Source organism: Solea solea, chromosome 1 (genome assembly GCF_958295425.1).
Source record: "Solea solea chromosome 1, fSolSol10.1, whole genome shotgun sequence".
Lineage (NCBI taxonomy): Eukaryota > Metazoa > Chordata > Actinopteri > Pleuronectiformes > Soleidae > Solea > Solea solea.
In genome coordinates, this window is record NC_081134.1 from 14,211,398 (window position 1) to 14,346,678 (window position 135,281).

At 40.1% G+C, this 135,281-nt stretch overlaps 9 protein-coding genes across 16 annotated transcripts; 3 read left to right on the forward strand and 6 right to left on the reverse strand.

Moving 5' to 3' along the window:
- Positions 1–45,862: 45,862 nt before the first annotated feature.
- On the reverse strand, positions 45,863–55,119 carry mylk4a (myosin light chain kinase family, member 4a). Of its 2 annotated transcripts, XM_058643529.1 has the most exons (15): positions 54,219–55,119; positions 51,803–51,940; positions 51,519–51,615; positions 50,753–51,209; positions 50,293–50,591; positions 49,693–49,798; positions 49,118–49,211; positions 48,679–48,788; positions 48,333–48,474; positions 48,160–48,230; positions 47,938–48,066; positions 47,700–47,852; positions 47,496–47,574; positions 47,192–47,246; positions 45,863–46,964 (listed from the first exon to the last, which is right to left on the reverse strand). In XM_058643529.1, exons 1-14 carry the CDS (start codon positions 54,747–54,749, stop codon positions 47,193–47,195), a joined length of 2,460 nt encoding a protein of 819 aa, XP_058499512.1. In that variant the 5' UTR covers positions 54,750–55,119; the 3' UTR covers positions 45,863–46,964; position 47,192. The 2 variants fall into 2 exon arrangements, with proteins under 2 accessions (XP_058499512.1, XP_058499522.1); XM_058643539.1 differs by lacking the exon at positions 51,803–51,940.
- A 6,157-nt stretch (positions 55,120–61,276) lies between these two features.
- wrnip1 (WRN helicase interacting protein 1) lies at positions 61,277–66,581 on the forward strand. Its single transcript, XM_058649837.1, has 7 exons — positions 61,277–62,153; positions 63,082–63,276; positions 63,464–63,702; positions 64,213–64,436; positions 65,168–65,323; positions 65,977–66,056; positions 66,137–66,581. The coding sequence occupies exons 1-7, from the start codon at positions 61,479–61,481 to the stop codon at positions 66,416–66,418; spliced, it is 1,851 nt and encodes a 616-aa protein (XP_058505820.1). The 5' UTR covers positions 61,277–61,478; the 3' UTR covers positions 66,419–66,581.
- Positions 66,582–66,844: 263 nt separating this feature from the next.
- On the reverse strand, positions 66,845–68,570 carry LOC131472545 (proproteinase E-like). Its single transcript, XM_058649851.1, has 8 exons — positions 68,531–68,570; positions 68,357–68,445; positions 68,186–68,268; positions 67,903–68,028; positions 67,531–67,667; positions 67,222–67,364; positions 66,980–67,132; positions 66,845–66,904 (listed from the first exon to the last, which is right to left on the reverse strand). Exons 1-8 carry the CDS (start codon positions 68,568–68,570, stop codon positions 66,887–66,889), a joined length of 789 nt encoding a protein of 262 aa, XP_058505834.1. The 3' UTR covers positions 66,845–66,886.
- Positions 68,571–69,144: 574 nt separating this feature from the next.
- On the forward strand, positions 69,145–76,550 carry dhx30 (DEAH (Asp-Glu-Ala-His) box helicase 30). Of its 2 annotated transcripts, none has more exons than XM_058643483.1 (19): positions 69,145–69,319; positions 69,652–69,782; positions 69,875–69,985; positions 70,096–70,347; positions 70,430–70,579; positions 70,658–70,810; positions 70,906–71,376; positions 72,453–72,836; positions 72,925–73,003; positions 73,132–73,236; positions 73,348–73,523; positions 73,647–73,853; positions 73,986–74,067; positions 74,179–74,372; positions 74,483–74,642; positions 74,867–75,024; positions 75,160–75,260; positions 75,354–75,493; positions 75,930–76,550. In XM_058643483.1, exons 1-19 carry the CDS (start codon positions 69,148–69,150, stop codon positions 76,187–76,189), a joined length of 3,486 nt encoding a protein of 1,161 aa, XP_058499466.1. In that variant the 5' UTR covers positions 69,145–69,147; the 3' UTR covers positions 76,190–76,550. The 2 variants fall into 2 exon arrangements, with proteins under 2 accessions (XP_058499466.1, XP_058499475.1); XM_058643492.1 differs by having other exon boundaries at positions 72,453–72,830.
- Positions 76,551–76,601: 51 nt separating this feature from the next.
- On the reverse strand, positions 76,602–80,600 carry LOC131468848 (alanine aminotransferase 2-like). 2 transcript variants are annotated; one of them, XM_058643508.1, is made up of 11 exons: positions 80,493–80,600; positions 80,302–80,391; positions 80,059–80,167; positions 78,872–79,005; positions 78,544–78,787; positions 78,379–78,458; positions 78,143–78,279; positions 77,506–77,680; positions 77,267–77,422; positions 76,890–77,002; positions 76,602–76,769 (listed from the first exon to the last, which is right to left on the reverse strand). In XM_058643508.1, the coding sequence occupies exons 1-11, from the start codon at positions 80,595–80,597 to the stop codon at positions 76,679–76,681; spliced, it is 1,434 nt and encodes a 477-aa protein (XP_058499491.1). In that variant the 5' UTR covers positions 80,598–80,600; the 3' UTR covers positions 76,602–76,678. The 2 variants fall into 2 exon arrangements, with proteins under 2 accessions (XP_058499491.1, XP_058499502.1); XM_058643519.1 differs by having other exon boundaries at positions 76,637–76,769; positions 77,267–77,357.
- A 1,067-nt stretch (positions 80,601–81,667) lies between these two features.
- LOC131473003 (ranBP-type and C3HC4-type zinc finger-containing protein 1-like) lies at positions 81,668–90,163 on the forward strand. 2 transcript variants are annotated; one of them, XM_058650529.1, is made up of 9 exons: positions 81,668–82,153; positions 85,913–86,087; positions 87,001–87,093; positions 87,184–87,325; positions 87,413–87,503; positions 87,601–87,886; positions 88,660–88,763; positions 88,955–89,053; positions 89,208–90,163. In XM_058650529.1, exons 1-9 carry the CDS (start codon positions 81,890–81,892, stop codon positions 89,268–89,270), a joined length of 1,317 nt encoding a protein of 438 aa, XP_058506512.1. In that variant the 5' UTR covers positions 81,668–81,889; the 3' UTR covers positions 89,271–90,163. The 2 variants fall into 2 exon arrangements, with proteins under 2 accessions (XP_058506512.1, XP_058506506.1); XM_058650523.1 differs by having other exon boundaries at positions 81,669–82,153; positions 88,952–89,053.
- A 727-nt stretch (positions 90,164–90,890) lies between these two features.
- On the reverse strand, positions 90,891–96,081 carry gpaa1 (glycosylphosphatidylinositol anchor attachment 1). 2 transcript variants are annotated; one of them, XM_058633744.1, is made up of 13 exons: positions 95,975–96,081; positions 95,548–95,671; positions 94,832–95,011; positions 94,515–94,626; positions 94,266–94,413; positions 93,977–94,078; positions 93,629–93,825; positions 93,340–93,536; positions 93,080–93,233; positions 92,911–92,982; positions 92,616–92,809; positions 91,819–91,989; positions 90,891–91,718 (listed from the first exon to the last, which is right to left on the reverse strand). In XM_058633744.1, the coding sequence occupies exons 2-13, from the start codon at positions 95,619–95,621 to the stop codon at positions 91,475–91,477; spliced, it is 1,845 nt and encodes a 614-aa protein (XP_058489727.1). In that variant the 5' UTR covers positions 95,622–95,671; positions 95,975–96,081; the 3' UTR covers positions 90,891–91,474. The 2 variants fall into 2 exon arrangements, with proteins under 2 accessions (XP_058489727.1, XP_058489718.1); XM_058633735.1 differs by having other exon boundaries at positions 92,616–92,812.
- Positions 96,082–96,407: 326 nt separating this feature from the next.
- On the reverse strand, positions 96,408–98,350 carry exosc4 (exosome component 4). Its single transcript, XM_058637972.1, has 3 exons — positions 98,140–98,350; positions 97,006–97,212; positions 96,408–96,892 (listed from the first exon to the last, which is right to left on the reverse strand). The coding sequence occupies exons 1-3, from the start codon at positions 98,308–98,310 to the stop codon at positions 96,533–96,535; spliced, it is 738 nt and encodes a 245-aa protein (XP_058493955.1). The 5' UTR covers positions 98,311–98,350; the 3' UTR covers positions 96,408–96,532.
- A 662-nt stretch (positions 98,351–99,012) lies between these two features.
- prkacbb (protein kinase, cAMP-dependent, catalytic, beta b) lies at positions 99,013–109,399 on the reverse strand. 3 transcript variants are annotated; one of them, XM_058633460.1, is made up of 11 exons: positions 109,217–109,399; positions 108,987–109,120; positions 104,045–104,106; positions 103,836–103,964; positions 103,534–103,632; positions 103,356–103,438; positions 102,740–102,866; positions 102,552–102,647; positions 102,034–102,156; positions 101,732–101,896; positions 99,013–100,537 (listed from the first exon to the last, which is right to left on the reverse strand). In XM_058633460.1, exons 2-11 carry the CDS (start codon positions 109,030–109,032, stop codon positions 100,412–100,414), a joined length of 1,056 nt encoding a protein of 351 aa, XP_058489443.1. In that variant the 5' UTR covers positions 109,033–109,120; positions 109,217–109,399; the 3' UTR covers positions 99,013–100,411. The 3 variants fall into 3 exon arrangements, with proteins under 3 accessions (XP_058489443.1, XP_058489434.1, XP_058489450.1); XM_058633451.1 differs by having other exon boundaries at positions 108,987–109,399; XM_058633467.1 differs by lacking the exons at positions 108,987–109,120; positions 109,217–109,399 and adding an exon at positions 104,774–108,942.
- Between the last annotated feature and the right edge of the window lie 25,882 nt (positions 109,400–135,281).

Consider the following 135,281-nt stretch of genomic DNA (forward strand, 5'->3'; position numbering starts at 1 on the left):
ACCCTAAAAGAACTCTCTCCCAGCTGCACATTAAGGCTAATATATCAAAACATTGGTTAACTCATACATTAAATGCATCAATCTGCTTTTTGGTTGTGGGAAGGTTTCAAAAACTAATACATGGTGAATTGTTAGGTCATAAAATAAAAATAAAATACAATAAAAATATTTCTCAGCTGAAAATCCTTCTTTTTTTTTTTTAACCCGATTTCACCCCAAGTCGTGGTTAAATTTAAGCACAAGATTATTTTGGCTTATCATTGAAGGATCATCATCATCATGGTTACATTTGTAAACATGAAGTTGTAGAACCACCAGAGCACAGGAAATGTACAGTTATTCCATTTAAATATCCCATGCTTTTGCTTATCAGTTAGTTCTCCCAAACCTCTTCCTGCAGACGATTTTGACCCTCTTTATTCTACCTCACCTGACTCCTTTGCCCCACCGTAGCATTTTAACTTCACATACAGGTGACAGCATGTGGTAGGGATTAGTTACCGACTCCCACGGTGTGACCACCTGGAACAAATGAGCTCTCTTGAGAAGATTTACAAACTCCTGATTTGAAACCACAGCCCTTTAAACCAAACTATTTATCTCCTCCGCCAATTTTACCTTCTTAAATCTCTACTTTGCGGCAACAGAATACTGACTGACGAGCATAAACCTTTGCACGGCCACCTGGAGTGTTGAAACAACAAGTGTAATGGGCTTAGAGGTTAAAAAGGGCCGTGACCTTGCAAAGATCATCTTTATTTAATTGCCTCAACATCAACGACTGAAAGTTGCCCAAAAAAAAAGAACATTGCTTTTATTGTCATACTAACTGTCAGAGATAAATTATGTTCGGGCTTCGGCGCCACTGATAAGTTTTAATTACGTATCATCTTGTTTAATAAGTAAAGGAAGGCTCATCGTTGCCACTTAGCAATGGTGTAGATTATACAGTAACAACAGAATATACTTTACACATGAATAATTGTGACTTATTGGTTTTCAAAGACTTTCAATGCTCAATGTGTAAAGTGAATAATATTATATGGGGTTTTCCTTGTTGATCCAAAGCTACTTGGTTTAACTTGCCCCTTGAGGGATAAATGTAAGTAATTAGAAGTGAACTGAAAACAAGGAGGCTTTCTTTGTGTGAAGTGAGCCACAGAGAGGCAGAGAACGAGAGAAGGAGAGACTGATTTTTACACTTTCTGCACAATTTCCTCTCTATTTCCTCCCTGAAGACCCTCGTCTGCAGAATGTGCAGAGTATGCTTTCCGTGGACAGGAGGCAATGGAACCTGCCAGAACAGAGAGAAAAAAAAAAAGAGTGAAATAAAGGAGACAGAGCAAGAAGTGCTCCTCCTCCCTCCAGTGCTGCAACACAGAACGACGGAGTTATTACCCAGAAAACCCTCACCGCCTTGTTTTTTTCACTTTTCATCCCAGAGTTCCCGGAACACTGAGCTACTATTACGACCGGAATACTTGGACCGCACACCGGGTTACCCGCGCTGACGTTCAGAGAGAAGGAAAAACAAATGCTCCTCGCAGCAAAGTGCATCAACCTTTATTTCTGTCCTGCATCACGCCTAATTGGTGTTTCATGTGAGACAGACGATAGTAGACTGGGACTGAGGTTAAACTGTGGCTATAAATATTACAACAGTGGGATAGTTCCTAGCCACCCCCCCGTAACTGCAAGTTTTTGTCTTGTTCTCAGCCAAAAATGGAGAGAAGACTGTTAATATCTAAACATTAAGTATGTCTGCATAAATGTTTGAGGAGTATCAAACATTTAAAAGTAGCCTATAAGACCTTTCATTCATTGGTCTTTACATTTACTGTCATTTTCAGGTGTCTTCCAAGAAAGCGGCGCATGAATACAATTAACCTTTTGTAAGTTTGTTCTTAAGATTAAATAAGACGTAAAATAAAATGGAACGTTAGAAAGTCTGCTGATCACGGCGCTTTAATTCCAACACGTTTCATATTTTCCACATTTTGCCCCATTCGGTCGTAAAAAGCCTTGCGTGCTCATGCTTTTAGTTCTATTTCCCGCTCAAACACAAATGCCCTTGTCACAATCGATAAAATAACATTTGTGTTCACCGAAATAGGAACATCCAGCAACCTTGCTCGTCTGTCAGTAAGCCACCTTTGCTTCATTTGAAGGAACACAGGAGTGTAAACATCAACAAACCGTCTCATGGACACGGGTTTCCACTCACTGATGCCTAAATGTGTCCTTAAAGCCATGGTCAATGACAACTCGGAGACACATTCCTCAACGTGCCACCTTGCAAGACAGGTGCTGCTCAACGGCTGCAGTTAGTGGCCATTTGTCCTCAACAAATGAAAGCCAACGTACAAGGGCCTTGTGAGGCACTGAGGCAACCTGTGAAGCAATGCTTGCACAATGGGTGTTAGAGCAGAGGAAGTTGGAGTCAAAGAAGGAAGGATACCCTCCTAAAAAACTAGGAAATGAGACTACAGGATGCCAACTGCTCACCATCAAGGATCAGGTCATCAGACAGGAGAGATACTCACTCCCTGTGCAGCATCTGTTTAACCTCCTGTAGTGACAACACACCTCGTTTCAACACATATCAGAGACCCAGAGACAACAGCAAATAAAGGCACGCATCATTTAGTCCTCGAGGAGAAATATGATTAAGCCAATTAATACTCTCAAAATAAACAACGGCGTCTAAAGTGTCCGTCAGGTTTCGACAGGTGTGCTTTTATCCGCAGCACATTTGCTTCTCAGACATCAAGACACGAGACTGTTTTCAACCTCATTTGTCACGAATCATTAACTGCTGCTGCCGGCACGAACTGTAAATAAAAGATAACTTCATATGTTTGTTTTAAATCAAACTTCACTGCTCATCTAATACACACACGTGTGCACGCACACGCAAACGGGCATGTGCATGCCTGTGTGTGTGAATGTGTGTGTGTTTATTAGTTGTGGGGGGGTGTAGGGAGCGTATAGGAGCAAGGCCAAGTGCTGGGAAAAGGGAGAGGAAGGAGAGGGGAGATGGGTAGACAGACAGAGTCATTAAGATAGTGTGGGAGTTGTTGTAATTTATCAAGTCTGATAAGGATGTGGCTTTCTGCCAAAGAGCAAGGTGTGGCCTTTTCCATCACCAATCACTGTCAATGGTGTCCTCTTGGAACCACTGTTATTTTTACTTTTACCATTAATATCAATGTTAATGAAAATGAGGCACGGCCAGTCACTTCATTCACCGTCAGGTTCAATGGGCTGCATTGTTCTCTTCCCATGTATTCTTCCCCATAACTGTTAATTTCATGCATTGGAGTCACTATTTACACACATTACCAGTGCAAATGTGCACATGTAAATCAGTACAAATATTATTAAACCAAGAAAATTAGGGTCTACAGGCGTTAATGAGATATTACGTAAAGCAGTCTATAAATAAAGTAACATAATGTCCTACAAATAAATCATGCTCTGTGTTTTTAGTGATGAATAGAAAGACCCCAAGGACTTGTGAATAAAACATGCACCACACAAAAACCCCGTCAAGGGAGTGCACGTTCATTGACGTTGTGATATTGCGTCTGCCTCTCCACTCCTTCCATCGCGCAGGTAATGGTACACAACCGACGCAAGGAATGAACTGTGTCTCTGCACGTCAACTCTCCACCCTTGACTGAGATTTTGGAAACCAAAATGGCTTCATTGCACCTGGAGCGAAATTTTCTGTTGCACAATCTGTCAAGTGTGGACACACAGTACACGCACGCACACATGCCTGAGTGAAGGACAGTGTGTTACCGGGGAGAAAAAAAAAATGGATCACATTTTAGTGTTTATTTATTTATTTATTTATTCATTTATTTATTTAATTGCATATTTGGATCCCCATTCGATTTGCCCCCGAAAGCACTGCCACTCGTCCTGCGGTCCACAAACTTACAATGTATATACAATAAGTAGGAAAAAGAAAAATGGTTTAAAAGTACACATTAACCAGCTGTCACAGCGCACACAGTATTAAACATATTAGGTATAATAACCTAAAATAAATATGATTAAGTTTCCTGATTTGGCTGATTTCTCTGTTCATTTATTTCTAAACAAAAGTAGAGAATTTCATGCTTGACTGTCCATCAACTTCAGTGTGTCTAAGGAGTGTATTGCGTCACTCTGAGTCTCCCGGGCAATGATGGATGGAGCTATCAGCCATGTTGTCAATTACAATAAATAACGGTATCTCAACTCAGATTTGACTCCCACCACAGTAAATTGATCTCCTGTACTACATGTTCCCTCTTGCTTCCATCATCCATTTCCCTGTCAGGCACCACATGACCAGGATACACTGCTTCCAGAGTGGCCCGGCCGGTTACAAGCTCTGTACAGTGAAAAAGCTGCACAAATAGTCATTCATATCAGCCACCGAACACCATCAAACAGGCGTCCTGTTTCAAACGGCATTAAAAGCAAACACACCCAGGTCTGTTCCCGAATGAAAAAGTTGCCTGTGACTGCAATTCAAGGTGCTACAAACAGTGCTCCAAAGTGTTGAAAAATCAAAGGCGAGATGCCATCCGAACGCTTTTATCGATGTGGCGGAACAGAAACCCAGGAATGTGACCATTTTCAACACCTCCTTGATAAAGTTTGCAAAATATTTCATATGGTTTGTGAAGCACTGATGAAAGAGAGTATTATGTTGATCTGGAGGGGGGTGCTGCATTGGGAGAGGGGAGAGGGTGAACAGAAGGTCCCGAAAATTAAGTGAAGGGGAAAGCTAAGGCCTCCTGCTGCATTTAGGAGGTGTGAAGGGCCATCCAGGTTCCAGTGTTCAGCCTCTGTCCCCTGAGCAACAAGGGAGGCTGTGTGGCGACCAGCGTACCTTGCTGCACAAAGGATGTCCTGTGTTTTGCGCGCACACACACACACCGAAACACATGACCCTGAAGCATTTCTCTTTGTCATAAGACACACGTTTCTGAGCCCCAGATTACAGATACTTGTCTGCTGACAGCCTGCTGGTTTTATGAGCTGCAGAGCACAAGAGTGAAGAGCTTTAACCCTCATCTCTATCCCTCAGGCTGATAAAGTGCTCTGATAAGCTGCAAGGTGCTGGTGAAAAGTGGCTGGCCCTCAGCCCCCAGGGCTACAATATGAAAGAGTGGCTTGTCTGTGGCAGAGCAACAGGAAAAAGTATGGGAAAAAAAAAATCAGAAGAAGTCCAGGAGAAAGGACTTGAAATAATGATGGAGTGACCTGGGTGCCGTGTATGCGTCTGTATATGCATTTGTGCAGGTATGTGCGCATATGTTTGCGAGAGCTTAGCAGCTGTGGGCTTCAAGGGGAGGGCAGAGAGAAATGGGGGGGGGAGTCCTGCCATGTGTTTATGTTGACTAATGAGCTAATTACCCAACCCCTAATCTACCTCAACTTGTGTCATTTCACAGGAATGCTGCAGCAGTCAAACGCTTGCAGATTATGGGTCATTTCCTGACAGTTAAAGGCAAACTACTACAGCAGTAATTCCTAGACACACCAGGCGTTAAACCACAAATGCTGCAGACTCTCCATTTGCCTTTAATGTCGTAAAATCTGACTACAGGTTTTAAATGTACCCATAAAAAAAAATGAACAAGTCGACTTTAATAGGTTTTATTGGCCGGATGATTTGGCTAATGACGTGTTTGTTTAGTCGCATATCCTTCTTTGTCATCCGTATTTATGTGCGGCGGCTAATATTTGTATAATTTAATTAAATATTTTGATTAAAATCTCAGCCCTGGTCTGTGCAAAGTGGATTTGCTATCTTCATTCAGATGCAAGCATAATCATTCTGTTTACATTATTGTCTTCCATCTTGGAGCCATCCAATGAAAATAATGTAATTCTACACAAGGCTATTTTGAATTTTGAAAGGAGGCTGATGGATTGTGTGTGGGGGCTTTTTGTTTTTGTGGCGAAAGAAATTAACTGAAAAGTCTTCTATTGGCTTTGCCTAAAATCCAAATGTCATGGAAACTACAAACCAATACTCAACACTCTTCATGACGATGCAGGTAAACTGCCTGTGTTGACTTGACTTTTTGAGAAACACGTTCGCTTGACAGTTAGCAAAAGCGTTGCAAGTTGGCGGAGCAGCTTCCAAATGGGCGAGGTGAGTGTTGACGAATCCACTCAGTACTACATCTCATGAAGTATTACTCGCTTTCATCGATAACATGCTTTTTTGAAGAAGCATGAACAAAATAGCCATTAACAGAGTGCAACTGTTAAGAAGAGAACCCTAAGTCATTTTTTTTTACTCACATACCTCTTTAAATTCTTTTCATTGTTAAAAAAAAAAAAGATAAAAGAAGAAGGATTTGAGGAGAAACCAGGCAAAAGTTTAAAGAATGAAGTCAATCAAACTTCTCGTCAGACAGCATGGGAGGTCTTCATCCCCTCTACCCTCAGCGAGAGGTGTGAGTGCAGATTTAGTGAACTTTTCCAACCCCCCGACCCCCACTTGTTCATCATCCCTCACCCCTGGGGTGTATGCTCCTCCACTCCCCCCCTCAGCAACCTCCCATCCATCACTCCTAAGATTTCACTTTAATAGGTGGTCCTCTTCCTCCTTTCACACACACACACTCACCCTTATGGGAAAATGTGGCCACAGAGAGCAAGACATGCAGCATTTAAAAATAAAAGTTTGTTGCCCATCATGTGTCAGTTTTGGCTCTTACCACAGCTATGTCTGCTTCTTTTTGTATTATTTTATGCACATATTTCTCTATTTAAAAAAAAAAAAACATCTATATATATATATATATATATATATATATATATATATATAGATGTATTGTTTTCATGGAAATAAGAGAAATTCCTGATTTGTGTCATGGCATTTATCATTTGTTATCCCCCGGGTAATGTTTACTCCACAAACCTCAGGTTTAGCGTCAACACACAAACTGGCTTTCCGTTTTTTTCTGGTGTCAACAACCACATACAGTATATTTATATTCACAGTATACCTGCAGGAATGATCACAACAACAACAACAAAAAAGCAGTTTGTTTTGCTGCTGTTCCACAGTTTGCTCCATATCCACGCTTCAAAGGGCTGTGTACGTTTCTCCACCATGCTGGATGAGCCCGGGCTGAGCTTTGCAGTAGCCCCCTCCATTCAAACAGAAGGCAGGTTGGTTGATATTTAAATGGCCTCTGTTTGTTTTTCTTTTGGTCCCGTGTGTGCATGTGAGCCCAGCATAAAGGATGGTGTCCTTTTGAAGGGGATAGCACCAGGAAAGTGCAGGGGAAGGAAACTTTGCTTTGGTGTTTTATGTATCAACGGAATGACTTCCCTCAAATAAAGACGTGTTCCATTCTGCCGGTCGGTCTGGAACAAGCTGCTGGTTTCCTGTCCTGAAAACTCGCAGTATGCTCGAACAATGCACTCCAGCCAGAATAGAGGAGATGTCACGTCTTGAAGCTCTGGCGCGATGCTTTTGTTTGACCGCGGGTTCAGGCTGAATCATGTGTTTACAGTATATGTGACATTTGAATGAACCGGCACAATTGTGCCATTTGAATTAATATAAATGCCGAAACAATAGAGATCCGTTTTTGGACTGTCATCTTGAACAAAAGGTGAAGATGAAAGCATTTCCTCTGAGGCTTGAGAGTCTCATTAAACTCACTTTTCAGCCATAAACGGCAAATAGCGGCACAATAAATCTGGAGATGAGTATTCTGTAAATGAATGTATATCCCAGTTGAATTAATCTTTCCCTAAACATTCACTTTTGTGCTAACAGAGATGTCCACTCTGCGGACAAAGGCTTCCCTCTGCCTCACTCACTCTCCGCTGGGAGCTTGCCATGCAGAGTTTCTCATTCACACTGTCCCCTCATCAAATTACAGCCCTGCTCCCTCCTGTCATGTTGGCAAACAAAGGTCTTAAAGCACACTCCCGGAGTAATTGCCTCTAATCTCAGACATAATGTGGTCTTTCATGTCAACTGCTTGGAGAGAAAGGGAGCTGTTGTTCCCGCTGCCCCTTGTGTTCTCCCACTTTCACTCTTTGAAGAGTGCAGTGTGTTTTTTGTTTTTTCGGGCTTTTATTCTGACTCCGTGTAAAGGTTTTAACAAGGTAAAAATTTGCTCTAAACGACCTCAAACTCTATGAACAGATGCTTGGTGCTGCGCCTACAATAAACATGAAAAGCAGTTAAACCCAGAGAAATGCTTGGCAGTGCTGTAGTTCTTGGTGTGCTCGTCCACCTTTGGCCTGAATTCTCTCCGTGGTGAGCATCAGGCAGTCTGCAGCTGGAAGTGTTTCTGCGGTTTGGCCAGGTGTCTCTCTGCCCTGCCTGGGACAAGGCCTCAGCGGGGCCTGGGACTGGATTCTGGGAGCAGGCTGGAGGCGCTGAGTGAGCTGGCTGCCCCCGCGTGATCTAAAATGTCACACAGACCCACCTGACTGGTGGTCAGCTGTAACTGATACAACACAATATAGAGGGGAGGGGAAAGGTGAAAATGAAGATGTGTGTGAGCGTGTGAGAGACAGGGAACCAGAGCTGTGGGGGGAAAAGAAAGAAGAGGAAAGAGAGAAAGATGGGGGGGGGGATAATGGAAATTTTGAAAAAAAAAAATTCAGTTAAAGAGGCCCTTTGGTTAAAAATATGGAACACAGGCTTTAATATGGTTTCCAGGGGCTTTGGCAAGCAAAGATGAACATATCAAGTAGAAAAAACTATATCTGATATCTGCGCTGTGCTCGACGGAGAGCGAGTACAGCGAGAGTGCACAGTAAGACGAGATGCAATGTTTCTAAAACCATTCATTGGGCTTTTTTAAGGGACCCAGCTGTGAGCCCTCGAGGTCCAGAGCTCTAACTGGGGCAAAGTCAGCACTGTGAAGTCAGGCTGTAGCTTCAGAGTCTGCTTAGCCATGACCTGATGTTCCAGGGGCCTCTGTGAATTGATGGGCCCCAGGAGAGTCATCACCAGACCCCGAACAATCACCCATTCATCCCTCCAACCGCAGCAAGTGGGCAAACCCTCTGCAGCCTTAGAAGTGTTGACAAAAATGCTCTTACAATAGACATCTAGTGATGTAAATAAAATAACTAAGATTCTCAAAAGGCCCAGGATTTTCATCTTCTGCCCACATGTTTCATTTTAAATTTTCAGAATTTAATATGAGATTTTGCAAGACGCTGAATATATCATTTCATTCTCCACCACCTACTTTGAAACTCTCCGGTGAGCATCAATTGTGCAATGTTAAGAAGAACACCAAATAAGTGTATATCCCCCTGTGAATATGGCCAATATATTTTTGGATTATGTGGCTGAGCTGGCTCGAGCCCATCACGCCTCATCTGCCAGGACTACACACTGCTGTTACATAAGACAGCTGAGCCAGGCCAGACATCCAGACTAGACCTTATGTGGACAAAAAAAGGGTGTGTGCACTGCGTCCCCTCACCCGAATCCATCTACCATAACTGTATCAACCAACTTTTCTCCAGCGTTCTGAACGTCCCTTTAACCCTGCGAAGATGAGAGAGGCCAGAGGGTCAAACGCACATCAGTCACGTTCCCCCCCCCCCCCCCCCGTTACCAGCCAGTTATTTATAGAGCACGAATAAATATACAATGGAAGGAGGGTAGTGATTTGAGTAGGAGGCAGGTTAAATCCAGGCACATCTGTCCTTTCAAAGGCATCTCTTCCTTGGAATGCCCAGAATCCACACCAGGGGTGTCAGCACTTCCCTGGTAGTCAGAGTACTGGCATGCTAGTCAAAACAGAGCTGGAGGAAGGGGGAGTAAAGAACCGCGTCGCCCAGTCCAATCTCCCGTGTCACCGAGTGCAGTGCGTATGTTCCCAAAGTCACCGGACTGTTGACACTTTCTGGGTTGGTCTTCCACTGAAGAGGGCAGGGAGGAAAGAGAGGGCCAGCCTCTCTGAGGGGAGACATGACAGTTGAAACCGTAGTGAGGGAAACACAGAGCGGCCCCGGGGAAACGTGATTTGTTGTGTTGTGCACAGAAAATCCTTTGTCCTTCCAGTGGGTGAGCAGCAGATTTACCGTGTCATGTCATTTATCGAAAAACAAATACAGAGAACTGAAAGTCACTGGCAACTTAGCACTTGATTATTGTTTTTTTGCCAATTTTTATTGACACAATTGTAATTTTCTTTAATGTAATTTTATAAAGATGGTTCCTCATTGAGAAGGATCTCATGGCAAGGGTTGTCCCACTTTTATTCCAGTACAAGCTCTTTTTTTTTTCCTTTTTTTTGTCTCTTGTATCAACCTGTTTTCAATATCAAGACTGGTTCTAATCTGATGAGATCATGTGTGCAGCCAAGATACACAAACATGTTTGGAAATGGGTACAAATATTATTTAGTGCTGGATTTGTCATTTACATTAATGTGCGTGCATGTGTGTGTGGGTGTGTGTGTGTGTGTGTGTGTCCGTCTTTGTTTAGCCTGTCTGTGTCAGAGATGCTTCATTACACACAGTCGTAAATTCAGCCGTTCTGACAATCCCAGTGCGACCACTCACTCTATTTCTATAATTCTCTCTGCCGTGCACGGAGACACAAAAACACACAAATGCACACACACTCAGGTACCCAGAGGGACAACGTCAACACCTTTATTTGCACTGTTTTTGTTCAAGAAATGAAGATACCTACACACATCAAAGTACAAATATTATTTTTAATTGAACACCCAGAACATGGAACCTAGACTATACATGCGCTTATTTGTAAATAGCATAAAAAACACACATTTCATTCTAACAAATATATTTAAAATTTGTTGATTTATGAAAAATTCAATTTTTAAAAATAACTTTTTAATTTAAACACAGATTAAACAATCCCTCATCTTCTTGTGTACTGTTCATTTTGCGCATTATTTCAAATCATCACTTATAGAAATGATGTTGTGTGAAGTAGCCCTCGCTCCTTCCACTTCTGTGTTTGTGCAGCAGAGTGAATCAAGTGACAATGAGCAAAAAAAAAAACTCTGCGAAAATAATTAATTCAATGAGATTTTTTTTTTTTCCTCTTTTCCTTTTTTACTGTGGTCCTGGTGTGTTTTACTTCCTCAGCCATGCGTTGCAGTACAAGTAAGGAAACTTTGAGGATGAACAGCAGACTAAATAAACTCACTGAAAGCAGCAATATCACATACTTGAACTGGCTGAGAGATCTATTATTTCTGGAATGACGTTGGAACTTTTCAGTTGTGAAGATGTATTTGTTCGTTGTGTTCAGCAGCCAGTTGACACTGGATTTATTTTTTTTACATACCAAACATTTTTACATGAGAAACTGCTGATAAATAGTTATAAAAAAAAAAATACTAATTTCTTCATTTCTTCTTTCTTTCCAGCTCCATCGTCACATTCATTCTTCACTATTAGCCATGCGGGCAGGACACATTTTATTAGAAATAATTATAAATTTCACATTTATAGTATAATCCTATATATGTAGAAGCTCGAATTGTGATCGAATTGTCACAGAAGAAGCTGCAATATTTAATTTTTATATAATTAAAATCTGCTCAAGACAAAAATATGTTTTTCAAACTGTTTCAAAAAGTTTATTTTTTTACTTGGAAAGTCAAAAAAAACTGGCTCACCTTATTTTATCTTTGTTGAATTATGTGCTTTATTACGTACTTTCAAAAGGGCAAAATACTTATGCGTCATAAAAATGAGTAACTCATGTCTTCAACAATTTTTTGGGTTATGATCAATTTATTTTGATTTATGAAATAACTGGACACACACACACTCATTTTTTAAACGTTTAAGGCCGTAGCAGTAGCTTTGTGGTTCTTTGTTAAATATGTGCAGGAAAAATGAGTGTGTTGGTTTAGGGAAATTATAAAGAAATTATAAAGAAAACAACAACAAAAAAAGAACATTTCAGTAATATTTGTTTGCAGAAAAAAAAATGTTTTTCATTTTCTGTGCAAATTTTTAAACAACTTTCCAGGTTTTATTCATTGTCACCAGAGTGAAGGAAATTAGTTTTTAATTGCTCTTCTATTAGATAAGTTTCACAATTATGTTGGGGCGTCCTACAGCTTGTAATGTAAGTGTTTTCAGTTTGTTGGCTTTCCTTATTTTACAAAACAACAAATGAATATATATCTTTCAACATTTCTCTTAATTTTGCTGTTTTGCAGAGACAGTGTTATAATATATTTTTGTGCAACGTAATTTCTTGTGATCTATTTCATAATAATAATAATATCAAATGTTTCAGATTTCAGAGACAAAGAGGGAATCGACTAATCATTAACCCAGAAATGTGTTAAATATCAGGTGTAATTTTGTACATATTTACAGTGCATCATGAATCAGCGTATCATGAAAAAATAGAGTCGTCAAATGCCTGTGCAGGAAAGAAATCCCCCTGTAATTACATTTAAAGAGCAGAGGAAGCCGTAGGCCTGAACCCCGTCATTTGGACGGCGTTAAACACAAGCCCCATCAGTTTCAGATATGCCCTCACACAGTTGCACTGTAAATAACGTCTGTCATGGATGTGAACACAAAAATCTGGGGTCATGATCAGGGTACGCGAAGAGCAGTCATGCCACTGAGTGATATATTAAATGTGGGTTAATCATTAAAACATGCAAGAATGTACTGTATTACAACGGAGCTGTATCATCAATCTATATTAATCCCTTCTTTCAAAAAAAAAAGAGAGAGAGAAATCTGTATCAGTAGTATGACAACGAAATGTGCCAATTATTCAGCATGGAGAAAGACCAGGAAGAAACATGTTTTTACTTGTCCAAGAGCAAAGAAAAAAAAACACAACAAAATACCTGTAGACTGTGGATGGTGGTACAAGGGCTTAAAGGAAATCTCCTAACTGATCCAAAACAATGGCATATTAATTGAAATGAGTAATGTGTTGATCACAGAGAGGTTTGCATGATTTCCAGATCACTGAAATGTGATATTTAACACACGTGATGGAATTTCTAATCTTTATCCGTCGCCGGCTCGCCTTTGATTGCCCGCCAATACCCTCACTGTCATGATCTTTTAAGAACCTATAAAGACGTGCATTAGTGGGGGGTGGTTTATAACTGATTCGGTGACAATTTTTAATTTGAGATCAAACACAACACGTTTGTCATGCCTTTAAATAACAACGTCATGTTGATTTTCTGTTTTGATATCAACATAAATGTGTAAAAAGACTGATTTGCTACTCAAAGACAAAGTGTGTTTAATAATCATTATTTATGATTTAATCTTTTTTTAATGGATTTAGTTTAGTTCAAGGTTACAATCGTGTTTTCCTAAGTTTTTTTACAGAATATTTTGGTCAAACAAAACAACGTAAAACATTTTTACAGTCATTTGAGAGCAATACTGTATTCTTCAATTTAATTTAAGTTTTTCACGCGGACACCTCTCCAGATAGTGATCGACACTGATTTGCGGTGTACCGTTTGGTCAGCACGCAATAAAACGTTATAAAACACTGGATCTGCTCATTAAACTGCAAACGTGAAAGGTTACGGCCTTAACAAAACATTTCTCACCAACTCTTCTTGCCTTATCATAAATCATTTCCTTGCTTATAGGTGCCACTGGACAAAAATTTTGAGCCAAAGCAAATCACAGCTTAGTTTGAAAAAGAAATGATATTTGATAAATACGGCAGATTATTCCAGGATCGTGATAATCTTACTCGAAGTGACAGTAACAACAAGGAGAATTAGACTTGTTTTAAATTTTCCACCAACTAATGTGCCTCCAGAGATCCCATGATCAGGGTCTCAACTGTGCAACGCACCAAATATTTAGAGTAATAGCTGGTTACTGTGCTATCTCCAACACTACCAGCTGTCAATCTCCGCTGTGGAGCTAATTAAAAAGGCCCTGGCGCTTTATTTGTTTGCACACACTCTCAGGGCAGACTGGAACAGTGAGGCATGGGGGCATGACATGCACGCCATGCCCCTTTAAATCACTCCCCTGTGCCAAAATGCTGACACCACACCAAGAATCCTGACAAAACATGTGCCGTGTCCCCAGTGTGTGGGCGAGACACAGAGTTAAACAATCGTAATGAGGATGATTTATAGGCACAGTACAACAAGCAACTTTACAAACATGGATTCACATTTATTTATTTTTTTTAACAGTTTTTCTCTTTGTCATTCAGCTTCAATATTGCAATTACATTTTGTTGGGTTTAACAAATAGTTGAACTCTTTCTCCACATTAAATAAAGGAGAACTTTGTGCAAATGGTACAAAACATACTCACCACTCTGTCCCAGGCCTGCATCCATTCACCCTCAAACCTGCTATCCTCGTGCTTCATTGCCTGCATGTTTGGCTGCTGTTGTTGAAGTATTTTGCTACCTTCTGAAATCTGGACGTGCTGCACGAGAAGTGACACAACGATAGCGCTGGCAAGGAATAAAAGTCACATGCATTTTAATTGTGGTGCACTGGACCCTCAGGCCCATTAGCTGCTGCTGGCCTCATGGCTCTCTGCTGCCACCTGTCTGTCTGAGGAAGAACAGCACGTGAGGAGTTGAGACACACCGGCAGAATATGCTGAGTAATGTCCACGATCATGCCGTAATTGCTGAATTTCTTCCATATGTTTGTGTATATGTCTGTGGACTTTTAAAGAAAAAAGCTTATTTTTTTTTAATTAAGCATTCACATGCTTTATTCTATAACATTAGCTCACAAATATAAAAAGTGGCATGAACGTTTCACCTTTCTGGAAAATCACAACATAAAATTCTAAGTGACTGAGATTAGTATTGGGATTAGAAACTCCCTGGGTGCGAGCAGTGCGATTGTCTTGTCTTGTTTTAAGAGGGAACTCGTGCTTTGAATGATTTGATCGACCAACAGGAAGTCGTTGAAATGCTAACATAAATAGCAATCAAACCATGTGTAAACCAGACAGGAGCTTTGTTTCCCGATATGCATCAATCAATTAGCAAATGGATTTCCTTCCAAATTAACAAAGGGGAATCAGGAAACATGTTACGGAAAATCTATTAGTTTTTGCTTAATTTACGATTGATTGTTGTAATTTGTATTCATCTAAAGTAGTTTTTTTTTTTTTTTTCAATCATTTGATGATACGTCTGTAGAATCTGCAAAAAAAAACAAAAAAAAAACCTGCCAGTCCTGCTCACACAGCTGTTGTCCAGGCTGCAGGCACAGCTCCATCACCTGCATCCAACTGCAAACCACAAACAGATTGAAGTTTTCCCTTAAAGTGGAGTTTTGCAGGCCATCACTGGCAAGGAAGATGTACAAGCATGAACTGAGTAAAAAAATCTATGTAACTGCTCACCAATGAAGGTCAGTTGGCAAAACTTAAAACCTGGGTGCCGCAGAGGGTTGTACACAGCAGTAGCTATGAACGCAGCCTGACCATGTGACAACATTTTCCAGACCACGAATCATTGAAAGCAGACCGGCGGAGCAACATGTTGCACTGATTTAGTCATTTGACAAATAGCCTTGGAATGAGTCTTCATGTCCAGCCGTTTGGAAGCAGTTGCCATATAAGTATTGGATAAAGGGAAACAGGGTTTCTTATTTTAAGAACAGGAAATGAGACAACGACAAGAGGCAAACTTATCACATATAGTGAGATGATTGTGGTCACTGCGGTGAGAATGTTCTGTGGATGGCGTCTTTATTGTCTACGCCGACGTCCTGTTGTGGTCATCCCCATTCACAATATTTTCATGCCGGCTGCTGCAGCTCATGGCCACATCATTACCGGATTATCAAGCTTTATGTCATTCAGTGAGTTTTATAAATGACTCGTATATATTACAGTATTCTTTTACAGTATCCCGCTTTCTGTCCTTGTAAGACATTATTCTTCACTATATTGATATAAAAAAAAAAAGATACATCCTTTTAGCTGAATGTGAGAATTAGCTCACCTGTCATCTGAAGTGTCCTTTAACAAAAATATCCAACTGTGAATCGCTATGGTGAAACATGCTGATACTAGTTGTCTTAAATGAACTATGCATATCCCATATTTTTATTTTTGAGAGTTGTCAGCCAGGCATAATTGCACATCACACCCTAAACACCTGTCTTGAAGAAGGTTTGAATTTGAAGATTGTGAGAGTGAGAGTAACCTCGTTGAGAAAACAGTATAATTCACTATGGCAACACCTGGAAGTGAAAGAACTCCACGGATAGCTGCTGCAGATGATGACACGACTATATTTATATTTGTCTTTTGGCAAAGGACATCTCAGCCATTCCACTACAAACCATTGCCAACTTTTTGTCTAATCTGGGCCAATGTAACTCTTAACTCAAGTGTTAGACTGAGGCTTCTGAACCCTAACAGGGTCAATGGTGTCAAGTGACTTGGAGTGACTTGAGGTCCTTGGAGTTTCTTATTATTTGGAAGAGCTGAGTTGAATTCTACAGCATGCCAGTGAGGCAGCGATGTGGCCAAGAAAGAAAAAAAAATGGACGGCAAAGAAAAAAAAAAATAATCCTAGCCTTAATCCTAAAACAATAGAAAGTGTTTTCTTATGTAAGTGACATGCTGATTAGTCAATGTGGAGGAAACATTAAAAATACATTAATTGCTTGCAGTGTAGCACTTTAGGATAGAAATTTAAAAGGATATTTCTCTGAAAATACTAGTTCTGAACAACAGAATATATACACATTGCATTATTGGAATATGTTTGTAGAATAGAATAGAATATGTTTCAGAGTGTAGGAGAGGTATAGCGATAGTGCAGAGTGTATTAAAAGTGTACATTCGTTTGAGTTGTTTGTACATATCATATCCTGCAAACACAGGAGCTGTCTTAATTAGGTTCAGCATGGAACAACACTGACATTTCATGTTTCACAACAAGCTCTTTTTTTTAAGTGAGTGACCTTTTTACAGTAATTTATCCATCATTTTCAGTGCGAACAACTGACACTGCCTCCCATACCCTCCCCGGCCTCAGGTCACATACAGGTGGAGCTTCTGTTTGACGCCACAGGGTCATGATCCCGACTCAACACACCTTTTTTTTATTATTTTTTTAATGCCTCTCTGACCCAGGGGCCAACGATAGTACACAGGCCTGTGTACTGCAGCTTGGGTTTGCTTTTATTGAGGCTTTTTCCGGTCCATCAACTGTACACATTGTGCCAAGAAAGATGGTAACTTTCAAAAGAGAACAGAGAGCACAAGGTGAGAAAGGGCAAAGAGATGTACAAACAAAAGGGAGCGAATGAGAGATAACGTATCAGACAAAGAGATAGCGAGAGCGGCGCAGCGAAAAACCTGTTATCGCCGCGCCAGTTCATCACACACTCAGGTCAGAGGGGTGTGAGACATGAGTTGGCAGTGCTAAGAGCAGGGGCTAGTTTGAATATGTGTGGGGCCATAGGAAGTCCTGTGTAGAGAAGATAACGGTATGTGACTGTGTGTGTGTGTGTGTATGTGTGAATGTGTGTGTGCGTGTGTGTGTGTGTGTGATGGAGAGTGAAACAAGGTCCTCAGCCCTGCCCTGCTTTCCTCTATTCACTACCCTGCATCCTGTCTATGTGCTGCTCCTTAATGGCTTTTAATGAGCCACTGGTGAATCCCTCTCCTTCCTGCCTTCACACTACATGCCAGAGACAGAGAGAGCATGAGGTGATGGTCACATGTTCACTGAGACATACAACAGAGATGACAAGATTGAGGAGTTCTATTTAAAGGCAGAGTTCACTTTACCTGGTAATGTTTATACATGCATGTGTTGTAATACAGTTTGAATGGAGCTGGTGATGCATGGATATACCTGGCTGTGCCTATTCACTCGTTACATGCACAGTAGTTTAATCGAGATAAGGCCGTAGTCCGACTAAGACAGGCAATCGGACAACTTGCAGAGTCCGAGTATACACGCGGAGGAGAAGCTCGATTTATTGGCCATGCACGTCTGACTCCGCCTCCGTAGGTGGCACTGTATCTCTCGAGAAGCTACCATTTATTGGGTCAGTTTGCTGTTGACCTTTACGACACAGAAAAACAAAGAGTGAACAGCGAGATGGACGGTGAGATGGATCGTGCTGTGGTCCTGTAAGTTAATCGTGATACAAATGAGATGGAGCATGGCTCTTGTGGTTGCCGCGTTGTCATCATGCCAGTCCGACTAAGCACATTCATGCAGGACAATGAATCGCATTATCCAGGTATGTTAGTCCGACTAAGACTAGCTCGATTTTAGTCATACTAACATGTTTACATGACATTAAGGAAACCAAATTATTGTCTTTGTCCAACTAAAACCGGACTTCTAACATGCATGTAAACGCAGTAAACAAATGTTGGATAAGTAATAAATATCTAATCTATTTAAATGTTTACAAGAAAGAGAGTAAATAATATATGAAGGAATTATAGAAATAGGATAAGCTAATTATATATGTTGAAAACAGTGAACGTCTTACAATATTATGTAGCTTTCGAGGGAAAACATCAAATTAAAATTGAAAAGAGTAAAATATTCGCCACACACAGATGTGTTGGGAACCCAGCGTCATGATTGCTTTTGCCTTGTGTGTATGTGTCTGCATGTGAGTGTGAGATGGGTTGCAGGTGTGCATGTTTGAGTGAATGACATGCCTGAGTGAGACTAGGTGGATCCTGGGAGCTGATTGGTCCTGCACAGGAGGAATCTGAATAAAAGGCCTGAACATCCCAGCTGCAGTGGACTCCCTCAAACCACTCACAGCATGAATGTTGTGCTTGGTTTTAATCAACCTTTAAAATGCTTTGTTTTACTTGTTTACTTGTGCTTTCTTGGGATTGGGAAGAGGGAGTCTCCTTAGTCTTGTTGTGATCAGGTTTTCCCCTAGGCCTGGTCGTAGCACCCACGATGTTGTCAGATAATACTGTATGCTGTCTGCAGAAACGTTCACGTGTCACCTCAACACAGAAAAGAGCAAACAGACATGTGATCCACAGATACACTCCAAGTCCAAGTTGAACTTTTGTGATTGCTCACTCACATAGAAAGGTATGAAACGCTTCTTAACGCCACTTTAAACATCGCTGTCTCCTTCCCCATTGTGAACGGGAGGACTTCATAGCCCAGGGTTGTCTCGTCACCGTGATAGATGACAGGTGAGAGAGTCTCTCTGATCCGCTTGACACTCTGTAATCGAGTTAAGAATGCCGGATTATAGGCTCCTTTTGAAAGGGGCTGAGGTCAGCACTCTATTCTGCCTGATGCATAGCTTCAGAGAGTGACAAAAAGGCCAGACAATGATTGCAGGAATGTGTCTGCACGTGAGACAGAGATAGCGAGGAGAAAATGAGGGAGACAGTTACAGTACTTATGGAGAGTGCTGTTAAGTTCGGAACAAAAGCTTGCGCACTATAAATGCAAATGACCAAGTTTTCTGCTATCAAACATTCACCAATTTTTCAAACAAGTCCTCAATTTCAAACAGAACTGAAGGAGGCACTAATGCAGCATTACGAATGCAAACTGATATTCACCACTATTATATATATATATAAATTGTTGTGTCTTAAGCAACTTTCTATGTCCCAGTCAGTTAATTATTTTGTTGTTAAATCTAATTCTACAATTCTTCGAGTTTAAGTTAGGGGCAGACATAAATAAGAATTACATTCTCCTCACTGCTCCTTTACAATCTTGAACAGTGTCTCAAAAGTAATTATGGATTTGTGTAACACTGTAGAAAAAGAAAGAAAGAAATGTGCAATTTGAAACAATACGAAAAGCAAATTACTAAAGCTGCAATTTACTGATTTTATTTTTGATGGACATACCATTAACATGCATATTGGAAACAATGAATAAAGTAATTAATAATTTGACGTTATCTTGGGGCAGTTTCATCACTTTTTAAATGCATTACAAGAATTTTCAAATCGAAGGTTGGCATTGCATCGCAGATCAAATCACAATCACGATATCTGTTTACATATATACAATACACAATATACAATATACCACCCAGTTATCCACCCAGTACATACAGACTATATTCAGAGAATCTAACACAGGGAAAAGGGACTTAAATAAAAAAGATATAAGATAGGATTTTATCGTCTGATCTTAATGGCTAAACGGCAAATGTTACCCTGTTATTTCTAGAGTATAGTTGAAAAATATGCCACTGTACACTATCATTTTAGCTGCTGCACATTTATGTACAGTATATGGCTGTGTTTTCATTCATACCTCAATGACGGTCCTCGTCAGTCTTGTGTTCCATGCATGCATACTGGATCTCACATTCCATTCCAGCAATCATTGCAGCAATTATCTGCCGTTGTATAGTCTTTGAGATGGGTACCAGTGGCCCTCTTAACACAACCTCAAGCAAGCATGCATGGTTATTCTTTTTTTTTTTGTAGCTTTTCCCCACTACAGGGAGCATGCACAGCCATCACGTATGGGTCACTTTGGTATAAAACATGTCCTTTTTCAATTACTTCATTGTACCTCCTCCATGTGCATAGGGTCGTCATAGCATGGCTACCATGACGTTGTTTTATATAGACATAGACAAAGCAGTTCTTTTCAGTGTACTGAATCATCTTCCTGAATCTTCGCGCATGACTGGAGCACAGAATCCAGAATGCTGAATGGGTTGTGATTCGGCACGTGCTGTCACATGATACACCAGACTCCTCTGTAACATATTGAGATTTTAGAAATGTTCTTGCTAAATGTTGGCGATTTAACGCATGTTTCGGTTTGCTTCTTGTGTCGGACATAGCGCTCATGACTCTTCCAGTGACTCTGCCAATCAGTGGCCGGCAGTCTGTTGACGTATCACCAAAGCAGGTACCAAAATTGGCACGCAATGCCCCGCACATGGACCATAGTGGAACTTTGCAGAAGGTATTTCCCAGGCCATAGTGAGAGAGTCCTGCCAACAATCCGACAACAGTCCTTACCATGAAAGTAGATGCAATAAAAGTGTGGTAAAGCAAAGCAAGGGCACAATGGTGGTACGTGGACAGGCCAACCCCCCAATAACCCTGATGACAACAATGAATTCAGGAACATCTGCTATGCCCACAAAAAAGGAAAAGCAATGCATCACCAGTGCTTTGCAATCACAAAAGCATTTAAGTCATGTCCAGAAAGGCAGTGACAGCAAATATATAGCACACTGTTTTAAGACAGTATACCAGAAATCCATCAATACAGCTTCTGCTTCAAGTGTTTGTAACCACAGTTGAGTAATAGAAGGAACAGTTGTCTTTTCATTCCTCACAAATCACCCATCATTTCTTTGGGAAGAAGTGTAGTGGTGACAGCACCCAACAGATGGCGGTTAGTTTAGCATTAGTCATAATAGTCATGATAGCGATGATGATGACAATAATAGCTGCTGCAGCAGACGACGAGTGCAGCTGCAGGTGGGGATACATGGAGGAGGAAACGTGTTTGTGAGTGTGTCCATGCGAGCACCTGAGTGTCTTGGCAACCCTCAGAGGAAGGGTCTCGGCCATCGGACATGCCTGCTGCAGGGCCTACTCCCTGCAGCAGACCCCCTAATCAGTGGGAACAAAGGGGGGAGGGCGTGTAGCGGCTCCAAAATAGCATGAGGAGTAGGAGGAGTGGAAGGATGTAGGGAATCTGATCCAATGCATTGTAAGCACACATTTTTAGTAATAGTCAAAATCCACTGAACAATACAATACACCGTGTTAATATTGCCACTGTCTTACAAAGGTAAACACCACATGTTCTTACAGGAATATAAGAATATAGTGAGGCGTGTAAAACATGTAAAATGAGCAGAAAGATTCACAATATGTTGACATTCCCGTGTTTATAGTTTCTTTGTTTATGTAAATCGTGAGGATCTTTGAGTATACACATATATAGTATGTGTGGATGTGGTTGTGTGTGACCTCGTCAGTGCTATGAAGTGACAGCCTGACAAACTGTGGCTCTCGTGGTTGCATCAGCTTCCTGACCCCATGAGCCAAAGTCTTTTCCCCTGATTGACTTTTCCTCTTGGACACCACACAAGACGATTTAAGAGTGTACTGACATTTTGGGGGAGGAATCCTTCACAAATCTGCCTGGATTTGGTTTATGTCAGTTGCTGTTGTTTTCTCATGATTTACAAAAAAAGGATTACCCTCTGATTTTCACAAAAACCCATTTGATAACAAATGTAATCTTCCTTTTAACTTACTCTGAGAAGCCATCTCTGTCGCCAGTGGCTCTTTTTTCTTGATAAGTCCCTGTCCATATGGAGAAAGGCTCATCAAAAGTAGGAGATGATAAAGTGGACAATAAGCGGTGGCCACCAGTTCCCCATCCTCTGGGGGCCACAGATTAGGCCTCCTGCACTTCCTTTGGAAAACAGGCACCGGACCCAGAGGAAGCTCCTGTCAGCTGTGCTCCCTCACCTTTCTGGCCTCTCTTGCTCTAATTTCTAACTCCCTTTCCCTACCACTGTCTATCTCTCTCTCGTGCTCTTATTCTGTGTGTCTCAGAGATGAAACGCAGGCCTCTCCACAACTTGCCACGGCACTCCACCCGGATACCACAGGCCAAGCCTCATCAAGCTACTGCAGCATGTCTCACCATGGCTGTTTTTCTTCTTTGTACTGCCACATTCCAAGTGGAACCTGAATTAAGTGATACTTTCTGATGGATAGCCTTCATTAATACACCATAGACCTTAATTCATAAGTGTGTAAGTGGTGTAATTGCAGAGGAACACACACGACTGTGAACAGAAAGCAAATCTCCTGCTGAGAATATCCTGTGTTCTGCTGCTGTTCTGCTCCTCTGTTCTGGGTCAGGTGGTCAACGGTGATTAAGGTTGGACACTCCCTCAACTCCAGTGCCAAATCAGTTACAGTCATCAGACAGATAGTCCTCCACCCTGCTGTCTTAGGGACGAGACAATTATTTTGGGACATATAGGTGCTTTTGCCATACGCCCACTGTCAGCTGGGTTTAGCTCCAGCTTCCCCTCACAGCCCAAGAATACGCAGTAAATAATAAATTAAACAAAGTTGGCCACATCATATTTACAGAATTACCTATTCTAAAATCTGTTTGTGAGGCATTTTAAGATTTGAAGGATAAAATATCTTGAATATATCTTTCTTCAATACAGCAAGGTGGATTTCTTATCAAGTACTTTCGCAAAGTCACTATTGTCACAAAATATTTGCTGAGGTAAAAAATAATTAATTATCATCAAAGCTACTATTTTAAAATGTGGTAACAGTATAATCAATAATAATAGATTAGACTATCATAAACTGGGTTTGTTTTAAAAACGCAGTAGGTGGCACAAAAGTGGTGCAACTAGCTGGTACGTAAAAAACCTAAATCGAGATTTTGTTTTGCCACCACCCATCTATTATTCTAGTAATTTTTGCTTCTTGCACTTACAGTATTTGCATTTACTTTTTATCGTTTACATTTAGGGTTATTTTGCATAAGCTGAAAATACACATGGCTGCACAGGCTGGTGAAAACCCATCTATCTATCTATAGTTAACAGACCAACTTTTTTTGTTGATCAACCCCCAAAACATTACACAAATGTACAGTTTTCCAGTCAATAACAGACAATGAGCTATAGATATGTCCAAAGGAACAATGGCCCTACAAAAACAACACCAGTACTGTTATAAACTATACATTTTCCATTAAGCATTTGGAGTACAACATATATTTTCTTGGATTTCAACAGTTTTTGGGTTGTTTTTTTTTTTCAACCATACTCGTGAACAGACATTCACTGAACCGTGTGACTGCTTGAGGCTATTTCCTGTCTGAAGCATGCAATGCCAAAAATCATGCTAAAGTCACAGACCCAAGTGATTGACGTGTTTAGAGTCACGTGTGTGGTTAGTACTCTGTCCAGGGGTTGCATTCTGGTCTTTGTTGACATGACAGGCATTTCAGGAGACTGCAGTACTGTAGGTTCTATTTCCAGCGGAGCCGCCACAGGCAATTTGGATCTCCTGCTGGCCAAGAAGTGTGCTTGGTGTGGGCGCACATGGAGAGCCTAAGTAGGTAACTTAGTCAGGCTTCCCTGCAGGCCCAGTGGCCGCTGAAGGCTGGCACACAGTGAGTTCTTCACCACAAGCACTGCCACAGGTAATGTTTTCCTGAAGTTATGCCAGTGTTTTAAGAATTTCCATGCATTGACGAAAAAGACCTAGGCCTGACTCCTGAAACACAAGCAGTCTTTTCAGCCAATATGAAGCACTAATGTAGTCTCTGTGTGCCTTCACAGACAACAAGCAGACTAAGGCTCTGCTGTCTTGGAAGCAGCGAGGTGAGAGGATTATGGCTCGCCACAACATTTAACGACACTGAACCTGTTTGATTCAATCAAGCGTGGTAAAAAGCAGACTCAGGCGACTGTGACCTAAGCCTCCCGATTTTAACTTTGCCTCGCAATGTGTGGTTGTGCTCATGTGCGAGGGCTGAATGTGTGTCTGCTGAGTGAAAGCCTCGTGGCACCACACGGCAGGTTGATCTTGCAAATAATTTCATCATGTTTTCCCCCCTGACAAATTTGACAAATTCACAGGAAAGTCCTATCATTTGTAATCAACGTGCACCTCTGACGAGATTAAAGGTGAGACACTGGTCCTTTTCAGAGAAACACTTACTTCATGTCTAAATGCTCAGCGACTCTACATTAACGTGTGCATGCGTCACTTTAAACCGGAAATGACCTGACATCATTTCTTCAAGTCACCTGAATAGTCTTTTTACGTGAATTTCCAGTGTATGTCCAAATGAATGACACTTGACGTGACCACGTTTTTTTTTTTTTTGGCACAGCCCTCGACTAAGACGTGTCTCGCTATCATTTCTTCCATTTTCTGTGAGCCAAAAGCCAGACCTCGGCCAGACACCAGTACACCCTATCCCTCGAGAGGCAGGTTCTGTGATTTGACGGAGTCTGGGCCTCAATCTGGTCAGGACGGAGTGGAGCGAGCCACAGAGGAGTGACGTGTGATAAATGGGTCTTATCTGGAGGTTGGGGCGTTGGGAAGCTGACTCTGTTTCCCTTCGATTACATTAGCAGGCAGGAAAATGAGACATGGGGGGAATTGCTGGAATTCCATAGTACAAGGGTTAGACATACGTTTTCACTTGTTTTTACCAAATGATAAAGAGACCAGGAGGAGGCGTAGAGGACGCGTGCTCGACAAGGTGTCGGTACATATGATGATGGCCGTGTCTTCAGTGGATTTAGCTGCAGTACGCAGTTCTTTGTAAAGAGGGAAAAATGCACAGTTTGAGTCCAGTTAATATAAACGCACACAACCCATTCACTGTCCCATTTGTGGGTGCAGGGTGTTTCTATACCTGTGCCATTTGATTGCACTAGCCTTGATGGTTTCCTAGACCTGCAGAGTCTTATATCAGCAGTCCATTAGAGTTTCAGAAGCTCACCTGTTCAGAGTGTTTAACATAATATGTGTCAAGGCTGAGTCTTGGCCACGTCTATCAATGGGACCCTTTACACAGCAGCCATTTCACCAGGTCACAGTAGGAACGTCACAGGTGTAAACAATCCATTTTGCTTCCTCCGTTTTCAAGGTGCATGGTAGTTCACTGTCACAATATCCTGATTAACATAAACTAAACAGACCCCTCTTTACTGGAATCAGTAACACCTGTGTTTTTCCTGCTAAAACATGTCAAAATGGCAGCTGTGCAAAGGGTCAACTGGTTTCAATCAGGTCCAGGCCCTTTGCTTTACGTCTCTCCTCTCTGTCTGCCCCGTGGAAGTAATGCAATCATGTCCAAAGAATTCAAACAAATCTAATAAAGTTATATTTTTAGATGTATTTAGTATTATATTTGTTTATTTATCAATGGTTTCTTTAAATATTTGAAAGAGCCCCATTGATGTATCAAGGAAACCCCAATTATTCAATGGCGCACCTTGTTTCTGCAGAGATTTGACACATCTGCACTGTCAGCGTCTCGTTCCAACTCTTTCCAAAGATCTCCGGGGCCTCTGCTATGAGGTAAATAAAAAACGGCAGCCACCTGGAAAAGTTTTGACAAGTAGATCATAACCTGCTGGATATGGCCGTTTAAAAAAAAATTCACACAGGCGATTGTGTAAACTTGAAACTGTGAGCATATAGAAGGTAGCCCGTATGGATCACTGAGCATTCTCAACCGTGGTAGTTTGATAAAAAACTTTCTCAATTCAAGGTCGACTAATTACTTCAGGATCAGGGTTTTTGGCCTAGTTTCCCACAGAATCTTTCTGCATGTCACCCGCTTTTTCACAGAAGATTAGTGGGTTGCGAACGTAAATTAAAAGAAAATAGTGTTTGCCTCAATACAGCTTTATTGCCTCTCTCTGAGACGAAAAAATATTGTTTTAAGATTTCAGAACAGATAGAAAAAACATAGATACATAGTATGATATTGAGGAAGGGGGAGAAAAAGGAAGAGAGAGCGATTGTGATAAGAAGTAGGCAGCAGCCCAGACAAACATGGCGTGGCCCTTCCTTACTGACATCCTGAGAAGGAAGCTGTGGTGTTCTGGCCCTCTCTGCTCCAATCCCTCGGAGATCAGCTCCTCCATCAGGTCATCGAAGTGAGCCAGGATCAGGGCTTATTAACACTTTCCCTTCCGCTTTTTTATCTCTCTCTTTGACTCATTTTTCTGTTGAACTCAAACTTAGACGAACACGTACGCATAGTCTGTCTGCTAATCTTGCTGCCTGTATCTCACACAACCTGTTTTTTACTCCCACCATTGTCTATCTACCTCACTTTTCCCATAGTGTCCATCAACTCTCCCTCTTTCCTTTCCTTTCCTTTCCTTTCCACTCTCCACATCACTTATTTTCCACACCTGCTTGTCATGGCTCTGAGTGTATATCATATACCAAATAACTGCAGATATCCTCCAGATATGCAGGGGAGCGAGCAGGGGGAAAGTTTTACTCCCGGTTCCATAAATCACCAGTCAGACAGTCAAGCTAATTGCTGCTCGAATGGCTCCTAACGAAGCTCTAATTGAATAAGGTGGCTGGTGCATTTAAGCAGTGCAGTAAGCTGAACGCTGGAAAGGATATCTTGAAGTGTGTGTGTGTGTGTGTGTTTTTAAGTGAGGCAGGCCTGCTGGCACCAGAGGCCCAGTGGTAAATGGCTCAGTTTAGCATTACAGTGGTGGCTCCCTGTGGGTCTGTCCTCCGCTACAGCAGCAACCTGAGGAATTGCAGGCACTTGGAGAAAAGGCTGGAAAATAAAGAGTGAGACCAGAAAAGAACCAGGTTGTGCCAGTGAAGTATGTGCACCACAAACACCCAAGACTATTTTACACACTAAATTGCAAGTGCGTTCTCACTGCGCGACGCAACTGTGTCTGTGTTTACGTCCAAAAGCGAGTCCATTTACATATTTCTGTTTTTGTTTTGTGTTATATTCTGTTTTTCCCTTCGCCTTTGAAACACCAAAGGGTTGACGGACGTGTTTTGAACAAGGCGTTACTGTAAAAAAGAATACCACGACCCAAAAAACAATGAGCAGCAAACAACTTTTTTGGATGTTGGATATGTGTGACTGCCATGTGTTGTTATTCTCCCTTCATTTTGTTCTCACATGTATTCATCCTCAGGCGTGGTTATCTACACTCTGCATGCCTGTCCAGCACAGCAGGGGTCCCCCGGGAGAACAAACCCACACCGACGGGTATAAAACAGTCCCACAATCCCCGTCTCCCTCCCCTTCCCTCTCCTACTATGTCTGCCTTCTCTTATCCCACTGTGTCACTGCTATATGCCCTGCCAGTTTGCCTTATGACCTGGCTGCTGATAAGACCAGAGGCCCTGCAGTGCCCAGCCCCTGGTGCCAGCACTTCCCCCTCATACAAAGTCAGTCAAGCTATGTCACAGATGGGATAGGTGATCAAAAACAGCAGCCTTGCTCAAAAAAAAAAAAGAGCAGAACCATGAGACAATAGGGCTCCATGATATGGGTCTATGGCTTTTTAACCCTGTGTGTGGCTCCTTTCATACCAGTCAGTCCAGTATTAAAACAAATAAAATCATCAGCATCTTCTTAACCCTTTAACACCTAAGCCTGGACTTTTCTGCGTATTTTAACCATAAAAGGCCCAGAAAATGTCCTGTGAGTACAAGCTTTGGCCCATTTTTCAGTTATTTATAATTTGCTGCATGTTAAAACAGTGTAATAACAATTTAAAATGAGGAAAAACAAGTTTTATTTAGAAAAAACACTGTAGTTGTACATGAACACCTGATTTTGCATGTTAAATTTTAAATTTCAACAGTATAAAACATATTTAAAATAACATTTGTTGGGCCAAAAAATGGAAACTATGTACAGGTGTTTTTCCATATCGCTTCTCTCTGGTGACAAATAATAATTACCGTAATAACCACATATTGTTTTTGACATGCAACTTCTCCGCTTTCATAAACCGTTGGAATTTTTCCAGCAGCACAAACCGCCGCGTAATTGCAGTAATGCAAAATGCTCTTGCGCAAACATGTTGTGCAGCGATACGCTCGGTGTTAAAGGGTTAAGATTAGATTCACATTTGTTGTTTTCAGTGAAATAAATTGACTTTGCCCCACGGTTGTTGTTTTATGACCACACACCTACTGGCATTGGCCTAATTTCCTCATCATGATTTGTGTTTGGTGCTCTTTTGAATCACTGCAACTGCAACAAGGACCGCAAGTATGCTAGCCTTTTTTCTCTCTCTCTCTCTGTCTTTCTTTCTTTCTTTTTTTTCTTTTTGAGGACTCTGATTTCGTTCCGTTATGTAAAAGGTATTTGGCCAGAGGCCGACACCTATACAAGGTGACACACAAAGTCCCACAGATTCATGTTTATATACAGCCCTTCACTCACTCAATCAAAGTAAGCGTGCATGTGTGTGTGTGTGTGTGTGTGTAGTCCCTTTCACTATTTGTCTGGACATATATAACAAGGCTCATCAATCTTCTTCAGGGACTGTTCAGACTTTGTATTAAAAACACCTGGCCCTGAACAGGCTGACTCATGAGGTGGAAACATGCTCGTACCCAGTGAGAACACTAAAGAGCAGTCACTCCAACGCAACCTCAGACAGATAGAGATGGAGACCTGGGCATGGTCCTGATCCCTGATGGTGCCGTGGTGCTGGGAGAGCTGTCTGAAATTTTATGTTTTCTTTCTAGAAACAAACTGTGGAATAAGGCACCTCAACTATAGCTTCTTTTCTTTATTTAAATAAAAAAAAAAAAAAACATGCAAAAATTAAACCACTAGAAAAGATTGGAGATATAGAATGAAGTGGACAAGTGGACACTGGGTCATAGTGTATATAGGTATATTCTTTGAAAGTGAGATAAATAATATAAAGATAGTATAGTTAGTGAGATAATATTTTCTTAAAATAACATTGTCAAAAGTTACTGATTGGTGCATTTCTGCTCCTTAATACCACTAAAAAAATAATCACTAAGCTAAAAAAAAGTATATCCTAAGCATTGAGGAGCAGGCAACAGGGCATGCAGTGTAAGGTTGTGAGTATAATTTACAATATGCAGAATGAATTTAGTTAAAATGCAGAGCTTCTGTCATCCCTCGTTGAGGATTTCTTAGTGATTACCAAACCACTGGCCGTGCCTACGCAGTCATCTTTCTTTGGTAGCGTTGCGTTGCTGTTGCACTTCCTCCTTGCCTCTGTCAGTTGTGACATAAAATGAATCACTTCCTGTGTGCAGTCTGGGAATGTCAACAGGCAGCACGAGAACAAAACACAGCGATGCTGAGAAATACACAGAGAGTGGCATGAAGCTGATAAGCTTACTCAGCATTGTGTGTGTGTGCGTGTGTGTGAACGACAATGACTTCAATGTAAAGGAAATTCATTTATATTAAAAAGTTACACATGACAGTTTCTAGTTGATGAAATCAGCGTCGTCTAAGAGAGAAATAGTGCAAAAGAAGCCCAGAGTCAAAAAGCTTGGACCCCGATCACCCAGACGACAAATTAAAGCCATTTCTAATTATTTATTCATATTTATTGTCCTCGTATAGTTTGAGCCTTGTTATTGCGCCTCTGGACAAAAATGCACCACGCAGCCACAAGTGATTATGCAGGAGAAGCCCGGAACATGAATCACTTTTGAATCAACTGAATCAAAATATCAAAAAGACCCGGAGGGGAGAGGGATATTGGCTTCCTCTGTGGTCTATTTGCCTTCCTGAGCTGATCTTGGCTCTGACAAAGATTAAGTCAACTCCAGAAACAAGAAAGGTGAGAGTGTTGCCCATGCTGAACGTTTGGTATAGTTCACAGAGGAAGGAAGAATGGGCATTCTGAGAGTGTTGGATAAACACATTCCTGGACAAAGTTGAACCAGTGCAGACAATATATTTGTCTGAGGAGGGAGAAAAAAAGCAGTCATTTAAGGCAAAGTAAGATGTTGGATAAGTATTGAGTGTCACTGTGAAGCCGTGCACGTATGATCATACGTGTGTGGCTGAGCTGAGAGAGGTGCTTTGACCCCGGTCAAGTCACTTGACTTCTTGGCACCTCTGGCTACCCCAGCTGTATCAACACAGCCCCGCTTGCAGTGAGCTGGTTATGTGTGTCACGAGGCTGGCTACAGCCCATCACCCAAAGACTGACTGTGTTTGTGTGAGTTTGGGTGGAGGGGCTAGAGGGTGGTGGAAAAGGACCTGCGCCCCTCACCACAAACTCCACGCTATGGAATTCAAATAATTCCATGCCACCCCCACGTCCCCCACCAGCAACCGTGCCCTGAGTAAACAAGCAGCTGGGGTCGGGGGCAAAGCAATCAGCACCACTGCGTAGGTCTTAATGGATTGCTGTGTTGCTGACAGGTGGTTTGGTGGTGCCCCAGAATCAATATCATAGATGGCCCCTTGTGTGACATGTTGTATTGTGACAACGTAACAGAAATGATGTGCCGTTTTTTTCTTTCATTTATTGAGAATCAATAATTGTATGTTGATTCAATAAATAAACTACATTTATATATAAATAGTGTAAGTGCAGCAGGAGAGGGAATCCTCTTATTCAAATGCATTGTTCAACTGATTAGTGTTTACATTTAATATTGGGTCATTAGTTCAATCAATTCAATCTTGGGTATTTTTCAATAGAAACTGGAACGTCAGCGTTCCCAACTATTTCGAATAAGCTGTCACAGTTACTGCAGTATATTCCTGTAGTGAATCAACTTGTAATTGAGCATCAGATACTGCAGAGGAAATGAACATCCATACAATAAAATCACAAATAAGCATAAATAACAATCAAATGATTGGCTGGTTTGCATCAAAATTGGAAAAAAACAAAAGTCAAGATGGATATGAAAGCCAAACATCAAACTTGTAATTTCTTACACCACGTGCAGACTCAACCAGGGTTCAACCATAGTTACTACAATCATAATTCATCCGCAACAACAGTTCTGCGTGTTGAAATGTAGTCGGTAGTAGTCTTAATCACGGGACATCCTCAGCAGACACTCTTGAGAGGACAAGGACCGGCGGCCTATGCGGACTTGTTGACACCAAACCTCTGAGCACATTTTATAAATGTTCCATGACACAGTATAGAGAGTCAGGGGAGCAGTGACGAACATCAGCTAGACTGGAGGTGATGGCAGGGCACTGCCTTTTAATGTCACTCCAGTAATTAATCATCCGCATTTTGCGTCACAGTTGACAGGTGAAGTGTTGTTGAGCCGTAATTTACACGTCTGTAAGCTCGGGAGCAAAGGTGAAGCACTGCATTGTTGAATATTTTTAGCAAGAAGAAATAAAGACATATTTTTGTTGCTGTTGTTGTTGTTGTTGTTGCATTGCTGGATTTTCTGCGGAATTGTAGCATTTACATTTAAACACTGAAAATAAGACGTTAAATGATCATCAGGAATCTGCAGTTGTCCTCATATCGAGCTTCACAGCACACTTTCTTCGGACTGTAGCCCGGAAGAGGATGTGGATATGGGTGGAGGGAGAGAGTGGAGGATGAGGACTCTGGAAGCGGGGTGTTTGTCTAGACATATAATAAGAACACCAGAAATCTTTGGTATATGTTATATCTCACCTTTGCCTGACAGCGGGGAAAGACACAGTGTCACATTATCTCGTGACATAAAACTGACTGTTTGTTTTACGAGCAGGATTTTGAAAAAGGAAACCCACCGTTTAGCAATCTGTCTGTAACTCACTTGAACTCGATAATGGCCGAAGCCTTTAACAGTTTATGAGCAGGTTTAAGACGATGATGTGAGGCACTTTTTTTTTTTTTTTAAAGACGAGACAAAGTGTCCCATCGCAGACAACTGACTTTCATTGCAGGGCAGCTTTGCTTGAGCTGCTGCTGAAGACATGATGCATGTCTGACGTCCGTCCACTGGGTCCCCTTTTCAAAGGATTTAAGGATGCTGCGTACCCTCAGCAGTGACATTAAAAGGAAGAAAAAAAAGTCTGCTACTTTGCTAATCCTTTCTGAACCTCTAATATCATTACTGCAGTAAATTCATCTTGATGGAGGAGGAATGAATGGGCCTCTTTGTTTTATTATTATTATTTCTGGCACAGGGAACCACACGTCTGTGCAGCACTGACCAAAGGTCTATACCCAGATGGTAATGGTGCTACAACTTATTGTACAACAAACACATCTTTCAGGTTTTAGAGCCAACGCCGGCCTCGATATGGGCTGGGACAAGAGCCAAACAATGCATTACCTCTCACCGCCTAACCTCCACCACATCCATCCCACATAGTTAGCCCTCCTCTGAACAGGAGCATCCCCATCCCGGGGCTGATTTACTGTCAGAGGACTACGGTGTGTTTCCTGCTCCAGAATACACAGATTCCACAGTGAGATTCTATATGTAGAGGAATAACCTTTAAAACAATAGTGCAGTGTCTGGGCAAAAGAGAACAGTCCCATATTTAATTGCTTATCAATTATTGCATGCTGGTCATTGGATGACAAATGACTACTTAGGGTTGAAATTGTTGGTGGAGACTCGCATGTGTAGTTGTGCGGTTCTGTGCAGTCTGTGTTCTGACAGCTGGCTGAGGAAAAAATTAACCTGGCAGAAACCTGCTCTCCACAAAAAGAGGCAGTCAATAACAGGAACTCAATCAAACTGCCCTCGTTTCCGGTAAGTTATGCACTCTGGACTGCGCGGTCTGACAGAGGCTGGCTCGCTGAAAGACTGGTTGGCTACAGGTCAGCCCCCACCACAGCACAGACAACTCTCTCAGTTGGCTCCGTTGTACCACACTCATTTGTACCTCATCTGAATGAGGTTTTGTCTTTTATTCAGGTGGGTTCAAAACTGCGCCTGACACTGCAGTGATTTGCCAAAGAAAGTACCGAGCCCCGACGTCAAGTCAGGTTAATGCAACATAAGGACTGCAGTTATCCCGCGCTTGCTTTTCAAAACACGTGCCGCGATTAAAAATAGAACATTTTGGCAAAAGGGCGCTTGGCTATCTGATGTCAGGAAAATAGAAGAATTAGGTAGGACTTCTCACTTTTTAAAGTATTATTCCACACTAAGAGTACTTTAAGAATGACAAAAAAAAAGTTTGCCTGTCAGCTCGTGATTCCAGCAAATGGATTCCAAGTTTCACAGCTGAAACATCCACAGAAACTTGTCAAACAACTCCTGCTGCAATTTTCTTTTCCATAGACAACAGGTATATGTGCACCATCATTTTCAACCTGCTCTGCAGGGTGCCTTTAAGCGTGTCCATTGCACTTCCAAGTCATGAAATGGAAGTACTGTATTAGGATATTATTTAGGTGTATAAGATGCCCTTGTTTATGAATACTTCTGTTTTTCATCTTACTATTCTGCAGACCCCGACCCAGAATGTTCATAGCTAGATCGCTCTAAACAGATGTTCGTTTTCAGCCAACACAATTCTTAATTGCAGATGACGGGGAGGTTTTTGCCCTAACATTTTACCCCATGGCGTCCAGTGCTATGCAATGTGTAATGTCACATGGGGAATTCCAAGACATTAAATGTTAAATAGTACAATACAAAATAGGTTTTAAAGCAGTGATACAGATACACTTGTCATAGGTGTGCACAGACAAATCTTCCTGGTGGGGTTTCAAATGTTATATTTAGGATAAATTCTCAATTAAAGTGTATACCAATACCTAAAATCTGCATTTGAGTTGTAATTTCGATCATTTGTATACAGTAATATTAGGTACACACAAGATTTGCTTTTGTGGCTTAGTTATTTTCTTCAGTTGAAGAAGCCCCCATGAAATATCCACTGTGCATGCCACTGACAGTGGTTCAAGTTGGACGTAGCGCCGGGGCAGTTAATGACACGGCCTCAGACAAGAGTGACAAGCAGTGTTGGCAGTGCGGGGCCTCCACATTTGGACATTTGCACAGCTCCTGTCACCACAACTACCTTGTTTAGTCTAAGAGTCACTGTCTATCAGCTCGCCGAAACACAGGAATATCCCTCTCACTTTTTTTCTCCTTCAAACAAAGGTGAAGACTATGAAAATTAGATGCAGAATGAGAAATGACAGAAATGTTCGCAGGAAAAATTAGGCTTTTTACCTTAAAAAAAACTCACGGGTGTAAATTTTCCTAAACAGTGGGAACCCGACTGTTGTTGGCTACTGTCTCAGCAGTGACGTGGCATCACATCATGACCCAACATGTTTTGCGGTCACACTAATTATACAGTTGTATGAGACATAGTGTGATGCACTCATATTTTCTCATTATTCTCATTATTTTCTACCTATATTATTTTCATTTCACACCAAAGTGACACAATCATGTGCTTGTACAAATATTTTGTATTTGAAACATTGCATTTATAAGTGTCTATAGATTAGGTTTGCCCTGCAATAATCCAGTATGGTAAAATAAAAGCAGATGCACCTAAGGATCAAGCAGAAGAAAAAAAAAAAAAGCCAGAGAGCCACACACACATAACACAGGCTGAAATATGTTAAAATCAATGTATTACATCAAATATTTGCTCCATGTTAATGTAATTAAATTATAAAAATAATCTATCAAAAATTAAGTCTGCATCAAGATATGTGAGCAGTATTTCCTGGACAATTTCCTACTTGATACAAACATTAGTTTTCCCTTAAATGTTGGGAACTTTGTGCAACTTTGCTGAACCTGACAAGCCCGATGGCTTCTGCTCTGCAGCGTCAGGTAGCTGAGCCACTGTGATTTGGGTTATATTTTCTGTGATTCCCTCGCATGGGCTGCATCCCTTCACAACTCTTTATCAAGCTCCCGAGACGCCGTTAACACCAACATGTAAGGTGTCATGTAGGCGCCACCCTCTGGCAGGAGAACTCATTTACGCTTTGGAGCAACACCATGCATGCAAAGATATGTCCAGTTTTTCTTGTTTTGGAAGATTTGTGCTTCCGCAGTCTGTAATAAAGACGCGGAGCGGGCCTCAGTGTTCAATATAAACAGATTCACCTTCCACAACGGCCCCATATCAGCACCTCCAACACACACACAGAGAGAGAGAGAGAGAGGAGGAGGAGGAGGAGGAGGAGGGAGGGAGACCACCACCCTCTCTATCTGTACACTTTCTCACACTCTGTCTTGCCCTACCATGTTTAGAGCCATGGCTTCAAACTAATTGAATAAGCAGCGACCCTGTGGACAGCCTCTCTGAGGGATTAGGATATGATCTGAAAAGAGCACTCCTCTGAAGACAAACACAGCCAATTTAGAGCCATTTCATGCTCTGCGCTCCAGCACACGAGAGGCCGGCACGGAGGCCACACACACAGACACAGACACACAAACACACACACAGACACAGACACACAAACACACACACACACACGCAAAAAAAAAGGAACTCATGGACATTCAAAATATGCATTCTTTAATCTTTCTCTTATAGCACAGCTGTTTTCTCTTTTCTTTTGTTACCACCTACCTCGATATTCAAAAAGCCCGATTCCGAAATTAAATCAAATATGACCATAAATATCACTAATGATGATGATAGTGGCAATTAAAATGTCAATGCTCTCCTAAAAATAGTGTCTACAATTTGTTTTTGTTTTGTTTTTTGAAGTCACTTTCATGGCTTCAAAGGTTTTTTTTGTTTTTTTTTACAACAAATTAAATGTCTGAATTGTGTTTTAATGATGCTCGCGTCCATTACATTTATCAAAATACTCTCCTTTGGGTAACTGGAAAGAGCAAAGGGATTAGATTTACAGATATAAATCCCTGGAGATCCTTTTTTTATTTACCAAAAAAGGCAGAAATTGAGCAGTCATTCAGATTAGTTCTGTTTCCTAACATTTAATGTAGACGCCCGTCAAAAAAGTTATAGTTATAATTGTATCGCCTGTTATTCCAGTGCTTGACCTTACTGCTTTGGCTTTGCATCATCTTTCTTAAAATATCAACTTAATATACATATATATATATATATTATTATTTTTTTTATTATATCAGGGTAAACACCACCTCTTGGGGTTCTGGGGTTCAGGAGAAGCAAATCAAACAGTGTGTGTTTTATTACATGCCTCAGTAATCCAGGAAAGGGAAAGCACATGTCTCAGTGAAATATGATTCAAATTCTGATAATCTTTGGATATTTTGCCCGATTCTAACCTCTCGCATTAAAATTAATCAAATGACAGTCTCTCCTAATTTTGGAATGTGCTATTTGTCATGCAGAGGGAGTCTTCTTCTTTGTCTTCTCCTTCTTCTCCTTCTTCTTCTTCTTCTTCTTCTTCCATCTCTTCTCCTCAGGGCAGCCAGTGCAGTAGTTTATGTCTGTCTTTCTTTTTCCAGCTGCCTGTTAGGACTGTGGCTTCCCCTGTGGCGGTGTATTTCTCCCCCTGGCAGAGAGAGAAGTATGCCATTAGTTCACCAGACCTGCCATTGCTGTCAAAATACAAGTGGGGAGTAGATCTATTAGATACCTATATTTCCTGGTTGAACCGGCTCCATTTCTGCCTTCCACTTGGCACATTAAATAGAGAGACAAAACCCAGATGACTGGTTCTGAATCTATGAAAACATGGACTAAGTACACTGCTTTGGATGATGATTCTCAAAGAAAATAATGAAAAAGCCACTAGTGGAAAAAAAGGACAATGCGATTGAGAAAAGACAGTCCACTGTCATGGTCAACTATGATGCCAACTTTAGTCTCCTTTTACTTTTCCTGGTTTTCATTTGTTATATCAGCTTTGCACTGTGTTTATTAAATGACTCTTAATAACTTATATAAGAGTAACTTATAACTTTAACTTTTATTCCTCTAAATAATAATACAAAAAGACAGTGTTCTCTTTGTTTGTAACAGTGCTTGTGCCTTGGTGAGATTTCACCTCATTCAACACGAGAGTCCAAAATCCATTGGAAGCATCTATGCTATTTAGCAGTGGGGTTCAGCCCCACGCCGAAGCTAGTCTGATTTTGTGAGTAGCACAGGGAATGGTGCAAGAAAGATTTGTAATAAAAGCCTGTTCAGGTAAATCACTTTTCAACATGTCATCACGAGCAAGGGTAGTATTATTGGAAACAGACGGTGTGTATAACATGTGGATATTGGCTACTCGTTTCACGGTCCCTTATGACTTGGGCACCAGTCATTTCCACACTTCTATATGAATTAACTTGAACCTCCTTTTGACATTTGATGTCTTTTCCAACCACTGTTATATGATTATTTAATCAGGCATCCTTTCTTTGCACTGTACACTATAGCAGTCTTTTGTTAGATGTTGTGTAGGACTTCAGACAATGTGCTTGAATAAAAGCAACAACTCCACGCTGAAAAAAATACTTTCATGTTTTGTTATCGACAAACTCAGTTATTATAAATGAACTTTAAGTACAGTAGTCTCATGCTTGACCTTTTCATTCCTTCAACTGTACTGTCCGAACAGAAAGATTGGTATGTGAAGTGAACAAATAATAAAAATAAATCAATTCTGTGTCTGGAATATCAGACCAGAAACTCGTCGTCACTATTAAAATAATCAAATCTTTCGAGAGGGTTCGTGCACCAGGAAAATTAATTCAGCAGTTATTTGACTACCCCCTCTGTCTGGCCAAAGCTTTATCCCCTAAGCTGAGTCTCAGGGCGGTCCAGTGTTTGTGTGAGCTCTGAATCTGCAGGCTTTGCAGGCTTTCCTCTTCCCCAGGCAGGGCCAAGAGGCTGCTGACTCCACAATCTCATCCCTATATCCCTCTATCCTCCTTCCTCCATCGCTCCATCCCCCTGTGTCCTGTTTACTCTCTGCAGCCCTGCCGCCGTGCCACCTCGGAGACACTCCAGACCACCAAGGTCCTGGCGGCTGCCTCGGATTGGCCAGTGAGGGCCCTCACCATGGGAACACCGGGGAGAGGTGCTGGAGTGGGAGGGGGAGTGGCGCTAACAGTGGCTTAGTGGTGGGGATTTTCTGTGCTGTGGGACGAGGCAGGAGAGAAAAGGTATGATTAAATGTGGCTTTAGTCCTTGACACTGAAAGTATATAGATGCCGTTGCATTGTGTGACCTCTCTGGATTTTTGTATTTTCGAGCTTTTCGGTGGTTGAAAACCGTGAAACCCTTATGAAAAAGAAACAACATTTCACTCTGACAATCATATAAATCGCATCTTGTAAATTTATAAAGCTATTGCATCTCTCAGCTGCACATAGTCTGAACGTGAGCAACTTCTTTTCGTAGATTATACTAAAACATTTTGTCTCAGCTGTAGTTGGCAGGAGGTTTTCATACCAGCCCTTCTTAAATTTCCTCTACAGCCATGAATGTAACGGGAGATGTTATTTTTGACACTCTAAGAAATCAGGAGGGGAGGTCGTACTGGCTCAATAAGGTTCTGGGATTCTTTCCAAGGCTTGAGTCGCCCTCTGTTGGTTAAAGCCTGCACTTTGCTCCTCTCTGTGTCAGCAGTTATGCGGTGTGTTTGCACAGAACTACAGCCTACCACCAAAGCAACCACAGCAAGCTCCATTATGACATCTATTTTTGCATGGGTGGTCCCCTTTACATTGTTGAACTCAGTGACAGCAAGTTCTTGTGAACGTTAAAAGAAAGCACTGCACCAATTTTGGGCAGTAAAGAAAGTTCTGCTTAGGTCAATCTGTCAGCAGTCTATCAAAGCGCCGGCCAAGAAGTGCATGCAGCTATGGAAGGGTTTTCTGAAAACACTCCCTTGTCAGACTTCACTGCAAGAAGGCAGTCATTGTGGAATGACGAGAGTAAAGGGTATATTAGTTTTGTTTTGGAAGTGTTGCATATGAGGTGTTAGAGCTCTCTCTTTTGGGGACAGACATTCTGACAGGAATACAGAGCAACAGCCTGTAGAGAGAGGGAGAGTTGGGGAGGGGGAAAGAGTGGGGAATACAGGTGTGTGTGCATTTAGCCACAACATAGGGCCAGTCTGCACTTCTTTTTTCTGCTGAGTTTCTGGAAAGTTCCCGCTCTGAGGCAATCAGTGGTGTGTTTTCCCCATGTTGATGTGTGCCGATTTGACTTGTGCAGGTTGTGTTGGCCTCTTACTTTGACTGGACTAGAGGGAGGGGAGAGTCTGCTGAGGCAGCATGTGGCATGATCAAGTAAGTTTGGAAAATCATATTCCCTTTTATGTGCTTGTACAAAGCACGACTGCTACCGCTGCAATAACATATCGCTGGACTCTCACAAAACACCTGTAATTACCCGATGACATTTAAAAAAAAAAAGGTCATGAATGAGTCATGAATCCATCTTTAACCTTATATGTTGTGTCACTACAAAGACAGGAGGCCTCACAACAACAAAACTAAAAAACAATCCGTGATTTTTTTTTTTTTTTTTTTTTTTTCCGCTGACAAAAGTGACAACTGAAACAAAACCTGGAACACTAGGGGAAAAACGGGGGGATTGTGGGTCCTGACTCCACGGTGTTTGTGAAGGGTCTTCAAGATTTTGACAGCTACAGGATATGTGTGGGCCATTGTTTGTCCCTCCAAGTGCTACCTCAGTGGTACAACTTCCTCCTCTCCCACCAACCTCCATGCCCACACACACACACACACACACACACACACACACAACTACATACTTTGTATATTTAAAGATTACAGTAAGAGTGCTGCAATTATGTTTAATATAGCACTCTAACTCTTTATGATTTATGACTCTTTACAGTCAAATTGTGTTTACATTTATTCAAGGATTCCAAAAATTTTATTTGATATCAGATATTTACAGATGACATAAATAAATATAAATTGCCATCTGGAAACAAATCAAAAACTCGACCATGACAGACAAAGTAGCAATGTTTTTTTTTATGACTTATTTAAATTTAAAAATGTCTGCATATATTCTTTATAAACAGATTTGACATTACACATTTATACTAACCCATAAAATTTAAGATAAAATTATTGGAATCAAATCAAAAACAAGTTGTCAAATTTTTATGTTGCATTTAAAACCTCTGAGCTGACAGTTCTTTACTTTAGCCTATTCTTAATTCTTAATAATATTTGTTGCTATTATACCAACTGCAATGACACATGAATCAAAGACAATATACTGTCATTTTTTATTGACCGATGAATATTTGTTAACAGGCTAATGTGTTGATTTTGAACGTCAAAGTGAAAGGAGAATTTACCATTGACAGGAACATCTACCTGATAATTGTTTCCAAGCTGCAATAAACCCCCGGCCCCTACCAGTAAGAGCATGTGCATCATCCAAAACGCTGCGGAATAGACACAGTAAATCTTTTTTGCTTGCTCTGCCTGCCACACAACACATAAAATGTCTCCCTCAAAATGGGCTCTTTGTGTGGTCAAGCGAATATGGCCTGGAGAATGAACCGCAGCGCTGTGACTCTTTTCCTGTTTCCCCCGTCTAAAAGCAGACTGGACTGAAACGAAGACAGAAAAAAAAAAAAGGCCAAACCAAGAATACCGAAAGCAAATCAGGCATAAATATTCAGCTTAAATATGGTCATGTCCCTCCTGGCTTGTCTTACTTGGAGCCAGACAATGATACAAATAAAATCATCAGCCTGTAATGATCCTGTTCCTGAAAATATAAAGGTGTACTGATGCTACACTTTACATCTCAACAATCATACGGCCACAGCTTCACCTTACTTTGACCCTTGTCTTTCACTTTCAGGGTCGTGTCATCTGTTGAACCCTCCGTTGCTTGTCTTGAACTCCATCGTGAGAACCTTTTCACACTACAATAGCAGTGGTAGCGCAGGCTGCCTTTTGGGTGCCCTGTCCTGTGTTGTTGTTGGCTGTTGGAGCAGGTTTTTGGGAGTCAGACAGAGAGCAGGCTAAGGGTCTTTCCCCCCAGTGCGTCCCTGCTGCGGAGAGAGACGAGCACTCGACTCATCGATCACTGTACACCAGGAGGGAGGACAGACGCTGTGGGTGGGACAAGAGAACATAACCGAGACATGTTTAATATGGGAATGTATGAAGCTACGCATGTCGAGAATATGCTATTCCGTAACAAATGAAAGTTAAGCAAGCGTGTGTGGGGTGGGGGGGGTGTAAGTGTGAGTTGTTAAAGGGGGATCCAATCAAATTTGACAGAGGTATGTTTTGGGTGCGCAGAGTAGATGTCTGCATGGGTAAGGGGTCAAGAAGGAATTCATTTGTCTGAAAAGGCCTGATGTAATAAAACATGCGCACAAGCCGCATGTACACCCACGTCTGCACACAAGCCTGTGTTAACACACCAACCTCAGTCACAGAAAACACGCTCTATCAGTCTGTTTGAACAAGAAGCTTGGCTCCATTTAGTTCCCTCAGCAATGACTCCTCAGCAAGAGCTAAAGCATAAAAGAGCAAAGCACATTCACACATGGAGGCCTGATGGATTATGGCTCTCTTGGCCACTGAGGCCTCTCAGCAGGGCTGGCAGACTGAACAGAGACCCCGTGCAGGCCTCGGGGTGAGCCAGAGGGACGAGTAAATACAAAGCTGAAGGAATGAGCCCCATTGTGGGACCGCCTGACCAGCAGTAGGGCCCAACCTGGAGATGATATGGAGCCAAGCATATAACCTAACAGCAGGGAAGCTCCAAGATCATTAAAGGCTTCGCCGTGGCCATTTGATCAGTGTTGAAACCACCGATTGTAAACACTGGACACAGCAAGCTGCTGTGTTTCCCCGTCGTCTGTAAATCAATCTGCGTGTGGGTGGATGAAGGCTATTTTCATTCCAAAAGTCATGTTGTACTGTTACTGAAAAAAAAAAAAAAAATGTTCTGCACAGTATTTGAAGCATGTATCAATCACATAAATCACCTCTTTATATCAAGCCTCTCAGTAATGACCATTTAGCATATTTGACAATACAGAACATCATTCAATGCACTTAATCTATCGTAAAGGCAATGCCAGGAATATAGGATTAAACCTGCATTAATCTCACTTTGGCTAGGGCCAGTGGAAACAAGTTTTGAATATTAGATTAATATACAGTATTATCAGCTTTTATGCAGATCGAACTGCTTAGGTGTATACGATATGAGCGACACCTGTCACATTGTGACATTGCCTTGACCATGTCATCCTATCCACCATTATTTTAAAATTGTGCATTGCTGCAAGACTGTACTATTTTCTTGATGGTGTAAAAGTAGCACAAGAACAGAAGAGTCGCAGAGCAAAGTGACACGAGACATGTAAACCTTTAGTTTATTAATTTATTAGCAACATTAACAACATTAGCCATCCTGAGGTCCAAGCTGAACCAGAAAAGCTAATGGAGTCGTGATGAACCCACACAGCCTAGTCTTTTATTGCTTATGGATTCAATTTGTTTTCATTAGAAGACATTTTACATTGAACAACAACATCAAACAGTGGAGTGAGGATCCTTCAAAAACTCAGTCATTGTAAAAGATATCGAGGTTTAAGATCTCTGCCAGGGGGGTGAATCCATAAAGGGATAACTGGACATTGTGTTCTTACTGGTGGCAAACCTCAGCGGTGTTAAAAACAGATCACTCAGCCAGCATGTTCCCACCACTGGACGTGACGACACGTGTTCTGCCATTAACTGAACATTAACGTGGTTTGTTCCCCCCTTCGCAAATCAGAACCACCTGCCCCCAGGACTGAGGAGTGGCTGGTCCTCTGTTTGGACCTCCTTGGAGAGAGGGAGCGAGAGAGAGAGACTCTTATTTAGACAAACGTCAGGGCTCTAGGGTTTATACATGGAACGCAGAGTTGAGCATGCAGGGAATCTTACCCTTCACACACAGCCTCCTATAACCCTGGACCTTGTCTCCTCCCTTCTGAGCAGAGCCCAATATTTTTTAATTATGAGGAGGAAACTCTTGTTACAAAGGACACTGTCTTTGTCGATCTGCAGGGAGGCTGCGAGGAGTTCTGGGGTCACCCTTCCCCTTTTATTCTCTCTCTATCCTGTGTGTGGGCCGTAGATGTATCGGCTAACATGCCACCCAGAGATTCGGGTCACAGGTGACAGACTACCTTCCCACACCCTAAATGGCACCTGGATCCTGAACGTGACCCCCTTTTTTTTACACACCACGGCGTCCTCGAGCACCCCTATCCTTCAGCTCCTGTCCTGACCAAACAAACCAACTTTAGCAGCAATGTCTGTATTATACTTCCTTGTTCACATGGACGTATTGTAACACTTGTCAATATTAATCAAAATTTTATACAACAAGATTTCGACGTGTCAGAGAGCTTTTTTTTTCCACGCACAGCGTCTTTGCTCCGGTGGTCTCTAACTGACAGGAATTCAGGCAATATTTGTTATCTTTAGGCCCAACAAGTCCATCTGGTTTTGGTTTGGCTCCTCAAGATCGCCCCTGGAGATGTGGATGGAGGGGACAGGGTGAGGTGGTGGAGGGGCAGTTCTCGGAGGATTTTTCTTTTTTCTTTTTTTTCCCCTCCTCTTAAATTGAATTTCTCACCATTGAAACCCGGGCCTCAGACCAGGGATAGAGCGAGGGCTTGTGTTCAGCTTCCAACCCTCGGGCTTCTCAAATACTATCCCAAAAAAGTAAGTCAGAGAGATTGGGAAGAAATCAGTATCACCTGTTTTGCCATAATGATTCGCATGTTCGTAGTAATGGCTATTAGCTGACTCATTTTCTCTCAACCTGTGTTTGTAATGGAAGAATGCATGAACTCTCCCTGAACCGTTCCTGACATGAAACCTTTTGTGTCTGATGAAATGGTGTGTAAAAATAAACAAATAGTAGACTAAACAAAGCTGTCTGCCTTTGTTGGGTACTCAGAATGGAAAGTATTTAAAATTCATTCGAGTGTGTTATATTTAGATTCAAATAATTATAAAAGTATTTGGGTTTCACTTGAATTTATTCTAAAAACCTTAGGTTTTGTTGGGTTTTTTTTATTATATGCTTATATGCTATATCATGTGTTGCTTTTCATTTGGATGTGCGATCTGGTGCAGTGTAAATGTTTGTAATAATTTTGAAAGCCAACCAATATTGACATCAAGTCAATATCATTTTTCATTCTGGTGGCAGCTTTTTCTTCAGATCTATATTTGTATTTTTTTCCCCACTAAATCTGCACTTGAAATACCTCATAAAAAATATATTTATAACACACAATAAATATCAATATAACACTAAAGGAATGGTTATTACTTTGTCCTTTTCACCTTATTTATTGTAGTTTCTTCATGACATGGCTATAATATCGGATATTCTGTGCCGAGTCCTCCAACAGCGTTCCATTTTTAACTGCACTTCTGTTTTTGTCCCCTTTCTAGGAAAAAATACCACAAAAGGAGCCTGAGCTCAATATATTTCAGGTTTTCATATGGATGGAAGACAGTTTGTCTCTGTCATCCATCGCTCTTGTCATTGTCCACTGCATGCTATATAAATCAAAAATGGAGGAAGAATAAAAGTAACCCAAAACTGTGAATTATTTTGTCGGCCCTGACAATTTTATGTCCATGACAGTCTCAAACTACTGGATGTAAAACTGGACAAGTACCGGGTTTCTGTGCTTTTCAGTGGCACAGTTTGCTTTTCTGGTATTTCTGTATAATTAAATACATGTTTCCCATGGTACTCCCCCATAAAGTCTGCACGTATCCCTGACTAACCCTGTGGTTCAGTGAAATAAGACGTTACTGTCATTTAAAGACTCGCGCAGGACGAAGAATAAGGTATACTTTGGGGAAATGTTGCTTGAAATGTACACATGCTCCTCTCCGCGCTGCCATTCACCTCAATTCTTGCCTCCAGCTACCTCAGTAAAAATCTATTATCATATTAAGGGGCTCCTGGAATCAGCTGTTTGTGTGTTTAAGGTTCAAATAGACATCGGCTGCAAATGTTTTTGTTTTTTTTACCAAAATTAGCAACTAAGTTAACTTACAGTATCTTTTACATTGAAAGACTGTACATTGGCTCGGTCCTATGCTCCTGTTTTTAAGAATTTCTTTTTTGTTTTGTTTTCACTTATTTTCTATTAAGCCATCTCTTTACTCCTCACCGATCACATTATGATCTTTAAATAATAGATAAGCATTTAAGAGGAGAGGTTTTCTACTTCAAAATACATAGTTACATAATACACTACATTAACACACAAACAACAATATTGTACCAGAATGCCTGCCAATCCTGGAAATCTAAATTGCAGTCAACTATAAATATTTAAACTTGTTTATTAAACCCCTCAACAGTTCCGTGTGCTTCTGTGCAAAATGTTAAATTAAAAAGAAGAAAAAATGGACCACGAGAAAACAAAAGTCTGGTGACAGTTCCACTTTAATGGAGATTTACACACTACACAACTACATGCTGAATTTGAATTTCCTAACACTCGGTGGGGACAGCTTCTCTCACAGTCAGTCCGTGTTCAACAACATAGAAATCATAAAAACGTAGTAACTAACAATAGTTTATGCACTGAGTTATCATTAAGTAGGTAGTGTATGTAGTGAACCTTCACAGAAGGTATTTCAAAGACAACTTTGAAATGTTGAAAGCGCCTCTAGAGGGATGTGAATACGCAGCCAGAGTGCACTCCAGTGGCATGGCAGCTCAGGCACACAGCACAATAAGATGAATTGTACTAGCAGCGAATATGATATATGATATATGTGTTTAAATAAATAACAGTATAAAGTGCACATATACGACAACTCATGACAACAGCCACACAAACTCTCTCTCGACGCACAGCACAACAAACACCCTCCATAAGCCACGACAACACGTGGATTTCAATCTACAGTTCGCCGTCTATTTACAGCTCGGACACAACATTTCTAAGTGAGGGGGGGAGAAAGGCATCACGAGTTATGACACGTGTCACATCACTTGAATCATGTTGTAGCCTTGGGCAGTTGAGGTATATTTCTAACATTTAAATTCTTGAAATCTATCAGTAGGACATGAAAACAGCAGCAAACAATGGTAGTGTATTAAGTATACACGTATTTGGTTATAGATAAGAGATTGGATAACTGAACGTGAAGTATAAGTAGAATGTGCAAACATAAACACGACGAAAAAGCAACCTCATATATTATTGTAGTGCATTAAAACACCACCATTCATTGAAAACTCATCTCTCTGATTGAATGAAAACTGCTTATTAATGTAACATGATCTTAGTATTTTTCTTTACTTGTTGTTTCTCTCGCTTTACATTGACGATGAGTAAAATAATTCAATATGTAATTGCTTGAAGACTGCTTTGGTACATTTTCTTACATTAACACAACACAGTTTAGGACTTTTCAAAAGAAACGGCACAGGTACATCTACCGAAGTTTAGATTAATACACATGGACAGGAGCGTTGGTCCAAGTGGCCACAGCTGGAGCTGTCACATCAATGTAGTGCCCTAAAACAGAAAATATCAGTATTCAATAAACAAGGATAGTTATTACACTCTATCTAGGAAGGGCCCCTGCTTTGGCACCCTACACAAAATTTGAGACATGCTTCCCCCTTGTGGCTGTTTTTAATATATTCCTGTGAGGGGTTTAGGTAAGTGTAATTTTTATGTCTCAGATGAGAAAAAGGATTTTTGCAAGCAAAATGACCACAAGAACAAAATAAGACACCAACCTCAACTATTTGGCACGAGCACACATGATGATTGCCGTGACCTACACATGGTTTTCTGTGGAAAAGGGACAGTAAACAATAACAATAAGTTAAATAAATGATCTGTTAAAACAACAACTTATTCCATTAATAGAGTTCTGTATCTACAATTTGTTTTTGTTTCTAAAAAAAACTAGCACATGTTACATGCTACATTTTAGAAATGTTCATTTTCTAAAATGAATAAATACACTTAAATAAAGCTGAAAAAGCATTTGCAAACAGAATTCATCCTCTTTATGATAAATAACGGTGTATTCTGTACCTTTGAATGAAGGCGATGATGAAGCCCTGTGCTTGACAACCAAGGATGTCTCAAGGCTTCAGATGCACTCATCCTCCAACTGATGAAGAAGCAACAGTGATGCATGAATATGACGCACAGATAATGAGTATAACTAACATCATCCGATGAACATCTCTGACGAGCACACGGGAACAAAGCAAGACACAAAAACATGACAGATACCTTTTATTTACAATTAGGAGCCTGGAGATGAAATCTTTGGCTTCTTCTGACGTATCCCTGAACTCATGTTCCTCAAAGTTCCACTGACAGGCCAAGATGTTATTCAGAGTCTCATTGTCATCATCGCCGAGGAAGGGGCTGAGACCACTCAGGCTGACGAGAAGACACGTTGATATTAGTCTGCTAAAATCTGCGTCATACATTTGTGTAGGCCTGAGTGTGCGTGTAGTTTACTCACAGCATGTAGGTGATGACGCCGAGGCTCCACATGTCTGTGTTAAATGACGCAAAGTCGTAGTTGATGACTTCTGGGGCGAGAAACTCTGGAGTGCCAAAATTCACTCGCAGTTTCTCCCTGGGTTTATATCTGTGTGTGTGTGTGGGGGGGGACATAACATCAGTGACATTTTACATTAAACTCCAGCAGATGATAAAGGAGAAGCAAAATGCCAGCACTTACATTCTGGCGAGACCAAAGTCGATGATTTTGATCTTGTTTGTGACTCTGCTCACGCACAGAATATTCTCAGGCTGAAATTTACAACAAAATAATGTTGTTGTTTTTTTTTTTTAATGAGTTAAATTAAAATGACAAAAGATTCAAAAAGAGTCATAAAGACAATAGGTCGTCACCTTTAGATCCAGGTGCAAGATGTACATTTTGTGCATGTGCTGCAGGCCCTCACAGATCTGCCTGATGAACATCACGGCGTCCAGCTCCATTAAAGTGTAGTTTTCATCAATGATCCTGTCAAACAGCTCGCCTCCACTAACACTGAGGATCACAACAAACATTTCAGTATTCACAACGATTCAAACACAAACAATTGAATATAATTGCTGAATATAATCTGTGGTGGACCCCTAGAGCCACCCATTTCATGTAATTAAAATGGTCCTTTTCTCTGACTTGAGTGGTAAGTTTATGTTCACAAATCAATAAACGAATGTGCTGGAAATATAAAAGAAAAGAGCATACAATTCAAGAACAAGGATGATGTCATTCCTTGACTCGTAAGCTGCATAGAGCTGGATCAGGTTGGCATGGTCCAGATTATTCATGACCTGGATCTCATTCTTCACCATTTCCTGCAAGAAGCACAAGTGCAGACAGACGGGTCAATACATACAAATGCAGACAAACGCAGGCCAATGTCACACGCACACACACACGATCAGAGTTGTCAGCTGTTCTCGACTATGAAACAATGCATCTTCTCTTCTAGGTCAAACACTTCTCACTTAGGTGAGAAGTATTCCCTTTGCTTCTGTTCCAAGTGTAGCCTTGTAGTGAAGTAAAAAATTGTAACCGAGCCCACACCGTGCTTTTTATATCACGAGGAGCATGCAGGGCTCTAACTGCAGTTATTAAAATACATCTAATTAATTACAGTCGCCATGTATGTTGGATGCTGTACCTTCTCCTTCTGACTCCTGACTTTAATGACCTTGGCTGCGAAAGTGAGACCGGATGAGTTTTCAACACATTTATGCACCTGGCCGAAACGACCCCTTGAAGATGAATGAAGGAAGAAGAAAAACAGTTTTCCAGGGTTGCCAACAGATATTTGTAAACGAGGACAAGAGACAGTCTTTTAATGTGTTTTTCCCATGAGAAATCAAAAACAGGTCTTGCTTCAGACAAGGATGCTTAATCTGTTTTTTTCATTAAATACGAGCTGGACTCTGCCTCCTCTTTGAAGACTTGGATTAACACTTAGCGATTAGCTCCCAGCTGGCACCAGGGATACTGTTTCACATACCATCCTGTCCTGAAGTAAAAATAACTGTTGTGACTCTGAAGTTATGAACCAGGGGAGAGAAGAGGGGAGCAGACAAGGGGGGGGAGGAGGTTATGCAATCAGGCTCTATGGGAATTAAAACTCTCTCTCACTGTCTTTGATGTGTTGTTGATCAAATAGACACAGTAGGTGGATTCATTTCCTTTTTTTTTTACTTTCTTTTATGCGATATGCAGAAGCACAATGCTCACCCGCCCAGTATGTCTTGCCAGCTTATGGTGTAGAAGTTGCTGATCTGATTAGGCTTGGCCGACACAATGCGGTGATTGAAAGGAGCCCCTAGAGGAGGAGCGATGTCTGAAGTGCGATGGGGGACAAGAGAATAGATAAGAATCTCTTTTACTGGGTTACAAGGAATGTGCGAACACGGGAGCTTCATTCATGATCAGATATGCTGGGGTGCTTGAAAGGGTCCATGGCTGCCATAATCAAGTTAGCACTTTGTATACTAATGTGCTATGATAAACACAATTGCTGTATCAATATTACAGAGGGGCATATCTCAGTGCCAGGCAACCTTCACACTTTACACTACCATGTTGTACCAAGTTAGATGAGTAAACTATGTGTATGGTGACACAATGTCTACACTATTACTTTGGCAGCCCTGGACTGTAATTTGATTTACTTTTTACTTAATATACACAAAACAAAATGTTAATATCAACTGATATACACATCAGTAGGTCTTAATTCAAATTACTGTAGTGTCTTTAAATGTCTCCATAACAAAAACCTTATAGAAAAAAAGTTGATATTATTGATAGCTTAACTTCCTAGTCCCGACGTACCTATAAAGTAGCGCTCAACATTGCCATCTTCCTCCTTTTCTGCATCATTGTCCTCCGTCTCCATCTCCAACTTTTGCTTGAGGTTAAACTGGTATTCAACTTCATCCGACTTGAACACGGCCAAGCCCGCAGACTCAAGCTTTGGGTCATTCTCTTCCTCGTCTTCTTTCGTCTCCTTCACCTTCTCGTGGCCTGCTGTGTATTCCTCCACGACAAAGTGTTCCTCGGTCACAAAGGACTTGGCAGTTGTGCTGCTGCTCTCCTCTACCTGGTCTTGCTCAGCTGGGGAGGTGTCAGGCCTGAAACAAGATGAATGGTGAACTGGTGCCATCAGGTAGTTTGTAAGAGACAAGGAAAAGCAGCATGTCTCACATTTATGAATTTACAAACAAAATGCATTTTCAATACAGATTTATGTTCATTTTCTGTTAATGGACCTGTTGATCTTGAGTGAGACTACCTTGCAGGAGTTGGTTCTTTTGTATCTTTTTTTGTGTCAAGGGGAGCAGGTATCTCTGGGGGTTTAGCTACTTCTTCTGCAGCAGGAGCTTCCTCTTCCTTTGTTTTCTCTGGGACTTTGAGCTTTTTCTCTTCCTTCTCCTTCTCAGCATCCTCCTTATCAAGCTTAGGCTCCTGCTCTGCAACCACTGGCTCTCCCTCAGGAATGGTTGTCTGTGCTTCCTCTTTAATAGACGCCTTAACAACCTCGTGGTTCTTCTCAACCGCCTGGGAATCTTCATACTGGTGGTCCACCAACTTGCAAGCAGAAGACTCAAGCTGCTGATCTGTGGGGGGAACTGCAGCCTCCACATCCAGGCTTCCAGCAGTGAGCTGGTGAGCTGTTTTCTCTGAGTTTTCCCAATTTAGTTTCTGGACCTCTTGACGAAGCAAAACCTGCTTCTTCAGCGAGATGTTATCTACAAAAAAAAAAAAAAAAAAGACAAAAGACAATTGTTCCCTTTTACAACCTGATAAATATTTATCATAGCTTTCTGTCAATATTCAAGACTGAATATGTATTTGTGAAAGGTTGTAACGTGTGAGGTTGTAAGTGTGAGGCTGCCAAATTCTTTGCTCTGACATTTTGACATATCTCATGCCATAGATGCATGTTTTTATGTTCAATAATAAATAATAATAATTATCATTATTATTATTATTATTATTATTATTATTATTATTATTATTATGATAAAGCAGTTACGGAATATTTTAGTTCTCAGTACCTGTTGTGTCTGGTGGCTTCATCCTCTTCTGAGCTTTTTGACTTTTGGGGCTCAGACAAGGCTTCTCTACCCCGTCACTGCTTTTATGGTCTTTCATCTATGACAAAAAAATAAATAAATAAGCTATGCAAAAAAATGTCATATTGTCACGGATACAGCCCAACAACACAATTTACAGTCTTTTAAGATAGAAACAATAAGAACAAGGTAAGAAGAGAAATGCAAAACCACATAATCAACAACATACACAAAGTTTCTACAGTCTAAAAGTACAATAAACGTACAAAGTATCCACATTTGCGGGAGGCGAGGAAATGCTTTGGTCCGTGGAGCGTTATCTTGTGAGAAGGCTGTGGAGCACTGGGCTCACATGCAGAAGTTATCTGTTGGTTCCCTTTACTGGTTTTGTTAGAGGTAGTTTTCTAGTAAAAAAACAAAAAAAGGACAATATACAATGCTTAGTAGGTTTAGATGCACACATGGAATGGAGTAAATATCACATGTTACGTATGAATTGCAACAAATAAGATGAAGTTAAGGTCACACAACATAAATTAATCAAAACTTTAAAAAGAATATATATATTTCAATACAATTACAGTAAAAACATGATTTAATAAAGTTAGAATCATAGTGCCCCTCAAAAATGAATACATTTTAGAGATTATAGCACATTTATTGCACATGCACACACTCAACTCGTAAGACATGTCTTTGATTATTCATGGCACATGGATGGACAGCAGCAGTGTAGTGAATTTATAGCTTATCACTTGTCGCACTCAGCAATGGTATGCAATGCTGACCCTGAGCGGAAAATATTACAAGCAACCGTAGGCCGTTGTTCAAATTTCTCAGCTGAGGAAATGCACTTAACACTTTCAGATCAGGTCAGCATGGATGGAAAAACCTGTCTTGAACCACAGGCTCTCTCACATTTGTTCTCTAAAGGGTGTTGTGGGATAAACAACACAGGAGTGCAGTGTTTCCCCAGTGACAGCAGTGTGTTTAGGAGTTCAAATCTCTGATTGGGGAGAGGGGAAAGTGTGTGGAGGCCACAGTAACTGACAGAAATGTCACACCTCTGTATGTGGCAGAAGATGAAATGACCACCTGACAAGCGCTCTGACGACGACAGAAATTCTCTGAAATTGGATGCACACTGAAGCAATCAGATTGGTATGAGGTCATTAGTCGTCGGAATTAACTTTGTGATAGAAACCTTTAATTATCCTGAATTTAGTGAGTGGTATTTTTGATTTAATTTGGACAAAAAAAAGAAAGTGACTGTCTGACGTACAGTCAGTATTTTCTCAAGTGTGTGATAACGTTAGCACATGACATCACAATCACTCAGGTTTGCTATTTGCTTGTAGATCATAGAAGAAAAGTGATATGACTCTACAGCAACACAAGTGATAAGAGTGTGGTGATGTCTGCAAGTGCAACACATGCCGCTGATGTCAAGCAGCACTTACTGACCTTTATTACAGGGCCACGATATTGTCTTACAATTAGATAATCAAAACCAATCCACAGATTTGATTTTTGGCGGTCAAAGGTTGGTGATTTTTAAGTTTTAAAATGTTAATGTTAGTGACTTAACCTGTCCGGGCAAATAAGCTGAAAAAAACCTATAACTTTGGAAATAAAATTAAACATTTCAGTCTGCGTCAGGACTAAGATCATATTTGCAAAAGTGCATATTCACGTTTTTTTTTCCAAGAACTGCATGCCATGTTAAATGCAGACTTTTACGAGCACCTTTAAGTCGGAATTACTTTGACAGCAATATCAGCAGGAATCCCAATGAAATTTTATGAAGAGCTATTTTGTGCTGCAGTTTACATAGAATTGCATTGCATGTGGGCTAATACCCACTTTACAGCTGCTGAAAATAATAAAGTGAACTGGCATAAACAGGTAAAAGACAAACAGTTTAATTGAGTCCATGAGCGAAACAAACTGCTAAAGCAAGAAAAGGAGAAACATTGACACATCACTATTTGTTGACACCTAACTCCTCGAAGCTGAAGGGGTCGAATCCCTTTTGGAACACAAACACTATAGCAGCCCCCGATCCAAAAACAGCATTTCTAAACTGGGCCACTCACATTTCACCACTGGCCTCACACTAGCCCTCTCGTGCCCTGCCGGGAGGTCCCACAGTGAGGCTCATGCCAGCATGGTCACATTGCATTCAGCATGGAAAGAGATCCAACAAGTACAAATGAAATAATGGCTTCATATACAGTAAGATACGAGTGACACATTTATTGCTGTAATGCAATGAATGAAGTAAATGGCACAACACAATAAAAAAAAAATGTTGTTATTCTCTTCGCCTTCAGCACTTGTGTAAACATACCAATGCCCAGACACTACCCGTTACGCCTGCCCATTAAATGAATAATTTAGCAGACAGACCAAGTCACATTCTGAGGCATGCGGAGTGTTAATGGTCAGCCTTGCTGCTATGATCATTTTCACATGTTCTGCCAAGACCAACAAGATCCTGGAAAGATCTAAGACACTGAAGTCAGCAGGGCAGAAATTATAGTATCTCTTACATAACTGACAAGGATGGGACATTATGTCCATACTGATGTGCTGCAACACTTTAGAAATGTATAATTCAAATTTTTAAAATCCATTCTTCAGAATCACATCAAGACAAACAACTTTGACTCCTAATCTCACCTTGTCCTGTCTCTTGGTTATTGTGTCTGCAGACGATTTCCGCTTGATAGCTTGCTTTCCTTTGTTGTCTTTGGGTTTGGAGACCTTCCGAGAAGTCGGACCTTTGAGTATCAGCTCCATAATCTTTGAACTCTTCACTGTCTCCCCGATGAAGCCGATCACCTGCTGCATGCTGAGGACCAGCTTTTCCATCCCTTCAAGCTTCTGAGCCTGCTGCTCAGACCGCTGGTTCACTGCCGACATAATGGTGCTCATCTCCTGGCAGATCTTCTTCACTTCTCGCCCCATCACCTGGGTCTGGCTCATAACTCTGGGCGGCAAATGGATCTCCTCCTTGTCAACCTTCAGATTCTCCATATCCTTTTCAATGTCATCAATGTCATGGGACATCCCGTCCAGTCTGTAGAGCACCTTCTCCTGAATGTGGATGAGCTTGTCCATTTTGCTGCTCAGCGACTCGATCCGATTCTGCATGAAGTCCAAGCTTTCGCCCTTGTCATTTCCGACTGTGTTTGTTATCGAGGCACTCATGGCTGCCGTTGATATGAATGTCACGTTAAGACACCAACTTCTGACAAATATAGGACAAGCAATGTCCTCGACAAAGATGAAAAGACTTTTTCAAAAATCGTAGCCAGCTCTACCTTTCAGTGCTCCAAGCTGATGAAAATATATATAAAAAAAGAAAATATGACCAAAAAAAAATACAAAGAAATTTAACAGGAAAAGATTCAAAATTGCAAGATTTTAAGTTAATTGAAAAAGAAAGAAATAGTCAAAATGGAAAGAGCTTTGGTTAATATCAAGTAATAATATAAATATCTATTTATAAAAAAAGAAATCTATTTCTCTCAAACGTTGTCCCTTGCCTGCTTCTGTCCACAGTAGAAATGGTATTAGGAGTGAAGTGAGCCGGTGTCCCTAAATGTAAATGGACAGCCTACGTCAGCAAGGGTCAAGTGTGTTGGGGGAGGGGGCTTGGCAATGCTTTCGGCTATGAGGTATTTGAGAGCCTTTAAGTGTTAAGCCCACCAGCGTCACTCACCTGCTGGGTGTTAAAATGGTCACTGTACATAGTACTTATTCAGCGTGTAAGACGAAGTGAGACAATGGTCATTAAATTTCTACAGTTGTTTTTCCTTTTCAAATGACGTTCACTGTAACAGGTGGTAATCCCTGTTCCACGTTCTTGAGTGGACTGCACAGGTGTCCAAAAAAGGAGAAGGGTAAATTCACAGGCGAATTTTGAGATAAACTCAAAATAGAAGCTATGTGTTGACAATTTAAAATAAATGATTCACATGACTGTGACTAAAAGGAACAGGCTGCTGATTATTTGGCGCAACAGTATATATATATGTTGCAATGCAAATTCCCTCCTTATCTATTGCCAGTAACGTGCACCTATTAACAGGGGAAATGTGAGGACACCTGTGGTTTCTGGGGCTCTCCTGCTGAAAGACGAGATGAGTGACACGAATTATTTCTACGATGCCTTCTCACTGACAAAAACATCCACTGATAACCTCCCTTTAGATAGAAAAGGGGGTCAATTTTAACTTTGCTGGTGAAATACGATCATAATATGCCTTCCAAGTCAATCATTTCCAGGGAAATGGTGTATGTTCATGTTACGTCACAGGGGCTGCCGTCCACGTTATTCAAAGTTTAAATAACTACAGGCTGCAACACACTCGCTGCTGGTCAATCAAGTCATTTCCGGACAAGCGTGCCTCTGCACGCTTCCCACTCATTTCGGCCCCTTTAAATTCACAGAGTGGAAAAAGGGATCCAGCATTGCTCAAGCCACCATGAAATACTTTTGACAACAGAAGCACAGAACGCAAAATGAGCCCCGGTGACCCCAGCCAAACTCGCCTCACCCGGGTTGTTCAAGCCAAACTCTGGGCTCATGGCTAAAACTGGGTTCTGAGAAGTTGGCAGATAGCGTGGAGCTGAGCAAGGAAGTGGTGTAAGGAAAGGAGTTTTTCTTGCCAGCTCATGTTTCATGGTAAGTCTTCACACCGTGTTCATATCGCTTTCTGTCTTGCAAAAACCAAACTGCATTGTGAAAAAGCCTGGAGTCATTATCTTACATTGGTAAAGGTTGTAAGAGCAGATTGACCTGTAGTTTTATTTCCGTGTAAGGTGGCCACAGCGGAAAGAACAAGTGACTCTGACGGGGCAGAAACAGATGGGAGTGGAATCAACTATCAATCAGTAAGGGAAAGACCAGGACAAGCACACCTGTCTCTGGATGCCAACAGACGACAGACATCGTGTGTCATTTGCAGCCTGCTGTGTCAATGGATACGTGTCCTGGTGTGCATGGGACATGAGGTGGTCCAATGTTAAGTGTTTCTTAATGAATGTTTAAAGAGAGAAAAATAAATTAGAGCCTTTATTTTCGCTGCACATCAAAGGCTACCATGCCTGACTGACGACACAGTTGCATTCAAATGTGTCTTGCGCTACTTAGAGGTAGAGGGAGGTTATTATACCTTGGTGGTGGATATAAACAGACCTTTAGCTTGTGGAGAAAATATGAAGTTGTGAACATAACAGTAACGTGACCAGTCCTCTCTCATGTTCCCATGCTCTCACACAGCCCGAACCCACCAGTCTTGCCAAATGGTGCACGATAAGACTGATAACCTAATTGTCAAAGCAAAATTTAATATGTGCATAATTAAGCACAATGGCAACCGCACAAATGCTCAAAAAGTCTGTGTAAAATACCATCAGTAATAATGTGTGTGTTCCAGGTATTTTTTGGGGATGTAAATCTGTATGCACATCCATCTACAGTGAATGTAAAGGTAAACTGATATACAGCACAAGTCAAAGAAATGCTCATTATAACGGCACATGTCGTTTATTTGTTAGTTTGTTTGTTGAAAACCAGAAACTATTTCATATTGCTTGAAAATAATACCTCAAAACTATTATTTGACTATTAAACAAGATGAAATGAATTATTAATTTAGTTATTATTGCAGTTTTAAGTAATGTTAATGTAAGTCGATAGATGAACTGATTATAACAATGAGGCAAAATATTCAGTACATGTAGTGTGACCTTTGTGGCCCTCATTTTTTTTTTTTTGCATTTTTGTTCAAACAACCTAGCTGAGATGAACTGAGCGGCACTTCGCTGACAGAGAACACAATGTCCTGCAGGATCTGGATCTGTGTGGCGTGGCTACTGTCCAGTCACCTCTCCAGTCTCCACTCACACAACACACAGCCTGCCAGCGCTGGCTATACTTTCCCTCGGAAACTTGTGGGCTTAAATGTGTGTGGCAGCCATGAAACTCGAGTCCCCGTGCAAATGTCCAAGACATCTCTCCTGTTCTTTCCCTGTCATCTCAGCTTTTCTCTTGGCATGTAAAAACATTTTGCTGCTGCACTTCGAAACACTTTTCGGCTTTGTTTTTACAGGCTATACAAGTACATTAGATTATGTTGTGCTGATTCAGTTCCTGGAATGAGCCAACGCAGTCAAACACGTCTCTCTGTCTAGAAATATCCAAACAGGAGATTCCATGTGGAGGACATTTAGGAGTATGTATTTTTAATTGGTACAAATGTATATCTACAGTATATACAATTACTGTCAGTTTTGATTGTTTTTGAGTCCATCATGGTATTTTATAACTTAGTTTACAATCACAGATGACAAATAAAATCTATATTAGGTGTAATTTGCAGCTACTACAACAATTATTTTCAGTGATTAATCACTAACTGATCAATTACTGAAGAGATAAAAATACATAAATATCCTTACTTAATTTTGGCCTAAGACCCCTGAAGATATTGTACTCTCCCTTGTATCACTATAGAAATATACAAAGCAATTTACATTGAAAATATTATAACTTGACTTTGTGAATTCAAAAAAAGAGGCCTAGTCACATACTTGAGGATCTCCTTTGGTTAATGTCAGTGTGGATCTCTAAATACCAAGAGAGGAATGGAAACAAGAGAGGGTGAGAGGGGTTTCAGCTTGTCACTGACGCATACTATCACAGTATTACAGATAACTCGAGAATGTCTGTATTTATAATAACTGTGCAGCGGGATTCTCACTGTATAAATACACATTTTATGATTTAAAACTGGTAAAGTGATGACAGCTTGCATCTTATGCATATAAGAAAAAAACCAACCCATGAAATTGGGTTATTTAAGTTATATTATTCATACATAATATATATATATATATATATATATATATATATATATATATATATATATATATATATATATATATATATATATATGTATTTATACATATACATATATATATATATATACATATACATATATACATATAATAAACATTTCTGTGATCACAATCTCTGAGAAGTTATGGTATTTCTCCATTTCTCTTAACTTAAATGAATTAACTGTAACAGTGATGTCACAATGTTGCATCACAGCAGCCAAGCAAAAATATTTAGGCACTAGATGGCAGCAAAAGAGGGATATTGAGCCATCAGTAGTGTGTCTGTGTCATGCTCTACCAGTATGTCTTTACAGCTGGTCTTCTAATCATACCCCCTCATAAACACAACCAACACATGCATCATACAGTAACTCCTCATGTCACCTTTCACAGATACACTGAGAACTACATGACTGTCAGAAGGACAGTCCCCTTGTAGTGGGATGACTAATCGAATGATACATTTTGTTAGAGGATAGCGTAGTGAGTATAACGTATGCATTTATTGCACAAATAAATGTACTTTGAAGGCAACACAAATCTGACTTCATATGCAGATTATGCAAATAAATGCTAATTAAGCTCTTCAGTAAATAATGAGACAAGCTTGTTGTCTAAGAGTCATGTAATTATACCACTATAATTTAAGAAGAAAGTAATTTATTGTACCTCTGACAAGGAAAAGGCACATAATTCAAGCAATTACTGTGCATCTGTAATAAATCATGTATTTGCGGCTACTGGCCTACTGTACCTAAAAAGAGTATTAATAAGAAAGAAAGTAATTAGAGGTGACATTAAAATGTAATAGATCACTGTAGAAATTCATTATGCAATCTAAAAAACAATCAATCATATATAATTCAAATTATGAGCAGCATTTGAAATACAACCTTTGACATCAGTCTCTGATGGCAGCAGATGCATCTCATAAATTAAGCTTTGGATTAGAGAAAACACGGAAAACGATATACAGAGCACCCAAAAGCGCTAATATGTCAACGATTATGTCTTCAGCCTCACAGGAGCATAATATAATGATGTACCTTAAATCAGTAAATCTGCTGTCATCCTCTAATTGTTAGCAATATGATGTATGTATATTATGTATAGTCACACTTGTTTGCAATGTTTACAAATGATGATCAATATGAAATATTCCAACCTAGATGTGATAATCACATGTAAATGGTAACACTACTTGTTGATGTTGAGTTTGTAAGACAGTTGATGTTTTTGTCTTTCTATTAACAGCTTTTGAAGCAATATCATCGTGAAGACAGTATATGCAGGTGTGATCTATGAAAAAGTCCTGACACACATGGGCTGCTAATCAATAACTTCTTCTAATCTTTATCCAGCAATTCACTGAAACAAATTGTGCACAGAGGTATTATTTTGTGGTCCATAAAAAATGTAATATGTAAATAAAAATGGGAAATTAATAAATCGTGTGTTGCTATAAGATTATGTTATTCGTTATTTTTGGAAATCAAACATGTGATCCTTAGCTAATGCTGTTATGAGTAAAATACTTCAAGTCAAACTTGTGTATACTGTATACCTGAAAGGCAGGTGGAGAAGATGCTCTGTACCTCGTCCTGTTGCAGAGTAAATCACACAGCCGCTGCCAGAGGTAGGAGGCAACCAAACACACGCCGCTGACAAGCCAAATGTCCAAGCCAGTGACGGACCTCTCCATGGCTTTCACTTTATTCCTCATCCTTCGTCTATGGTCTTGGTTTTCCTATCTTTGACTACAAAGGGTCTCTTGGAAGTAAGGGTGAGGAGTTCCGAGTAGAAGGTGCGAGGAGATGACAGCTTCTTCTTAAGGTACAAGGACTGCTCAAACATATAGAGTATACTATGCTATCCTTTGCAGCCTCTGTTAATGCTGTTAACTCCCTAGTGCAGAGGACAGACAGTTTGTCCTTGTGACAAAAGAGTGACAGGTGCCAGCATAGAGTGTCAGCGAAACATGCCCTATGACATTCTGTCTATCCTCCCATTTGCACTAACGAGCATGTCTCCTATGTTCTCTTCTCCCACATTCATCTTTGTGAATAAATGATTTGAGTCAAAGTCAAAATTATTCTTTGACAAGGCCCTGACATTGAAATTGTAAAATAATTGTAATGCAGAGTTTAGTCTTCCTGTCACCACATACACTTGGACGTGGTGTTAATAAATAGCCTGCACCTATTAGATTACTGCTGCAAATGTCACCCTAACTATCATGGGGCTTAAACTGGGGGTCTTGGCATTGGCAATTGTATATGAGCTTTTATTGTTTGGAAACCAAAATCACACTATTTTGCTTCTGATATGTGAAATGTGGCTGTGTTTAACAAGTGTATGTGGCTCGCTGTCCATAAAAACCTCCCACAATTAATTTGTTTATTTTCTCTTTTTCTTTATGAGCAGCTCACTGGACCGTCTCCAGCCTCTTCTCCCTTCACCACTGGCACTGCCATATGCAGAATTGTGCTCCTACTGCTCATTTGAAATTGCTGTAAAACTGGTCTTGCATGATTGTGGTCTTGCATGTCTCATGTCAAAAACAGCTCAACTTTGAGATGTAATAAAAACAAAACTTTCCATTATGTTCTGAACAGGTCTGAACCCTAATCAGAACCAGTTCACAGACGTTTATTTACTGTACAGTTTTAGACACATTTCAAGTTAAATGTCCCATATTATTTATATATCTTAACTAATATTCCACAAATATTTTATTGTCAAACACAAATTAGTATTATTCAAGTGTGTTTTACCACAAATGCCATGGACCGGAAATGTCCCCGTGTCGGACCGCCCCGTCAGTACGTGAACGCACACCGACAGGAAGTGAATCAAAGAGTGTGTGTTATATTAAGAAAGAGAAAAAAACTGCATACATGTACATATTATTTAGATGAACTCAATTCATATGTCGTAAAAAGGGTAAGTCACGATTGGGTATAACGTTAAAACAAAAAACGGTAATGTTTTGGTCACGTGATTAGGTGAACAGTTTCGCGGGTATTCAACATGGCGCAGGACATGGAGACGATAGCCTCAACAGCAGACTCGGTGCAATGTCCCGTTTGTTCTGAAAAGTTTAAGCCTTCCACAATAAACGGACACCTGGACGTGTGTCTGCTGAAAGACGAGGCGGACAGCAGCCACTTTGCCAAAGATGACAGCGGACCTCCTCTAAAGAAACTGCGGGTCAGTGGAGAGGCTGAGTCGCACAGCAGCCCCGGTGCAAACAGACCTGAGGCAGCAGGTAAAGTCGCTGCTCCACCTGCTGCCATGTTTTCTCTGTTTCACAACAACAAGAGCAAATTGTCGGAACAAAGTGAACGGCATAGTTTGATTACTAATAAACAAAGCACTGTCAGTGGTGTCATTAAGGGGGTTAAACGTGGTGTAGACCTGATGAGTGAGGATGAACCTGGACCAACAGGACTGACAGAGAACGTGAGAAGCCAAACACCTGTGTCCTCCAGCGGACATACACTGTCTGCGAAGACATCGCGTGGTTTATCGCCACGGATGCTGCTGACGACGAACAAACCTTTAGCGGAGACACTGCGACCAAACACACTGGAGGAATACTTTGGTCAAAGTAAAGTCATAGGACAACACACACTCATCCGGTCTCTGCTGGACTCGCAGGAGATACCATCTCTGATACTGTGGGGGCCGCCGGGATGTGGGAAGGTGAGACAGCTGAGAGAGGAAAGTGCATCATCCTCTGTGATCATGGAGTGTGATCATCTCTCTTCTGGTTCAACACAGCATTCATTATTAATGCTATAATGTACCCATCATATCTATCTGTTCACCAATTCTTAACTCAAACACACTTATTTCCTTGCATTATGGTAATTATTTGACTATACTATAGCAATCACATACTAATGATGAGGTTGAGGTTGATTATTATTGTACTGCCGCTATACCTTAACTTGCTACTACTACTACTAGAACTACAGTATTTTTCTCTTAAATAATTGATCTGTCATATGTTTTTATTATTCAACTTATCTTTGGTCTTTTGCTATCATAGAGCCATATTCCCAGAGTCCCTACTGTCTAAAAAGATATTAAATGAAAAGCAACAATTCTCTGCTTGAATAACATTTGAGGTTGTTGTTTTCATCTAAACGACAACTGCAAGTGTTGCTGATTATTGTTATTTTGTTATTTTATTTTGTAATCGTCATCTTCTCTTTGTCAGACCTGAATATAGCATGGTAATGACTTCTTAAGTATGACGGGCTGCTTGCAGGGATTGTCACACAGTGACTTGTCATACTTGGACTTCATCAACATGCTTTACTCATACTTCTGTGAGTCCCTCTGTCAGTTGTCTAACAGTGTTCAGGTTTCACCATTGATTTGTTATTTATGTAGTTAGACTAACAGTGAAGACAAGATTTATTGGCGCTTTCCAAGCATGGTGCATAATGTGCCATGGAACTAATTACTGATTGTATGACTCAAACCCTGGAGATTGGATATATGTGTACGTCTCCATTAAGATCCTATTTTTATAAGCAGATACTGTTTCCATATTCCACATTTGTTGGTGTTGGTCTCATAGGTTTTAATCAAATCACTTTGAATGTGTTGTGTTTTCTTTTAGACCACCCTCGCCCACATTATTGCCAGTACCAGTAAGAAGAATGGCACAGCTCGTTTTGTCACTCTGTCGGCAACCAGTGCGTCCATCAGTGATGTACGAGAGGTGATCAAACAGGCGCAGAATGAGCTCCGACTGTGCAAGAGGAAGACCATCTTGTTCATTGATGAAATCCACCGCTTCAACAAATCCCAACAGGTGGCGCACTGAGCCAGTTCACTGTAAAATACCCTTAATGAAGCACATGTTAATATATAATTTAATCAGTGAATTGCACTAGATGCTAAAATGTCTAAGTATCCTCCATGTCCTATCAATACTGAGTAATATGAGGGCTCTCCATCAGTATGTACTTAATCTTGATATTGTCCCTCTTTACATCTAGGACACTTTCCTTCCTCATGTGGAGTGCGGAACAGTCACACTGATCGGAGCAACTACTGAGAACCCGTCCTTCCAGGTGAACGCTGCCCTGCTGAGCAGGTGCAGGGTGCTGGTTCTGGAGAAGCTCTCCGTGGAGGCGATGGGCTCAATCCTGGACAGAGCAGTGGATTCGCTCGGTATCAGAGTCCTGGGACGAGAGCAAGAAAATTTCAAAGATCAAGACCAAACAGATGGACATGAGTAAGTATCCCTCTGTTGGCCGAGGTCTAGGTGTCACCAGATGATATTCTGGTTTTGTTTGACATGTTGACAGGAAAGAATTTGGCAGACGGCTGTTAACTTTTTTGTGAAGGTCACATTTGATGGTGATCAGAGATATTCAGTTTGCCACTTTTATACAATGCAAATCACCATGTTAACTAATAATAAATGTAGTCATTGAAAGTCAAAGCATGCAACCAATTTTTTAACTATACAACTCTTCAGAAAAAATAAGTCGTTGTGCATGATCCATTTTTTATCGAGAAATTGAATCACTTTCCATCTAATGTATTACAACAGTTTGAAAGATATGTGTGAATACATTTCACATGTTCACCGTTATACCCAAAAACAAGCCGAAATCTGAGTATACATTTATTTCTCTATCAGGTACAATATGATGACTCATATTCACATTGTGGCCAAATTTGTCCTCACTTCAGTAAAATATTGGGTCTTTATTTTGTATGTTTCTTTCTCTTTTCTAAGGCCAAAGATTTCTATCGAGCAAAATGCTTTGGACACCATAGCTTACCTCTGTGATGGTGATGCAAGAGCAGGACTCAATAGTCTGCAACTTGCTGTACAGGCTCAGTTGAACTTGCCTCGGTCAAGCCTGACGGCACAAAGCAATTCCCCTCAAGAAATAGTGGTGAAGGAGGTGCATGTAAAGGAAGGTCTTCAGAGGTCCCACATTCTCTATGATAAAGCTGGTAAGCCCAAATGTATCCATCATTTCAGTATAGTTACTTACCAAAATAACGCCAGTGTTTTTCTGTGGTTATAATTGTAATAAGACAAGCAATGGCCCTGATGTCAGATCTGAACAATACACATCGCTATATAATTATGTAGATTTTGCTGCCCTAGTCGTCTTTTTCTGGTCGACCATTCATTCTCATCTTTGTCTCTTTCTATTCTGTGTGCAGCTGAGCTTAAATGTCTTATATTACCTACCCACTAGTAGGCTGTGACATGTATACAATTATAAAATAAGGTAATGGTTATAACTGTGTTTGTTGCCGTGCTTAAGGTTTTTCTTGTATGTGTATTTTTGAATGGCAAGGGAGGGAGTTTTGGGAAAGCCATTTTTGGTTTCCCATGTCACCCCCATTAAAGGGCTTAGAAATGGGTTAAGGCTCGGGTAAGGGTTAGGCATTTAGTTGTGATGTTTAAGGTTAGGGAATGCAATATGTCTATGAGTGTCTTCAGTAAGAATGCTGTGTGAGAGTGTGTGTGTATGAGAGAGAGAGAGAATAACTGTCCACACTATCCTGTTACATAACACTCAGTTGTCCCAGGAAATGGAGATTTACTGTTCCCTGGTTCACAGAGTGATGAAACTGCACCTCATTTTGACTGATGAGCCATGGTTTTATATAGTCAGCAGAGTAATCTGTCTTTCACATGTTGATTTACTTGTATGTGTCTGTGTTTCTCAAAGGTGAGGAGCATTACAACTGTGTCTCGGCGTTGCACAAGTCGATGAGAGGCTCGCATGAGAACGCCTCTCTGTACTGGCTGGGACGCATGCTGGAGGGCGGTGAAGATCCCCTCTATGTGGCCCGCAGATTGGTCCGCTTTGCCAGCGAGGATGTTGGTATGTGTAATTACAGTATCACATCATCACAGGTGTTGTGCAATTCTGCAATATGTTTGGATGTCCTGTATGGTTAGAATTATATTTTGCTGATGGTATTTCAGCCTTGCATGGCTCCTGGTTACATCCCTAATGCTGCGGTTCACTTTGAGCCTCAGTAAAGACTATGTTCTACACACAAGAGCCTCTTGTTTGTCCCTAAATCTCAGCTCATAACTAAAGATTACTGTGTGCTTTTGTAGTGAAATCCTTCACTCGTGGAACCTGCCACGATTCCACAGGCATGTCTTTTAAATGTTTTAATTCTTTTAATTTAATAGAGACATCCACTTAAAAAGTATTTTAATGTTTTAAAATGTACATATATTATTCCACTCTCCTATTAATCTATCAGGTGAAGAACAGTACAAATGCAATTATATATATTTCTTTTTGTTTTGTAAAAAGAATTATATTTATGTTCCCTTTAAATAAGCTGGAGAATTTTAAGACCTTTGTTGTTGTTGAATTGGCATCATGTGGGTCTTTAAAATTTTAAAGTGAATACAGGAAAAAATTTTTTGCTGCAATGCAAACAGAGTTCTTGTTGATAAAGTTTGACTACAGAAAATAAAAAGTCTGATTGGACCTCCTCCTTCTCATCTCTCTCTCAGGTATGGCAGATCCCGCCGCTCTTCCTCAGGCTGTGTCTGCCTTCCAGGCCTGTCACTTCATTGGGATGCCTGAGTGTGAGGTACGCTGAGGCGTCCCGTCAGTAATGGTTTTGAACTTCCGTGACCTGCTTGAACCATTTACTCATTTGCTACTCAACAGGTGATCCTGGCTCAGTGCGTGGTGTACCTGGCCCGAGCACCAAAGTCTGTGGATATCTACAAGGCCTATGCTAACGTAAAGATTTGTCTGAGGAACCACAAGGGCCCCCTGCCTCCCGTCCCACTTCACCTCCGCAATGCCTCCACAAAGCTCATGAAGCAACTGGGCTACTCTAAAGGCTACAAATACAACCCAGCCTTCAGTAACCCTGTAGAGCAGGAGTACTTACCTGACGAGCTGAAGGGGATGGATTTCTTTACCTGGACACCGTCAGACCCATGAGTATTTCCTGTAATTGTTCATCTCTCCTTTTGATTATTCTAAAACCAAGGACGCTAATTTAAAAACAAATTTTTGACATGAACATGTATTTGCTGTGCTGATCCAAATTCACACTTGCAGTTAGGACTTTTGAAGGTAAAAATAAAGGATTTTGCAGTTCAAAGTTTGGTTTAAATGATAAAGATTATAAAATACAGTATACACAAATGGTTTGATTTGCATCTAGATTATGGCCCTTGCTCATAGTAATTCCTTAATTCATTACAAAATCAACAAAAATTCAACAGTATACATTCATATAAGCATAATAAAGTAATAAAAACTGATAAAATATATAAATGTTGAGGTTTTACCTTTGTTTGTCCTAATAATTCTATAAATTGTTCACACTGATTAAAATGTATATACTTTACTCTGAAACAAATATAGTTTAAAGGTTTTATTGCAGTGTACTGTTCAGTAATATCTTCAGTTTTTGTCCATGACCTACAAAGAGATACAAATTTAAGTTTGTGCAAGTCAAAGACTCTACATTATGTACATCTGTATGATTTCACTCACCTCATGGATCCAGGGGATGAAAGAGGCCACACGGGTAAAAACTGTGGGCTTCTGAGGAGTATTACACCCCCGTCCATCCACAAAACTAGTCACTCCTTCAGCGTACCATTTACCATCTCTGCCTTTACAGTTCAGAGGGCCGCCAGAGTCTCCCTAGACGATGATAGCAGATACTGAAGCACTGAAGTAAATGTGTACTGTTTGTGTTACAGACGGCATATTGCTGCCTTATTTTTCCTTACATGGCATGCTGACTTGCTCTCTCCTCCTGCACAGACCATTGTTGTCTTGGCTGAGCTACCCCACCAGTCATTTTGGCTGCAGATACTATGCTCCACCACAGGAAGTAGGGCCTGCTGCAGCGTAGTTGCCTGTGGGCCTCCAGCTAAAAGCAAAGGAACACAGTCTCTATAGTAACAGCTTAGGATTTTAATGATATGCAACACTTTTCTACTCATTCCAGCACAACAAAATGTTTTGGATTTACACATACTGTAGATGCACTACACTTATTGTAATCTGGAGTTAGTAGACTTATCAGCAGGTCTTACAGTAGAGACGACCCCAGCCTGTGATGTAACAGGGTTGGTTGTGGGCAAGAGAGGCACCATGTGGCGGCAGGCAAGCCAGCTGAACCTTATCATTAATAACAGCACTCGCCTCCAGCTTAAGCAGAGCAATATCATTCCTGTGTAACAGATAAAATATAGAATGAGAACATGTGGGTATATTGAACTGTGTATCTGCTTTGTTAACATACATAAGTGAAAAGATTCAGATTCAAGAATACTGCAGGATTTCTGTTTGCTCAGCTGCTGTCCAACAGAAACTGTCAGGGTCAGCACCTTTTTTCCCAAGGACACATTTACTGTGTCTACTTAACACAAGTGTACAGGGTTGTTTACTGTAGGATGGTTATTTACCCACAGGACACACAGTTTTTGTTCCATTTGGGGTGGATGAACATTTCTTTGACCCTAATGGACTGTTCTGGTCCCTCATCCTTGTTCATGTCATGCTCCGCAAGCACCACCCGGTACGTGTGGAATCTGGATTGGGAGAGAGCGACATCTATACAATTTTGTTTTAGAAATGTCATAACCATCATGTCACTCTTAGGAAAAAAAACATGAATCTCTGTGACAAAATAGTCTATCAAACTTAAACGTTTAAGGCCTCAGTGTTAGACAGTAACTTTTCCCTCACGTGATGCAGTGAGCAGCAGTCAGGACCCAGTCCGGAGCAATAAGTGTTCCACCACAGGTTGGGAAGAAGGACTCCAAAGAGACCTACACACAAAGTGGAAACTCAATGACCTTGGACCAACATGTGAATCAGCTTGGTTTGTGAAAAACAAAAATGTTGACGCTGACTTACCTGCCATGGCCAGCTGTAGGGACGAGCTTCCTCTCCATTTACCACACGACTTGGATTGGGCTGGTAAATAGGTACCCCACACCCAGACACTAAGAAACACAGTGAGCCTCAGAAACAAGCTGAATAAGACCTAAACTATATACAACTGTTGCTGTGTATTTAACATGGACTCACCAGTTGTGATGGCCAAGAAAAGAACAAATGCCAGTTCCATTGCTCATTCATCCAAAGTTGATGTTTTATCACACAGGGATATTTATGGGCAGCAGCCCAGACAGCCTGGGAGGTTTCCTCCCAATCTCCAGGTGGCAAGACTGCTGCAAGCAAATAACTCCAATTATGGTTGTGAAGACCTTTACACAAGAATGATATAAATACATTTTTTGAAAACACCATGAGTAATATTTATAATATTTTCTACACTTCATATTAAAATATCACAATAGTGTATGCTTTGATAAAGTCCCACTAAATTGTTTTTGCATGTCAAAATATTACCTAAAGAGTAACCATGTTACACTCTGACTCCAGCCACTAGAGGTCAGGAGTGCACCGTTTTTATTCACTTTATAATTCGTTTATAATATTCAACTTCAATGTGAGGCGACACTAAGTAGTATGAACCTTTAAAGAAATTAGGGCAGAAATGAATTTGCCTTTTACTCTTTCGAGATTTTCGAAATATGATGTTAACGCAGCTTTTCTCGACAAACAGCGGTGTCGCTGTGTGGTAGGTGCACACTGCCCTCTACTTCCGCTCACTGCCGTAGAAGAAGAAAGTGTTTTTAATAATGGCGCTCCACGGTGGCTTACTCGTGTGTCTGAGAGGACTCACTAAAGTCTCCGAATGTGTTCGAATGGGACGCACAGTAACGCCCAACTGGAGCAGAGAAATGCGGTGGTACGCGACAAAAACTGGACGAATTTATGAAACGGATGCGTCATGTGATCAGACTAAACGAAGTGAGTAAAAACGTCTCTCAGGTTTGTTAGCTACCGGCTAACAAGTGACAGCCCTGAAACATGCTAAACCTCAAGGACATCCATCCTGAAAACAATTATAGTTATAAATAAACAAAAAATATACACTTCTTTACATAGGTGTGGCCATTGAGTATTTGTGTCATATAACTTGTCATACATAAAAGGACACAAATCACTGAAATAGTGCGTTTGAAATAAGTCAAGAAAATGAGACTAGGTTTTGTCATCTTTTATACAAATCTAAGTCTGACACAAGTGCTGTTGAAACTCTTTGACCTTGCTGCTTGCCTAACCATTGTTTTCCTGTTTAGATTACCCAGAGCTATTAAAGGAGTTTCCAGAACCAAAATGCCTCCTACATAACACCATTGCTCGGTCACTGGGAATCAATGATCTGTCCCAGCTTGTCCAGTACAGCTATACCGAGAACCGTGGTGTCAAGGTGAGAGCACGAGATAAATTGATCTATGGAAGGACCAAGAGAGCTCATGTCTCCCACATAACACTTACAGTGTTGTATTTTTGTTTGTGTAGAAAGCTATTGTCACACTATCATGGCCCTGTAAGATTGAAGAGGTGGGTTATGCCTCAAAGAAGATGGATGCTGAACGATTTGCTGCAGCTGCTGCTTGTCTCAAGCTAAAAGTAAGTCTTAAAACTGTGAAAAGTTAAATACCCCTTAACGCTGAATTATTTTTACTTAGTTTAGTCTGTGGTTACTTGCCCCTTCTGCGACTGTCTCTCTATGTGTGCAGGAAATGGGTCTTATTGGCCCAAACAATCAGCTTCCCGGGAGGAGAGCTGGCCACAGGAGAGGAGAGCGACAATCTATCGTCTATGGTAATGAGGAGGACGTTTGCACAGATAACGGCCTTAACGCAGATGTAAAAAGACACCAGCCCTCTGTAGAAGACCCCGCTGTTGCTGAAGCGCTCTCCCTCTTTCCTCATCCTAGAGCACTCTTATCTAGAGTCATCCAGGTGGCCACATCATCTGACAGACTCAGGGTTGGTAACTCTCATCCGTGCCATAATGACACCAAATCACCTTAAACACCTTAATATATTCTAAATTTATCTGTCATTATAGGAGCTTATGAGTTTCAGAACAACAGGAGGGAAGCAAAAGAAGTGTGAACTGACTGTGCTCTGGCCAGACAAGATGACGTTCACAGCTACAGCGAGAAACAAAGTGGCGGCAGAGAAAAGGGCTGCAGCTCTTGCATGCATGCAACTGAAGGTGAGAATGACTTTGGAGGGATGCTTTGCTTTTGCATGTCAGGACTGTGCTCATGCATGTGTCATGTCTCCTTATTAGGAGCTGCAGCTGCTTGATAAAAACAACAATCCGCTGACTCATGCCAGGTACCACCATGAGAAGGTGAGGGAGGCTGGGAATAGGGAGAAACGCCCCCTACCACTAGAAATCTCAGAATACCTGGAGAGTCGCATAAGGGAGCATCTTGCACAGGTAATGCATTTTTTTTTAGACTGTGACATAGGTCATGTAGTGACATTAAAATGTTCTGTCCAAGATTAAATCTCTTATCTTATTCTTTCTAACAGTACCCGGCGGCAACAGAAGTACAGAAGTTATGGGAGGAGGAAGAGGCGAGAGGACAGCAGTCGGTCAACCAGGAGGATGATGAAGAGGAGGAAGATTTAGTAACAGACGCCATCACAGGCAGACCGTATAAACCTTTGTCTGAACAAGAGACTCATGAGCTCAGCAACTACCTACAGGAGGAATGGGAGAGGGCAAACCCCAGACTGAGTCTGGCGCTCCCAGTCGATGGCCACCGTCAACGTGTGGTCTCGGCCGTGCAGTCCTCACAGGTGGTTGTGATTGCTGGTGAAACGGGATGTGGCAAAACGACACGGATCCCCCGCTTCCTGCTCGAGGACTGCGTGAGAGGTGGTGAGGGAGCTGAATGCAACATCCTGGTGACCCAGCCTCGTCGGATCAGCGCTGTGTCAGTGGCACAGCGAGTTGCTCATGAGATGGGCCCGGCTCTGAAAAGCTCTGTGGGATATCAGGTAGATACAGCTTTACACTGCACTCATGTTGTTACTTAAAGAGTAACTAAACCCCTAAACCACTTTTTTTCAGGTTAAAACTAGTATATATGGCTATCTAGTAATGTTATTCAGTGATCCATGTCCAACTCTTGGTAGTTTTGTAGTATTTGAATTACATATTTTGTGTTAAAATGGGCGAATGTACTCCCTCTCTGGCTAAACACCTCACATTTGAATTTTTGGATGAGCTGGCTCATCCCGGGCTTTCGTCACCAACCGTCCTCATCTGGCCACACCCCCAATACAGGGGGGGTTGGAGTGGATACACAGCACTTCTATTTCTGGCGGATGCCGCAGCAGAGCCACATAAATAAGAAAATAAAACATCCAGTTTACTTTTCAGAATAAAACATCCATCCAGTTTACTTTTCAGAATAAAACATCCCGTGTTGACACCACGTCGTATTTCACTTAACTACATCGGTAGAAATACTGCTCCGTTTGTTGTGTTTACAACATTGACAGTGTATTTCCCTGCGAGAAGTACCCCCAAAAAAACCTAGTCTCGCGACTCCAGCTGTCCAGGCGCGTGGAAGCGGGCGGACATGAGACCCAAGCAGTGTAACTTGACAGAGCGCGTCTGTTCTGCAACCAGTGTATTAACCTGGCAACAGTAAATACTATTTTCTGTTTGGCTGATGGGTTGCTAATTCAAGACAGCTGTATGAATGAATTACGCAGAGCAATCTGCCTTTCGCATCGTCAATTCATAGATTACTCATTTATGTGCGGTGACTTTTATCACTTATCAGCGTGAGAAATTTCATGTGTGGCGTGTGAGCATGTGAACTCATTGAAATGCATGTGTCTCACGCTGAATGCGGCAGGATGCCACAGCAAGCTGCCACGATTTGTGCTCAATCATCACGCCCCCCTGCCATGTTCAGTCACCCCTCCTTCCCCTCCCTACTCACTGATTACTCTCTGCCCACTTTTTGTAGATTTTCAAAATCAGGCATTGGGCAGAGTTAGCCTCGGACCAGGGGGTTTAGGTACTGAAATAAGTAATTATTCTAATTCTTCTTGTTGCATAGGTGAGACTTGAGAGCCGACCCCCAGAGCACAGTGGAGGAGCATTACTCTTCCTCACTGTGGGCGTTCTGCTGAGGAAGCTGCAGTCAAACCCATCCCTGAAAGGAATCAGCCACATTGTGGTGGATGAGGTCCATGAGAGAGACATAAACACAGACCTGCTGCTGGCTTTACTACAATCCACCCTCAAAGAGAACCCTAACCTAAGAGTAGTGCTTATGAGTGCTACTGGGGACAACCAGAGGCTGGCTCAGTATTTTGGAGGCTGTCCTATTGTGAAGGTGCCAGGTTTTATGCATCCAGTCAAGGACAGATACCTGGAGGATGTGCTGAGAGAGATGGGACGCCAAGTGCCAGTCCAAGACAGGGAGGAGACAAAGGTTTTTGTATGTATTCTTTAGCTTATTTCTGTGCAAAAATTTTATTTTCTCATGTCTTTATATAAGGTGAATTTGTATTTTATCTTTTTTTAAGGGAGGAAGAGATGACGCTGCGCCTGATCTAGATTTAATAGCTGATGTTATTGAACACATTGACAGACATAAAGAGCCAGGTAATCAAAACACTATCTCTACCATGACTTTGCTTTAAAAAAAAAAATAAATGCATTCACACACTGTTTAAGATGGTGGTTGTTGTTTTTTTTTTCACTCTCAAAACTCCATTCCCCTCATGATTCAGGTGCAATCCTGTGTTTCCTCCCCGGATGGCAGGACATCAAGGCAGTCCAGGAGAAACTCAAGGAGAAATCACACTTTTCCTCTGGCTCACAGCTGATCCTGCCATGTGAGAGCAAAGAAAGAGACTTGTCCTGTGTCTTCTTAGTATAAATATAGTATTATTATTTGTTTGTGTGTATATACATATGTGTGTGTATATAATTTCTGTTTGTTTTAGTGCACTCTAGTTTATCAGTGGCTGACCAGCAGACTGTGTTCCAGCGCCCCCAGATGGGCCAGAGGAAGATTGTGCTCGCCACCAATATTGCGGAGACCTCTATCACCATAGATGACATTGTTCATGTTGTGGATACAGGAACTCACAAACAACAGAATTATGACCCACGGACAAAGGTTAATTAATTGATATCGTTTTTGAAACATTTTGATTTTTAGATGGTGGTATTTTCTGATGGAATTCTGTAAAATAACAGACATCAGTAATAAGACAACTTTGTTTTTTGTTTGGTTTTCCAGGTCTCCTGTCTGGACACAGTTTGGATATCCCACTCTAATGTCACTCAAAGGAAAGGGAGAGCAGGGCGATGTCAGCCAGGACAATCCTACCACCTTTTTCCAAAAAAACAGCTGGAGTACATGACTCAGTTCCCAGTCCCTGAAATCCTGCGTACCCCACTGGAGAGTTTAGTCGTGCAGACCAAAATCCACAGCCCCGAATGCAAGGTAGCGACAGAAACACAGCTTTTGAGCTCTATTTTTATATTATGTTGTATTTTATTATATTCTATTATTTTTTTTTTTCTCACATTTTGAATGATTACATCTGTTCCTTTTTTTTTTTTTTACTTTGTCTAGGCTGAAACATTCTTATCCCAAGTGTTAGACAGTCCAGAGCGAGATGCTGTGAGAGATGCTATCCAAAATCTACAAGTCATCGGTAAGTGATATGCGGCGACTCGTGTCCAGGATTTTGTGTCTGAATTTACATGGTCATTAATTCATTTATTTCTGTTCAAAATTAATGTAATGTCATTGTTTATTTTGGCAGGAGTTCTAGACAAGACGGAAACCCTGACACCTTTAGGAGAGCGTGTTGCCGGCATGTCATGTGACCCTCGACTTGGCAAATTGCTCGTTCTGAGTGCCATGTTCAGGTGTGTTCTGCCCATGTTGTCTATCGTTGCCTGTCTGACCAGAGATCCTTTCCACAACAGTCTTCAGAACAGAGCATTAGTCAACAAGGTGAGGTGCTCTCTCACACACACACACACTTTTTTTGATGAATAAATGAATGTTTGTTTTAAAAACAACAATTTGACTTCAATTCAATGGTCTTTGCTGTGTTTGTCCAGGCCAAAAAAGCTCTTAGTGGCTCCAGCTACAGTGATTACTTGGTGTTCAGCAGAGCTGTGTTGGGCTGGAAAAGAATTCAGAAGGAGGGCGACAGAGAAGACAGAGATGAGTATTTGGAACAGAATACTCTATCCAAGGCCAGCCTTCGATTTATCAATGGTGAGTTTGAAGCATCTTTCTCATAGACGGCCATACAGTCAAGTTCTTAAAAGTGATTGAAGAAAATGAGTGTCATTCAGACTTGAATCGAAGTCGATCTTTTTACATGCATGTGTCTTTTTCTCAACAGTTTATTTCAATGGCCTTTTAATGCAATTGTGTCCATTTAATCTGCTTGATGCAGATTCTGAACTGATTCTTTGTCTTGTGTCATTGTATTGAAGGGCTCATCTCTCAGTTCAGTGAGAACCTGCATGACGCAAAGCTGGTTTCTCGTGCCAGTGCGTGCCAGCACCACACTTCTCTCTGCAATGAGCACAGGGACCAGGATGAGCTTCTTAAAGCTGTGCTACTGGCTGGACTATATCCCAACCTCATTCAGGTACATGGCAACCTCTCAGAATAGAGCCCTCTCAGAATAGAGCCCAAACATTATAATGTTTTGCCTCTGTGGTTTCCAGACTGTTGGAGCTTAACGTGGATGGGAAAATGTTTCACTTATTGTGTTATTTCTCAGGTTAAGAAAGGTCTTGTGGTCAAAGGGCGTTTTCGCCCCAACGGAGTGCTTTTCAACACACTCACCGGACCAGTGCTGCTTCACCGTTCGTCAGTCAACAGGTGTGGGCATCTTTAAAACTCAACTGCTGCAAGTGTTGACTCCAATAATGTGTATGTATTGTAACCTTTTCCTTCTCCCTTTTTGTATTGCAGAGGAAAAGACGATTTCCCAAGTCGCTGGCTGACCTTTTTTTACGCAGTCAAGTCAAACGGGAGCGTTTTCATCAGAGACTCTTCTGTGGTTCACCCACTCGCTCTGCTGCTGCTCACAGACTGCGATATCGCAGAGACAGGTAGGCACTGCTGCCCATTAAAAGGTGTCAAATAATGTATGCACTGGTGTTTTAAGAGTGTACTGAATTTGAGGGCACATTCTTAGCATGGTAATCACACAATAACCCTTATTAAGTCTGATGCTGGGTTCATCTTAGCTTGTTTCTGAAATGAATCGGTCGGTGGTGGCAAAGTCATTCGTTCATTCTGTCACTTTCAGCCCTCTAGTAACTGGTTGCTATGTCACAGTGAGTTCAGTAACCTTTACAGCAGCCATCTCTTGCCAAATGCTAAAAATGATGGTATTGTTGGATAAAAGAATGGCGATGTGGGTGGCAAAATTGATTCAAAAAACATTGACCATAAAAATGGCATCTAAAGCATTTAAAATATAATCTGTCTACTAAATATTCAGTCTTAAATCATACTGCTTCCCCCCCCCCCCCAATGTCTCAGTGGTTGGAGACAGAGTGGAAGTGTCTTTTCCCGGTCGCTCTCTGGTGCGCTGTGAGCTGACAGCTGGCACGTGGGAGCTGCTGTGGGATCTGCGTACGTCGATTCAGACCATGCTGCACCGAAACCTGAGCAATCCCGACAACACATTCACCAATTCCGCCCAAGATGGAAAGCTCCTCTCCTTACTGGTAGAACTGCTGAAAAATTCAGACTCAAACACTCTCGCTCTGGATAACAGTAGTGACGCTGAGGTGGATTAAAGACTTGGAGTGCTTCCCATGCTTGTGCATTGGCTTTACTGGCTGGTACAGAGGAACCTAAGAAGATATCTTCTATCTTTCTTTCATTTTTTTTATTTATTTTTTTGTGCAGAATTGTTTTAAGAAAGCACCTTAAGCACAGAAGTGTTCATGAAAAATCCACATTGGGATGTCATTTACCTTTTTGACGTTAATGATAAACTTGAACTGAGGCTAAGTAATCATTGGTGTAGTTTTTGGGACAAAGGTTTATTGGCCTTGAATGATAATTTGCTTTCTGGAAAGCAGAAGTTGAATTTTACTCTAACAAGTAAAGGCAGAATGTCTGGCCAAAGGTCATTTAAAATGTACCACATGCAGTAGATGTATTTATTGTAATAAATATTCACATTACAACATGAGAAAATCGGTTTCAATTAGTCTTTTATTCTGTCTTGAATCACTGTACTGCTGAAATATAACTCGACTCATTTCCTTCAGCGACATTGTTTAAGAAAAATCTTTCATTAGCTGGGTGTGAAAGCTTGTCACGCGTCTCAGTAGTTCCTCCATGATGTCAGGAGGCGTCATGATGCAAATTCTGCAGGAAGAAAAGCGGAAGTGTGGATCACTTCAACTATTCTATAGAACACATGGTTTGATCTGGTCTTTTGTTCACGCTGTTTTTGGGGGAACTCATAATTTGTCTGCAGTGTTTTACCTGATGTGGTGCGTGCCCTCCTTTTGTCCATATTCGGCACCAGGACGGGCAAACACACCAGCGTCCTCTAGCAGATTGACACAGTAGAACGTATCTGGCCCCAGTCCTGCTTCCTACATGATCAAAAGGCCACGTTTCATAACATAAAACAAGGCAATCAGAGATGACAGAGTTTACCCCATTCACGTAACAAGCCTCTGTCGGCCTCTGTAGGCCTCTGTAGGTCATATTGGCAAGTGGGGACAAAACAATACTTCACTTTCATTCCATGGGGTGAACTAATGTGTATATATGCAAATGATGTACAGTTTATATATATGACAGCTTTTGATTGTATTGCAGTGTACATTTGTTTCCATATGTTTGAGTATTATAACCTTGGCTTTCTGAATGGCTCTTGGTGGAAGATCCAGTCTGGGGAACAAAAATGCTCCTCCTTCCCCTGGTTGGCACGTGAGACCTGGGAGGCTGTTGAAGACAGTGAAGGCTCTATTTACATTATGAACCAGCGTGGTCCTAATGTGTTGAGTCTCCTGCAGAAGAGGGTGTTAGAGGCGAGAACAAAAATGAGTGTACTTTAGTTATACTTAATCTTAATCTGAGCAGGGCATCTCACCTCAATGTACAAAGGATACGAGGGATCTCCTGGTTGTGGTGGATTTGCCATCACATCCAGGGCAATCTGACCCAGCACAGGAGCACAGCTGTCTTTTGAGAACTGGGTGTAGATGTACTTCATCACAGCGGGGTCCAGATTTACCAGCTCAACATATCCACACCGTAGGCCACACCTGAATCCAAAGCAGAATCATAACATTGGCAAAGCATTCTCAGCTGTTCAGGAGCTTTCGAAGGCATCACCACTTTTAAGGCTTTTTAAAAAACATTCATGTTTGAATGAATGACAACGAAACAAAATTCACATAATTGTTTTTTCATAATTTTACAATATATTTTAAAGTTGCACTGGATCTTCTTTACTCTGTTTGCTTTTGTCCTATTTTGTTTGCACAATAACGAGACGGTACATCCTCCTCATTTCACTGCATATTTTATTTTGTATCTCAGATCCATCCTAGAAGTTTCACTTTCTGACAAACATTCTACATGTCGATATCGCTGCAAATAACTAGATTATAGTCTGTTAAAAAACTCACTTTGTCTAATAGTGAGATTTGTTTTGTCAGTCCAGCATCAAGAATGAACTTTTGTGAAGATCTCGTGTCACAGAGTAACAAAGTAGAGGAACTTACTCTCCGAGCATGCCTTTGGATGCTGAGTGGAAGGAAGCTAGTTCCACTGTGTCTGAAAAAGGAGGCCCCATCTCCGCCAGAACCCTCTTGTAGGAGACAAACTCACTCTTTTCCCCATAAACGGTGTCCTGATAAACCTTTAGAAAGGTACACACGGAGATCCAAGTGTTAACTTGCTGAATGTGTGTGGATTTTTGTTTATGCTTTGAAAGATAATAATCCTTTGAGAGAACCACCTCATCGGCCAGAATGAAGAGCCTCTTCTCGAAAGCAAACTGGATGACCTCTTGTATTGATTGTCTGCTTTGAACTTGACCTGTGATGTTTGACATAGCATGAAAACAAACCTGTGGTGTACATTCATACATGATACAATACAGCTCCTGTCTTTTACTCTCTACCTGATGGATTTCCAGGGTTGACGATATACAGAGCAACAGGGTTACACACGCCTTTTGCTGAGGCCAGGGCTCGGTGAAGCTCCTCCATGTGCAGCTCCCAGCCCTGCTCCTCATCCAGGTAGTAGGGGACGGGAACTGCTCCCTGTTCCTTTATGGACAAAATGGAGGTGTTGTAACCTGGCACTGGAGTTAAAATGCCTGTTCTAGTTGAGGCCTCTGTGTTCACCAGGATTTGGAAAATGTTCTATAAAGTGCAGAAAATGATGTCAGTGATTTAAAGGAGAAAGTGTCTGTGTATAAACATCATATCAGTCTTGTTTATTGTTACCGCAAGTGACCACTGTGAGCCTGGGCTGATGAAAATGTTTTCGGGGTTCGACCAAGCCCCACCATCTCGTCTGCTTATATATTCAGAGACTCTTTGGACTATATCTGGCACACCCCTTGTAGCACTGTAGGAACCTGAAGAAAAGACACATCAGAAAATCCAACGTGACAATCCAGAGCAGATTAAATTAGAATTATTTTGTTTTTAACTAGCATTTAACCTTAACTAACTTACCTGAACTAAACAATTCTGTCCACTTTATTTACATTGTGCGTGTCATTGATCCGTGGGCTCTGAGGTCATTAAAAATAAATAAAGAATCATAATAATAATTTCTTTCAATTTCAATTTCAATTTCATGATGAACTGGTGGGACTTTCTGACTATCCTGCAGACTTAACAACATTGTGTGTCTGGTATTTATTGTGTATATGTACAGTGCTTAACAAATTCATTAGATCACCTGTCATAAAAACAAGGAAACATAAGTATTTTAGAAATCTTTCAAAAACCTGTTTGAAACTAACAAATGGCAAATGACAAACTGAATTCACCTTTTTATACCCACATTTCAGCCGGCTCACTGAAGTCAGAACTCGATCAAGCATAACATTCAACCACTAAAACACGTTTTATTTTCTGTTCAGGGATGCAAGTAAATAACTAGATTTTGACATCTTAATAAAGAAATAATAATGTGCTTCAGTCATTTTGTTCTGTTGTTTTTAATTCATGGATAACAATAATAATTATATTTTAGCATTAAAAATGCCATTTTGGTGAAAGAGCTACTGTATGTATTAACCATTACAGAAACATAAAAAAGGATTTTGATAATTACCAATGCTGTTCATTCAGGGCAGCTGTGGCTTTGGGTGGTGGTCTAATACATTTGTTAAGCACTGTATGTGTATATCACACACATACTTGCAGTATATTTGCAGTTAATTGGGTTACTTTTACATATTGTAATGTGTGTAATTTCTATCACTCTTCACCGTCTTGCTTTATCATTTATATATAAAAAATGTACCAAAATCCACAATGACAAGTGTATCCTTTGTCTAAATGCATTGTCTTCAAGAGTTTAAAAAGGAAATATTTTTGGTGTACGTCGTGAATTAGTATTATAATTATTTCAAATGTAATTTTGCCCTTTTTTTAATATGTAAAGAGAACAACCTTACCTACACTGCCTCCAGGACATTCCCCCAGCAGCCTCTGAGCCCTTTGTCTGACGTCCACTGGCAGTTTGTTGTCGTTGATGAGCTGAGGGTAAAGACACGCTGCAAGAATCTGCAAAAACATTCCATATCGTCACATAGCAGTTTAGACACTAGATTTAGTTCAGAAGAAATGGCAGCATCTTGCACATGCTGTCAAATAGTTTATTGAGTTTAAATGTGAAGTCTTTGAAGGTCACAGGTTACCTGTCGGACAAATGACAGAGGTTTCATGCCTGTCTTCTGCGGGTCACCCGAGGTCACATCTATCACTTCTTTATATGGCTTTTTAACTCCCTATTAACATGCACATTAAAATATTACATATATCACAACACGTTGGACAAGTTATACTTGTATCCATATATTTCAGATTTATTTCATTATCTTTGTCTTACCTGTCGGAGCTCCTCCATGATCCGGAGTATTTGTCTGAACAGAGCTGCAGTCTCAACTTGCTTCATGTCCTTCACATATGGATCGTTTTCCTGCAACACAGACATCGTTGTAATTTTTTTCTCCAACCTCTTGAACGTCAGACCGGCAGCCGTTTTAACCTGAGGTAGGACTTTAAGTTAAATATGTATGAAATGTGTGGTTTATTAACAGACAGCAGGATTCCACGACAATCTCCTGTTGGCAGCTTTTTTTACTGATTAATCCCATTTGGAAATATTTCTCCAAAAAGACACTTTCATTATGTCTCTTCTTTTAATCCTGACTGTCAAACTCAGATGAATAACAATATATTCTTCAGTATTCTGTATCAGTCAGCATTGTTATTATATGATTTATTAATTTATTTAGTGAACACAAGACACACAAATCATTATCTACCTTTTTTTTTTTTTTTTAACACATTTGCTCTGGGTAACTCACCTGAAGTAATAATTTCCTTGAGACACTGTATGTGAATGTGTGTTAATGTGTCAGCTCAGCCTGTAATGTCAGTGACATCACAGGCTGACCACGAAACCACGAAGTCCTCTTCTTAGAGGTTATTCCACATGTCAAGGCCAATGGACTCTACAGAAATTTCTGATTGCATTACTACCCACTGACCCAAATTAGATACATTTGTGTTTTCTTCAATATTGGTGCTTCTTATATTTTATATTGTTACTAATATTCTTAAAATACCTGTTTTTGTTTTTGTTTTGTTTTTCAATAGCTCCCCCAATAGACCATAGAACGATAATGGAAAAACCATTTTATTGTCTGTGAAGATTCACACGTATCCAGGTCAGCTTTAAATCAGGAAAAACTATACTTGTTTGTACATTCTTAAAGAAATTTCACTTCTCATAATTTTGTTATTTAAGGTTAAAAAGGTCACACAATGCTTTTACAAAATAATCATAGAATTAATTCATAATAAAAACAATAATATAACACACATTTATAAAAATAAGAGCCAATAAAAGCACACATGTAAAAAGACGTTTTATGTGCTTTAAAAGTTAACATTAAAATCTTAATGTAGGAGAGCATGAATGTATACATTTTCTGGTACCAATACTGAAGGCTGTTTGGCCTCCACTGCCACGTTCCTCCACGGACATAAATAAGGAACGTACTCCCGCACTTCCTGTTGTGTTTTATTTTTCGCTCAGTGCTTTGGTCGGGCAGATATGGAAGAATCTGCAAGGCGAGGAGAAAACCATAGCCTTCCAGTGAAGAGGCACGTTCTTTCCAAATACCGGGGAACATTTTAAACCTCACAGCAGCCGCTGCCAGCACTCACAACAGGCGAGAGGCGTCAGACACCCATAATCCCGCCTCTGGTGCCCGCGACATGGCACTCAGCTCGGGCGGTTGGGCTCCTCCAGCCCCGGTCCCTGCCTCGTCACAGCAAGCTGTGTGCGGCGGGCCTACGCCAACAGCGTGTTGCACTACTGTTCTCATGTCGGTCCGTGTTTCCGTGTGTCATTCCGGGATACGACCCTTGTGCCTCCCCGGTGCAGGCAGCGAGACTCTGCGCCTCCAGCTCAGCATGGACCCGATCCGGGCCGGAGAGTTCAGACTGGCGCTGCGAGATACGAGCGGAAACCGCTGTGTGGTGAGAGCTTACATACATACTTATACACACCTGTGTGTTTTAAAAAAAGATGTACTGTCTGTCACTATGCGCTTTATATACGTTTGTCGTGAACCACTGAAGCATATTTGTATTTTATGTCAACATGGGCCTGTTCACATCGTTATATGATCAGACTACCAGAGACATGAAGCTCCACAGTACCTACGTGGTAACATCAGGGCAGGTGGTTTCAAGTTAATATGTCTTCACCCATTGGCGACTTCTTTATGTACACCTGCTCAGATTCTGGATTATAGGGATAGCCTGATAACACTGTCCATGTACAATACCGATATCACAACATCGAGTCTGCCTATATCAATAATTTGTCATTTACATCTTCCCAGAGATTGGGTTGGGAATCGCTAATGGATTGTGGCAGATCTATTGTGCTTGACAAATGAAAATTCCAACCTTTTACATAATAGTTCAATAATGTTGATAAAAATAAGTTGTGATTCATAGACTGTAGCTCTCGAAAATATCTGGTTTACCTATTCAAAGTAATATCAGATAATGCACAAATGGCTGCAGGAATAGTCCAAAATATTACTGGGCCAAGTCAATAACTATCCTTAAATTACACGAACACACTGCGAGGTAGAACTTCTAATCTCTTTGAATGTTGTACCTTACATATTGAAATGTTTCTGTGTTTGTAGATTTCTGTCCTTAAAAAGTATAAAACCACAATTTGCAGGTTTCACTCATGAGCAAAAGTCAGTCCGTAATTTATGGTGATTCTAAAAGAAGTGTGTGGAAACACGGTTTTTAAACTACAAAGATGTTAACAACACGTTTGTGCTGGTGCATTACCACCAAGCCATAACCAGCCGTTTTAAAAACACAAGACTTAATCTATAACCAATATTTTGCTCTCATAAAAGAAAAAAACAGCCCACAATAAGACTCAGTTTAAATGGTTTGCTATGTTTTAATTTATGTTTTTGTCTTCTTTTTGAAGAATTACGTCATATTTCGTTTTTTTGTATTTTATACTATTTTACGTTTTAATTCTGATGTCTGACCCAGTGATTTTGACCAGTAAATGGTTTGTATTTATGTAGCTGTTTTCTAGTCTTGATGACCACTCAAAGCTGACCAGTGTCGGACCGTGGATATGGCATTGGTTCATAATCCAATTACCTATCAGCCATTCCCATGGCAGCAAGTCACTGTATTGAGGCATGTCGACATGGTCAGAACGACCTGCTGAAGTTCAAACTGAGCATCCGAGTTGAGACGAAAGGTGATTTTTAAGTGACCTTGAAAGTGACATGGTTGTTGGTGCCAGATAGGCTAGTCTGAGTATTTCAGGAATTGCTTATGATTTTCACTCACAACCATCTTCCAGATTACATCAGATTTGTTTGAGTGCATTTCTGCAGGTGGTAGCAACTTGCAACATCACCCAAGAATTTCCCCCTGTATCCACTATAACATTAGTATGTGTCACATGTATAGTAAAACCCCCAGAGACTAAATACCTTCCCGGAGGGGGGGGTTATGTTTTCACTGTACTTGAGGTGTCAAACTCAAAACATTGAAGCTGGACTTTGATTACATTTGCAGGGGTTGTAGGTTATTGCCCAAGGAAGGAATGATTATAGTGTATTTTGGTGAGTTTCAAGTAGTTCTCATCTGTCAATGAGAGGAAGCACTGAGCACAAAGCTTCTCAGTTTTCCACACTGCCAGTACTATATATAACCAATATAAACTATAAACCAATACAACACTCTATCTTGCAAGATAAACAATTATAAACAAAATCTTGAATCCTGATTCATTTTTTTTGTGATTCATGTCTGAATCTCAACCAAAAATCCCTGGGCCATAACATACATCCCCTCAAAATCCCAGGCTTTGTTTAATAATATGTAATTATTATTATAATAATAATAATAATAATAATAATAATGTGGGTTTATTTATACATATTAGATTTGTTAAACGGTATAACATTCATATTGTTAACAGCCTAGAACTGCTGTCTGTGATTTTATGAATTTAATGAGTTTTTATTTTCACTTTCATTTTCACCACTACTCTCAACCACAACACGTTCATTTGCGTTAGGGGAAGTCATTTATCTGTGAGACTCTCCTGAACTTAGTCGGAAAGCATGTGGGTTGTTTTTCCTCTTTGGTGTTTTCTCTACAAACAAAATACACATTCCTCTTGTCATATATAATTGAAGCACCTTTTCACTTTCCTTTCAGTATTTGCTGGAAGACTGTTAAAAAAGAGAGCGAGAGAGATTAACAAACACATGATTCAAGAGTCCCATTTAAGCCCTGTAATCTCTAATTAAATAATTTTTCTTATCAGATAACACTGAAACCATGAAACCAGAAAATTCTTAGAATAAGCTTTGGCTGCATGCTGATGTTTGGTGTGGTTATGGTGAATGGTGCCTTTGCACAAAGGATGTAGTTACAGGAATCAAAACAAAAAGACTATAATCCGAAGATGGTAAACTCGAAGTATAATATAAAGCAGTAGTGAGTTTAATGCAAGGTTCTTATTATTTAAAAATATAAATGTGTCTTTGTACAATGTTGCTCTGCTCAGAGACTGATGGGACACATGTTGGTACATAAACAACTGCTTCCCTCTCTTTCACTATTACAAACGATTCTTGACAATAGTCAAATCAAGCACCCAGCTATTGACAATGACTGATCATTCTTGAAGTTACCCTTAGTTTGCACTCTGCCGGTCACTCCACATAACTCTCTTTTTGTCAGGTTCACTATGTGCCATCTTCCCAAAAATCTGACATGCTTTAAATCAGCTTTTCATCTAATGTCAAACAGATTCCCCCTCCTGCTGTTGAGATGCTTCTTTCATGATTTACATAGTTTTACTTTGATCTCACCTTCTTATGTTTGAACTCATCCGCCTCAGCCGAGTCGGATCACTCACACACACGCGCGCCCACACACACACACACACACACACTGTCTGGTAGGAGGTAAAGCCCTCTTACCTGTGTTTGTCCTGTACCTTGTTTCCCTTCATTGCCACAATGAAAGTCTAAATATTATATTCGACAAGCCCTTTGCTGTTCCCACCCAAAGATTAGGTAAGTCGCTCAGGCACACAAATCAGTTTTGCAACACATTTCAGAGTCGGCTATGGCGCAAAAGTGAGAGTTTCAATGGCGAATAGATAAATAAATGTATTTGTGAGACAATATTCCACAGATGTACAACTTATGTTGCATTAATTCACAGAAAGGTATTCAAGTGTACGAAATTAAAAAAATTACTGCAGTGGTATGAGCAAAACGGTTAAGCATAGAACTATTTTAACTCGTGATGCACAGAACAGGATTTGTGTTCCTTTTATTGACAAATTTGTGATGGTTCAACTGTTGCGTTGTACTTTTCTCTCACCCGGCAAGACGCAGTTGCCCCATTTTTTTTTTATAGACTGGTGATTTGCACCGAATATACTGTGGGGACAGCCTTTCTGCATGGAGTTTGCATGTTCTCCCGTGTGTACGTGGGTCTTCTCCAGGTTTTCCGGTTTCCTCCCACAGTCCAAAAACATTCAATATGTGGATTAGGCAAATTGGACACTCTAAATTGACCATAGGTGTGAATGTGAGAGTGCATGGTTGTTCGTCTCTATATATGTGTCCCTGTGATGGACTGGCGATCTGTCCAGGTTGCACCCCGCCTATCGCTCTATGTCAACTGAGATTAGCACAGCTTTTGTTTATCTCCCCTCAGTTCATTGCTGAGTTTGACCTGCGCGCTGTTCAGTATGAAGTCAAGTCTCCTCGCTGCCATGAGATGCGTCTTGCGGCGCCACCTCACGACTGCATTCGCTTCAACTTCCGCTGCGACCGCGAGGCTGAGGAGTGGGCCACGGTGGTGATGTCATCGCTCAGAGAGGCACATAGAGGTCAGCACAACACCCGTCTTCTTTATTCCTCTATGACCTATTTGATATTTGAAACAAGACGCACGCTTAATAACTGAACTTTGTGATTCCTAAATGGTTACTAAATTAGTAGTAATTGTAATTGTCACACAGACGATCATTTCTTAAGGAGAAATAGCTCTTGGATGATAAAGATTTATTGGTTATCTCATTTTTTCAAACATAAAATCACCAGTTATGAAGTGGACATTATAGTCTTTTAACTCAGTTTTTATTGTCTTGTATATGTCTGTGTACAGCACATTGGCCAACTTTGTTGTCTTTTAAAGTGCTTTATATAAATAAAGTTGGATTGGATAGAAGAAGAAAGACAAACTTCATGATGCCACTTGAAAAACAATTATAATAGTTTAGTTTTTTTAGACCTTTAGGCTACATATAAAAATATGGTTAAACCACAAATTCTATGTATAGGCCTAGATAGAATAGAAGGGTTAACACGAATGATTTCATGTGATTAAATAATAAAGAACACCAGGGTTGGACCTTCAGCTCTTTCCCACACTTTCCCACACCCATCTTAATAAATATTTGTAACACACACTTGTGAATAGTGTTCAGTTTGCATCTGTTTTGCAGGTGATGTTTGAATATAAGGAAAACAAAGAGAAGAAAATCGCTGTCTGCTACTGTAATCTGGGACATATTAAGAAATGATTAGATGAAGTGTAATGTAAGAAATAAAGTGTTGACAGTTATTCAATTTCCTTCTCCCTGTGAATAATTAAATGTATAGTACCTAAGAAAAATGGTAGCTTGAGTCTGTGACAAAAATACAAATGAGACTTTTCCTTTTCCCTGTGATCAGCCAAGTGCATCTAGAATAAAGTCTGATATCAGTTGATATTGTTGTCGCATCTCTTTACTCTGACAGTTGCAAATATAAACACGTACGAATCCGACGCAAAACAGAATCCCACGGCAGCAGCTCTGGAGCGGTGGAGTTCAGCCTCACTGCCACTCACCGGTGAGTGTCACTGCGTGTCATCCTGTGGCATTACCCCCCCTCCCCAATACCCAAAACATGCTCCAAATGTCACTCTTGTCGAATTTTTAGAAGAGCTGTGCTTGGAGCTCGCCAGGGCAATCGAAGCAGGTGACACTCAAGCTGCTTCCCAGCATGCATCTGCTCTGGCTCGACAGAAAGCAGTGCTGACAATTCAGCTGTCGGAGAAGAACTACGCTGACGGGGAGATTAGGTGAGAAGTGTGAGGTGTGGTCACTGCGACAGATGAGTCTCTCAGGTTTTGTATTTGTTACTTAACCGCGTCATATTTGTGTTACAGTTTATCTGTAGTAGTGGAGGATGTGTCATCTTCCTGTTGTGTCACAGTGAAAGTGTTTCCGTACATGACAGTGGCTGCTCTCAAGCAACAGGTTAAGACTAATCTATCCATCTTGAATTTAAAAATATCACATGGTGGCTTCTGCAGCTCCACTGAATCCCTCTGTTCTTCTTCTTCTTCTTCTTCAGGTGTTCCTCGAGTACGGTTTCCACCCTCGTGTGCAGCGCTGGGTGATCGGTCAGTGTTTGTGCACAGAGCCGAGGTCGTTGGCATCATACGGGGTGCAGAAGGACGGTGACACGGCGTACCTCTACCTGATCTCTGCCCGGCAGGCCCGCGTCACTCGCCAGCTTTTCCAGCAGGACCTGGAGAGTTCTCTCCTCGCCCCACCTGTCCCCCCGGGCAATGGACCCACCTCGCAAGATTGGAGGGCTTACAGCACTCTGCCCTCAAGGCTATCGCACGACAACCAGGGTCAGTTCAATATATGTTACCTTTGTTAAACAGTTGTGGCAAAAATGTTGAAGGACAAAAACTGAAGTTCAGAAACCAACTCTCTGAACTTCAGCCAAACTTGTCCCCGAACTTCATTCAACCAATCACTTGCTAAAGACCAGACTGAAATCATCAAATCCAGCTGAACCTCACCAGAGCAGATATTGTGTGTCTGGGGAAATCTGTGGATTAGACAGATTCAGTCAGCCATACATAAGAAAAGAATTACAACATTTCAACTTGGATGAATTTATTTAGGTTCAAATGTATGTGTGTGTGTGTGTGTGTGTGTGTGTACATAGTTATATGTGCCTTATACATATACATATACATGTGTATATATGTATGTATATATATATATATATATGTATGTATTTATATATATATATATATATATATATATATGTGTGTGTATATATGTATGTATATGTGTATATATGTATATGTGTGTATATATATATATGTACACAGATTAAAATCAACTTTACATTAGAGCCACTTTAGAAATGATGGTAGAATAAAAGAAGGGGATGTAAAGGAATGGCAAAGAATCAAGGGACCATAAGTAATAGAGGTGAGTTTTCCACAGTTTGGGCTCAACAGTCTGTAACGCTGGGTCACCTCTGGTTTAATAAACATGGGTCCTTAGGACGGGTAATGAATCGATACTGAATGAGCTGAGGGGCAGCTTTGGTGTGTTGGGGACGAGGAGGTCAGCGATCTAATGGGATGTTTCTTCTCCTCATCTTAAGGGAGCACAAGTGGAGGTTGTGACAGACCAGGTGACATCAAAGATGTCCTCAACTTAGAGAACCTGCGACTTAATGATCACACCAACAAAGCCAGTAAAACCCAGGTACTGTTTGCGATCTTTCTATATCATCAATAAGTTGTGCAATATCTCATTATCATTCACAGGAAGAGCTGCCGCGTGATTCTGTATGCATCCTGTCATAATCTATGAGCTGTCAGACTCTAAATTAGTCAACAAAGTAGTAAAAATTACCCTGATCCTGATTAGTGCTTCAACTCTTGTCCCCTCAGCAGACAGAGTGGGCTTGTCCCTCATGCACTTTCATCAACAAAATGTCTCGTCCGGGCTGTGAGATCTGTGCCACAGCCAGACCCGACACACACACCCTGCAGGTAAAACAGGAAATCTTACAAATCAATACTGGTGTGTTTCTGTTCTCTTTTTTTTTGTGATAACACTGTGTCTCTGAATTCATGCAAACTCCGAAATTCACTTTTAATCACGTCACACGTCTTGAGTCGCTCTCTGTTTTTGTCTCTCCCTCAGGACAAAGGAAGGAGAGAGGACCGCGGTGAGTCCGGTTTAAGCGGCAGCAGCAGCAGCAGCTGACTGCTCGTCATCCCCCTCTGGTTACAATCTCTCACGTACTTACACACACGCACACACAGGATACTGCATCCCCCCCCCCCCCACATACATGTTGACAAAATACTTGCATCGGAACCTCGAAGTGCACTGAGAGTTCTCCGTCGGCCCGCCGGCCGCTGAGGACTTGGAGCGTTGGACGCACTGTAGCATGACGACACAGGCTGAAGCGATGGTCGAGGCTCAGGTGATGAACTGCAGCATCAAGCTTCGAACATCCACACAGACACAACATGACGACCATGACACACATCTGTATTTGGCCAGACCACTTTCTTATTTATTTCATAGGGTGTGTGTGTGTGACTGTGCGTGTGTGAGACTGTGTGTGTGTGTGTGTGTGTGTGTGTGTGTGTGTGTGTGTGTGTGTGTGTGTGTGTGTGTGTGTGTGTGTGTTGACTAATATTTATTTTAGAGGAGAGAGAGAGAGGTGATATAAGTTCTTTGCATCCGATTGTGTTTGGAGACGAGGACACGTCGTACATTTCGTTTCTTTTTTTTGGTTTGTGCCAGCTGTGAAGTGAGAGGAAAGCCTTGGGTGAACGCCCTCCTCTCTTCAGGTGTGTTGTCTTTTGGTGCCAAAATGTTTAGGAATGGAAACGTGGAAAAAGAACAAGAGAAGGAATGTTGCATTTACAGGGTCGACAAGTGCTTTTATTTTTTTATAACATTGTATTAAGTGTGTTATTTTTATTATCGAGATGCATTGAATAATCGATGTTCATTTTATCGGTCGGTTTTGATTTTACGAGAGTCTCTCTGGGCTGTGACAGCAATGGAATGACCTGTTTCCAGTACATAATACTGTAAAAAAAACAACTTACATTAGCAGAATAAACATAATGCAACTAAACAAATCTGTTTATCCATCTATTTTTCTATGTCTGCCTGTTTGAAGGACTAAATGGTAGTTCTCCACCAGTGCAGTCTTTTATGAGCTATTTTTATCCTGCTGTTGGTCCAGACTGAAGTATCTCAACTATTCGATTGCTATGAAATTCACGACTGCGTGTTTACATTGGCAGCAATATTCTGTTTATCAGATAAAGGCTGTAATTTTGGCTTTTATTGAAATTTCATGACCCATTTTGAGAGCTTACGACCATTTGTGGCGGCAACCACAAATGAAATAGATTTTGAGGATCCTTCGCTGTTCTCTCTTGCCACCATCTGGTTACATGTGGTTGTTTTTTGTTGTTTTTTTACACATTATCTTTGATGTCCCTCGACTAGATTAATTGGGGGAAAAAGGAAAAATGTTGACATTCCTGTTACCCAGATGGTCTTAATCACTGTGGAGATCCACTCCGCTGGCCTCTAGCCACAGCACGCAGTTGACAAGATTTATTATTCACAGTGCAGCCTCCACAGAGCTGCTATTTTGTTTCCAAGTTCACCATCGAAGGAAACACAGTTTACACTGTAGTAGTTTCAAATCACAAGTTGTGTTAATGCAGCATATATTGCGTTATATTCTTTGGTGAACCAACTTTTGATTAAGAAATTTGCAACTAACACATAAGCAAAGGTAAAAAAAAAAAAGGTTAAGTATTAATGGGCAAGTATTATGCTCCAAACACAGGATCCAATCTTTTTCAGGCTTTTATTTTGGCATTTATAAATAAAAAAAAAAGACAGTTTCAAAGCAAGTACAAAATATATTAGATGTAGTGAACGACCGTATTAGTTTCTTCTGTTTACTGTGAGAGTAAACCATGTTGTTGTTGCTGTTGAAACTACTTCAGTCATTACAGTTCTGCTAAATAAAAGGCAGTGTAGTTTCAGTGCAAAGAAAATAAATTAACCACATTCTGATTGTTCTTTCAGAGAAGGCCACCAAACTGAAACTTAAATATAAGATCATCACCTCCACATCATTTTGTGATATTAAAAAAAAAAAGAAAAGTCCCTTATGCTTGATCCAAATGGCATGTTTTAAGATGATCTCAAGTGTTTTAGCAAGTATTTTCAGCAAATACTTAAAGTCCAAAACACTATCTTGAAAAAAAAAACATGAGTCACTGCAGTTTTATCAAGTCAATGACAGTTTTGTTATCTTCTTCATACTTCCTCCACTGCAGACAAACCTGAGAACACCCCAAAGTTTATTTATTTATTTATTTTTTTTTTAATTCCTGTCAGCCTGCAATATTGTTCAGGACTGGCATTCACTTCCAGAAGAGGATGTTCCAGAAAAGCAGCCAGCAAGGATAGACCAGCACGGCGATCAGTGGGTAAACCAGAGAGCCATACAGGTAGTGGTCCAGGATGCCCTGTGAGATGACTGACAGGTAGAGCAACCACCCGTCCTGGAAGTTGACAGGCATTTCCTTTAGCTCATGGAAGAAAAAAACTGAAAAGAGGAGGGTGCAGGCTGGACTGAGAATGACCAAGATGAAGGCTGACAAAACCCTAAAGGTAAGTGGAAGAGAATTGTTGAGTATTATTTTATTTTATTAGGACTTACACGAGGCAGTTCTGGGCCACATTTAACAAAATATCAGTCTCTTACTTTGGGACGTGGGGTGTGACGAAGGCGGCCACAGGCACCAGGGTGAGAGCCAGGATGAAGCCCAGGGAGAAGTTAATGAGGGCGGTGCAACCCAGCAGCACAGCCAGGTAAAGCACTGCCACCAGCTTCAGCACTCTCCAGCCCTGCTCTGTCCCTTCACCTGTGAGGAGTCTGTAACAGAAACGCCACAAATACCTGCTCACACTTCTGCAATAAGGTGCCTTTTTTAAGTTTTATTTGGTAATTTCTGCTGCTCAAATAAGGGTCAGACGTATTCTGACTTTTTGACGTGATGTTCAGAAATGATCGGGCTGATTGGACACGGGAGAAAATATAATTTGTAAATGTATATGAAGATGTGAAGTAATAATCTGAGAGGGTTTAGATTATACTCGGATTTAAATTATATCAACAATGAGGTCACACAAATGTTACATGTATAGGTGTGGAACATTTTTAGGAGCTGTTCACATTCGGGCTGGACATTTTGAGGAAAATATCTAATAGCAGACTTTCTGACATTGTGATTAGATTTTCAGGAAAATAAAAAATAAATCAAGCTTTGAAAAAATCAAACTTCCTTTAAATTTATATAGCAGATAGAACCCTTTGTAATAGACCAACTGCATTGTCTATTTACATTTTGATTTGAAATCTGATTGTGTGACATTTCACATTTGATCACAATGTGCACAATAAGCTCAAATATCTTAACATATTAAGTGATTTGTAAAGCCAGGAAGAGAATATTAAAACTGCATTAAAAGAACAAAGGAACAGGCTGTAGCAGGTTTCACCTGTTTGTGTTATGAGGCAAAGCCAGGCCCGCTGTGTAAATGGCAATGGCCGTCAAGACCACAGCCTCAGTCTCAGACACGGGGAAATGTTCAACAGCCATCTCCTGAAAACGAATTGGCAGCATATACAGAGCCACTCCAGTCAGGTGGCTGATCACCAGAGGAGTCAACACAGACAGCAATCCCGGACTGGACTGCTGAAAGGAAGCAGAGTTTATTCAAGTGATGATTTGTCAACTCCAGAATGGTGATTATTTCAATATCTGCCAAGATGTTTGGGATGTGTGTCTCTAACCTGGTCAATGTCGGTGTCTCCGTCTTCTGTTCTAGGTGGTGGAGTCACAAGTTGGACCCACAAGTCTAAGGCCTGTAGCATTGTCAAGGGATTATATAAAAACCATATTAGCAATAATCTGTAATAATCGGACTTTATTAAACTAAGTAAAATGATCATGAAAGGATACACGAAGCAGCAGGATGACAGCGAGCAGGCCAAAGGCAGGCATGTAGTAGCCAATGGAGACAAAATGAGAGAGTGAGGGCATTAGGTAGAAGAAGTAGGACTGGTGCAGGCGTTCCAAGAGGTTATTCAGTTTACGATACATTCCTTCCAGAAGCCTAAAGGATGACAAAAACACATGTTATCAGCTTGTAAAATGTGTAATTCCAGCTAAAGCACAAGGAGAGATTAAACGTTCAAGAGGAAATGAAGCTTTGCTCTGACCGGCCAATGGTTGTGGCGTCCGTCTTGTCCTGGCGGAAGCTGTTGATGCCCTTGATGGTGGCAGCTTCAATGTGGTAGCGCAGGAACAGGCCATGATCCCCCCAAGGCCGCCCACTGGCCTGCTTCATCACCATAAGCATCATGGTCTGGACTGCATGACTGTAGCCAGATACACTGTCCCAATCATTCCTCTGCAGCTGTAGAAAAAGAAGAATGGCAATCCTAAATGGGCTCATCCTACACCACTCCCAAAAAATAGGGACTGTGCCGAGCACTGACAAGATCCTACCTTGCCCTGTATGGTGCAAAGAACTCCTATCTTCTGGCAGAAGGCATAGAAGAGGTTGGCTAAGTCCAGGTTGGGTAACTGGCCATTGAGGCCTTCCAGGACCAGATCCAAACTGGTGACAACATTACTGCTGAGCTCCAAGGACAGAGCTGCCTGAATTGAACCACCACGGCCCTGAAGCGGAGACCAGTCCATACCTAGATGAACGTGTGGAGAACGAAATCTCAGTTGAGGAAGTCACTGTTTCTGTTTTGAATCATCTCTGAAATTGGTGAATAGATAATTAAAGCAAAGACAAACACACTGTGTGTTGATACAGTTTGGACGCAGGTGAAAGCAGGAACTGACCTGTCGTGTTGGTGTGGTGGTAGCCCTCCAGCCAGGCCTGCATACCAATCAGATCATGCTCATTTATGAGGAAGATGATGTCCTTGGCCAAGTAAATCTGATCTATTGAGAAAAGATCAACATTTAAATCCCATTCAGTTTTGTTGAGGCCTTCCAACTATATAAACCTACAAAAGAACTGTGTGAGAGGATAATGCACAAATTATCCAGTATATAGTGTATGTATCTTGATTTGTGATTGTATGTAGGTGAAGGAAGTTGAAGAGTACTCAGACTGAGCTTTACTCACTCCTAAAGTACTGTGCCAAACCAAGCAGCAGTCCCACAGCCTGGTTGTTTTCGTCACCAGGGCTGCAGGGAGCAGTCAACACAAGGGCTTCAGTCCTTGGAGCTCTTGGGGCACGAAGGATCCCATACACATTTGTGCCTTTAACCATCTGAGTAGAAAGTGTGAGATGAAGATAATCAGTTGTCAAAGGCAGAAAAGAGAAGCACAAATAATACAAACAAATGTAACAATCTTACATCGCAAACTCACATATCTCTCTTTATTTTCATCAGGAAAGGGCAGAGTACGAGAGAAGCGCTGTGTAAACACCTCAAGACCTCTGGCCTGCATGGTCTTCACCAACCAATCCACTGGCATCCCACTGCAGAGAAACAACTGGTCACACTACAGCACATAAAGGGTCACAGAGGTTTAAAGGTCTTTGAATAGATCTTTAACACAAGATCCAGTCAGACTCTGGTGAGACATAGCATCACAAAATTAACACATTTAGTTTTTAATAATCCTGCAAATCAGATTATGTTCAGGCTTTCTGGTGTGTTTAATTAAAGGTGCATGTCACTTACCCTGTTTTCTTCTTATGAGCAGAAAACTCTCTGCCAGTGGCCAGCGCCCTCTCTCCTGCAGGAAACCGCTCCTCCACCATTGTAGACCCCATGGCATTCTCTGACATGTACGTCCGCAGGGTAAATGGCTCGAAAGATAAACCCATGAACCAGGCCACGCCCGCCATGTAACAGACGATACTGACATGGAGGCAAAGAAGTGACAGGTAAACATATAAGGTATTTACACAGCTGTAAGTAAGTATTGTAAAAGAAATGTAAAGCTGGGTTTTCATTTTGGTTTTTTGTTGGGGTTATTTATGTTTAATTATACAGCACATCCCAGGAAAAGACATGTCAAAAAGTAAATGATGGATATTGGTTAAATTTTCTGAGGATGTAGGTGATGGCCTGAGGGAGAGGTGCTCAGACTGTTGTGGTGAAGTGGGAAACTAAATGGCTTTAGTGGAGGTTTGCACACATGGTCCTCATGGGAGGAATCAATGCATGAAGAGACACTGGCAAGATGCTAGTATATTGCTATAGAAAAGTGTATTGGGGTATGTACACATCGGTCTCACACCAGACATTTGTGTGTGTGTAAGAGAGAGATATATATCTGAGATGCCTGGCCTCGCTGTCTCTTTAATGTCACTTTACATCTCATTGAGGTCGTTTGACTGATTTCCCAATACATCAAAACCCATGATATCATGTGCTCTTTAATAGAAACTCACCAGATGGGGGCATTCAGGCGGGTGAGCAGGCCTATCAACGCCTGTCTTCTATTTGGGTCAGACAACAGTCCCATGTTGTTGTTGTCTGCTGTAATATAGTCCTGAAGCCTGGACACACTGGACCCTGAAGGCAGCACACACACAATTCTTTCATGATTTCAGATTTAACAGAGCATTTATAACGGATAACGGTCAAAGCTGGCCGCCATGGGTTTTTATAAAACGATCTATTATCCAGAAAAAAATTGTTGTGTATTTTCTGCTGCAGCAGCTATTGACAGCTTTGTGGTTAGCCTTCTGTTAGCTAGCAGGCTGACTTCGCAACATGGTAAAATACTAGAAACCTCTGTTCTAATCAAAACACAGACAGGTATTCATACATGTCGTCGAATTTTCATAACTTTGTAATATATGCATTTACACGTACCTCCTTTCAGGGTACAGTCGGTTACATCCACCTCCCGAGGTGAGGCTCATTCACTACACACACAGGAGCCGCTGTGCTAAATGCTATTAATTTCCTTGTTCCGGCGAGAACATTAATGTGGCGGACTGACTTCCGGTTCCGTTCAAAATATTGCTTTTAAAGAAAATGGAACCAAATAAAATGAATGGTTGCAGAACAGCCAATTACTAATTTAAATACTAAATCATCTGCCCAGGTGTCTGTGTGCATTAAAATGCTCAATTTAGTGCTGTTCACCATTCTGCAGATAAAAACAGCCACACAATAAAGACAAGTCAGTTAAAGCCTGGTATTTGTATGATGGTTGCTGATCAGATTAAGATCTGAGAACACTTTGACATATACTTTAATGTTTAAATACACTCAGTCACAAATAAGCAGCCAAGACAGGATGTAGAGTTCACATATTTATTGTCACTCACCACATTATACACAAAAGGCCATTGCAAATGTTATGAATTAATAGAATAAACATTACTGTCTCCCTCTAAAGTCCAAATGCCCCCCCCCCCCCCCGTGTCATTCTCCTGTGAGCATTGACACTTCTTCAAGATGTTGTCGTACCACCTGATCCAGCACCTTGCTCACGCCTTTACAGGCTGTCATAGCAGCTTCAATCAGAGTCTCTAGATGATCCTGATGCAGTCTGGCGTCCATCTGCAGCAGTGCTATCTGTCCACCTCGGGGAAGCAGTGCTAAAGCCAAAGAGCTCACACCTCCACTTTCCTCTGCATAGCAAAGGTCAGCAAGTGGCGTCTCGTCCACGAAACCAACAGTGCAGGCACACACATAGTCCCGCATGGGGATGCCGGCGTCAATCACCGCCAAAGTGGCAGCATTCACACACACGCTGTAGTTACCGCCATCTGACTGCAGAATCTATTTGGACAAAATGTTAACTGTTAACACAATTTTCAGTGCAGAAATAAATTATTTAAACTGAATCAAATCACAAAAAAACCCAAATACAATTTAACAGTTAAATTACCAACCTTGACATAGATGTCTATCTGAGACCGCGGGTAGAGCTGGGTCATCACAGCAGCTTCAAACGTCTGCTTAAGGTGGAGGCTCATCTCGGTGGACTTACGGTCCCCGTGGGGTCTCCTTTTCCTCTCAGCTGTGCTGAATGTGGCCATGCTGTACTGACAGTTGATAACAGCTCGATCATGAAGTGTCCGACTCCGTGAACCTCGCATCTGGGAAGACAAAAACAAACATGTCATAGCACATCTTCAATACATTCACCAAGTAGGTTATGACTTTGACTAATAGGTTATGGCCGAAAGAAGCGATCATGACTCTTTTGATTTTTTTTCTTGATTATTCAAGTAATTGTTTGGTCCATAAAATGTTGATCAGATTTATCCAACCTGAAAATTATGATGTTCTTGAATGTCTTGTTTTGTCCACAAGTCAAACTCATTCAGATGTAATGATTTATTTGTTATATGGATCAAAGAAACCAGAAAATATTTACATTTAAGAAGCTGAAAAATCAAAACAATTATTGAAAAAACACTCAAACCGATTATCAAAATAGTTGACAATTAAATTAGTAATAATCAAATAATCGTTGCAGCCCTTGATGCCATTAGTCAGTTTTGGTTGTGATCCCAATTCAAAGCACCACTTGAGAGTAGGGAAACTGACTAGCCTTAGTGGAGCTTTGATTTCTTGCTCGAATATAATATCACTAAGATAGAATTATTAGAATCAATATACACATGACATGTATACCTTTTGGGCATTAAATAACTGCAAAAATTTGCTCCCAGTCAACCTCAAGAGCATTAGCATTATTTCATATTTATCGCTATATTTCTACAGTAAAATTGCTTGACATGTACATGATCAATGTGTGGGGAGGAAAATATATGTGGCACCTTTTAAATTAATGAATATGTTATGGCTATGTTGTATGAAAATACAACTGACTTCCCTGTATAAATTCTTCAAAAATGTATGGTTTAACCACTTTAAACATTGACTTATATCAGTTTCAACAAACACAATAACACGTGTTTATTTGTTTTGGCTGAACGGACATTAGCTGCGTTCTTCATTTGCGTGATAGTTTGCGGTATAGCTGGCTAACAGACTCCTCCACCGGCCAGGATACTTACTTCATGTGGACCGTACACTACAGCCAGAGCCTTCGTGTTTCCCTGCTCCAAATATGCCGAACCGTCCGCCTGAGCGAAGACTCCCATACGAGCCTGAACTTTACGCAGCTCGGTGGCTTTTCGTCCATCTAAGCGGTAACCCTGGTCAGACAGCAGCTCCAGGCCCGCCATGTTGACGCAAACTTCAAATGAACGAACAAGGACGGTAACCGCGCCCCACGTGTCTCTCCCCTCTCACAGAGGAGCTACGGCAACACTAAAGGCTCAATAATACAGTGCAGACACACATATGCAGTGTTTTTCGGTAAATGTTTGTATCATTAGAGTTTATTTGACTGTCCCTATTTTATCAGATAGAGGAAAAGAGCCATGTAGGTTCACCTCCTATTAGGATATTATATAACTTTGCATCACCCACAATCTCCATGAATATACTTCCTATAGTTTAAATTTCAACTTAAAAATCTAAGACGTTTCTTTATTATCATTCTTTTCTTCCAGTGAACCTATGAAAAACTTCAATGAACTATTCAGATGTGAGGCTATGTACGGTAAATGTTTGTTTTTTTTTAAATGGAAAGCTGCGCACCCCTGACCTCTAGTGGCGGGAGTCAGTAGGGCAGCGTGTCACAAAACATCCACAAATATTTTATCTCACGCAGAGCAAATATAGGCAACTGGTCTAGCTTGTGTCTGCTTGAAAATACTTCACTGCTTTACCAAGATGGTTCTTGCAGTTCATAACAACAATAATAATAATAATCATAATCTTGTCTAGAAAGATTACTACATGGGAAAAGTCAGGCTGTGTGATTCAGTCCTGAATAAAACCTTGATCAATGTCACGATGCAAGGCAAGATGGACAACTTCAACACTTTTAAAAATAAAATTTATTAGCATCTCTAATGTGTATAAATAAGAACATATATGAAACAATGCATATACGAATAATGTAATGAGCTTAACAATAACAGGGTTACATGTGATACAAAGGAGCAGTCTTTATTTTAGACAGTGTATTGTGAGGAAAACTGTACCTTGAAATCAAGTTTTCGAATAAGCATACCTATAATTTGCAAATCTACATTCTTTGACAAGAATGAATCAACAATCTGCTTGGGCGTGGTAACAGGGAAAATATGGCAAATTATTACAGTTTTGCATTCCTGTTTCTTAAAAGATTTTTAAAACATCCTTGATTTAATACATTATAAACTCTGTACTTTTTTGTAAGGAATCACTAACAATGTTGAGGCAAAAAGCCGCAACACTACTCACACATATCTTTTCAACTTTATGTTACACTCAATAAAAACCCCTCAAAGGATTTCACTTCATTCTTTTTGATTTACTGAGATCACATTGTTCCACAGACTCGTAACAACAGGCCTTTATAAGCAGACCTGAAATCTAGGGACAATATGACAAAACTGTTAGACACAGTGACAAAAATAAGCGTAAGATACCAAATGACAAACTTTACATGTAACAAACAGACCCCAAAGGATCAAACAAAAGAATGGATTTGCATTTCACTACTGTAACAAGTTTTGTCATTTTCTTGCTGTGTCTGGGTCAGAATACCAACAAGACAGAGAGTGGATGGGTGCTTTAGTGGGAGGGAGGGGGTCTAAGGCAAAAAGCAAAGAAAGGAAAGGACCTCTCTTCTTGTGTCACCCAATAATTTCTATTTGGTCATGCTTTAAACACCCAACATGTTCAAATGTCTTACAAAACATAGGACGAACACTACTTCTGAAAGCTGGCCAGCACTTTACAGTAGCCAATGTGATGTGGACTTGTAACAGACCATCAAACATACACTACTACAAGGAACCTCCTTCAACCCACACAACTGTGAGTCAAACTGCCACAGACAAGTCGGCTACAATGTAGTAGTAGTAGTAGACTGTGTGGACTATTATTGGCCATTGTCTTAGTTTTCCTCATAAAGTGAAAAAATATCACATTTTAAAAGGGGATAACAACATCCATGACTAACTGCTTCAAAGTAAAAAACAAAACAAAAAAACAGTTGGTAGGTACAAAAAAATAAAGAAAAAAGTGGTGTGTGTCTGCTTTAATACGCAGGTGTAAGTGACAGTGAGAGGTTATCGGCACCCAAGGATCATGTCGACCTCATTCAGCCCTGTGGAATGAAAGGTCAATGTAGTAGAGCTGAAAAAAACCGTGGTCTCTGCTCCATCCCAAGTCTTTAGAAGAGTGCAAAGATCCCCTTATTTTCCCTGATTTATCCATGTCCCCCATGTCCTAAAACTCTGCAAACTCTTTTGCGCATTTTTCTGTAACAGAAACGCGGATTTCCTCCTCCTCATAGTCATCGAAGTTACTGGTGTCGCCTGGGCCTCTGCACTTTGGTATGAATGGGGCTTCCACCTGCAACAGTAAGAGGAATACATTCTGTATTTTAAAACACACAATTCATATTTATGTCTACACTGGCAGTCAATGAAAACTGTTTCTCTGGAAAAAAAAAGGGGGGGGGGGGACTTGACATTCAAAGTGCTTTGAATGTCTCAGCACTGTCAAAATACTGTACATCGAAAAAATGAAAAGACGTGCACAAAAGAAGAGAGCTACTACATATGCAGCAGTGTCAGTTGAGTTAAAATACACTGAATGAAGACAGCTAAAGGAATCACTGAGCGATAAATGAAGTGGGTGTCAGACGATCTGTGTGAAAAACTCTCCATCACACTTTCCCAATGTCAGTTTGACTATGTTGACAATCGTTGCACATGTTCAAGTCTTTCCCCTTCGTTTTGCAGGGAGTTTATAATTCCCTTCTTTTGACTGTTGTCATCCTGCCTGTAGACATGGACAGAAGACAACGTACACTTTGCAGTCCATCTCTAATGACAAGTCATTTTGTAAACGGTAACGTTTGTTAAAACTTTTGTAAAATATATGTTGTAGTCACAGGTGCGGTGACTTTCAGTCTTTTGTCTGTCTGTTTTAATTGATTAAGAAACAGTATAATGAGGATAATGTGTATTTAAAAGAAACACAGTGAAAGCTGTGTAGTGCAACTAGAATGTACTGTAAAATACCAGTACATCAATACAGGGAAGAACAAAGTAAATTAATAAAATATATGCATCCTGTAAAAAATAACAGCATGTAGGGTTGGGTGTAAGAATGACTTTGACAAGCAGTTTTATATTAATAAAATCAATTGTACAGTTGAGTTTTGTTGATTGTACAGTAAACAGGGTTGAACAAAATAAACGGATCAATGCGGATCAAGCCTGAGCTAAATGACTATTGTCCTCCCTGTAAAATGGGATGTGACACTGATATCCAAAAGCCAGCGGGAGAGCTGGGTGATTTCCAAGTGGACAAAAATAAGACTAGTCAGTTGTGCAATGACCACTGACCAGGCATAACAAACTGTGCTCCATTTAGCAGGAACCCGGAACCACAATTTGTTTTGATGAACATCTTTTAGGGAAAATAATGCAGCATCATAGCAGGGAATTATAAAATTGAGCAAATCAATATCTAATTAATTTTGTTTTTACAGGGGGCAAGAGAGTTTAGCGTCACTACAAAATGCATTCTGGGACTTGCCTTTCTCTCATAGATAGCGATCCAGTCTGTTGTGGCAAACCATTTGTGGCCCTTAATGTCATTGACTCCATTCTTCAGGTTGCCATAGCGTTTGGTCAGATCCACTTGCAGCAGGTTTCTCAACAAGTCCTTCAAGTCGGAGCTGAAGTGGGAGGGGAACCGGACCTAGAAATAAGAAGGATGAGCTCTTAAGATTTGCCCCCGATCCTTAGAAATGCAAGTAGTTTGGATATGCACGACTGAAAACAGGTAGAAAGCATGTTTAAATAAAAATATAGGGTGTCTAAAAACAAACCGCTTACTTTTCCAGACACAATCTTTTCATATATCTGAATAGGTTGATCCGCGAAGAACGGAGGGTAGCCAGCTGCCATTTCATAGATGAGGACTCCGAGGGCCCACCAGTCCACAGCTTTGTTATAGCCCTACAGCAGTCAAGAGAGGAAAAGGTATAAGAGGCTTGTCATTGAGACACATTCTTAATTCAACATATTCAAAAATAACTCATTATTACAGTGTATTGTATAAAATTCAACACAAGTCTGCAAATGATAACACCCACTACTGCCTACACCTTTGGTTACTCAGACTGTGAGATTAATATTTGTTGTAATTTACCTTTGTGTAAAACCAACTTTGCCTCAATCAAAGACATTTTCTATATTATTGCACATAAATAAATAAAAATAAATTCTGGCAGAAAGAGCTGCTGCAATTGAAAAGCAACAACAATACAGTTTTATCAGTTTTGCTGTTAAAAAAGTAATAAAAAACTATTTTATATATATATATATATATATATATATGTATATGTATATACTTTGCTGAGGATGATTTCTGGTGCCAGGTACTCCGGTGTCCCACACAACGTCCAGGTCCTGCCTTTTACCCTCTTGGCAAATCCGAAGTCTGTCACCTAAGAGTCAGATGCACATATATAAACATGGACAAGTGGTGGGGGGGAAACATTATACATGTTACGTGTTAATTTGTTATGTTGTAGCTCACCTGAATGTAGCCGTGATGATCGATAAGCAGGTTCTCAGGTTTCAGATCTCTGTATATGAGATCTAGTGAATGGAGGTACTCAAATGTCAGAACTATTTGAGCGGCATAAAATCGTGCATGTGGTTCACTGGAAAGGAAGGAGAGAGAGAGAGAGAGAGAGAGGGAGAGAGAGAGAGGAGTGTTCATCAAAAAAAAGACTGATCAAAACAGCAGAAAATTGAAGTTACAAAAAAGAAAATGAAGCTTCATCCAAACGTCTCTTGTTTTAGTTGAGTTTAGATTGGTTATGCCTGCCATCAACACTACTCTAGAGTTTCTGTGACTTATCTACGAGCGCTGTTAAAGCTTAATATCAGTCCTATCTTCTAAGAATGAAATGAAACCCCAGCTATTACTTGTGACTTTTTACTTTCATCTCTGCTTTGTCATCTTTTCTGCCACACAACTTAATACAAATACACAGTTCCTATTTACACTGGGACATACAGTATGTGCACATGTGATGTGAGTTTTTCAGGTGTGATGCAATGTAAAGGTTGTTTTAGACAATGTATTAGTTGTATTAGTTTGGATGTAGCCTAAGACACGACATAATATGTAACGAGTTCATGCTCACCTGAATCTTCCAATTCGTCTTAGGTGTGAAAACATCTCTCCCCCTGGAACGTACTCCATCACCATGTACAAATTAGAGTTGTCCTAAAAAAAAACATATATAAAGACAGTTGCTGCTAACACATTACTGACATTTTAAGTACTACATTAGTTTACAGATTAAGCGACGAAAAACGTACCTTAAACGCGTACTCAAGTTTGACAAGAAAGGGGAAGCTCACAGCCTGTAATATCCTCTTCTCGTTTAGTGTGTGTTCTATTTGCTTGAGTTTTACCACCTGGCATAAAAAAGAGATAATGATAAGCTTGTCAGGAATATCTCACGTTAGCAGGAGAGGTCGCAGACTCTGAGAGGAATGAAGACATTTTTATGTATTTTTATTTGACTTGTGTCCTAGTATCCTTGTAATGACACAGAACAGGATACAATGTCATTTAAGTTTGCAAGAAATATTTTGGCACCAATGTGTTTTTTACCTACCTTTTGCTTGTCCAGTATTTTCATGGCAAAGTATTGCTCTGTTCCTTTGTGTTTCACCAACATGACTCTCCCAAATGAGCCAGTACCCAAGGTCTTTAATCTGTCAAAGTCATCTAGGCACGTTGTGCTCTGTAGGAAAACAAGGTGTTAAGCTACTATGTAAATAAAGATACTGGGAGAAGTGAAGTTAACATTCCCATCATTCTCACCTGTGGTGGACATTCCCATTTCCGTAAGAAATCTTCTTTGGCTTTAGCTAGAAACTCTTTAACTAAAAAAACAAGAGAGTGTGCAATAAGGTACAGTTAGCCCACAGGTCTTCTGGAACAACATGTTTTTTTTTTTTTATATTAGTAGAGAGACACATTCAGGTTTTAGATGGAGCTTGTAAAACAACCAAATGCTATTATTCTACAAGGAGAAAGGAATATATGTGCTAATGGAAATTGTTAATCAATGCAGAAGAAAGGGGGCAACGTCAACTCTCATCTGGATATAAATTCAACTGGATCTTTTAAATATCACATACATTGCTTTTACAGGTAAGACAAAACACAACCACAAGACAACAAGGTCCAAGACAGGCAGTCTAGTGATGCATGCCAAGAAACTCAGTATATTTAGTCATTTAGTAGCCTAATTCAAAAGGAAAGAAGAGCCACAATTATTACAGGGTAGGTTTCTCTGAGCGTCTTGTGCATCACTTAACACGGTTTGGAGGATAACTATTAAAACACAGCATAAGAATGGTAAGCAGAGACAAACCAATGTATGGGAAACACAGCAGACAGCAGATATCCAGATTGAGAGAATGTGGATAACAAAAACACTGACTTATTATCAAAGCACACAACAAACGCAAGCACATCTAGCATGTCTTCACAATGAGACCAATGTCGCTCTGCCATTCTGGTCATCTTTTGGAGGGATGAGCATACCAAAAGTCTCTATTGATCACCAAAGTTGTGCAGGAACAATCACCCACATGGATGGGATGATACAAGAAGAGAAGAGAGAAATATAGAGTTCATGTACATAACAACAAGTATAACACAACACATCAACCATCAACAAGCAGTATGTGGTGAAACAAAGCGACAAGAATGAAAACAGAGTTGACATTCAACTGGGGAATTTGAACACAGACTGACTGTCTACCGCGGTGTTAGAAGAACAGGTGTACCCAAATGCCATGTAGTAGAAATTCAGTCGTGCATATTAGGTTAGATTAAAAAGATAACAACAAATAGGGGAGAAACAATTGTTGAAAAATATGTTGTATTTATTAATTATTAGCGTTGAGAATATCACAGATAAGTCATTTAAGATCATCTGGTTGACTGACTAAAATAAGAGATCGAATATGATCCACGTTGATCTAGTGCTACAACACACACCATCATCCATATTGATTAATCATATTATGATAAATAAGATGATGTTTATGAACCACTTCAAACCCAAGTACTCTATTCAATTAATCAATCATGTTTATGTCCAGGTTAAGGTAACGAACAGTTGTGACGTCACTCGTAATAATCTAAAAATCCCTGGTGGCTTTTCAATATATTCTTCCTGATTGGCCTTGTTAAACTAAAAGACTACACCAACTAACTAACTAAATAAATAAATAAATATTGTATGGTCAAATGCAATCCTCGTTTTAGCTTCAACATAACTTAAATGGTGAATTACATAACAGAGGTTGTGCAGATCAACAAACTAATTAATCAACTGCTACTACTCTCATAATCTGATTAATCAAATAAATCTAATTTTACAAGCCAAAGATTAGTTGCCGTGTTACAACATAACTCTCTCTTCGGTTGATTACAGAGAAGAAGAAAAAAGTGTTGTTTTGGTGCACATAAACTGCTCTCAAACATTTTGTACCTTGGGGGGGTAAATAAGCAAGCGCACACACAGACAGTGGGGCAACCTTTGCTGATAACAATGCCAAAATCCAAACAAGAATAACATGATTGGCTATGTCACTCTCCTCTGTTACATTACAGACATTGAGCGCAAAATAGCTGCCATGATGGCAACTGTTAAATCTCCATGTGACCAAGTGTGACTATCGTGGAGCCGCTTCACGAGATCCAGCTAATGGCAGCTAATGACAGCTATATAAAGTAAACACGGGGAGTCTAGAGTATAAACAGGGTTGTAGGTAACCAGGTCGTCTTAATCAGAGCAGCTACCCTTCAAACAAATCTGCAGCTCAGGGCACGGTGTCAGCTTAAACAGGTTTAACAGTTAGCCACAGCCCAGGATCTGTGGATCATACTGGCATTCGAAAAGAAATACTTGGCAGTAATAAGAACTGTCACTGATCTGATCACCTTTGTCTGCTGAATGTCTATGTTTGACACTGTTCACCATGTCTGCCAGGTCTCTCTCAACAGGTCAATAAATTCCAGAGGAACATTCGCACGGTACCATAAAGTGACATTAATTAAAACACACTAAGTGTGTAACTGAACACAGATGGTTCTCCACGGGTTTCTAAAGGTGTAAAGTGCTTGAAGGTAGTGGGCAATTCTCAGGAATAAGTGACTAACTACTGTAGTAAGACAGCAAATGGAAGTAACCTTTCAAAACTTCCTCCACGAACCTACAGCTTCTATACAGACAACCCAGGATGTTTGATATTACTGCATGTGACACACAGTGATGACCAGCTGCAGACATCAAAGTAAATGAGTGCAAAGTAACATGGGCCAATAGGCCAAATTACGTCAAACCTTTCAAAGCTTGTAATACCCCTTATCCTCTGACGAAGGTCTGATGACAAGCTGCTCCCGTCAATGACAAGCCGAGTGTGAGAAGTGAGCCTTGGTGGACTTTTACCACAGCAGGATTAGAATTGGGGCTCTAAATAAACACATCCGACACAATTCAAGTGTATCTGTGCGAGTGTGTGCGCACACACAGCAGTAGTTCCTAGTTTTATGAATGGAAAGAGGGCATTTGTCATTTCTTCACCATATTTGGTCAGGATGCTGTACAGAGGGAAAGCTTTGTTTATGTTGCTGAGACTAAAATGTAGCAGTGAGGCCTGAGGCAGAAACAGTCCCACAATGCCTTCATGTCAGATATATTGGCTATTTATAACAATTACTCATGGGTTTGTGGTTTATTGTTGGAGAATTAAGATAGTTGCAAAGTTTCTGTCTGGTACAGCAAGCAGTGCAGAGAATAGGCTGCAACTAAACAAACCCTCTGAGCCATGTTGGGCACAGAAGAGTTGATAAGGTGATGCTATGCTGAAGTCAGTCAACTGCCTACAATTTTCACCATTTTTGACAAGTATCTACCAGATGTTGTCTTGGCAAGTGCTAATTCTGTTCTCAGAAACATGACAAATACTGCTACAGTAGGGCACTAAAACTATTTTTCATCCAAACGTTTATTTGACAACTATTGTTTTGATTAGCTGGTTCGTGTACTTAACATTTAGTACCTACATGATTTAAAATATATGAAACAAACGTAGGTGTTGTTAGCAGGTCACGGGTAACTGAAAATAAGTGCAGTGTAAACAGATTCAGCAAATAAAGGATGACATTTAAAAATCAAGAGACTGAAACGCCCAGCATCCACTTTTCACCACGATGGAAAAGCAGAAGAAAGATGTGATGAGGCATGTGTGGAGTGGACTGATGAGGAAATTAGAACATTTCTCAACTTAGCGTTAGAAGAAAATAGTACTACAATAACAGATGAGAAGCAGCAAAATCACCTTTGATCAAACACTTTTTGATCTTTCTTTGCACTTTTTTGTGAGTGATTTGAATGGAGACCAGCCTTCTGTTTATTTGAATTAAAGGTGCACTTTATAACATATAGGAGGGATTTATTGGCAGAAATTGAATATACTAGTGATGTTTCTATAATTTGCTCTCTATAGCCTTGGAACAAGACTTTTATTTGTGATTTAGGCAGGGGCCTTGCTTTATGAACGCCACCATAGTACAACAATTCAGCCACAGTCTTTTGTATTTTGAAGTGGACCTTGCGCTGTAAACAAACATCTTTTCTGTTATGCAAAAGGGAGAGGTAAGCAAAGAGTCCACTGCTTGTTACAACCCTGGACCTTTACGCATTCTTTAACAATAATAAACTGTACAAAAATAAAAACATGTCAAATAAACTTTAATAACAATATATCAATGTAACAAAGACTCAGTATAAATGAATGTATGCACTTTGCTAACACACTTTGAGAGCAAATGTTTTCCCTCTTATTTGAGAAATGTGTATCTGTTCAACAAGTGTGTTTTGTCCACAAAGAAGCAGAAATCTAACCTTTATCTGTCATTGTATCGTGGTAATTAACGATAACTACTCACCTGTAATGTCAAACATGTCTAAATTGACTTCATATACAGGCCATCCACTGCCATGATTTCTAAATATTGGCATAGGTCATAGAAAAAACCACATCTGTCGACCTCTATGTGCCACCCTGAAGATTATCAGCCATTGTCCAATACATATTGAGGAAGGTGACTACATGTTAACTGTCTCTGTGTTTGTGTGTGTGTACAGGCCTGTACACCAGCACCACCACCACCACCATCAAGAGGCGATGAAATGACAGGGGCCTTCTTAGGGCTAATCCCCCCTCATAGCTAAAGTTAGCAGGCTAGCTGGTCGCCAAGCTTGATCCGTCTCGTGCACCAGCTGTCATGCAATCAAGCTATTATTAAACGCGTGGAACGATCAATATACGATAAGCATTGCATTCGCAGCTCTGTGATATGCGTTCATAGGTTGTTAACACTGTCGACTCAGTTCTCTCCTTCCCCACCCCCTTGCAACCCAGAATACCACAACCTCCACCATGTCCCCTTGCTGCTACCCACCTTAGCTAAGACTAGATAATATTACATTAGTGCAAATTCACACACACACACACACACACACACATACGGGGGGGGAGAGTCATTTTTGGAATGGTTGTTTTTCCTGTAGGTGGTGGGAAAATTGCGGGGGGATGCCGGAGGGCCCTCCCCCGCTGTACTGCCTGTAGCTGCCAGATAGGACAGTGTTAAGAGTTATAACAGGGTAACTAGCTACATCACGGAGGCTCGCTAAGTGTCAATTAAAACACAAACAAACACGCAAACAACGGCCCGGACTCACCGCTCTCTAGCTCGTTGCCCTTCTTGGCGGTGGCAGCGTTCCCCATGGTGTGGAAGACACGACGGACGCTCCGACTGAGAGGAGATGGCGGTGGCTACAGCTAACCTTGCCACAGATGGTACTATTCCCAAGCCCTTTAAAAATAGGTAAACACAATAGAAATATTCTGTTGCGTGGAAATGCGAGCAGATAAAGTCCAGCAGTCCCTTCCTGCAGCCCCCCTCACTCACTCTCCCTCTGTCCCTCCCTCTCCTTCTTCTTCTCCCAGGAAGATTTCCGCTCTTGCTCTCAGTGGAGTAACGTCTCTCTGCTTGTGTCTTCGTGTGACATGAAGCTAGCGGTCACTTGTGGTTCTCACTCCCCCTCCTCCCGCAGTCCTCTCCAGCCTTCAGCTGCACGCACGGCATGGTAAAAGCAGCCATAGCTGGAGCTTAGGTCAGGAGCACCCACCGACTGTTCGCTGGAGATTGTTATTCTTTTTTTATTATTATTATTGGGGCGGTCATCAAATAAATATCTGGATTTCTTCCCCCCAGGCATTTCCTTAACATTTATATTTGCATTACAACCCTGAGCCACATGATGGAGCTCACTCACTTTCCACCACAGTCCACTTTATACCATAATAATAATAATAATAATACTAGTAATAATAATAAACCATCCAACAGCTCAAAAAAAAGCGAAGTTTGAAGACGTCCCTAGAGCTCATAGGGATAGTTCAGTGTTTTATGTGGTTGTATGAGGTATTTACACATTGTCAACAGTACATCGCAGACTTGGTCTCACTGATTATTTAACTTAGCAACAAGGACACAATGGAAAACAGATTTTAGTTGCAAGACTCACTCAATAAAACCTAAGTCTGCCTTAAGGCTGCAGTGGTAGATTTTGGTGATTTATTTATTTATGTATTTTGATATAAATCTGTGTCTGTTTAGTATTTGTTAACAGAAATGATGTAACATCTGTCAACCAATTCTGTCAGACCTGACTGAGGGAGCATTTGTGTGTTTACAGTGGCAGAGCAGTGGTGCGCCAGGGCAAAACGCATTTATTATTATTGACTTATTATTTATCCCATCAAACTCCTTAACTAACCTTGTTTTTTGCACAGTAGTACTCACTCCTGAAACTGCTTGTGGGTGTTTCTTTGTGGTTTGTTTTGTATTTTAAGTCATGCTCCAACCTGTTTGCAGCAGTCTCTCTCAACATCAAACTGATGATATATTAAGTTTAAGAATATGTTTTTTTTTGTAATTTTGCCAATAGATGCCCTTTTCTAATGGCCGGTTGAAGACTTGAGGTCCGGGGATTCAATAGATGCCCTTTTCTAATGGCCGGTTGAAGACTTGAGGTCCGGGGATTCAACCCACAACCTTCCTATTGAAAGATGACCCTCTCAACCACTGATCCCACAGACGGTTAGTAATAGGTACTACTTGGGGTTATTAATAATTAAGTAGCTACAACAATATATTTTTCTTCTGTTCAGTCAGTCAGTCAGTCATCATCTACCGCTTTATCCTCTGCCAGAGGGTCGCGGGGGGTGCTGTGCCAATCTCAGCTACATCGGGCGATAGGCGGGGTACACCCTGGACAGTTCGCCAGTCCATCGCAGGGCCACACACAGATAGAGACAAACAACCATTCACTCTCACACTCACTCCTATGGTCAATTTGGAGTGTCCAATTTACCTATCCCCACATTGCATGTTTTTGGACTGTGGGAGGAAGCCGGAGTACCCGGAGAGAACCCACGCACACACGGGGAGAACATGCAAACTCCATGCAGAAAGGCCCTTGTTCCAACCGGGGCTCGAACCCGGGTCTTCTCGCTGCAAGGCGAGAGTGCTAACCACTACACCACCGTGTGGCCCCTTCTGTTCAGTATTAATCAATATCATGTTTATACATTGTGCAAATATGCTTTTAAGTGTAATTCACTTAGAAAGTTTTACCTCTAAACTGTAAAACTTTACCTGATTGCTTTCTGGTCAATAACAAATTGAAACCTTATTCAACTGTTATATTGAAATATTGAAATATTGAAAATCAATCTTTAATTAGCTGACTTTCATCACAATAAATACAGACACATAGCCCAGACCGTTAAATGTTTTAATATTTCGTTTTTAAGTATTGTAATAAACCTTTATCCAATGGCAATTGAACTGTCAATTTGCTCATGCCAAATACTTCTCTCAACTAAAGTAGAAGTATCCTACCTCAAATTTGTATTTGAATAAATACTAGTTTCACTACCAAATGTCAATGGCTGTAAGTAATATTTCAGTTTTTTATTGCTTAAAGACTTAAAGAAACCCTCTTCATGTCCTGATAGCTATCGATTGATAACATTGTTTGGGGGGAAAAGAAAAAAAAAAAGCTGTTGTCTGTAGCCTTCCCACAATAATAACCATGACCAATCAGTTCATTGTGAATGGAATGACTGACTGGTGTAAATGTTGGTCACTTACCAGCGTGTGTTCCTGCCCATGATCTTACTTCACGTGACCAGAGCCTTCACAACAACAAACACAGTGGCGTACACTGAGAGAGTAATAGAAAAACAGCAGAGCAAGTGTAGCCATAATTTCAAGATCTATTACAGAGAACAACTTCCAGTGATTAAGAGTGCAGCTTTGATGAAAAGACCAGTAGGAAATGGTACAATGAATTGATTTCATTAATTCTACCCTGCTATTGATAGCCTTTCCAAACCCACCCTATAGCTTTAATCCCAAAACAAAAAGAAGTACTCAGATCCTTTATCTGTGTAAAAATAACAAGACTAATGTAACACCACGTGTCAACTTGAACTGTTAATGGCAACAGTAGTAGTATTCATTTTTGTCATATACATGTAATGGTGCATTTGCCTTTTAGAAAGATTTAAAAAAAAAAAAAAAGAATCCTGCTAATTCACCTTTTAATTGGTGTATCTGCAATTCTAAAAGTGTTTTTGATTTGATCTATGCTTTTGTATAAAATACATTTAAGTTTTTAACTTTTAGAACCAACAAATTATTACTGTTAATTGTTACTTTTCATTAATTGGGTGTTGACTGATCATGCTTAGACAGAATTTCATAAGCATACATTTAAGTAAAGGTTCACTGTACCTCCAAGTCAAAAAATATGTAATATGTAATTTATGTAAAAACAATAATTTTATTATGGGGGGCGAAAAGCCTGCATTGATGCTACTTTAGTGCACATTATTCGCAGAATGTGAGCCATCTTATAGTAAAAGCACTTTATTTGCATTCCTTTAAATTTATATTATTATTTCTTTTATATGTAAGTAAGCAACCCGCTAATGTTGCAGCATTAAATAAAAGAGAATAAGTCTCCCTGTTAGTCACATTGAGTTATTATTATTATGTTATGTGTGAAATACTTTTAGAATATCTTCACTCAAATGCCCTAACAGAACAGTTTTAGTTTTCAAGGTAAGATGTAGACATCTTGACACGCATATATCCACTTAATTAAATTATTGTATATTTAGTATAAACTGTCCATTTATCCACATATAATAAATTGATAAGTTTAGCTAGAATCAATGCCCCTTAAAAATGTGGCCTCTTACATCCTCTCAAAAATGAACCCACCTGGTACAACATAAAGCCAATTTATTATTTTGTTAGCTTCAGTGTTTTGGTGTAAAGAGCATCAGATTCCACAATGTGAGAAGTATAATTTGTACTTCAATGCATACTTTTACTTTGGATCACTGCTTCCAGTAAAGATTAAATGGCCTGATGTCTCAACTGAAAACATCATCCGTCTTTCACCACTTTATCCTCCACATGAGGGTCATGGGGGTGCTGGTGCCAATCCCAGCTGACAGGTCTCCAGTCCATCACAGGGCCGCATAGAGACAAACAACCATCCACTCTCACACCTACGGTCAATGTAGAGTGTCCACCTTACATACGTACAATAAGAGCCTTATAATAGTGGACATAAAAGCCACTCAGACACATTAATCTGCTTCTAACCACTGACAAAATGAATATATACTGTTAATATAAACAGCCTGTAATAAAAAGAGTACTTGGAGGTAATGCTCCAACAAGGACAGGTTGGAATAACAGTGCATGATGCAATGTTTGCACAGACATACTGACTGAACTGACAAAATGCTCAATGTATGAATGTCACTCAAAATGTAAGTACAGCCCCATGGTTGCTATAGCAACAGCGTGTTCAACTGACACTAAATGCTGCTGACAATAGTGAAAAATGTTAAATTTTTTTGTGAGAGCGTTATTTGCTGTTCGTCTTTGAACTTTGAGAGCTTTGCAGTCGCTCGTTAGTTAAGCCAATCAAATACAAGAATAAACTAATGGATCTTGACAAGACATCATTCATGTCCCACAGTATAGAACATAGTTGAAAATCTCATATATTCTCTTTTAAATTCCTTATTTTAATTATCGAGCAAGTCACGTTGCGTGCATGCTGTGTGTCATCAGTTAATATACTTTGTAAGATACAGCAGGTTTATCATGAACTGACAAAGTGTTTTTTCTTCTTTTATTAGATTTTAAATGTTCGTTGGAAACTTATAATATGAGATGGATGGGCTGGCAGATCACTCTGCACAGCCTGATTGCACATACTGTGAGTCTGTTATTAATTATCATTAACATGTAGGATGGGGAGGTTCCTCCTCACTCAGCCAGCTGTCATATTTTGATAAGGAGTCTGGTGTTAGATTGCAGGCTTACTGCATAACTTATGTGTTAACCTTTTGTTACTTGGTGCACAACTTCTCAAATTAGGAGTGTAGTGCATATTCCCCACGTTTGAATATAGCATTACAAGGGACTGTGGTGCACTCTTTTTTGATTCTATTCTCAAATTTGTCACCATGGAATAATAATAATGTTTATTGCAGTAATATTGTAAGTAATTACACAATGAAAAATGACAATGAAATGTTTTAAACATTAAACATTTCACACATATAAACATGCAGATGCAGTCAAATTGATCATGTTTTTTAAATGAGTAAAACATTTGCATTAGCCATTGTATAAGGGAAAATAAGTTTAAAAGACATTTTTCAGAATAAAATGCCCAGTTTCCTGATCTTAATCCTGGAATCCATGTTATAATTGTCTTAATATAAATTACATGATATTTGGGCAAATCAGCTCTTAAGCCAAGGGTGTCAAACCCATTTTAGTTCAGGGTCACTTTACCAGTAAAACGATAGCATAATAACCTATAAACAACAAGATCGGCAAATATTTCCCTGTCTTTTGCATATAATGAAGCATCATTATATGAAGCATTTTTTTTAATAAAACATAGGATGAACAACTGGAAATCCCTTGAGAAAAATACCGTAAGTGCAATTTCAACATTATTATGCCTAAGTTTACCATTTACACGTGTGCATATAACAACTTACAGACCACAGTGGATCTACAACAGCACAAAACATTTAGTCACAGGTATCTGGAACTGAAAAATATAGCATATCACAGATTCACAAATTCATCCTGTGGGCCAGATCAGGCCCTCCGGTGGGCCATTTCTGGCCCACGAGCTGTATGTTTGACACCCCTGTCTTAAACTTTCCCTTAATGGAACTTTGTTGTACTGTAAGGTAGACATATCAATGTTTGAAATAGCATATTATTGTAGTTGGGTTCTCTTGTACAGTTCTTATTTTTACACTTATTTTATGCATATATGTTATTTTAGTTTCTTTGTAATATTTATATTTTTCTTATGTATATTTATACTTTTTTTTTTACAAAAGCATCTCTTTCTTACTTTATGCTGGTGTTTTTGAGTGGACAGCAAAGTAAGAATTTCATTGTACAGGGAAACGTGTTTCTTTACTGTGCATATGACAATAAACACTTTGAATCTTGAATCTTGAATCTTACGGATGCAAAGCACCAGTTCTTGCAGTTATCCTACTTTATGACACAAGAGGGCAGCAGATCTCTTCGGTTCTTCTGTGAAGAAAATACACTTGGTGCCTGGTCTGTGTGCAATGATGTTTTTTTTTTGCCTTGGCCACAGTCTCTGGGACTTGATTCAATTTCTTGATTTAAGGCAATTGTTTTCAGTTATGCGTTTTCTGTTCAAATGTTGTAACTGGGTTATTTTGGCATTTGGCTGATGTAAGCGAGATGGTTGTCTACTTGGTGAATTTAGCATATCTCGTGTGATTAAGTTGTACTTTTGGCCCACTGTATCCCGTCAGAGCTGTGGTATGTTGATGCTGAAAAAACAGCACTTTATGTATCTATAGATATCCAAGGGATTTTCTCTTGGTAAATAATACATAGGGCTACATTTTGTGTTTCATATAAAAAAAAGTGTGTGCAATCTTGTGTAGAGATATTTTGCTTATTGAATCTGACACTCATCTGTTTTCACTCTTTTATCTGATTGTTTCTCCTTTTCTTCCCAACAAACAGCATGTCATGTTCGTCCCAACTGACCAGCTGCTCTCCATATTGGATTTTTTTTTTTTTTTTTTTTATGTTTCTAGCAAACAGACTGGGCTGTTCTTCAAAGGGAATGATTTATGCCCGTAAATGAATGAATGAAAAGCCATATCTTATCCTGTTTTCTGACTCGCTCTGTTTAGAGCTGCATCTACGGAGCATGATGCATTTTTTCTTTCAGCATGGGGCATTGAGCTACATTTAACAATGACTGTCAATATAGTGTGTTCTAACCAAGAATGACACTAACCAAGTTAGTGTAAAACATAATTCAAAGCCTTTATTTGTCGAGGCGATTGAAATATTGCGTAGAGCGGCTGGATTTCAGACACACCCTAATACACATTCACACAGGAGCTGCCTAGTCCAACCACAGCTTTCCTCTGTTGGCTACTGACCAACTTCACTCCAGTGGTTGTTGCCGAAGTGCTTTCCTCCACAGCACATCAACTGAATTTATGGGGAGTGGGCTGTGTGATATTTGCAGCTATCAAGCTTCTGGTTGTCACTTGATCCCTGAATATTTTTCCCCCCTCTTATTGGAATTCAAACCAACGACATCGTATTGGAAAGGTTTCTGAAGGTTACTAGAACTCAGAATGCTGGACTGCAGGACTCTTGTTGTATTTTTAGTGGGTGGGTCACGCATGGTGTGTTTGGCTTTGCCTGCGTGAAGACTGCAAAACATCATCTATTACAGTGGTCCAAAAAAAGAGATCAAACTGATTAATGTGCTGATGTAATGTAGACGTGGACCCTAAAGTCTGAACGTGGTCTCAGCCTTTTTTGAATCCAGACAGTAGTCTTAGTCTCCACCCTGTTTGCATTCATGTATTTCTATTAGTGAGGTTTTCAACGTTGTGATAAAGCTAAAAAAAGAAGAGAGAGAAAGAAGAGATTGCAGGTTGCAGGCAGGCAGTGATTATCTGGTTATCTCCTTCTTATCAGTCACCAGCTTCTATTAGGATGTTGCATGTGGTTCCAGGACATTACCCATTTCCTCCTCTGTATATCAAAGCCTCCAGGTCCCCCCTCCCTCCCCACAGCCTAATTCACTCCAGATGAGCACAATGGGACATTTGATTTAGTGTGCAAAGACACATGTATACAGCTGTGTCAGCTTGCCTCAAACAGCTGGCGCGGAGCTCCGGTACAACTTTTAATCATGCATTTATTTGTGTAATTAAGATAAAAAAAAAAAAAGATAATTAAAGAAAACAACAACACAGAGGACTGTGTTGGACTGTTCTCAGCGGCGGACCGATCAGATATTTACTTCAGTGTGATGTAGGTCCTGTCTTTATTGAAGCGCACACTGTTAGCAACTGCTCATGGTTTAACGACATGCAGGTGATACAAATCATGTGCAAACGGCAGAAGGTTTTCCAAATGTTGTCAACACGCATGACAGCTCTCCCCGTGAATATATTTCTTATGCACTTTGGACACCGCACAAGAAGCTCAAGTGACCTGTTGCAAAGGGCTTCAATTCTGATATTGTTACTAATGTGTACATCATTTTTTTTTATCTGCTTTTATTAAGCTGTTTTAGGCTTGACTTGGAACATGGGCCGTGATTATGCAGAACACACCAGGGCTGTCACATATCAGTGCTCGTGTTTGCAGTCAGGTTCCTGTATCAGCTCCAAACTGGGTGAGCTCAAGTGATATCATATGGTGTGTCCGCCTGGGAATGTTGATCTGACAACCATAAGGGCTTTTCTCTGTTCAGTTGTGTATATACTGTGCCAAGTCTCCTTTGTGCCTCTATGCAGAGAATATCCACATTCTTTTGTCCCGTGTCAGGCTCAGTGGTGCACTACAACATAAATGCCTATAATTTCATAACCACAAGATAATGTATTCTTACCAACAGAGGATGGTTTAAAAGTACTCAGACAGTTGCTCAGGCAGCTAATTTGGGAAAGATGCACAATAAACCCTTTGAAGTTATGCTTTAGTGCCAGCACTTGAACACCCCCCCCCACCTCCACCCAGCCCTCCAAAAAACAGCACATACCATGCAGCTTCTCTGTGGTTCACTGTTTTTTGTTGCTGAAAGGAAGGTAATGTTGCATTTGATTAAGTGTTTCATTAGCTAAGCATTGCACACACAAGGAAATCTGAATAGAAAATGCACCAAGAAAAGTGGCCCAAGTCACCTTGCGAGAGTATATTCCATTTCAAAAAAACTTGTTTCCCTCCTTGACAGACCTTTCTAAATGTATTCAGTGTTCCCTCAGAAGAATTTTCTCTTGTTTTTATTCATAGACAGGGTGATTCATGCTCACTGCGAGAGGTGAAACTATTGGCCGAGGCAGAGAAGCCCAGTCAGTGTCTTTTCTACTGCGGCGTTTCAGAGATGGCAGAGATTATGGGAGGATAACACTGCACAACATGGCCGCCACAAACCAGATCATAGCAAAGACAATCAAAGACAGAGTGAAAGCTACAGCAGTAAGCTCTTTTAAATATCCGCCTCCCCCGCCCTGACCGAGTAAGAGTGCTACCCTCAAGTCAACTGTTTCCAGCCCCGATCTTTGCACTGGTGGAACCGCCGTAAGCCCCATTTGTATGAATACTGGACAGTGAGTATAGAGCTGGATATAAATCCCTCAAAGCAAAGCAAACAGTGCAGTAAGTGGCCTATGATAATATTAAACCAAAGCAGTCATGCTGTAAAATCAGTGTCATGCTAGAACTGATAAGACGTAATGCTGGCCATAATCATTTATGGCACTGGGGTTAGGTCATACAAGATTGTCACGACAAAAGCCTTGTTGTTACTCATGTATGGTCGTACAGCCACACGGCTCGCTGCCCGGTCACACCCGAGTTGACATTTTGAGTCACTTTCTCTCAGAGGTTAGACTATGCAATATAATGCATGTGGTGGAAATCCACTGACACATCCCCATACATCTCGAAAGTCAAGCTTCTTTGACTTTTAAGCATTTGACCCTTTACCTCCTTGACTTTTGCCCATATGTTTTTAGATTGATGAATGCGGTTTTTCCACCTCCCAGACAGCTATTGGTTTCAGTTCATTTCCAAGTGGTGCGACACTCGACATCAAGAGACTTGCTCGAGCAAGGCAATCCATCATAACGGACATTTATTCGTCTTTATTTTTTTGTCAGCGTTAGGTTAATGGCTGCATGGTAATGCACTTAAAAGCCGGGATTGTTTTGCAAATGCTTTCAAGTGCGGAAATGAAGCCCCACTGACCGAGGCTTGCAGGGATGTGAGCAACTAAACATCCGCTTTAATAAACCGAATGCCCAAATTCACTTTTTTCATGACATGAATTTCAATTTTGAGAAATTTGATCCAACTATGCAGCGTGTAGCTTGCAGACATTTTTAGATGGTGATCTTGGTTTTCTGGTCTGCGTGTGGACCGTACGGTCGAGTCTTTCTGTCCTCGACAAACCCTGTGTTTTTAAACCATGAGCAGCTGTTTCCAGCCCAAAAAGAAAGAAAAAAAAAGCAGAAATCCCCAGAAAGTCTTGACAGTATGCTGATTAACAGAACTTTAAGTCAAAGAGCGAGTGTAAACTATTACTGGTAAGGTAAACATAACGTTTCAGATAATTGCACATAACACACAATGAAAGCTAAACTTATATTTACATGGTTACCAAAATAAGACCTCCACTTGATTGGACCTGTTTCTGTGCTTGAGTATTATTTGAGCGCTGCGTTGGCAGTTTGTTTACATGTTAGCAATAACAACATACTGAGCGGATAAAGCCTCAGAGCTGTATTTGGGCTCCCCTATAGTCATAAATCACTTAATCTACTGTCAACCCTTAAGCCAAAGGTCTGTTTGAATAGAGTGTGCTTCCTTATTAGGCTGCAGAGTCACAGAGCCACATATTTAATAGATGTAACTCATGCAGTATGAAGTGCACGCTTATATTTATAATGTCACTTCAGTTAATAAGGCTCAGATATCTTTAGGTGCTAATTTCTAAATTTTATGATTACATTTTCCTCAAAAGTTTCATACAAAAGTGAAAGACAGATAAAATAACAAGGCTAATATTGAAGTCTGTTTAATCCCCTTCAGGGAAATTGTCTTTAATTGTGCTGGTATTGTTATTTTTTTGGGCAGCCACAGTAACAAGGAGCCAACTCAAGTACTGAGTTGATGTTGCTATGTTAATATTTGCAAACTATTTCAGGTTTGAGGCTCTTCAACAGCAACGTAAAACACTACCTGCAATATTTGGGCAGCAAATGCCTTCAGCCGACTGCTTTAACTTAATAATTTAGAATTTACTAAAAAAAAAAGAAGAAAAAAAAGAAGTATGCCGCAATAGAGTCTCTCTCTCTGAAGCAAATTTCCAATATTACAATTATACTTTCATTTAAAAAGTTCATATTGAATTAACTTGTTTGCTTGTTGGCTCCCAAGAAGGCACAGGAATTAATTGACGCGTCTGCACCATAATTTTTTTTTTTGTAGAATTACAATTTGCAGTAAATGCACGAGGCAATGTGCAAAAATAGAAGATGTCTGTAGATGATATTTTTTCAGTCTTTTTGACAGTCAGTGTCACCTCGGGGCAGAGAGGTTACAGGTAGACGGAAGCGCCTCTAAGGGACAGGTTTACTTCAGGGAACATGAATCAAACATGGGAGAGCAGCAGCAGCAGTACGAGACAAACTCCTTTTAATTAATTGCAGCACACTGATAACGACTGAGATGAAACGCCTCACCTGTTCTGGTGCTGCATGTCAATTCTACAGACAGCACCTTTTGCGTGGCAGAAATGAGTGTGAGGACAAGGATGAGCATGCTGAGTGGCAATTCTTGTTTTGAGAATGTTTTATTCATCTGTTTGAAATTTTTGGCTGCGTTCATATTTGGTTTGCAAAAGCTATCCCTGTGATAAATAACCAAAAATGTGCCGCCCTAAATGCCCTTGAACTGTTTTATATGACTGTGGATAAAGCTGGAGTTGACAGCTCATCATTTATAATTCAATTAGACCAGCTATGGTTTAGTGGTTTGTTGGCTGGTTTGTGTGTAGAAGTGTCAAAAAATTCAAATTTAAAGTGAATCTGCTGATGATAGTCGTCCCATTAAAGCAATATTTCTCAGTTGTGCACTCTGCCAAATGTTGCTTATTTTAAATCTTCGGCATGCTTTTGTATTATTTTAATTATCAGCGTTATAAATTCCTATTTCTGCAAGATGCTGCAGATGTGAGTTCATTCTCTGATTGTCGCATTTTCCACCCCTTATTTTCTGAGGATGTGATTAAATGGCTTTTTGGCATCAGCACATGCAGGAGACTGGTTGTGTTTCATGCAAATATAATGACTTCTGCCTCTGCTCTAAATATTTAGCCATTGAAACCCTGCAGTTCATGCTCTGTGTCTGCTTTAATAAGATGTGACCGTTTCTGGACCTAAACTCCTTTCGCATTATTACCAAATTCAAATAGCTCTAAATTTTGCCTTGGACACGGGAGACAGGTTTTGGCCTAAGGTACTGGTGTTCAGCAAGGAATAGCTTGTTAAATAGTTTAAAATCAGAGCTGAGAAGTCTGCAGAGGCGCCTCACACATATTACTGAAGACATCACCGATTCCAGGATAACTTTCTGATCTTTCAGTATTCAGTCTGACTTCAACTTTCCCTTTATAAATCAAGAACGTGGGAAGGGTATTCTCGGCTCAGCTCGGCTTTTTTCAAAACTCTCCTGATAGCTCTGCTTCCTATGTTCAACATCTTTTTTTGTAGCCAGAGTCTGTCTGCTACTGTTGTAATTAAGACCAAGAATTATCAGACTGGAATCAGATGAAAGGCTCATAAAGCACTACTGAATTGGGACTCTTGCCAGCGGCCAGCTCAGTTACAGACTTAATTCATATTCCCTTTGTTCCTCTCCAATCTCATAGAGGTCTTGAGGCAGCTGAAGGACTGGTGGCTCTAGCGACAATGTAACAGGTTTTAAATAGACCATTTCCAGTGGCACCATGTGGCAAGGAAAGGCTTCAAAGAGCCAACAATTTGCTATGAAATTAAACCAAGGATCGCTCTGGCCCACATGATACCGTGTGTCTCCAGCGTTGCAATATGCAATGTTATGATGCAAACATTTTGCACACCCACATCAGAGACCCCTAAACACCATTATTATTCTGAAGATGAGAGTCCATCACGGCAATCATGTGAACGAGTTATTTCCATTCATACTGTGCTACATCATCCGTTGTGCTTCCCATTCTTGGCTGAAACCCTCTAATAGACTGTTTCCAGTCTGTTTGTGTAAACACGGTTGAAATTATGCAACCTAGCCTTGCAAGTAAAATGATTCTGTTTGTAAAGCTGGTTTGATATTCCAGTCATTCCCAACCAGGCCATCTGGTGGCGGTCTATGCACTCTCCTAGTAGATCATTCCTCTTAGCAATGCCGTTGCCCTATCACTTGTTACCTCATTAAAATGAGTGATAATAAATCCCACAGGCCATGTGCAATGAAATTACATTGGTCTTCAAACACATGCATACCCCCACCATCATAATGCATGTATGCATATAAAAACACACGGAGCAGCCCCCTATACAAACCACTCCACTATTAAAATATTTCATTTCAAATCCCATTTCATAGTCGAGCTTTCCAGGTGCTCACTTCACACGCAATATAGAGACATGAAGTGAAGGCTGGATTTTCAAAATACAGACCGGAGAGGAATGTTTAATCAGCCAAGGTCACTGTGCGTTGCCATGCGCTGTTGTTGGAGGAGGGTCTGGGAGAGAGGGACCATCCCTCATCTGTATTCTCTTCAGATGGCTCGCGTTTGTAGGATCATGCAGATATGGGATTTTTCTCTGAGAATTAAAACCCAGATGTCATGCTACCAGACGCACACATCCTCACCACAGTAAAATATTATTTATGGCTCTGCAGTCAGCATAACTAATGCCTCACACTCAGCAATCACTCACTGTGAACAATGCAAAAAATTGTCTTCGGTTTGAACTTGTTGGCAATAATCCAGTTCCACCCATGTAGCCAAACCTATCTGCCCTCCAAATAAAATGCTTTCACAGAAGGCATAACAGAAATCTTCATGTTTGGCTCCCGTTCTTTTCCCTCATTTTTGCATGTTATTTTAAATGTGGAGAAAACACAGGGTAACCTTTTCCATAACGCTGTACTGGCTTTGCCTGTTTCTTGAGTAAATCCTTCAGTGTAAAAGATAATTTATTCCCTTTTGTGTCGCGTTTGAATGTGTTGAGATCACACTAATTTGCGCTTGAACTTGTTTCATACGGCGCTAGATTTGAAAGTCGTTGCTAGTAAATGCAGTTAATTAATAATTTGCTGGGAGAAGGTGGGAAATTAAAGGCGTTCACATTTAAATTCACGTGCAAATAACACATGAACTTTATTGTCTCCCTCTTCTGCATTTGATGGCCTTTTTTTTTCTCATCATTTGTTTGTAATTTGGAAATAAGTCAGAGCAGGTACAGACTGACAGAGAGTGACTGTCCCACTAGAATGGGAGGGAATGTCATGTACACAGTTTACATATATACCCACCTACACACATGTAAACATACATGTGTACATCTACACGGATGTATCATGAATTATGGATTCAAATAAAACAGACAAACACATGACAATAACTAGAACATTAAAATACATAAACCCCTCACCTTCCCTCTGGGGCATTTAATGTCATTATTATGAGGTAATATTCGGAGAGCATCACTATATCTGCACGTACATTCGATATTTAACACATTTTTGTTGCGACGCAGAAATCTCACATCTGTCGTGAAGCGGCAATTGGCTGTGCTACAGTGACGAAGCTGCCAAGAGCTTTCTGCTGTTTTACATAGAGAAGAGAGGCTTTGATCTCCCTTGGTGAATTGAGCTGCAATAACTGTCTCAACAGGAGAGATAAGATCCACACATCAGGTACAAGCAAAAGCAACAATATGACAACTGTGTTCCATGCACTATTTGATTATGCTAATGCACCGAATAAATACGGCCCCTCGCAAACCAAACGGCACTTTTAAAGACATCTGTTCTCTTCCTTTGTTATCATCTTGAAGCCACAGCACATATTCATGTGATTTACAGTTAAGAAATGACATTAAAATATGTTAACCTTTCACCTAAAAATACCCCCCAAACTCTTTTATAACCACAGATTGGACTTAACAAGCTCCAGGGTTTATGTTGGATTAATTCAAAATAGACGAGGGAGTTTATCATGTTAATGTTCACCCAGGCATTTTTTGGCACAACACATAATTCCTTGTGGAGCCTGTGAGTGAAACCTTTTTGAGCGGGTGCCCATATCGCTGCATTCTCCGTCCTGACATTATAACTCCTCACAACGGAAAGGGACCATGAGTCGGTGCCAGCCAACTATACTTAGAGCGGAAGACATTAAATGGAGACATACCTGAAGTGACACAAACTTGGCAGGGCCAAAATAGTTTCCAGATAGTTAATTAACCTTAGTGGCTGGTACAGCAGTCTTGAGTGGCTGGTCAGTCGCAGCCTGTGCTGGGATAAATACAACCAGTCATGTTGACATGCCACAGTTCATACATGTCATGTGCACACTGCCAGGCTTTACACTTTGTTTAGAGCTGAGTTCACAGGGTATTTTCATCAAGGAGGGGGGAAAAGGTGCGTAGCCATAATGTTATGCAAACAGAGAAGTCTCCCCGGCCCATAATTAACTCAAGCAGTTTTCTCAAATTATATTTATGTAGAGCCGTAATACAATCTGCGTTTTCTGGTTGTTGTTTTTTTAAATGATAATAATAGTAGGGCTGCAACATTTAATGGATAAATCATTTACAAAGATGAATCATCAACTATTTTAATAATTCATCTTTTTTTTTTTTTAATAAGAAACAAAAACAAAGTCTGTGATTTCAGCTTGTTAAATGGGAATATCCTCTGGTTTTAATGTATTTTGGTTTGTGGACAAAACCTTTGACATTTGTGAATGTCGTCGTTTTGAGGCTTGGAAAAAAATATATCATTTTATTGACAAATTTAAAAAATGAATACGTTAATTAAGGAAATAATCAAGAGGTTAATCGATAATGAAAAAAACCCTAATCATTATTATAATGATTATTTAAACAGTGTATCTATTATATTCAGAAGACTGTTGCTTTTCAAATGATTATTACTATTGTTAAACGTGGATTCATAGTGCAAATAATAGTTTGTTGCAGTATTAAATGAGATATCCTATTTCTATGATGGAAAAATCATAGAAATCTGTCTCATGTGTGATGGAAAAAAAAATGTCTCTGTAGGAGAGCAGTTTTAGTGCAGATAGGTAGTGAATGCTACACTGATGTTTGAGGTATTACGGTGGTTTGCTGCATGAAGTCCAGATGTCACTCTGCTGTGATTTTATGGAGAGAAAATGTGCGGCTCTGAGGTGGCAGCTCAAAGTAACTATTAAGTCCACTTTGCGACATGAACATTGATGTGGATCACTCCTCCGCTTTTAAACATTTCCATATTTCTCATCACCATCGCACACACAGTGGAATTGACTCGATTTTCAAAAGCCATATCTCCAAATCAAAAAGTTCACGAGTGGACCGAGAGCGACGCATCTGGTGGGCAACTCCTCACTGCTCCTAGAAACAGGGGGGGGAAAAAAAGTCATCATATTTATTGACAGAGATTGCATGTGTCAGAAAAACGGATATAAAGTTGGTGGAATGAAGCTCAAACTGGAATGAGGGAATGATGACACTTGCATGGCTGCCATTACACAAATGAATAGGAAACAGGTGGAAACAGCAGGCACACACTCGAGACACTCAATTTTACAAGCGTTGATGTTTTGCAGGCTATTTCACAACCGCCCTCTGAGAGCAGAATCCTTCGGTTTTTTTTTTTGGTTGCGCACAAAAGGTTACACACATGCTTTCTTAGCCACAGAGTCTCCGTGTGGCGCTCCCACACGCATGATACTTTCCTCACTTTTCTCACAAAATGCAGACGACTGAGTCCTATTGTGAAGTCGTATCAGTGGAGAGTTCAGCACCTCAAAGACTCGTGTCCGGACAAAAGAGGACAGCAAGGCTTTCTTTTTTTTTCCCCCCAATTTGTTGAGCAAACCCAGTCAGTTTGAAAAGTCATATTAGCATGATATTAATGCCAAAAACAATCATGGCTTACATGTTGTAACTGTGTCCCGAGTTCTGTCCCGTATAAGCTCCACTAATGTCATACCCCTACGCCCTGTCCCTGTCAAGCTGCACCCTGATATTTTGTTTTAACAGAGTTTGGGTGATTTAAGAAACCCTAACAGAAGAAGACATGCGGTTTGTATTCTCATGGCTGTCTCAGCTTAAATGTCTCCAGATTCTTTATGGAAGGGGATTGTAGGGGGTTATTTGCTGACGTTATTTACACGGAGAAGGTTTTGTAGCCTCCTCTTTGGCCAGAACATCAGGATTTTGGAATTTTTTGGCAGTGACCTACATCTGGATTTCTGCACCAGAGGGTGCCCCACCCCCTGACAGTCTCTTGCAGACCCATACGCCTGTGTGTGTGTTTTTTTCCTTCTTTTTTTTTCTTCTCTTTCTCTCTTTTTCTCTCTGAGTTACGTGACAACATACACAACTGGGAATCTAACACTTGGAGTTTCTTGTCACACCTATCAGAGTCCAGTGAAGCCCTAAGACAATACTTCCTCACTGTCTCTGTTACAAATATGAAACACAGGAAGAAAGAGACAAGAGTGTCCTTCAGGCCGTATTCTTCATGCTGTGTGTGGAACAGTATGTGTATAGTGCCCAATCTGGTTTTCATCCTCAGAGCCCCACCCTGGCTGAAATACAATGGATTGGGAGCAGGCCTGTGACTTTTAACTCACTCTGCAGATTCTATGCTCTGCCGCCAGTCTGGCCAATCTGCAGCCCAGAAAATTCCCTTGATGTGTCGGCCAAAGCAGCTTTAAATTCAATCATAAGGTGCATAGGTTCCCTTGTTATAGTACATCCATGTTCCTCCACTCAGACACAAGGACGTTGCGTTTACATTCAGCAATGTGGAAAAAGACAGAATGATTTTAGCCATGAATCTTGGCTCCCAAAGTGATGAATTGCAAGACAAAGGAAGTTTACTGAAACTTTTCAATAGTTAATCAGCAAAGTCCCTGGTGTTTCTCGGACTGGAAAACAGTTAAAGTAATTGTAATTTTTCTGTCAGTTGTTGAAATTCTACCATGATTTTAATATACGGTTAAATAGATCAGCTGGCCTATCGCCCGGAGTGCATAATCAAATCTATATTTGTCCTAGTCTTTTCCATCCTGTTACTGAAGTACACTTTTCAAGAAAGGGAATGGACACTTTAATTAAAGAAAGCTGTGGTGAATGAGTGAGTGTCAGTCTCTGAAAGCCCAGTTGTTCATCCGTCAAACTTTGAACTGCTGCTCTACAGACTTCTGTGTCTCCGCAGTGGGTTTTGAATGATTTTCCTGTTGTAGCCACCGTACAAACAAAGGCACCCCTGTAGATTTATGTCTCATCCCTCTCGCTCATATTGGACTCTGAGGGTTTTAAGGCTGTAATTAAATTCCAATCCCCACTCTCACTTCTTCACTGACTGTCCCCCTCTCTGTGGGAGGTTGAGAAGCTGGGTTTTACCTCCTGTTGTGGTTTGTTAGAAAGATCCAGAATTCTCTGGAAACCTCAGCCATTACAATAGAATTCACACATGTGGCGCAGAGGGAGAAAGAAAATGTCTGTGATCATTCATATGCCCCATTCTCGCTGGTCAAAAAAACCAGTGGGAATGTGTTTATTCGGCATTCACTCTCGGGTCAAATGACACAGGTTTTTATTGGTTCCGGCCCTGATTCGACATCAGTGGGAACGTGAGACCTGAGTGAACGCGTGGATTTCTTCTTCATCTGCGCTATTTTTGACCGAGATGCACTATTTAGCATAGAGGTTAGCATTAACGTTTGTAGCTATCCTTACTTTTAAAACTTGGGACAGTGCTCAGTATAATAATATTTTGAAATGATTGAATTCAACATTTAATTATATATAAGCCTGTGTAGTGTTCTAATTACAATTGTCTACATGTATGTTTTGATTTAATGTTTTAATTCTGTTTTATTTCTGTCTGTTTTTTGTTATTTACAGATTATTTTTGCGTCATACAAACGCTTTTACTTTGAAATGGTGTGCGATGTCATTCTGAATATTTGTAATTGCAACATCCTGATGGATTATCAAGAAATAATTTTAATTTCTAATCACTAATTGTTGGATTTATTTCACTTGACCCGGCCCCTCCTGACCAGACTAGAAGTTCACTGGCCCAGGTCATTTTGAGTTTGAAGCCCCTGATTTAAATCATTGATTTGAGGACTATGGTTATGTTATGTTTCCAGCACGTCTGTGACGCTGCACATCACACACAGACAGGGCGTCACAGCTAGCCTCACCCAGGTTTAAAAAATCCTGGGTATGCCTGCAAATTTTAGAGTGAAAAAGGCTATAAACAGAGGTCTGGTGTGAACATCTGGCCTGGTCAGGCATTTGAGACATTGCATGTGTTTGTATTTTAGCCTCGTTGCCACCTCTGCCAGGACTTGGGCAAGGAAGTCAGGGATTGTCATTCCAACACGTCGCCGTTTCATGCATAATGATAGAGCTTTGTGAGTGTTAAGATGCCCCTATGAATAACTCCATCATTGTACCTATCAAGGCTTTTCCTCACCAGACGGCCACCCACTGCCAAAGCATAGATTGCTGGCATCGGCCCATAGCATGGCCAACAAACTGGAATCAGCTGCAGCAGCAGGCTGTCAGTTGGGACTCCTGACAGCGATATGAGGGGCTAGACAGAGCAAGTCCAGTCCAGCGGGGACCAGCGGGAGAGGAAGGATGAGTTCTGCACCACTGATCCAGAGTGACAGTGATGGACAGGTTCAGAGAGGAGAGCTGATGGCCGAGGTTTTTCTCCTGTCGGAACGGCATTTGAAGAGATGGACATGGTGGTCGCAAGGCTTCAGATTCCAACATGGCATGTGTGCCTGCCTGTGTGAACAATGTGTGTGTGTGTGTGTGTGTGTGTTTGATTGCCTGCCCCTGAGTGTTGGTGTGGGTGTGCGTGCATGTCAAATGGTCAAGCAAAGCAATAAATGTGAAAAGTGACAGTGAAACGTGAGATCAAAACCTTGTTTATGTTACATTTTAGGTCTATTTTGGATGAAGCGATGTATTAAATACAAATCATGTACTGCAAAAATACAGTAATTTCTTATTTTCTGTTCACTGAATATATATACTGTATATATAATTAAATCTTTCAGCTGATAAAAGCAGTGAGAAGATGAAACAAAAGGATCATATTTGGTTGAAAAATTGTTGAAACTATTACAATAAATAATCCAATATCATGTTGTTTCATTATTTCAGATTCGTGATTCAATCAAGCTCATTTTGGAGCACTAGGAAACTGCATTTGTGATATCCCCAGAGGTACAATTAAAATCTCAAGACATGAATTAAAATCTCAAAGCAAGGAAACAAACAAAAAGAATGATAATTTTAAAGAGTAGAACAGAGTTTAAATAACTAGAATTTCAAAAATTAATAAAAAATAAGAACTAAAAACAAGTAAGCACTGATACTGGCAGGTTGAGCAGCCAGGAAGGCGTTAACCAGCACTTCTTGACTTGTTTACCGGCACAGATTATTGCATATTGTTCATCTCTATAATACAACCACTTATCAAACAACATTTACTTTAAATACAATTTTTTATTAGCCAAGCCTAAATATGCTGAAGCTGCAATCACCGTAAGAGATGGACACATTTGTTCCTCATCTTCTTGTGAATCAGCTCTGTTTTGTTAAAAAAGACAGAGCTGATTGTCACGAAACACGTTCCTCCACAGCTCGGGCTTTTGTCGAGAGTCAGGGCTTCCTTTGACAAGTAATTACGTCAAGAACAAACGTTCCCAAAGGCAGCAATTAATGTTGAACTCATAATACACAATGATACCCTCAGGCCCTGGATCTAATATGAACACTGGCACCCCTTGTTGTGCCGTTTACCCAGCTGTCTGATTTGATGACTCTAATACTGACACAGTTTTTCTTATTAAGTTGCATACATGTGTGTGTGTGTGTGTGCATGTTTCATGCAGTTGCTTCCAATATTTTCCCTGCGTCCTTTATTAGTGCCTGCTGCTGCAAGGCATTCAATTGAGAACCTAGAGTTCTCACTAGAATGCCTTGCAGTGCAACATCTCTTGTTATTCTACGCGTTGATTCCGCTTAATTTTCCTCTTCCTGGCGCGTAACTAGTCCCACAGTTTTGCAAAAAAATATCCTATATCAAAATGTACAGTTTGATCAGGAATGGTGTGCTATGACTTTTCTAAGCGTTTTGAGTAACCATGGTGACAAAAATCGCAAAAAATGCGAACAATTTCCACATACACATGAATGGAAAATGGTCGAAAGAAGGCGAAAAACCATGCCCAATTTCTGTCAAATTTTGGCAACCTACTAAACTATGACATTTTGGTGACTTTTACATGACATACTAAACTATGACATTTTGGTGACTTTTGGACGACATACTAAACAATGACATTTGGTGACTTTTGGACTACATACTAAACTATAACATTTTTGTCAAATTATGGACAACATACTAAACTATGACATTTTTGTCAAATTTTGGACGACATTCTAAATTATGACATTTTGGTGACTTTTGGAAGACATACTAAAAAACGATGACATTTTGGTGACTTTTTGGACGTATGGTATGTAGTCCAAAATTACTCTAAAAAGTCAAAGTATAGTATGTCGTCCAAAATGTGACAAAAAAGTCATAGTATAGTATGTTGTCCAAAATCACTCAGAAAAGTCATAGTATAGTATGTCACCCAAAATTACTCAAAAAAGTCATAATATAGTATCTCATCCAGTATGTGACAAAAAGCCATAGTGTAGTATGTCGTCCAAAATTTGACAAAAATCATAGTATAGTATGTTGTCCAAAATGTGACTAAAAAGTCATAGTATAGTATGTCGTCCAAAATCACTCAAAATAGTCATAGTATAGTATGTCGTCAAAAATATGACAAAAAAGTCATAGTATAGTATGTCGTCCAAAATTACTCAAAAAAGTCATAGTATAGTATGTTGTCAAAAATTACTCAAAAAAGTCATAGTATAGTATGTCGTCTAAAATCACTCAAAATAGTCATAGTATACTATGTCGTCCAAAATCACCCAAAAAAGTCATAGTATAGTATGTCGTCCAAAATTACTCGAAAAAGTAATAGTATAGTATTCGTCCAAAATGTGACAAAAAAGTCATAGTATAGTATGTCGTCCAAAATCACCCAAAAAAGTCACAGTATAGTATGTCGTCCAAAATTACCCAAAAATGTCACAGTAAGTAAGTTGTCCAAAATCACCCAAAAAAGTCATAGTATAGTATGTTGTATTAAATCACTCAAAATAGTCATAGTATAGTATGTCATCCAAAATCACTCAAAATAGTCATAGTATAGTATGTCATCCAAAATCACTCAAAATAGTCATAGTATAGTATGTCGTCCAAAATGACACAAAAAAGTCATAGTATGTCGTCCAAAATGAGACAAAAAAGTCATAGTATATTATATCGTACAAAAACACTCAAAATAGTCATAGTATAGTATGTCGTCCAAAATTACTCAAAAAAGTCATAGTATAGTCTGTCGTCCAAAATGTGACAAAAAAGTCATAGTATAGTATGTCGTCCAAAATGCGAGAAAAAATTCATAGTATACTATGTCGTCCAAAATTACTCAAAAAAGTCATAATATAGTATGTCGTCCAAAATGTGACAAAAAAGTCATAGTATAGTATGTCATCCAAAATCACTCAAAATAGTCATAGTATATAGTATGTCGTCCAAAATTAGACAAAAAAGTCAGTTTAGTATGTCGTCCAAAATGTGACAAAAATGTCATAGTTTAGTATGTCGTACAAAATCACTCAAAATAGTCATAGTATAGTATGTCGTACTAAATCACTCAAAATAGTCATAGAATAGAATGTCATCCAAAATCATTAAAAATAGTCATAGTATAGTATGTTGTCCAAAATGAGACAAAAAAGTCATAGTATAGTATGTCATCCAAAATGTGACAAAAATGTCATAGTTTAGTATGTCGTACAAAATCACTCAAAATAGTCATAGTATAGTATGTCGTACTAAATCACTCAAAATAGTCATAGAATAGAATGTCGTCCAAACTCACCCAAAAAAGTCATAGTTTAATATGTCGCCCAAAATGTGAAAAACGTCATAGTGTAGTATGTCGTACAAAATCACTCAAAATAGTCATAGTATAGTATGTCGTCCAAAATCACCCAAAAAAGTCATAGTATAGTATGTTGTCCAAAATGAGACAAAAAAGTCATAGTATAGTATGTCGTCCAAAATGTGACAAAAATGTCATAGTTTAGTATGTCGTCGAAACTCACCCAAAAAAGTCATAGTATAGTATGTCATCCAAAATTTGACAAAAAGTCATAGTATGTAAAATATGTCGTCCAAAATGGGACAAAAAAGTCATAGTATGTCGTCCAAAATGTGACAAAAATGTCATAGTTTACTATGTTGTCCAACATGTGAAAAAAAGTCATAGTGTAGTATGTTGTCCAAAATCACCCAAAAAAGTCATAGTATAGTATGTTGCCCAAAATCACTCAAAAAAGTCATAGTATAGTATGTTGTCCAAAATCACCCAAAAAATCATAGTATAGTATGTCATCCAAAATGAGACAAAAAAGTCAAAGCATAGTATGTCGTCCAAAATGTGACAAAAATGTCATAGTTTAGTATGTCGTCCAAACTCACCCAAAAAAGTCATAGTATAGTATGTCGTCCAAAATGTGACAAAAAAGTCATAGTATAGTATGTCGTCCAAAATGGGACAAAAAAAATAGTATAGTATGTCATCCAAAATCACTCAAAATAGTCATAGTATAGTATGTCGTCCAAAACGAGACAAAAAAGTCATAGTATAGTATGTCGTCCAAAAAGAGACAAAAAAGTCATAGTATAGTATGTCGTCCAAAATTAAACAAAAAAGTCATAGTATAGTATGTCGTCCAAAATGTGACAAAAAAGTCAAAGTATAGTATGTCGTCCAAAATGTCTCAAAATAGTCATAGTATAGTATGTCCTCCAAAACGAGACCAAAAAGTCATAGTATAGTATGTCGTCCAAAATGAGACAAAAAAGTCATAGTATAGTATGTCGTCCAAAATTAAACAAAAAAGTCATAGTATAGTATGTCGTCCAAAATTAAACAAAAAAGTCATAGTATAGTATGTCGTCCAAAATGTGACAAAAAAGTCATAGTATAGTATATCGTACAAAAACACTCAAAATAGTCATAGAATAGTATGTCGTCTAAAATGAGACAAAAAAGTCATAGTATAGTATGTCGTCCAAAATGAGACAAAAAGGTCATAGTATAGTATGTCGTCCAAAATTAAACAAAAAAGTCATAGTATAGTATGTCGTCCAAAATGTGACAAAAAAGTCATAGTATAGTATATCGTACAAAAACACTCAAAATAGTCATAGAATAGTATGTCGTCTAAAATGAGACAAAAAAGTCATAGTATAGTATGTCGTCCAAAATGAGACAAAAAGGTCATAGTATAGTATGTCGTCCAAAATTAAACAAAAAAGTCATAGTATAGTATGTCGTCCAAAATTAAACAAAAAAGTCATAGTATAGTATGTCGTCCAAAATGTTACAAAAAAGTCATAGTATAGTATGTCGTCCAAAATGTGACAAAAAAGTCATAGAATAGTATGTCGTCTAAAATTAGACAAAAAGGTCATAGTATAGTATGTCGTCCAAAATTAAACAAAAAAGTCATAGTATAGTATGTCGTCCAAAATGTTACAAAAAAGTCATAGTATAGTATGTCGTCCAAAATGTGACAAAAAAGTCATAGAATAGTATGTCGTCTAAAATTAGACAAAAAGGTCATAGTATAGTATGTCGTCCAAAATGTTACAAAAAAGTCATAGTATAGTATGTCGTCCAAAATGTGACAAAAAAGTCATAGTATAGTATATCGTACAAAAACACTCAAAATAGTCATAGAATAGTATGTCGTCTAAAATGAGACAAAAAAGTCATAGTATAGTATGTCGTCCAAAATGAGACAAAAAAGTCATAGTATAGTATGTCGTCCAAAATGAGACAAAAAAGTCATAGTATAGTATGTCGTACAAAAACACTCAAAATAATCATAGTATAGTATGTCGTTCAAAATGTGACAAAAAAGTCATAGTATAGTATGTCGTCCAAAATGTAACAAAAAGTCATGGTATAGTATGTCATCCAAAATCACTCAAAGTAGTCATAGTATAGTATGTCGTCCAAAATGAGACAAAAAAGTCATAGTATAGTATGTCGTCCAAAATGAGACAAAAAAGTCATAGTATAGTATGTCGTACAAAAACACTCAAAATAATCATAGAATAGTATGTCGTCCAAAATGAGACAAAAAGGTCATAGTATAGTATGTCGTCCAAAATTAAACAAAAAAGTCATAGTATAGTATGTCGTCCAAAATGAGACAAAAAAGTCATAGTATAGTATATCGTACAAAAACACTCAAAATAGTCATAGAATAGTATGTCGTCCAAAATGAGACAAAAAAGTCATAGTATAGTATGTCGTTCAAAATGAGACAAAAAGTCATAGTATAGTATGTCATCCAAAATGAGACAAAAAAGTCATAGTATAGTATGATGTCCAAAATGAGACAAAAAAGTCATAGTATAGTATATCGTACAAAAACACTCAAAATAGTCATAGAATAGTATGTTGTATTAAATCACTCAAAATAGTGATAGTATAGTATGTCGTCCAAAATGTGACAAAAAAGTCATAGTATAGTATGTCGTCCAAAATGTGACAAAAAAGTCATAGTATAGTATGTCGTCCAAAATGTGACAAAAAAGTCATAGTATAGTATGTTGTATTAAATCACTCAAAATAGTCATAGTATAGTATGTCATCCAAAATCACTCAAAATAGTCATAGTATAGTATGTCGTCCAAAATCACTCAAAATAGTCATAGTATAGTATGTCGTCCAAAACGAGACAAAAAAGTCATAGTATAGTATGTCGTCCAAAACGAGACAAAAAAGTCATAGTATAGTATGTCATCCAAAATCACTCAAAATAGTCATAGTATAGTATGTCATCCAAAATCACTCAAAATAGTCATAGTATAGTATGTCGTCCAAAACGAGACAAAAAAGTCATAGTATAGTATGTCGTCCAAAATGAGACAAAAAAGTCACAGTATAGTATGTCGTCCAAAATGTGACAAAAAAGTCATAGCATAGTATATCGTACAAAAACACTCAAAATAGTCATAGAATAGTATGTCGTCTAAAATGAGACAAAAAGTCATAGAATAGTATGTCGTCTAAAATGAGACAAAAAGTCATAGTATAGTATGTCGTCCAAAATGAGACAAAAAAGTCATAGTATAGTATGTCGTTCAAAATGAGACAAAAAAGTCATAGTATAGTATGTCATCCAAAATGAGACAAAAAAGTCATAGAATAGTATGTCGTTCAAAATGAGACAAAAAAGTCATAGAATAGTATGTCGTTCAAAATGAGACAAAAAAGTCATAGTATAGTATGTCGTTCAAAATGAGACAAAAAAGTCATAGTATAGTATGTCGTTCAAAATGTGACAAAAATGTCTTAGTTTAG

Coding starts and splice junctions, on each gene's coding strand:
- LOC131468848 (XM_058643508.1), bottom strand. CDS start 80,597: ATGTCTGTGTTGCAGGAAAACGATCCATATGTGAAGGACATGAAGCAA. Junction 77,423..77,505: donor CGTATCCTTTGTACATTGAG/GTGAGATGCCCT, acceptor CCTCTTCTGCAG/GAGACTCAACACATTAGGAC. Junction 76,770..76,889: donor GAGGGCACGCACCACATCAG/GTAAAACACTGC, acceptor TTCTTCCTGCAG/AATTTGCATCATGACGCCTC.
- LOC131472545 (XM_058649851.1), bottom strand. CDS start 68,570: ATGGAACTGGCATTTGTTCTTTTCTTGGCCATCACAACTG. Junction 67,365..67,530: donor AGGCTGGGGTCGTCTCTACT/GTAAGACCTGCT, acceptor CTTTGCTTTTAG/CTGGAGGCCCACAGGCAACT. Junction 67,133..67,221: donor AGAGCAAGTCAGCATGCCAT/GTAAGGAAAAAT, acceptor ATCATCGTCTAG/GGAGACTCTGGCGGCCCTCT.
- gpaa1 (XM_058633735.1), bottom strand. CDS start 95,621: ATGGGACTGTTGTCTGACCCAAATAGAAGACAGGCGTTGATAGGCCTG. Junction 95,012..95,547: donor CGCCTGAATGCCCCCATCTG/GTGAGTTTCTAT, acceptor CCTCCATGTCAG/TATCGTCTGTTACATGGCGG. Junction 91,990..92,615: donor TTGCCTCATAACACAAACAG/GTGAAACCTGCT, acceptor TTTCTGTTACAG/ACTCCTCACAGGTGAAGGGA.
- exosc4 (XM_058637972.1), bottom strand. CDS start 98,310: ATGGCGGGCCTGGAGCTGCTGTCTGACCAGGGTTACCGCTTAGATGGA. Junction 97,213..98,139: donor TAGTGTACGGTCCACATGAA/GTAAGTATCCTG, acceptor TTGTCTTCCCAG/ATGCGAGGTTCACGGAGTCG. Junction 96,893..97,005: donor AGATAGACATCTATGTCAAG/GTTGGTAATTTA, acceptor TTGTCCAAATAG/ATTCTGCAGTCAGATGGCGG.
- dhx30 (XM_058643483.1), top strand. CDS start 69,148: ATGGCGCTCCACGGTGGCTTACTCGTGTGTCTGAGAGGACTCACTAAA. Junction 69,783..69,874: donor CCGAGAACCGTGGTGTCAAG/GTGAGAGCACGA, acceptor TTGTTTGTGTAG/AAAGCTATTGTCACACTATC. Junction 73,004..73,131: donor TGACAGACATAAAGAGCCAG/GTAATCAAAACA, acceptor CTCATGATTCAG/GTGCAATCCTGTGTTTCCTC.
- mylk4a (XM_058643529.1), bottom strand. CDS start 54,749: ATGAGTGCCTCGATAACAAACACAGTCGGAAATGACAAGGGCGAAAGC. Junction 47,853..47,937: donor GGCGTCATCACCTACATGCT/GTGAGTAAACTA, acceptor TCTTCTCGTCAG/CCTGAGTGGTCTCAGCCCCT. Junction 47,575..47,699: donor CTCCTAATTGTAAATAAAAG/GTATCTGTCATG, acceptor CTTCTTCATCAG/TTGGAGGATGAGTGCATCTG.
- LOC131473003 (XM_058650523.1), top strand. CDS start 81,890: ATGGCACTCAGCTCGGGCGGTTGGGCTCCTCCAGCCCCGGTCCCTGCC. Junction 88,764..88,951: donor ACAAAGCCAGTAAAACCCAG/GTACTGTTTGCG, acceptor TTGTCCCCTCAG/CAGACAGAGTGGGCTTGTCC. Junction 89,054..89,207: donor CCGACACACACACCCTGCAG/GTAAAACAGGAA, acceptor TCTCTCCCTCAG/GACAAAGGAAGGAGAGAGGA.
- prkacbb (XM_058633460.1), bottom strand. CDS start 109,032: ATGGGGAACGCTGCCACCGCCAAGAAGGGCAACGAGCTAGAGAGCG. Junction 104,107..108,986: donor GGGCAACGAGCTAGAGAGCG/GTGAGTCCGGGC, acceptor TTGTTTTTTTAG/TTAAAGAGTTTCTAGCTAAA. Junction 103,439..103,533: donor AACTTGAGTACGCGTTTAAG/GTACGTTTTTCG, acceptor GTTTTTTTTTAG/GACAACTCTAATTTGTACAT.
- wrnip1 (XM_058649837.1), top strand. CDS start 61,479: ATGGCGCAGGACATGGAGACGATAGCCTCAACAGCAGACTCGGTGCAA. Junction 64,437..65,167: donor CATTCTCTATGATAAAGCTG/GTAAGCCCAAAT, acceptor TGTTTCTCAAAG/GTGAGGAGCATTACAACTGT. Junction 65,324..65,976: donor CTTTGCCAGCGAGGATGTTG/GTATGTGTAATT, acceptor TCTCTCTCTCAG/GTATGGCAGATCCCGCCGCT.